Source organism: Poeciliopsis prolifica, unplaced genomic scaffold (assembly GCF_027474105.1).
Source record: "Poeciliopsis prolifica strain line A6 unplaced genomic scaffold, Auburn_PproV2 SCAFFOLD010, whole genome shotgun sequence".
NCBI lineage: Eukaryota > Metazoa > Chordata > Actinopteri > Cyprinodontiformes > Poeciliidae > Poeciliopsis > Poeciliopsis prolifica.
This window is the reverse complement of record NW_026562385.1, coordinates 7,817,209-7,939,104: the sequence shown is the minus strand read 5'-3', so window position 1 is coordinate 7,939,104 and position 121,896 is coordinate 7,817,209. Positions and strand designations below refer to the sequence as shown.

Below are 121,896 nucleotides of genomic sequence, written 5' to 3'. Positions count from 1 at the left end.
AAAGGATGAAGGAAAACTGGCCAAGATTAATGTGAAAAATCTAAAGCTAAATTTAGGTTGACACTGAGGAAAGAAAGCTATTAGAACCTGCAACACACTAAAAACAGTGGAGGTTAACTTTTCAGAAGTGAAACTATAGTGTTTGCAGAGTCGGCATTGCTCACTGATTTACTTGGGTGTACGCCCAAGATGTGTTTTCATTACTAACTTATTGTTCTTTCTTTACTTAGTCCTGTTCCTACATGGAACAGATACATTCAGTTAATCGAACTGGTCTTGTTTCCTGGCATTTAATTCAAGCCCTTAGCTTCAGCGACGCCTTGTCAGATCCTTCAATTTCCATGGCAGTTCTCTGTTATTTCTCCCAGGTTCTGTGTCAGTATGCACTCCCTCCCAAGTAGCCATATTGCCCTCAATGAGCATCCTCCACCATGACTGCGTTCCTCTTATCTGTTGGTGACTCAGATGCTTTGAGTCTCTGGTTTGTCCTCAGTTTGGTTTGGTTTCTCGATGCAATCTGACTGAGCTCAAGGTATTTTGCAAAGAAGACCGGGGAAAAAATTTAAACTGTTGTGATTGTATCTGTGAAATGTTTTAAAAGACACGAGGTCTACCTGCCCTGCAGCAGAAGGTGGTTCAGGTGATCTGATGATAACATATTTAGTTTTAAAAAGAGTTTTAAAAAAAACAACAACTTTAAACCATGTATATTTTGATCCACTTCACAATACAGTATTGCTTTGTGGTGACCCACATAAAAAAAAAAAAAATCCACTGTCAAATAACAGTTTTGTGGGTGTAACGTGGCAAAATGCGAAAACACATCAAGGCCATGAATCCTTCTGCAAGGCTCTCTGTAGGATTCCTATCATATTCCATTTCCTCCTTCCCCAGATCCTGCACTCTTTCTGAACCTTCATCCCCTGCTTCTGACTTTCCATCCCTTTTTCATCTCTTTAATTTCCTCTTGTCTGCCTCCAACTCAACGTCTCTCTCTCTCTTTGTCTCTCTCTCTCTCTTTCTCTGCCTTTCTCTTTCCACATGTGAGGAAAACACTTTTCCCACGAGCCCTCAAATACATTCCCGCACGCACAAACTCATTTCCTAGAGTCACTCGGTTAAAGCAGAGCTTGCTGCTTCGTTAAGCCATCGCTGGATCGTGTCCTCGTGTACCGCCGCTACGCACGGCTCCCGAGCCCAGATCCAACCGGAGACCACGGAGACCACACCCTGCTTCAGCTCTCGAGCCGTCCCACACGCGCTCGCGACAGCCGGGGGTCAGAGAGCGCGAGCCCACTGGACCTTTTTTTCCTTTCCTTTCCGGGGGTCCGTTTTTTGAGGAGGGGGCTTCGAGTGAAGGTTCCTGCTGCGTGTAAAGCTTTTGGAGGCAGTTTTCTGTCTTTCTTTCCATTTCCTCCTTTTTCTGGAAACCGTACGTCCCGAACTCGGTGAGTAAACACTTCAGAATTGATTATGTTCGGTTCACCGAAATGTTGAGCAAAAAAGAAAAAAAAAAACAAAAAAAAACTAAAATTTGAGTGCAAGTTTCAGTTTATTGAGATGTAAAGTTTGGTTTTTCAATTTCTGTGAGAGAAACTTGTGCCCTGGACTTAGTAGCCCATCTATTTTGGAAAGGTTTATTGTCAAGTTTAGAGTCTTGAAAAAAAGTCCCTTTCTGTCGCATTTCGCCCGGGGATATTTTTGCTAAGCTCGTATGAGGCGCTCAAGATGAAAGGGGCGTTGTCAGTGTGTGTGTGTGTGTGACTTTTAGGGAAACGTAGCCCAAAGTCAATGAATGTTTGGTGCGTTGGGAAGGAAGAGAAAACTTTTTTTTTTGTTTTTCTTTAGTTGATGCAGAAAATTTGCAGGTTACCCAGCTACTCAAAGAGGCAGACTTTTCGCTTTTTTTTTTTTAGATTAAATTAATCGAAAATAGCTCATTTTCAAAATTTCTAAGTTGTGACGCATTTCAAACATTGTTTTATCCACAATTGAAATGATAAATAACGCAATCAGCAAATTTAAACTACAGTACAATAACTGCAAAATACATCAAGATACAATAACGCTGGTTAATGCGCTACTCACGACTAGTTGTGAAATTGTCACCAGTAAAAATAAGTTATATGAAAGACCCATATATAATGGAGTTGTTTTTGCAATATGTCCCAATGCATAACAGTGCACGTCTTTCACTTTGTCCTGTATTTGGCAGTCTCCCGTTACATAGGGCGCCCTCTTGTGGATAAAAGTATCAATATGTATTTGAGACACAGAGAGAAGAGAGGGGGGGGGGGCACTTGTTTAATCAGTAAAGATAGTCTCTGTAAACCTAAATGTTGCTTTAATGTTATATGTTATTGACATAACATATAACATGTATGAAATTCTCATACAGTAACATTGACTAAATTCAGCATGATTTACACAAACGTTAAAACGAATCTAATCACATTTTGGAGACAGTGAGAGTAATTTTCCTTCTGTTTCTGTTAACACAAAGTAGTATATTGTTTGTTACTGTTATGATGACATTATTTGTAATAGTTTTTTATTGTTAATAGGATTTTGAAACATAAAATTTCTATGAACAACTGAATTTAGTAGCAGAATGTCACTCCTATCTACTATTCTGCTAATCACAGACGACACTCATCTAACAAGCAGAGGAGTAGCTGATAAAGTACCTGCAGTGAACTGCAGGTAAAAAAAAAGATGGGTGGGACGTCCTTCATGTGTCCTTTCCACTGAGCTGTACAGCAACTTTATGGTTAGGGAATATGCACTGATATCACTCATGGTCCATTGACTCAGAGACAGATAAACATCACTACTTGTGACCAACATGAGACTTACTAGTGCCTTACATTTACCGTCACACGAGAATGATGTTTTTTTTAAGCACGAGTCGTAGAAATGAGTCGTTAGTTTTGTTTTTATTTTTTGTGACAAGAAATAGTCCAAACTGGCGACTTTGTTATTTTTGTGAGACACTGAAAGGTCTAAGATCCTATCGGCCAGTTGGCCTGCAGTGCAGAGCAACAGGTGGGAGATAACGCGCTGGTCCTTCTCTAACTTTCTCCGGTATATTATTAGACAGACTTTAAAGTGAACTAATGGCTTGATTAAAAATTGGATTGATTCAAAACCTTTTACCTTCTAATTGCTCACGGTCCTGACTTGTACCTTAATTTAAATTTCGGTTGCAAGTACATTCAGGTATTTTGGACATTTCAGCTTGCAGTTCAGCAACTTATGTAGAAAAAAAGATTACTGAATTTAGACCTGTTGACTCCAGATGTACAGTTTTTACACTGACACTGAACAGTGTTGGCTTACATTTACAAGAAGCATCTCAAACTTTTCATAGATGGAAGAATAACTCAAGCAACCAAAGAACATCACTTAATAATCCAGAAACAAAGCACTTTACCTAACAGTTTAATTGCATTTGCATCTTATTTTTTTCTTAAACACTTTCTCCTCTGCCTCTGAATCAGACAGCTTCAAAATATGAGTCCAGTTCATTGTACTGTACGTAACTGGTGCTCCTAGTGATCCCAACTTATGTGAGATAATTTAAAGCTTCACCTGTGTAGTTATGGACAGATCTTTCACCTGTCCCTTTGTCGTCCTCTCCCGTAAGACGAGACATTGCATATTTCTTCCATCTCTGAATAATCGCTCTCAACAAGATTCGTACTCTCAAGGGGCATTTTAATGTTCCCTCAAATCTAGTCTCTTGTCCAAGACGTCCATTATGGTGGGAGGCATGAGAGTGCATCTGATAAGACTTTTAGCGTGACACTGAATTTGACAAATGGGACATTAAATACCCAGGTATGTTGAAGGTCACATCCTGGGCTGACAGATATATAGCCTCTGAACAAGTGTAGAGCTTTCAGGGTGAGAACAAAGGCAGACAATGGGGGATAAGAAACAGGTGGAGATGGAGATGAAAGTAGCGTTCTTCTTTCTGTCTCACTATGCCATGTGGAAGTCATTACTCAAGGCTGTCACATGAGGAATGTAGGGGAAACAGACACAGGCACATAAAAGTCTTGTTGGCAATCGACATGAAGGAATTCCTATGTCAGAGGGAGGTCTGAGCAGAGGAGGAAAACAGTTGTGTGTATTTATGTGTGTGGATTTTTTTAGGCACTTTTGCAGCCATCAAGACTCTATTATTTACTAGAGATCTGTAAATACTTTAATATTTACAGTTAAAATATTTTAGCGCTTTAAAAAAAACAGTTTTATTTGCGTGCATACACATGCATAGCATGTTACTGGCTATTGTTTTATAAATTAAAAAAGAGCATCGGCTGTAATTGACTTTTAGCGTGACACTGTTTACTCTTAATCAGCTGTTCATCTGTTCAGTCACTGCATTCTAGCTGTTTGTGGTGGTGGCTCTTGCATGCAATGTGTCCAAGGCCTATGACTCCTTCTGCTGCCCTCCAACCAATTACAATGCAGGAACGTATCTGAGGCTCTGGGCTGGGATAAAATGTGGTGCATTGCCACTTATATCTACATCCCTTTTGAAATGCCACCCTGAGCAACTGCCCGTATGGCTGATATCAAAAATTGCTACTGACGGTTACATACAGCTCTTTTCATTGTAATGTATTAGTATAAAAAAAGAAGTTTGGATTAAATTTCTTTAATTTTGTAAAAAGAAATAATTAATAATAAAAAAACAGGGAGAAAGCTTTAGAATAATAGTCAATCTTGTTTGGCTTGGTTGGTTCTTAAAAATTCTCTATTAATACTTCATCAATTGAAGTATTAATTGGTTATACTTCTTGATTCTTTTAAACTTCGTCCAGTACTGTCTGGAAGCTGGAGCCTAAAGGTTAAACTTCTTGTTTACTGTTTATTGTATGAACATTAAACATTAAAGATCAAGAAGTAAAACAGTTGTCCTTACTGAACATAAACGAGTAGTGGAGTGTGGTTGCAGTTGAGGCGACATCCAGAAAAAGAAAATAAATGGAAAGCCAAAGTGTCTTTCTCATCGCTGTCGTGGACATTAAGACTTCTTAAAAAGTGGTCTAATGAAGTCTGGATATGTATGGCAAGGCAAGTATGAAACTAATGACTTTCTATGTCTGGATACATGTGTAAAAACATCTAAATGAATTTGGAAAAATATTTTGATATTTAGACTTCATACGTTTACAACAAACTTTTGTAATCATACTTTGTATATGAAGAAATATGAAGAACCTAGACTTGTGAAATCTGTAATTCCTAAACAAATTGAAAGAAGGTTCTTCACTTAACTAAACTTATCTTTTAATATGGCACAATCAAGTTGACATATTACGGAAAATTTGCTCTAAGAAATTGGGCCTATCCTGTGGTCACATCCTCTGGACGGATTGTTAAATCTTTGTCCAGAGAAAAGTAAGTGTTTTATCATCTGTCATGCAGTTCAGAAAACCTTTTCTGTTTTTCAGAGGAAAAGATTCAAACACTTACATGCCTCTTCTTCTCCTATAGTAGACTATTCCACGTAAAAGTGTTTGAAATTACATGCATTAAACCGCTTTTATCTATAACTCTGCAGCTCTGTGTGTATATGCTTTCTTGCAAGCTTTTGTTTGTACTTTCAAACTAATATGTATTAGCTTGTCAGAGATTTCATATTTTATCTAACAATCAATGCACCATGGCTGCTGATGTTATAAAAATTTACTGGTGAAGATGAAAAATTGCACAATATTGCACAAAAAATATTGCACAGTTTTAATAATGTTTCCACTTTAGCTGTATAATAGCCATTGCACCCTTTTTTGCTTTGCCAGTGGATTCTAATAAAGGTGAAACACTATGGAGCAGATGCTAGTTTCTCCAGAAGCTTCTGGAACTGACTTGGAGTAACTGAGATTGATCAGTTTTACCTGCGACTTCACATCTCAGTTATAGTCCCAGTGAGTGCAGATAACAAAATCAGCCCAGCTGGTAAATAACAAAGCAGCTTAATTATCTCAGAAACTTGTATTTAACAGAAAGTGTGGTTCAGCTCAGCCCGCAGATTGCAGCGTACTGTCAGACATTCTTGTGGTCATAGCTCGCTGCCTTGCTCTTTTGGATGTTGTAGTAGCTGATGTCTGTAACTCTGGTTCTGTGTATATTATGGCCTTCAGAGCTCTGAAGATTGTCACTTTTCTACTCGTCCTAACAATTCTACAAATATTGTCGAGAAAACTGTTAAACATGCTACTTTTAGATCTAATGAGCATGCCTTAACTGCAAAGGCTAAAAAAGAAAACAAAAACGTGACTGACCGGTTCTTGAGTCAGTGAATGAATGACCATTTCTTTTCAAGTAGTCTCATGTTTGTCTCCTTACTTTTCTTTTATTATTAATAATAATAATGACAATAATAATAATAATAATAATAGTAATAATAATAATAGTAATTATAGTAATTACTATTATATTGTTATTGTTACTATCACTAATGATTAATTCTGTAAGTAATTACTTCTAACACAATTGTTTCAGTTTTAATATATTGCTATTCTCAGACTAAATGTATTTTTTATAACACTTTAATTGCATTTCCTTCTATAAAGCATGCTGCCAAATCTTATTTAGCCAAAGAACTTACCCTATTGACAGACGTGAACTGATTAGTTGTGTTTAACGAGACTGACATTTTTAAATCGCAATCACAGTTAAGTGTTCAACTACTCCTTTAAACGGTTCACTGTTTATGAGTTATGTTCCTTTTCTACACATATAAATGTGTTTTTTTTCTAGTTGGAGAATAGTAGTCTCTAATGTATCTCTGCTGAACTGGATTTTATGAGGATATATAATGTTTAGTTACCCTACAATTTACAAAAATCTAAATTAGATTTATATTTCCCTTGATGGAAATTTTCACACTCCGTTGTTTGGCAACAGTTTGGATTAAACAACTTGGATACTTTTTAGTTTCCAGTCTTCCCAAATAATTTATTGCTACCTATTAATCCTTAACGTAATACAAATATCCTTTCAGAAAAAGAAAGCCTGAATGTCAAGTTGACCTGAAAGTTCTTTGTAATTCACAAACATTAAAAATAAAGCTAAATAATTCAAAAGAATAACTTGAATGTATTTAAGGCTATATGCAAAACAGTTATGATGGGGTTTTTGAAAACCAATTTTAAAAAATTTAAAAGAGAGAAATATGTTTTTGATCTTTTTATACCTCAGTCACTCATTTACGTAGCAGGAGTGAGAGAAACACAGAGGAAGGACAGAGACAGGAAGAGTGGGACACTGAGAGAGACGGGGGAGTGAGACTCAGCAGCCCAGTTAAGTCTGTGGCTTTGTGTTTTATGAAAGGAGTAAAAAAAAGGACTTTAAAAGTCAGCATTTTCCACCAGGCAAGAGAATCAGCCGACATGCTCACACACATGCACGCACGCACGCACGCACACGCACACACACTGGTACTCAAATACTGAGTCCCCCAGCCTCCTATTATAAGGCTGAGTGGAGAGGAGGAATGGCTGCATGTGTGCCTGCTTCTAGTTGTATGTGTTAGTGCGTTCAGTTGGTGGTTGAAGTTTATCTGTCTCTGTGGTTCTTTATATTTGGCTCCAAGAAGTCGGAGTTTCCAAACATCACATACAGCGAAAACTATCTCATCCAGTACAAAATAAGCTCAGAAATTGTACTCAAGTTCCACTATAATTTATAATTTGTTTGTCCCTTTCTTATTTCAGCTGCGTAACTTTATTAGCTACATGCAGAGTGGGTCTTGTAATTCAAATGCTCTTTTAAATAAGATATAATTCCACTTTTGTAACCCCTCTCCAATGTCGTGGCCCTCCACATCCCCCCTGAAAAATTTTATTACAGGGAAAAGACTAGCCTGCAGAAATCAGCACATATGAAACAAATGAAGGCTCATTAACAGGCCAGGTATTTCAGCCATTAGATTCAAGTGCATTAGATTAGGAATCCATTTAAAATTGCACTCCAGTGGCTCGTTAACATTGGGGTTGGAGACCTGTGATGTAAAACATGGAGGACAGTGGCAATTCAGAATTAACATTGCACACTTCAGCCCAAAGTGATTAATGACCAAAATATTAAAAAAAAATTGCTCAGAATCACCGTGACACTTGAAAATGGGAGGTCAGACATTTGTTTTTGTCTTTCAAATAGGACTTGGCATTTAAAGGTTACATTCTTAACAGTTACATAATCATGCCAAGTCATTGACAGGCTTTGATGTCCACTCCGCTCCATGCTGGTTATGCTGTTGAATCATCCAAACTTCTTCTTTTTTGTGTGTGTTTACTTTGACTCTTGGTAAACCAAAAATGTGTGTGTGTTTACACTCGTAATGTCCTTCTCCCAGTGGAAATTGTTTTCTTCTCTTCCTGCCTCCTCCTTTTTCCTCCTCTGTTCCCTGACAATGACATAGCTGTTACAGATGCAACTGTGTTTGTGTAAACGCTTTCCACCAAAGAATTCCCCTGCTGGTTAGTTAAGCCTTGGATGCCGATGGTGGATGTAGTCATTTAGTTTTTTCTTTAGCTGGTCAGATATGTGTGACGGCATCAGGCTTTTAAGGAAGTTAGTCTGGTAGTTTGCAGCATTAGAAAAGGGCAGGGGGTCAGGCAAGCTCAAGATAAAACTATAATTTATCTTTCAGTTGCATTTTGCATTGCTTTTATACCTGTGTTGTCACTTGGGAGTTGTCACCTTTTACTTGCTGCTGCTTTGTGCCAAGTATTTTATCCTGGCCCAGTATTGAATGTTTTTCTCTTTTTTAATTGGTCTGGGGCATTATAAGGAGGAGCATTTGCTATTCATGAAAGAACTGGAACATCTGCCTCCAGACAAAGGAAATGAGATAAAGAATCAAGTGAATAAAGTGTAGAGCTTTGTATAATTTGTAAATATTTGCTAATATGAAAACTGTCCATCACTCATTACCAATGCTGTTGATTCCCCCCAACTCAAAGTGGGAGGTCCTATTCCACGCCACATCCCACAGCCACATGCACGACTGGCACACAAAAATGACGGTTGGCTTCCTGTTGGCGGAGAGAGGTTGTTTTTATTGTAGCTCCATTTTGGCAGACAAGACTAATTCCACTACTGTCTGGCTCTGTGTTTTTGAGTGTGTGTCTGAGTTTCACACATGTGCCTTTAATTTTGTTTGGGTCTCTGCCTCCACAGCTTCAAAGTGTTATTGGGAGGCTGTTTCTTAAGTCAGATTGTGTAAACTTGTCCGGCATAATTGCCACATTGACAGAGTTTGATGTGTGACACAATACACAGAAGACAGACAGTAGTTATAATTTTTATATTTATGAAGTTCTTAAGATACAGCCATGTAATGTTTTTAACCCACCTATATGCTTAAAAAAAGCTATAAAATTGACCAAAGTTAGTGAATATACTTATTCAAAATAGGAACTGTCCAGTGAGTATACTCACTGGACAGGAAACACTGGATGAAATATTATTCCCAACAAATATGAATATAAACAGCTCCTCTGCAGAGCTCAGGCCCTTTCAGTAACTTCATTTATAAGGTCACAAATAAATGGAGCTAAATGACAGATCAGTTCATGACCAATGCATGCAGTGAATCTCAGCATAATCAGATTTAGTTAATTACTCAGCTCGGTAATCTGCGGAAAAGATGATCTAATTAGCATTAAAGCAATCAAAGTCTTCCTATAATTGCTGACCAGCTTGTTGCATCACAACATTGTTTTATTCTGTCCGTCTTATAGCTAGAGACGGCTCCAGTCATGCCGACACTTTCTGTGGCATCTTACTCAAAAATTATGGGAACAGCACTGCTTCAGTTTTGAAAGCAAAAGTTTTTAAATTCTTGGTACAACTTGGCCTGTGTCAATGCTCAACACTGGACTTCCAAAAAGGTGTTCAGATCAGTTTCACTTAGGAATTATAGATAAATCACTTTCGAGTAGGGATGCACTGATAAGTTGGCCACGATTTCTTTCATTTTGGGAGATCGGCCAATACTTACATGTGAAGGTAATATTATCCACTGATCTTATCTACCTTGACAAGGATATGAAAATCAACCACTGGCTTCTTTTCAGATCCACCCAACAGGTCATGTCTGCACATTTGCAGTTAGTAATACTAAGGCCTCTGTTGCCAATTCACTGATTTTCTTGCTGTAAGTAGCAACATTTCAGACCAAAATATTGGTATTGGCAGGTCAGGCCTCTTATAGATTGCCCCCAAAAAACTGTAGTCTGTACTTATTTGTTAAATACAAGCATGTGAAGCTCTTCTTCCTCCAAAGATGTCTTGCAAATAATTTATTTTCTGACTCCACTGTTTCCTCAAGGCAACTTCTCCTTTTAAATTGATTGGAGTAACTTGGCTGAAAAATCACGCAGAATGAGGTTATCTGTGTGTCACTACTATGTGAAATAGGCTGCTGTGATAAAAGTTGAGAGCATGGCAGAAATAGAGGAAGAGCCAAAAGGCCTACTCAAAGAGGCGCTCTGTCCTTTGTAATTCACGTTGTTTCATTTTAGATTAATCATCGTATTTAAAAACAAATTTGATTTTCATTTAATTCATAATTTCAGATTTAGATGTAATAAAACATATCATTAGGGTGATGAGAGCAGACATTGATAAACACTGAACATTTGACTTGGATTAAGTTTTTATTTCTATCATAGAAATAGGGATCCATCTGATCTGATCCGTTCAAATAATCAAACAATAAAAATTTCTGATGTGTGGTCAGTCAAATAACCACACGCTTTCTACCAAGTGTATGCTTTTCTCATTATACTGGGTTCAAATTAATATTCCTTGAGCTATTCCATGATTTATAACACAACAACCACAAACTTTGATGTACCTCATCAAGTTTTTAGTGTAATAGGGTAGTTGATAAATGGAGAATAAATACACAACATTTTCAAAGTTTCTAACAAAAACAGTCAAAACATTCTGTAGGCACTTTGTATTCTTGTACCCAAAATAAAATTCAGTCCAACTCGTCTCCTCAAACTGACCACTGTTTGAGTCATCATCTGAAAATGGAAAGACGTAATGGTCAAAATAAGCTGGCAAGATCATTCATCAGAGAAGCACCAAGAGGCTAATGGTAACTCTTGCTCCTTTGGGAGAATCTGGACAATTATTAGTTTCGCATTTCACAAATATAACTTTTTTTTTTTTAATGGCACAAAGAAAGCCACTGCTGAAAGGAAGCTATAAGGAATCCTGTTTAAGGTTGATTACAAGCAATGTAGGGGACACAGAAAATGTGTAAAATATATTATGTAACTTTTATGTAAGAATAATATCTGTGGAGGGTTCACAAACATATCACAAACATATTATGACAAGTTGCATTAATATACAGTACTGTAACACATCATAAGAATATAATAAGATAGTTTAAGTTTCAGTTCAACTATAACTTCTTGCATGGATTAAAAGGAAATAAAAGTAGAGAATCTAAATGACTGATGACATGAGTGTTATGCTGATTTCAATAGCCAAATGCTGTGGTCTTTTTCTTTTGTTATAATGACACAGATACCGAAGGGACTCTTCGAAAAAACAAACGGAAGAATAATCTGTGATCTGAAACAACACATTGTCTGCCCTTCATTTACAATTTGTACATTCAATTTGGCTGAGTTTAAGAGTTGTTCTGCATATACGTTTCATACTGTTGTCCACCGTAGTACAGAATTGTGTATCTAGAGTTTTTGCTTCTGTCAACAAGTCATTGTCTGAATTAAAGCCTTGAAATAAACACTCCCACTCATTGCAGATGTATATACTAACAAGCTCAGCATCTCAGACACAGGCTCAGAGGCAGACACAACACTAACATTTCTCTGTAATTTCAAGGGAGACTTTGAGTCGACAATCATTTATTTATTTATTTTTTTTGTTTTATTACCACAGCATTTTTCTCAGAAGTTTGCAAAAGCTGAATGTTGGGAATTGGCTCCAGATGTGTTGAAAGCTATGCACTTTAATGCTACTTTCTTCACCTCTCATTTAGTTTAAAGTTTGCACACATAGAAAAACATAATGGTTGAATTTATTATTACTGGCTGTCTGTAAGAAAAATCTAAATTCCTTTCAGGAGTTTCTCATGTTTTTTTGTGAAAGTGGCCTAACAGTGAGAATCTGTATTTCACAGTCATAGTTCATATAACTACAGAAATTAATCTTTACAGTTTTTTTTTCACCTCTGACAGATTTTGATCCAGTCTTCACCCTCATCCAGTAGCACAGCCTGCGTGGCCTAAAGCACAAGCATTCAGAAGTAGCCCGACCCGAAGCATCAACTTACATCTTACAGTTTCCAGCCAGTGAAGAACCAACCAGGTCCTGCAACAACCTATAGGAAACCAAAGAAACCAAAGCAACCAGCTGGAAATCGAAGAGACGGACACTGTGCACTAGACTAACAGGGGAGCCATGTTGATCATCTTAGCCTTCATCATCCTCTTCCACCTGGCTTCAGTCATCTTGCTGTTTGTTGCTACAATTCACAATGTAAGCATAGTCTAATGATCTATATATGTCTTCCACATGCAGCGTTTCAAGATATGCTTTTTAATCTTGTCAACCTATCCCTCCCTGACAAAGGCATGGTGGGTGGTGTCACCTCCCGGTCGTGAAGTAATCTATGCCGACTTGTGGTACTCCTGTAACAGCACCTGCTACCCGGTGGAGAACAGTCACTCTACTGAAGCTGGTAATATGAAAACTCTTATGTTCCTAACACACATTTGAGCTGTTTGCATTTAAAGCGCATTTTCTCTTTTTTTTCCTCTCAGCTTATCTACAGGCAGTTCAGGCTACGATCATCCTGTCAACCATTTTGTGCTGCGTCAGCTTCTTTGTCTTCATGCTTCAGCTGTTCAGCATCAAACAGGGAGAGAGATTCATTTTCACAGCTATCATCCAGCTGCTTGCCTGTACGTAAAATGTCGACCGCAATTTGCTACCACTGTTGGGTGTTGCTACCACATACAAACCAGAAGTGGAACAAGATCCACTTCTTGCTACTAAATGAAATCTTGTAAATATGCATGTTGAATTTGTAGAATAGAATCCATTTGTGTGAAATGTATCATTTAGTACTCGGTGTGAATACCTTACCAGTGCACATACAGTTGTGCAAAATGTCATGATATATATAATAATTTTAGAAAAAAAGGGACATTTGCTGTTGATCTTAAATAAAAAGTAACATGATGTGTTATTAGTTACTTAAAAAAGCAATCTGAGTACTACTTAACACTTCAAAGCTAACACATACTTGATTTTCCTGCAGTCAATTTGTACACTCATGAATGCATCATGAACATTCACTGAAGTCCCTGCTAGCTGGCTTGTAACTTTGACTTTTTTTCTCTTCCTTCCAGCTCTATGTGTGATGATCTCTGCATCCATCTACACAGCGGAGAATCAGAACTTCCATGCAGTCAGTCTCAAACAGGGCTCCTACGGTTCCTCGTACATCGTGGCATGGGTTAGCTTTCCCATGACTCTCATCAGTGGCCTTATGTACCTGGTGCTCAGGAAACGTAAATAGATGTGACATGCAAGCAACAACTTAGATAGGATTTTTGGATGTTCATGCATGACAACAAAGGGGCATTTTCACATTTTCTCTCAATCAGGTTTTTAGTAATTACATCTGGAATTTAAATCCCTGTCAGCAGCTTTTGCGAACACGTCTTCTTTATTTGTTCTTTTGCCGACCAATTCCAACAGTTTTCACAAAAGGAAAAGTGTAAAAATGTCTTTGACTGTGACAAAAAGGTTCACCAAAGGGCCCATATTTTCAGTAAGCTGCAACATTTTTGTGTACATATTTGAAGTGTATGTTTAATTCAGTTTAGGTTTTAGCAGTAGAAATAAATAAGATATATTACTCAAAACATAAAAGACGTGTAGTGAAGTCATAGCAAAATTGTCACATTTAGGATTTTAGATGCTTGGTTTGTATATTTTTATGCTAATTTGTGATTTCTTAAAGAAAGAGGAACCAGTGATATAATGTGTTATTTGGGATTAAAATTGAACGAAACAGATAAACTTGAAATATGAATGAAGATTTTCTTTGTTACTGACTTTTGTCATGGCTTTTCTGAAAAGCTATTTGTTGTTATAAACCACTGTTTATCTTGTATTTTTAAATACTGGAGATGTTTGAAGTAAGAAACGTTTGTCGGTTCTGCCCTTCTGGTCAAGCTGTTTCCCTTTCAGAACAATATATTTTATTTATGCTTATTAACCGACACGTATCAATCTCGGGCTTGATGTTTATGTATGAACATTTAAAGCAAGCAATTTGAAATTTCTTGAAAATGTTAAAATTTATCCATCAGTGATTAATTGTGGTAATTTGTAATAGAAAAACTGGATGGAGTTTAGACCATATAATCTAGGGAAGACTAAAATAAAGAGGAATAGGAGAATGGACATGCAAATGATTATGCTCTGCTGTCTCTAGCTGATACTTGAAAATGGATGGAACAATATGTTGTAGGGCAAGAATGTGAATTCATTTTGTTTCATTTCTACAGATTTGTTCAAATTACAGCAAATCTCAACACTGAACAAAATTCAGTTTTTTAAATCTAAAAATCATAAATACTGATTAGATGTCTTACTGGTACCAAATTTGACCTGCTTTTGTCAAGAATTGTCTCTCATTAGAACCATAAGAAAAACACAATTTCTTTCACCAGAAAAAGCTTTTTGAAGTATTAACTTACGTTGCTTGAGCATTTCATATTGTCATATTTAACTTTTTAAGAGCTTATACTAAACACAATTGTCGGTGTATAAAGTTTTCTTTTTCTGTTTTCTGTACATGTATAGTGCTGCAAAGCACTGTTTGCTGTTTTTATTCTGGTTTGTTTGTCATGTGGTTATTTTTGACCTCAGTTGCAAAATCTCTATCACCTATTGGACATCATGTTGTGCTTTTATGTATCTCTACTGACACCCAGTGGACAGTTTGGGACCTGCAGCTTTGGTTTTTTAAAATATACAGATATCTGCCCGGTCATCTTTTGAATATAAATTTTTAATAAATGTTAATATTAATTAATATTACGTGTTGATATGTTTATTGTTCTCTGCTTTCCTGTCTTTGGTTTGACCTACAACTAAAAGTGTCAACAAAACTACAATAAAAGTGGCAAAATGGAAGCAGGATTACAATTTTTCATTAGGCAATAAGAAATCTGAATAAACAATGATCACATGTGGGGTTCCTTAAGGTTCTGTTCTTGGGCTTATTTTATTCTGAAGTCTGTAAACTAAGTAGAGTAACAGCATCTCTTACCATAACCTGTGCTGATGACAAGTTTCTATATTTCACAATTATTATAAATAATTGTTTGAGCCTGTATTCCTTTATTTGTACTTTTTTATGAGGTGACCTTAAGTTTCAGAAAAGGTCCCTCAAATAATAAAATGCTTATTTCTGTTTCACACAGTCAGATTCTTTTACAGTTACAGAAATAATTGTGTCCATAGCACCAATGAGTGGAATTTCCTCCAGTCCTATTAAAAAAAAAAGTCTCAATGAGACAATGCAGACTATCCCAGAATCCCAAGTAATAAATCGAAAGTAATAGCGACCAAACAAAGACGGTTTCTAACTCAACCAGTTACCACTACTAATAAAATCCGCTAGATTTTCAGAACAGGACAAAAACAGGTTTTTCAAATGCTTAGCTTAGATTCAGGGAAGCTGTCTGAGCTTCTGTATTTTGTGAAATTCATTGGATTTCAAATAGAGAAGGACACTTGATTACCAGTAATATATTTTAAATATATTTTTCTTGTAAAGAAAATATTTCTCTCGTAGCCTTGCAAAATTGTATGTTTCTCTTTATTAAAAAAAAATCTAAACAAGTTTCATGAAGCTGTACTGAAGAAAAAGGGTCTTTTGGCTTCTTATGGGTGCACACTCCAGTCCATTAGGTGGCGCCCGCCCACACATTGTGCGTTTGATTTGCTAGCGGCCATCGAAAGCAAATAGAATAAGAAGAAAACCCGGAAAAAATATATAGAGACGAAGCTCAGAGGGGTTGTTGAGGTATTGTGACTGTTAGTAAACTATTTGACTAATAATTTTAATGCTTTTGAAATACAGGTACTTAAGGTAGAACTGTCGTACTTTTCTGAAAACCTCGTAACCTTCGTATCTTAAATGCAGTTAAATCTGCTGCTCTATAGTGTTATTTGTGCCATCACCATCTTCACACGTACAAGCTTGAAGCATCTTTTTTTTACCCACGTCAAGAGTCTAAAAGGTTTGCATTGAAGTGAAACCAGAGATTCAGCTGTAAGTGAATGTGTTTCTTCAAAACGTTTCTTTAAGGACGTGCGTGAAAAGCTAAGCTGCTTTTCTAAGACTGTTGTGCTGGAACGTTCCTTCTCCAAATTGCAAAAATGCCTGACTGTCTTATTGAATCTTAAAGCCTGCCTTTATCATTGATGAAAGATTCAAAACATTTTGATGGCGAATCATGTCGTCATCAGAACAACGAGAGAAACAAACAAGAACTGAGATATATCCGTGTTATGATTACAAATGAAATTCTGGTTTTGAATTGAATCACACTGGGCTTCAGAGTCGCACTGCTGCCTTGCAGCAAGGAAGTCCTGGGTTCAAATCCCGGCCCGGGCTTTTTCTGCATGGAGTTTCCATGTTCTCTCCCCGTGCATGCATGTGACCTCACTAGGTGTATTGGAGTCAGACGACTTCACCGAGATGCCTCTCTACGCTTTGTGCCTGATGTAATGAGCTTCTGTTTCCACAGTACACCAGAGACTTAACCCCAGCATGTCATCCACACCAAACAAAAACCCAACTTTCACTTGCTCTCGCGAAGCTGCTGATCTGTCAGCCAAACGTAAGAGAATGAAACATTTGTCCAAAAGCCGGTTGAACGGCTTACGGAGAGACTGTCGAATAAACATCGGCGGGGCCTTTCAAAGTTGGCGCGACCTCAAAGAGTTGCGTGGATTCAGGTCTGATGCAGAGGTGGCCTTGCATCTTCTTAATGAGTAAGTTCTGTATATGAAAAGCTTCCTCAGCTGTAGTGCAAGCTGCACTGCAGGCATTGCAGCTTGCAGCGTGATGTGCATACATACCAGTCTTGCTTGCGCTTTCACAGAGTTTGTCGCTTTTGCTTTCTTTGTCTCTATTGATGTCTGCACATCTCCATTTCTGAGCCATAAAGAGAGCTTTGACTGTACTGCTCTGCTTGCACAGAAAATGCACTCACTCACACACACACAAAGCAATGCCTTGTGAGTACACAAGGCATCACTTTTAACAGATTATGCCTTGAATTATGCTACTTTCCTGCCATCTTGTTAACAATTAACCTGGACTGATATTACCTCTTTTAGTGAATTCTGCAAGTATGTTTTTTTTTTTAATTTTTGTTAGAAATTATTCAATTGTAAGAGCTGGAAAATGTCAGATAATCTTATTGTTAGTAAAGAACAGAGCACCAAAAAAGGTGGCATTGCTCCTTTATAAGAGCTTTTTCTCTTTCACTTACCAAACTAATGGGTTCCTGGGAGTTGTTGAACCTCTTCTCATAGAAGAGATGTTTGGGTCAGTCTTGGTCACGAGAACTTTATTAATGTATTTCACTCCGTAGCTTTGCTGCGGATGTGATACTTTGTCTCAGTAGAAGACACTAGAAAGAACATATGCTCAAAATATTTAATTTATATTTGTTTATTAAAGTATTTTTTCTGACTCCCTCTTGTTCAGGTTTGTGACAGACATTTACCTCCAGCATTACAGGTGGGAAGTACAGAGGTCTGGTCATGTGACCTTTCACACCAGATACATGAAATGGATATTGCTTAGAGTAGACGCACTATTACGTTATTTTAAAACTTCAATTAATTGCCAAAAGTCAAAACAATTCTTTTAGAGCTTTTGGAAGTTTGAGAAAATGTTTGGCAACAGTCGTTGCTGGTGGGAGTAAATGGGTTAAGAACCAAATCTGTAGTTAAAATTTTTTGTGGAAATCTTATGTTTATAAAGAACAGACCTCAAGGGCAACATTAGACAGCAAGATGGGACTGGGGAGGGATCCTTGGGGAATGCCATGTCTAAGTGAAAGACAGACAAATTGAACTTTTTATGTCTGCAGTCTGAAAAAGGGTTTGTAAATGTATATATATATATTTTATCAACCTGTTCTTAATTCCTCTGTTTGTCAGTTCTTCAGTGTCGTATGTTGCTTTCTAGTATTTGATTTTCTCTCACAGTGGTGTGCATATCTGCTCCATTGTATTCTTGCTTCATAGTTTTTGTTAGTAAATACAGATAAAGGCAAACTTGGCTAATCTCTAATTGTTTGGCTTTACTTTTTGTTTCCTTGAGAAGAACAGAGACATTTCCTCCTGCTGAAGCCGGCGTTATGAGGCTAAAGATCTCCCAATCAGAAGTAAGAAAATACCTGAGACTTTGAGGTTAATATTAATTTAAGAATGCAATTAATTAAAAAAAAAGAAAAAAAAAGCTTAAGCCAAAGCTTATAGAACTATGAGTGCAATTGATTCCTTTGGACATATCTCCAGACATTGCATGTGCAAGATATCTGGAAATGTCCAAGTGCAAATGCAATGAGTTTGTATTCTCAATGACGTTCTGTGTTTCTACAGGTGCAAACTCTAATTGAGCAGGAGGTCCAGAATGCTGTGGCAAATAAAGAAAGACAGATGGAGAGTATTATACAACACATTCAAGACACAAACGATAAAGCCAGCTTCGAAACGTCCATTCAGAAACTAGAGGTGAGGGGAAAAGTTTTGTGTTTTTGTTGTGCACGTCTGTACCGTCAGCAATCAGGCCAGAGAGAAAGTTAGACATCTGGAATGATGCTCTTCAGATGAATGAGTCTGAATCCTCGTGATAGATGATAGGTATTTTCTCAACCTTCATAAAAAAGAGAACCACAGACAACGTTTTAGTTTTCAATCAAGTCTTTTGCAAAAGGAGAAAACATAGCAAACCACTTCTTCAAGGTGTTTACCATACGTTCTGACTTTCTGCATCAGAACTGTTCTTTTATTACAAAACACAGCAGGAAAGGAATGTGGAGGGAGGGCTATTCTGAACAGACAAAGAAAGAGAATACAGAAAGTAACATTCTACACACAGGCCGTTTAAGGTGCATCCCAAGATATGAAGCAGCTGCATCTTCAAGGTTTTGGGGAAAACCGTGCCTTTCACATAGTTTAACAAATTCCTCCTCTCTGGGGTGTTTATACTAGACCTATGAATAAAAAACAAACTAGTAAAACTGCTAATGTAAGAATGATAAGAAAACATAATGATTCTACCAATAGTGGTTGCAGGTTCGATTCCCAGCCTCATGACATCTGCCGCACGTCTTCTCCCTTTTTCATTGCCCTCCTTCCTGTCTAACTAGAGCCAACAAAACCTTTAAAAAATAAGTGAGACATTTGAAAAAAGGGAGCTGTTTTTACTGAACGCTTTTTTCTTTCTTTATTAGAGTAGAATCGATGCCATAGCGAGGAGAGCGGAGGTGGCTCTCTCCCACTTAGCAAGAACTAAGAAACAGGTTGGTACGATGTCATAGTCTCCTCTGTTTATGAGTGTCTTTTATCTTAATATTAATATCCCAAATTTGAATCTTAATTTGCAACATCCTTGTAGAGTTCTGCGTCCTCCACTGGTAACACTGACATCCTCGGGTGCGTTCAGCTCGTTTAATTCTTCATCAGCAAAGACCTTGAGTTTGTGTCTGACTTGTTTTCAATGAAAAGGTGGGAATAACGAGTTTTGTTGTGAACTTTGCAGTAAAGGCCCAGAGCATGACCCTTCGGAAGCCTCGTCACAGAGTAAGAGCTCATTCAGCAAAGTTGCTTTATCATCAAAATTGACATTGCATTTGTTTTTATTTTGTGTGCTTGTTTCCTTTTAACCGCAGTAGGCACAATGAGAACAAATTGTGAAGCGAAAAGTGGGGAGCTTCTCAAAATGATGGTAAATATAGAGCAATTTATCCCTTATTAATAAATCAGTCTGTTTAGTCTTGAACTACCTAATGCACAGATTCTAAGAAGGATAAGCGCATCCGCTCAGATTTGCTTCACAAAACCTGCACATTGGGTAGAATTAAAATGTTTTGCAATGACAACATTTTGTCATTGCAATGTTTTTTTTTATTGCAACGACACTAACATTGTTGGTGAGCATTTTTAGCCGTAACTCAACCAGTTTAATCATTTGAATTCTAATATCTTCAGAGTGAAACATGTACGTTATCTACACTGTTACATTAAGTGCCGCTACTTTACTGTTAAACAGCAGTAAAGTGAATTCATATTTTGAAGCACATATGTAGCATTTGCTGACAGCCTCAGAACAAAAACTGTTTCCTAAAACACATATTTGATTGTGACTTCTTCTATTGATAAAATGAATGTACATATTTTTCTCAATAGATAATAAAAAATTACAGTATTACCCATATTTGCCGCAAAACTTAATTCCACTCTTGACTCAAATTATTATAGTTTGCTATTAAAATTAGTCTGATTACACTGTAAAAAATATAATTCCAGGCAGCAAATAGCCAGATATAATTTTGTTGAATAATTGCTGTTTGACTCTTAATAAAGCAGCTTTTCATTGCTTTGTTTTGTTAAGGACATGACAAGAAAGGCTCTGAAGAATATTCATGCTGACAAGGAGGGTAAGCTTGTCTCACAGCAGCAAATATTTTAGTCTTTAAGGTAAAAATAGGTTTCTGGGATTTGGTTTATAGAATAAAATAATGGCTTATGTGCATTTTTAACTATTCAACAATATCTACAAAGATAATATTATACTTATCAATTCTAATCTTTTCATTTTGTGTTCTGCCTCTTCTGATTTGTGCGAAGAGTTGACCGCTGCCTTGGCGGATTTAGAGGACCCTCCTGTTCTGACGCCTCGGTGTTCTCCTGTTTCTAAGGTAAAATTATATTTTTGCTTGTTTAAACATATAATTTAAGTATTTTTTTAACCATGTAGAAATTCATTTTAAAAAAACAGTGTAGGCTTTGTGTTGTCAGAATTAATGCGTTATGAGTCAGTTTCTTCATTTATAATGCATGATTATAAAATGTTTGTGTACAAATATTTTTATACAGCAGATCATGCAGAAGCTGAAACAACTTCTTTTTAGGTATAGCATGAATATGCGTCTAAGTAGATATATTTTCCTTCATAGGGAAGAAAAGTGGGACAAAAAAATCAGTGGTCAAGTAATGAAGGTAAGTTGACCTGCAGATATTTGACTACACCAGATAAATAATTTTTTTATGACTGCATATATAGGCAAATCCACACACTCTCCATGGCACTGATTTGATGTATCACAACAAGTCCCAACATTTATCTGTTTTTCTTTTACACCAACATCTTGTATTTGTAACGGATTAGCTGGAATACAGTGTAAAACAAATATTAAACCACAGGTACACAGTAGATCCTCCTATCTTGAGTCATTTACACAGTGGCTTCCAAAAGTATTCATACCCCCTTTTCATATGTTGTCACATTAAACCATGACCACGAATAGGTACGTCTCATTTGAATTTTAATGTGAAAGACCAACACAAAGTGGAATACGAGAGTGAATTGGAAGGAAAATCACACAATTCAAAGCTTTTGTTTTGCAAATAAAAAACTGAAAAGTGCCTTGTGCCAAAGTTTTCCAGTTGATTAGATTCAATGGAATCAATCTGCATTTGAATAGAAGCTGTTTGTTGATCTTCCCTCCTGTTTATCTGTGACTGGGCAGATTTATGTGAGAAGCCGTCGCCACCATGTCTTAGTCCCTGTGTCTCTTCAGAGCATAAGGTAGGATTGGAGTCTGCTTACTTGTTAACATTTACTGTCTTTATATCCTGTTTTTTTTAATACTTACACTTCTTTATCATAAAATTGAAAGAAGATTAAATTTCATTACCCATCGCTATTGTTCTCATCCTGTTGGTTCAACTTCAATGATTTTGCAGAACAACGAGAGAGCGCATGTAAATGGGTAAAAAAAATAAATGGGGATGATTTAATTTTGAAAATACAAGGAACATAATGCAAATCCAGCTACAACGGCAAAAAACAGTTGTAGCTGTTCAGGTCATACAAAGCAGTGTATCTTTGCGTTTTTTTTACATTAAAACAGGTAACGATACTTGCCCATGTGGACTATTCCAAGTTTGAAAATGTCGATTTTGAAGAGGTATTTCTCGATCACTTTTTCAACATCCTGAACAATTTGCTTTCACTGAAGGGTAGCATTTTGGGTCACGTAATGAAAACCTGGGTACAGTTAGTGTTGCAGCATTGAGCCCCAAAGAGTCGCCGCATGGTCAACGTAAATTTGCTGTAAGCTTATCTGTGTTTGGCAGCAGCCATACAAATGTGTAGATCTGTTTATATGTTACTGTGTATGGATAATTCTGCCCATATGGGTTAATAAATTGAAATCTGCACACTGAATTCTTTTCTGGTTTTCTTTAAAAAAGGAAAAAAAAATTTTTTTTTTTACATGTTTGTGTCAGTATCACTTTAATACTTAATTGTAAGCATTTTTCTGACACTGTAAATGTTAATACAACTGAGAAATCAACCACACATTTTCCATCAGGTTTTATTTTGTTTTTGTTGTTCTTTTTCCCCTTTTGGTTTGTCAAATTCAGAAAATCGGCAGTATAAAAACAGAGGCAACAGATTCCTGCAACAAGGACCGCGACAATGGAAATCGAGGCCATGACGATGAGCCCGTGGCAAAACGGTTAAAACAAGAAGCTTCCTCTCCTCGCCACAGCAGCAGTCCTGCGCCCAATGATTTGGAAAGCATGGAGTCGATGAACAATGCGGAGGTATTTCAGATGCTCCACAGATGGAAGACAAAGAACTTTTTGCAACTCTCATCACGTCTCTTTACCTCCCCCTCCCAATAGGAGATGCTTGTCTGTCCGCCTCTTCCCCACATCCCCTTCCCAGCCGTCCTGAATAAGGAAGCAGCTTCGTACAAGATGCCTCCGAGAGTTGACGTAAATCTGGCCTTCATCAGGAATCCGACTCGAGTCTCCGTCCTCTGGAACGTGGAGGACGACGACCCCGATTTTCCACCGATGGAAAGCTACACGTAAGAGACGGCACTGACAAGCACGACCCTGTTGTGAGGAGTTATTCAAATAAATTGAAAGTGTTGTGAAGGAGAAGAGTTTTAACGCGGCACGTTTCCTCTCTCTGCCTGCTGCAGCATCCTGCTGGCGATGGAGACCTCTAAAGGGAACGGCGTCTTCCTCAAGTGGGATACTTACGATAAACTGCAGGCCAAGTCTCTGCCCATGTGCGCTCTGATCAATAAGTTCAAGCGTGGGCACAAGCTGTGTGCCGTTGTGGTGGGCAAAGACATATTTGGTCGCTACGGACCCTACAGTAAAGTCGCTACTGCGATCCTACCGGACTAGTTCAGAAGAGCATGCAGGCAGGACGACCTTGAAACCTAAAAGCTTTCATTTATTCCTTGAGTGTTCAGAATACATTTTATTGTTGTTTTTACGCAGGCAGAACTATTTGTAAGTAGAACAATAAACACTCAAATGCCTATAAAACAGTTTAGCTGTAGAAAGACGTCTCTTAAAAGTTTTACAGTCAGATTCTAGTTGGTTTTAACAAAATGTTGTATTTTGTTTATGTGCAAATAAAGTTGACTTTTAAATGTTACTTTCCATCAGCCGGTACATTTTTTTCCATTGTAAAGTCAAACAATTGAACATATTATAACATCAATTTTGTTGAATAAAATCTTTGTTACATTTTACCTGAATAATTCATTGGTGTTTTTTTTGTTTTAATCTTATGAATGCTAATTTGTCATTTGTAGCACATCAGTGAGTGCCTTTCTGTGTGTTTTGAAGCTCAACCTGTTTATTTCCTTGTTTTAAACGAGTTGGAACATTTCCATTTGGGTTTTCTACATTAATGCATCGTGTTAGAAACAGCCTCTGATTAATCGATGATCCTGATTGTGTCCCAGCATCCCAAACTAATATGTGGCTTAGATCAGAAAGTTGCCCTAATTGAGCAAAACCAATATGATTTTTTTAGATTTAGCACATCAAAATAACCAGAAAACAGCTGGAAAACCCCAGACGATTATTTGGCTGTGGATCAGTTTAGTTTTTACCTGTTAGCCCAAAAAAATGTTTACAGACTTTGTAGATTTAAACACCCATAACACCGAGATCAAGCGGCTCTATTTCACATCTTTCACATTGCAGCAACAATATATTTAAATACTTCAATGTTTTTTGTTTAGATTTACTGATGAACATGAAGACCAAAAAAAAAAAAAGCATGATTGGTTGAAAGGTTTGCTTTCTTCCTTTTCAAATTGAATCAATAGAGTCTGATATGTTTTTCCCTTCTTACACTTCCCAAGTGGTTTCCAAGAAATACTAGCCAGGTTTTCAACAGTTTGCCATACGAGGAAAACAAAGTTATCATGTACTATAGTTTGTATCAGTAACACATTGAGTGAGCAATTATAAAGACATAGAAAGTGTTGGACTGTATGCTTGTGGCTCACTGTCTGTGCTCTGATTAACAATGAAATGTTTTTCCTAAAAGATAAAAATCTGAACAATAAAACGATACCTGTTTGATTAAATTCTCATTTTGATATACGAGGGACAGATGAGATCTCCAGCCAGCGACACAACCAGTAGCAGATCTGTGTTTGCTGTAAACACATTTGCGGTTAAAAAGAAAGAGGAAAAATAGAGCTTCTTTTGAATACAAGGAAGTATGTATGTGGCTCAGGTTTCATACAAGTATGAAATTCTTTGTGTAAATACTAACCAGAAAAAAAAAGTGGGCAACCATAAATGGTACCGTCTGCTGTTCTGACCTGTAGTGTTTTGCATTGGGCCATTGATGAGTGACCAGATTGTCAGGCTGCAAACATGTTAGATCTGTTATTGGGACTGATATCAGGTGAGTAAAATATTTAATTTATAATAATTTATTTTTAAAATGTTCAATATTTGAACATTTTAGAATCAACAAATGAATGTATTTTTCTGAAATAACACAAAAGTAACTTATAATGAGTTTTTCAGCAAGACAGTGGAGTTTATTGGTAAAAAGGTCAAAGTTCTACTGGCAGATTGTTTCATTTGTGGAAAACACGTAATGAGTAAAATAATACTTTTGATCAATATTAAGCAATTTTTGACTTAAAACAAGCTTTAGTTTCAAGTGCACTCAGATGCAGTAGACACTAGACCAAAAACAGTTGGTAAGATTTTTTTGCTTTTGCTGTGTAGTTGGACCAAATATTTCACTGCAAAGATTGGACTTTAGATAGTAACAGTAGACATAATGAGCAATAAATTGTGGTTTGAGTAAATTCAAATTGTGGTTTGAATAATTCTATTCAAACCACAATAAATTGTGGTTTGAATAGAATTTTAATAATATCTGGAATGAATACATACAGTGCCTTGAACTTTTCCACCTTTTGCCACTTTTCAGGCTTCAAACATAAAGCTCTAAAAATTTGTATTATTTTGTGAAGAATCAACAGCAAGTGGGACGCAATCATGAGGTGCAACAAAATTTATTGGATATTTAGTGATTTTATTATGGCAATATGTTGAAGAGCAGTCATTGTGTATCTTGAAAGATGCTGACATGCGAGGAACTTGTCAGATAAGAAAAACCAAACACATGGCCAGTACATGCTCTGGATTTATTTGACTCTTTGTCAAATATAAGATTTTTTTGTATGTTTTCAAAGGTTTTCTGGTGTTTTATAACTTTGTTCTCACATGACCAAATGTTTTCTTTCTTTCTCTCTCTCTCTCTACTACAGTTTCTCTTCTTCTGTGCTTATCTTCAGCTGCTGCAGGTCAGTCCATATCTCCCACTTTTGTTGATGCTGTTTGTAAAATACTTATTTTTAAAAATGATTATTTATTGTTTATTTTGTTTCAGGCAACGCTGTCAGATTGGTTGGTTCGAGTTCAGACGGGTATTGCGCTGGAAGAGTTGAAATCTACCACAATGGAGAATGGGGAACAGTCTGTGACGACGGCTGGGATTATAATGATGCTAATGTCGTCTGCAGACAGTTAGACTGTGGTCCACCTTTAACAGTTCATGCATCTGCTCACTTTGGGGAAGGCGCAGGAAAAATCTGGCTGGATGATGTCAGCTGTTCAGGAAGCGAAGATTCTCTTTCTGAATGCAGCCACAGAGGATTTGGAACCCACAACTGTGAGCATAGCGAGGATGCAGGCGTCACTTGCTACTGTAAGTGTACATAGAAACCCAATGTTTAGGTAACACACAGCACTCAGGATTTCTGATAAAGTCAGTTCAGTCCTGTCATAGTGATGGATGTGAGATTAGCTGCAGTTATTCAGAAGTGTCCTTCTTAAACAGCCACGTCCATCTGTGCTGCTGTCAAGTCACTAAAACGGCATGTGCTTAGTTCTTTTTTGTTTTCTTCTTATAGCTCAACAGATCTTACCATTTCAATCATGCTCTGGATATGTCCATATATACCACGATCGGATGTGGAAACTGCTCAGTTATACCGGCTTTGACATGAATGCTGCTACTGTGGCCTGCAGACAGATGGGCTGTGGTCCATTAATCTCTCACTCAGGCTACTATGCAAGCAGCGTCGTGCTGCCTGATTTGAGCTGTTCAGGAAGTGAATTTTCTCTACAAGAATGTCAGCACAGTAATTCTTGGACATACCTATATGGTTACTACACTTATGTCCACTGTTCAGGTATGACTCAGTTTCTTTGTACTTTCCATACTTTATTATTAATTTCTTCATGATTATTATACAACAGTTGAAACCCAGATATGTACATATGGTGGATAAAATACAGAACTCTGTTTTTTTCAGACTCTAAGTAGGAGTCATGGTTAGGATGAACACCATGACTCCTATTTTATGAATACGACTATAGTCAGAATTATTTTTAAGAATTTTAATACTTTCCTAATTTAACACACGAGCACACAAGCACTTTTGTGCTTAAATCGCATTAATAATAAATAAGTAAATAAAAATTTAGAAAAGCAAAATAATTTTGGCAATCTTAACTGACCCAAATCTGGAAACGTTTTTGTAATTTGTTCACAGTCTTGTATCATTTTATACACTGTAAACTTCTGGCTTCATCTGTACATCTTTTGTTTGTTCTAAGGAATAATACATGTATATTGTATACATAATGATTCATAGTTACAATCTATGACTATTAATCTGTGAAAATTGTTCCTGTTCACACTTTGCCCCTCATCTCATGATAGATTATCCGGTGCGTCTAACTGGGCCGTCTCGGTGCGCCGGACGAGTTGAAATCTTCCACAACGGTGCCTGGCAAACAGTGTGTGACGACGGCTGGGACTTGAATGACGCTCAGGTGGTCTGCAGTCAGTTGAACTGTGGCGTAGCCGTGGCTGCTCCTCACGCGGCGTACTTCGGAAAAGGAGCAGATAAAATCCTGCTTGACGATGTGGCCTGTACGGGGAGCGAAACCCATCTGACTCGGTGCTCACACAGAGGACACTGGGTACAAAACTGCAGTCATAGTCAGGATGCTGGTGTGATCTGCTCAGGTGAGAAAATGTTCGTCACTGCTCTCTAAATGCAGTTTCAGTTCAAAACCAACATGTAAACATGAATTCTAGTGGAACAGCTTTGTTCCCTGGCTCGTCTTTCTAATACAAAGTTCTTGTTTGTCAGCGTTGTGTACTCTCATACATATTTGTTTTGTAACAAACTGGTGTCCATCTTTTAAACTGCTCATCTATACAGTTTGCCAAATATTTTTCTTTCAAAAACTCTCTTGGTCCCTATTTTAAATAGCATGTGGGATGAATATTGAAGATATGCAAATATTTGGGAATGCACCGGTTTTTCACAAACACAGAGGCCAGCTTCCTGTTCAGATGTTCGACTGTGACAAGCAAAATTTGGCTATTTGTTTTGACTAGAGAGCATATTTATGAAACTAATACTCAGTTTAAGCAACTTTTGATTACTCTTCAGTCATCTTGAGGCCCTTTATCTCAGAATTTCTCTTAAATCTGTTAATTTGCATCATCTTGGTAAAGCAAATTTCAGAACAATGCTATTAAACAAAAGAATCAGTCAAATTGCTTCTGTATGTGTTAGTACGTGCTGTTGTTCCCATTCAGCATTCGCCTATTAATCGTGCCTCATGCTTTCATAGCCGGCCTGAGCAGGTTAATCGGGCCAAGCAGATGCTCTGGAAGAGTCGAAATCTTCAACAACGGATCCTGGGGAACCGTCTGCAATAACAGCTGGGACATAAACGAAGCTCGAGTGATTTGCAGACAGCTGGGATGTGGTACACCTCTGAGTGTCCTTCACTTTGGAGAGGGAGTAGGAGAAATTACTGAAGTGACTTGCACAGGGAGCGAAAGATATCTGCCTGAGTGTTCGTACAGTAGAGTTGGAGCTCAGAACTGTAATCACAGTCAGGATGCTGGTGTCATCTGTTCAGGTAATGTAGGTTTTCTACTAAACGTGTTGGGAAAAAACTTACAGTAGTTTAATCTCATTTAAATCCTCACTGGAAAACGTTCTACTGTAGTCATTATTTTATGAGTTCAAATGTTGTTTTGCAACCCTCCAAAAATCCCTACCGCTGGAAGTAACAATAAATTACACATTGACAGTATTTCTCCATAACTCTGGGACTCATTTAAAAAGATATATGTAATATTTTTGGAAAAAAATAAAGCACTTTAAGTAATTTTAAAGAAAAACCTTAATGTAATATTGTATATATACCATCCAGAAACAGTGCATTGTGGGCATCCATTGTGTAATAACTTAACCACAAGCCTATTGTTGACAAAAAAAAAAAAAAAAATGAAAGTTCTGAAATAAATAGAAGAAAATAGAATTTGTGTTGCTATTGTACAGAAATGATGCAAAATCTGAAGCTTGGCAGTATTTCATGAAACGTATTTACTATGTTATGGTGACATGTATTTCATAAAGTGTCACCATAACACTATAGTCTCTATAGTGACTCTGACACTATGTATTGTGTTTTTTGACAGGTCCTATGAGGCCCATTATTGGACTTACTCCTCAAGGTGACATCACCTTGGGTCATAATGTCAGCATCAGTTGTTCAGTCAATGGTGCTCAAGTAGGAGGGATATTTGTCTTGACGAAGACCACAGGCTCATTCAGGCAGGCCGTGAATTCAAGCAGCAGCTCTGCTACTTTCTATATCCTTCAGGCCACTTTCAATGATCAGGGATGGTACAAGTGTCAGCTTCAAATCATATTTCCTAATGAAAACTTCACCACTCTCTTCAGTGACACAGTCCAACTCAGAGGTATTTTTTTGCATTCATTTACTTCAAATAAATGTGCCAAGAAAATAACAACTGTGTCATTTCTTTAGTGATCTTTCCAGCACCCAGGATCAGTATTGAACCCTCTGGAGTGATTAATCTCCATCAGGATGTCAGAATGGTTTGTTCAGTCACTAATGAACAAGGAGGAGGATCATTTATCTTCAGGAAGTCTTCAGGAAGTTTCAGTGAGACTGTGGACTCAAGCAGTAATTCTGCTACTCTAAGTATCCCTAAAGTTACCTTTACGGATGAGGGAGACTTCAAGTGTCAGTTTAAAGTGAGGATTTCTAATGAAGACTTCAGCACTACCTTCAGCAGTGATGTCCCACTCTACATAAAAGGTGTGTTTTCATGTTTATTTTGCAGGTTAACTGAGTTTACTATAGTGTTGAAAGAATTATATCAGGTGATCAATCTGTGCACCATTTTTCAGGTGAAATTCCAAAACCCAACATCACCCTGCAGCCTGCCGGTCTTGTTTCCTGGAGTCAGAGTGTCAACATCGTATGTGATGTTATGGATGGATTGAGTGGATCATTTACATTCACAAACCTTCCTGGCTCCGTCATTCAGACTGTAAACTCAAACAGCAACTCGGCTACTTACTATATTGCGCAAGTCCGTTTGGGAAATGAGGGATTGTACCAGTGTCGGTTTCAAAGAACGGTCTCTGGTGAAGTGTTTCACACCAACTTTAGTGACGCTGTCTGGCTCACTGGTAATTATTTTTAATTGCTTTGTGCATTTGATTAAACATAGAAAAGACATGATATTTTTGTTGTTTTTTAGTGAACCTTTCACAGCCGATCATCACCTTGGATTCTGCTGGTGGGGTGATGTGGGGTCAGCATGCCACCCTCACCTGTTCAGTCATTGAGGGATGGCCAGGAGGATTATTTGTCTTTAGGAGAACACCTGATAATTTCATCCACACTGTAAGCTCGAGTAGCAACACGGTTACCTTCCATATCACTCCAGCTAACTTGAGAGATGAAGGATTATACCAATGTCGGTTTCAAAGGAGAATTTCTGATCAAGACTTCAACACCAGCTTCAGTGACCCAGTCCAACTAACTGGTAATTATGTTTTAATTTACATTTGCCACTTCTAATGAGATCTCTAAATTTTACTGTGAATTATGTCAACAGTCTTTGGGCAGTAAAGCTTTTCTTTGTTGTACTTTTTCAGTATTTCTTCCAAAGCCCAGCATCACTTTGGATCCTGCTGGTGTGGTTTCTATTGGCCAGACTGTCAACATCACTTGCTCAGTCTCTGAGGGTCAAGTTGGAGGATCATTTATCTTCAAGAAGACATCAGGACCAATCATTCATGTTGTAAATTCAAGCAGCAGCTCAACTTCATTCCACATCAGTCAAGTTGGCTTGGTGGACCATGGATTGTACCAGTGTCAATTTCAAAGAAGGTCTTTTAATCACGATTTGAGCACCAACTTGAGTGATTCTGTCCAGCTAACTGGTAATTTTTTTCTTTTAAGTTTGTAGACTGTTTTTCACTTTCAGTGAGTGTATTTAAGTTTTTGTTTCTCCACTGTCTTTCCATTGCCATTCCTTGTTTCCTCGATCATCCAACATCACCATACAGCATTATTTTTGCTCTGCTGCTACCATTCTGCCTCTGTCAATCAATAATTTATATCCATGTGAGTCTCCAGTCTGCCCTTTGGTCCTCTTTTACATCTTTATAATTTGACATTGTGTTATTTTTCAGTGAGACTACCAAAGCCCAACATCACCATCCAGCCTATTGGTGTGGTTATGTGGGGCCAGGATGTCCACATTACTTGTTCAATCACTGGGGTGGAAGCAGTAGGATCATTCATCTTCACAAAGACCCCAGGTCCTTTCACCCAGACTGTGAACTCAAGCAGCAACTCGGCTAGTCTAAATATCCCTAAAGTTACCTTTGCGGATCAGGGAGACTACAAGTGTCAGTTTCAAAGAACAGATTCTGGCTCTGTTTTTAGTGATAATGTCAACCTGAACGTGACAAGTAAGTGTTTGTGAAATTAATTTAATCAAATAGTTTAAAATGACATAATTAACATTGTCATTATATTTTTAGTGATTCTTCCAAAACCAGGCATCAACATGGACCCTGCAGGGTTGGTTACCTTTGGTGACCTCATTGCCATCAATTGTTCTGTCTCGACTCAATATTGTGGCGGCTCATTCACCCTGCAGAAGACGTCTGGATCATTCACTAAGACCCAACAATCAAGTACCAATTTCTCTACATTCAGATTTCTTGAAGCCAATAACAATCATGATGGAGATTACCACTGTTATTATGAAATACTTGTGGAAAATAAAACTTTCACCTTCCCACTAAGTGACAATGTCACAGTTTCTGTTACTAATAACTGAAGTTCATGTTCCTGACCCTTCCTCAATCTCCTCACATACGACTATCCTAAACTAATCTAATCAAATGATGAGTGTGTAAGTTGTCACTATGCTATCAAGTTGTCACTATGTTATCAACCAATTAAATCATGGTTGAGTTAGTAGTTGCTAAACATATTCAGCAAGTAAACAAGAGTGAAAATGTATTTTTTATAAAATTGTTGAGATGTAACAGTACATAAAATATTCCACACTTAAACCTCAGTGGGGTAAGAACCTCGGTTGAGGTCAAGGTTCACGCTGCAAAACTGCTTTACCAGATACTCCACACAACTAGATTTAAACAAATTGTCCCTTACTGAGCTACTGCTTAGCCCCCAAAAAGTTTGAGTGTCATTTTTCTATCGATGTAGATAGGCTACTGTGTGTACTGAAAATTAAAATGAAAAAGTTCTTGAAGTCAGTTGAGTAAACTTGAGGGTTTCTTGAGGGTTTTTGCTTCTTGGACCTTTTTCTTCACAAATGTAATGTGAAATCTTCTGTGGGAAAAAGGTGATTGTTTTATTTTTAGATTTTCAGTCTATTTATATTTCTGTCCTCATACTGTTTTTTCATTGTTTTGTATTTGATGGTGTTCTTGACTTGTCTGTGGGTGAATTTAATAAATGTTGTATCCCAGATTTCGGTAGATTTTGTCACTGGTATTTAAACATTTGTGAGTAATAAAACATTTTGTAACTTTTCTTCTATTGATGATCATTTAACAACCAAAGTAGTCTGTAAAACTTGATGAGTAAGGATGTACATTGTACTGCAAAAACAAGCATACTGGGCTTTATGGGATATCCTGTGTATTTTGGGCTTTGTCTCTGTATCAGACACCTAGATACTGAAATTTTTGTCTATTCCAATTTACAAAATAATTCAAGTTCACTTAGTTTGGAGATGGATGTCTAAACTTTCATTTTAAAGTCTTGCCACAAATTCACAATCAAATTCAGGTCTTGAGTTTGACAGGAGTCTTCTAACACATGATTATGCATTGATGGAAGTGCATACTAGAGGTAAAAAAATTCAGTTATGACCTCCATACAAAAAAAGTATTGACTACAAAGGTCTGAATAGAAACGTATTCTGAATTTTCAGGTTTTTATTTAAGTGCATGTAAACATGAAGACCACTTTAACTGAGCTGAGGTGTTATTTAAAATATGGGCTGAAGTGCAGAAAAGGATCTTCCTCCATTAGACAAGTTTGGTAAACATACTACACATATCTCAGTTGTTAATTTGGAATATTAAGAAAGTCAAACTTCTCTGACTTGGTTCCTGCAGCAGATGACTGAAATACCCTAATAGTCAAATGAATCCCTTTCAACATGAATTATTCTTTGTAAGGTTCTTTTTCTTTTTTTACATTTAGTACACATCACAATCTCACACCCATAATATAACTTTGCAGATTATGGAAAGTACTAAAAATGAATACACCTATTCAGCCAAAGGCAGTTTCATATTTGTATCTTGCTTTGCTGATGTTTTGCTTATAGGCAAATTTTTAGGCTGTAAAACTCATATAAACCACACAGATAAAGGTTCAACACACCTTATTACATCTTATTTCCCTGAATCTTACTCTTTGTAGATCTAACTATAATATGCAGAAGAGCTTTAGAGGTTGTTACAGGATACCTGACAACAAGTTCAGATGAAACTAATTTGAGCACGGACTGTGCTTCGCTGTACCTCAATATAATCTTTTCTTCATATGCTCAGTCAACAGGATGGTGAACAATCTGCTGCTTTTAGGTGAGAAAAATAAATGATTTGTTTATGATTCATGTTACAAATTTGTACAGCGATACTACATACATTATTGGTTATTCATGCAGATGTGGTTTAACACTAAAGTTGGAAAATTGAAGGTTATGAAAATGACAAAATAATTGTTCATAATCTTGTTAGGTTGAAGTAAATTAGAAATGGCAAAAAATTATTTTAAACAGAATTTATTTTTGTTCAATCCCTCATCAAATTTTGTCCTCTGATTATTTATTTGTCAAGTATGGAATTAACCACACTGAATGGATAATTTTTGCTTATTTCTTCTAATGTAGTCTCTTGTTTCCTGTCTTCATATTCTGCATCAGGTTGGTTCACTTGTCACAAGTTGTACAATTTCTGTGGTTGTTCATATTAAATCAAGCTTTGAGTTCTTTCTTTTTAGGTAATCTGATCAGACTATCTGGATCAAACGAGCAATGTTCTGGAAGAGTTGAAATTTACCACAATAGTGTCTGGGGAACAGTCTGTGATGATGGTTGGGAGCTAAACGATGCTGAGGTGGCCTGCAGACAGCTCGGCTGTGGTTCTGCTGAGGGTGCTCCACAATCAGCCTACTTTGGCCAGGGGACTGGACAAATCTGGCTTGATGATCTGACCTGCTCTGGAAATGAACCTTCTCTTGCCGTGTGTGGGCACAGTGGATTTGGGACTCATAATTGTGGACACGGTGAAGATGCTGGTGTCATCTGTTCAAGTGAGATTGTGTCCCTTACATTCATTTTATATAATTTGTTCAATTGTTTCCATTATCAAAAATTTTTATATTTGAAAAAAGAGTAATACTTTTGGACAGATTCTTATTTGATTAGGAATAAAGCCTGTGTGGCTACAAACAGATCCATAGAGTTCAGTAAAAAAAAAAAAAAAAAAAAAAGATCTAAGATTTTTGTCAGTCAGACTGAAGTTCACCCACAGCAGACATTTGCATATTTTCTTTGTTGAATACTTTTGTTTTTCCATGTTGAAAAAAGTTGCAGATCATTCAATCAGACTATCTGGATCAAATGAGGCATGTTCTGGAAGAGTTGAAATTTACCACAATAGTGCCTGGGGAACAGTCTGTGATGATAGTTGGGACCTAAATGATGCTGAGGTGGCCTGCAGACAGCTCGGCTGTGGTCCTGCTCTGGAGATTACTTCACAATCATCCCAGTTTGGGCAAGGAACTGGACAAATCTGGCTTGATGATCTGGCCTGCTCTGGAAATGAGCCTTCTCTTGCCGTGTGTGGGCACAATGGATTTGGGACTCATAATTGTGGACATTCTGAAGATGCTGGTGTTATCTGTTCAAGTAAGATTATGTTCTTTACGTTCATAGTTTCCTGATATAATTTATTTAATTGTTTTCATAATCAAATACTTTGATATTTTAAAAAAGAGTAATAATTTTGGACAGATTTTAATTTGATCAGGAATAAAGTCCATGTGGCCACAAACAGGTCCATACAGTTTCATGACTAAAAATAAAAGAGGAAATGTAGAAAAGAAAAAAAAAGAATGAAACATGCTTTTGTCAGCAAGCATTTGTTTGAGGTACACCCACAGCAGATGTTTGCATATTGTCTACTTTATTGAATACATTTGCTTGGAAAGCCAGTAACGTCGTTGGAGTGGAGCTGGAACCTCTGACAGTGGTGTCAGAAAGAAGGATCTTGTCCAAGATGCCTGCATATTTGTCCAAGATGCAGGCCATCTTGGACAACGAGTCTCATCTACTCCATGAAGTGCTGGCCGGATACAGGAGCACCTTCGGCCAGAGACTAATATTGCCAAAGTGCACGACAGAGCGCCAAAGAAAGTCATATCTGCCTGTTGCCATCAGGCTTTACAATGCCCAAGTCTGGGCTAATTGTTTCATTTTTTTTCTGCGCTCATTTATAGGATATGTATTGATTAATATTGCATGTGATTGCTTGTTATTTATTTATTTGTTTATATGTAGTCATTATGAACTTTTCACTCTTACGTATATATTTTTTTACAAACTTTGTATTTATTACTTAAGATGGAGTGACTTTCAGCAAATAAGCAATTTCCCCTGGGGATCAATAAAGTCTATTCTATTCTATTCCAATATTTTATGAAAACTTACAGATTCAATCAGACTATCTGGATCTAACGAGCAATGTTCTGGAAGAGTTGAAATCTACTACAATGGTACCTGGGGAACAGTCTGTGATGATAACTGGGACATAAATGATGCTAAGGTGACCTGCAGACAGCTCAGCTGTGGTCCTGCTGTGGATGCTCCACACTCAGCCCGCTTTGGCCAGGGGACTGGACAAATCTGGCTCGATGATCTGGGCTGCTCAGGAAGTGAAACTTCTCTTGCCGTGTGTGGGCACAGTGGATTTGGGACTCACAATTGTGGACACCATGAAGATGCTGGTGTTAATTGTTCAAGTAAGATTGTGTCTTTTACATTCATAGTTTTTTTTTTAAATTCAATTTATTTAATTGTTTCCATAATTCAAACTTGGTACAATTGTTACCTTTTCTACTTTGCTGTGCCACCAAATACTGCCCAATCTGTCCTACCTACTAACATGTGGGTAGGACATGATGTGTGTCATACAGTTTGAGTGGTTATAATCTTATAACCACTCGATTTTGTTTTTAGGCGGCAACATAAAATTAGTTGGGTCAGCTCGGTGCTCTGGAAGAGTCGAAATCTACAACAGTGGGTCCTGGGGAACAATCTGCAATGATAACTGGGACATAAATGATGGTAGAGTGGTCTGTAGACAGCTGGGTTGTGGTACAGCAGTGAGTGTCCATCAGTTTGCAGTGGGAACAGGACAAATCTGGCTTGATGAGGTGGCCTGTGAAGGCAGTGAAACATATCTGTCTGACTGCTCTCACAGTGGATTTGGTGTGCATAACTGTGCTCACAGTCAGGATGCTGGTGTCATCTGTTCAGGTAATGTAGGTTTCCTACTAAATGTATTCGTAAAAACTTATAGTAGTTGAATGTAATTTAAATCCTCATTGGGAGAATTAGGAAAAAGTTCTACTCTTCATTATTTTATTAATTCAAATGTTGATTAAATTAAAGTAACTTTAAATGAAAAACTTAATGTAACATTAATGTTTTCTATTACATCCAGAAACAGTGCATTGTGTGCCTCCATTGTGTAATAAGCCAATCACAAGCCTTTTGTTTACTAGAGACTGTATGAAAGTGCTGTAATAAATAGAAGAAAATAGAATCTGTGTTGTCATTGTACAGAAATTATGTCAAATCTGAAGCCTGGTAGTAATTTATTAAATATATTTCATAAAGTACTCATTTTATGTATTTCATAAAGTGTCACCATAACACTATGGTGACACAATGTGACTCTGACACTATATATTGTTTTTTGACAGGTCCTATAAGGCCCACTATTGGACTTACTCCTCAAGGTGACATCACCTTGGGTCATAATGTCAGCATCAGTTGTTCAGTCAATGGTCCTCTAGTAGGAGGGATATTTGTCTTGACGACGACCACAGGCTCATTCAGGCAGGCCGTGAACTCAAGCAGCAGCTCTGCTACTTTCTATATCCTTCAGGCCACTTTCAATGATCAGGGATGGTACAAGTGTCAGCTTCAAATCATATTTCCTAATGAAAACTTCACCACTCTCTTCAGTGACACCGTCCAACTCAGAGGTATTATATTTTTTTGTATTAATTTACTCTTAATACTCTAAATAAATGTGCCACGACAATAACAACTGTGTCATTTCTTTAGTGATCTTTCCAGCACCCAGGATCAGTATTGAACCCTCTGGAGTGATTAATCTCCATCAGGATGTCAGAATGGTTTGTTCAGTCACTAATGAACAAGGAGGAGGATCATTTATCTTCAGGAAGTCTTCAGGAAGTTTCAGTGAGACTGTGGCCTCAAGCAGTAATTCTGCTACTCTAAGTATCCCTAAAGTTACCTTTACGGATGAGGGAGACTTCAAGTGTCAGTTTAAAGTGAGGATTTCTAATGAAGACTTCAGCACTACCTTCAGCAGTGATGTCCCACTCTACATAAAAGGTGTAGAAAATAAAGCACTTTAAGTAACTTTAAAGAAAAAACTTAAAAGTTACTTAACCAGTTAACCTGTTTATTTTGCAGGTTAACTGAGTTTACTATAGTGTTGAAAGGATTATAACAGGTGATCAATCTTTGCACCATTTTTCAGGTGAAATTCCAAAACCCAACATCACCTTGCAGCCTGCCGGTCTTGTTTCCTGGAGTCAGAGTGTCAACATCGTATGTGATGTTATGGATGGATTGAGTGGATCATTTACATTCACAAACCTTCCTGGTTTCGTCATTCAGACTGTAAACTCAAACAGCAACTCGGCTACTTACTATATTGCGCAAGTCCGTTTGGGAAATGAGGGATTGTACCAGTGTCGGTTTCAAAGAACGGTCTCTGGTGAAGTGTTTCACACCAACTTTAGTGACGCTGTCTGGCTCACTGGTAATTATTTTTAATGGCTTTGTCCATTTGATTAAACATAGAAAAGACATGATATTTTTGTTGCTTTTTAGTGAACCTTTCACAGCCGACCATCACCTTGGATTCTGCTGGTGGGGTGATGTGGGGTCAGCATGCCACCCTCACCTGTTCAGTCATCGAGGGACGGCCAGGAGGATTATTTGTGTTTAGGAGAACTCCTGATAATTTCATCCACACTGTAAGCTCGAGTAGCAACACGGTTACCTTCCATATCACTCCAGCTAACTTGAGAGATGAGGGATTATACCAATGTCGGTTTCAAAGGAGAATTTCTGATCAAGACTTCAACACCAGCTTCAGTGACCCAGTCCAACTAACTGGTAATTATGTTTTAATTTACATTTGCCACTTGTAATGAGATCTCTAAATTTGAATTATGTCAAAAGTCTTTGGGCAGTAAAGCTTTTCTTTGTTGTACTTTTTCAGTATTTCTTCCAAAGCCCAGCATCACTTTGGATCCTGCTGGTGTGGTTTCTATTGGCCAGACTGTCAACATCACTTGCTCAGTCTCTGAGGGTCAAGTTGGAGGATCATTTATCTTCAAGAAGACATCAGGACCAATCATTCATGTTGTAAATTCAAGCAGCAGCTCAACTTCATTCCACATCAGTCAAGTTGGCTTGGTGGACCATGGATTGTACCAGTGTCAATTTCAAAGAAGGTCTTTTAATCACGATTTGAGCACCAACTTGAGTGATTCTGTCCAGCTAACTGGTAATTTCTTCTTCTTATGTTTTAGCTTGTTTTTCACTTTCACTGAGTATATTTAAGTCATTTGTCCACAATTGCATTCCCTCTCCTGTAATTCTTTTGTCATCTCCACTCCCCACTTAGTACATTTAAGCTTTGTGTCATTCTGTTTTACTCCATTGCCATTCCTTGTTTCCTCGATCATCCATCATCACCATGCAGCATTATTTTTGCTCTGCTGCTACCTTTCTGCCTCTGTTAATCAATGATTTATGTCCTTGTGAGTCTCCAGTCTGCCCTTTGGTCCTCTTTTACATCTTTCTAATTAGATATTCTGTTATTTTTCAGTAAGACTACCAAAGCCCAACATCACCATCCATCCCATTGGTGTGTTTATGTGGGGCCAGGATGTCTACATTACTTGTTCAATCACTGGGGTGGAAGCAGTAGGATCATTCATCTTCACAAAGACCCCAGGTCCTTTCACCCAGACTGTGAACTCAAGCAGCAACTCGGCTAGTCTAAATATCCCTAAAGTTACCTTTGCGGATCAGGGAGACTACAAGTGTCAGTTTGAAGTGAGGTTTTCAAATGTAGACTTCCTCTCTAACTTCAGCAGTGATGTCCCACTCTTTACAACAGGTGTGTTTTTATTTTCCAGTTTCACTGAGCTTACTATATGTTTGAAAGGATTATAACAGGGAAACAAACTCATTCAGCAAGTCAACTTTGCGCACGATGGATCTTACAAGAAGATTTGAAAGAACAGATTCTAGCTCTGCTCTTTGAAATTCTTTGAAATAGTCACATATTCAGGCATTTATATCAATCTGAATGTAACAGATAATTACAGGTATAAAATCAATTTAATCAAATAGTTCAAAAATGACATAATTAACATTGTCATTATATTTTTAGTGATTCTTCCAAAACCAGGCATCAACATGGACCCTGCAGGCTTGGTTACCTTTGGTGACCTCATTGCCATCAATTGTTCTGTCTGGACTCAATATCTTGGCGGCTCATTCACCCTGCAGAAGACGTCTGGATCGTTCACTAAGACCCAACAATCAAGTACCAACTTCTCTACATTCAGATTTCTTGAAGCCAACAATAATCATGATGGAGATTACCGCTGTTATTATGAAAAACTTGTGGAAAATAAAACTTTCACCTCCCCACTAAGTGACAGTGTCACAGTTTCTGTTACTAATTACTGAAATTCATGTTTGTGACCCTTCCTCAATCTCCTATTTTATGGTTATCCTAAACTAATCTAATGCATGTAGTATGATACAAGTTTGTAAGTTGCTACAGACTAAATAAATGTTAGTTAGCAAAAATAAATGGAAAATTGGTTAAATACTTAGTCAAAAAAAATCTCCTGAGTAATCTTGAAGCTATGACTTTGTCCAATCATTTCTGTTGCTATTGATATTTAGAAATTTTCATCGTAATTCATTTCATGTGAAATCTATGTGTTAAGATATGATATTTTTAGATTTTGAGCATGTTTATACCTCTGAGTTCATTCTGTAATTATCATTGGTCTGTATTTGATGGTGTTCTTGTCTGGTGGTTGATTTTAATAAATTATATAGCCCAGAATGTGGTTGATTTTGATTCTGACATTTAAAGACGTGCAAGTGTCAACCCTCTAACTCTTTTAAGATAACTCTTATCTTTTAACCAGATGAGTAGGAGCATACCTGCTTTTATGGGACAACTTAATTATTTTGGGGTATGTCTTCACATCATACAGAGACTAAAACCTTTGCCAGTTTTCACAAAATAACTCAGAGTCATTCAGATGGGACACATATAGTCTGTGAACATTCATTTTCAAGTCTTGCCACATATTTACAATGAATTTTGGGGCTTTAACTGTAGATGTGATTGTATGAATCGAGGCTTAATTAAGTCAGGATAGCTGGAATATCCCAACTCAATCTGATATCCCAGTTTCGCGAAACACCTCTGATTTTGTTCTGGTTGGCCATCATTTCCTGCATGTGGGAGAGACGGTCTATACTCCCATCTTCTGGTGAGAGTGGGCAAGCTAAAACAACGGAAGGAGTCACGTTGGCTCCTTGTAACAGTGTTTTTCATGGGTACATAAGTATAATCATTTTCTTCTTATTTTCAACATGCAATCAAAAGGCCTCAGCACATAGAAGCACATGGTTTGAGTGAGAAATTTTATAGGCAAAGGCAGAAAATAAGGGATCTTCTCATAAAGCAGACATCAGTGACATTCAAGAGGCTAATTAAGAATAACTTAATTAAAGAATAAAATTTTACAGTTTGTACATTTGGAAAATCTCGAGAGGTTAGTTTGTTCATGTTATTTTTGTACCAATATTGTGATTAAAGCCTCGCCTGTAGTGATATTTTTGTGTCCATTATTGCATAAACGCTGCATTTTTTTAAACTCAATTTCTGCATGTTTGCAAAACAAAACAAAAAAAATGTTTAGACCATCACCATTTAAGGCTGTAAAAATTATTTAGTATGTAAAATCTTAAAATGTAGCCTGAGAGACATGAGAAGCCACCAGATGCATCTTAAGATTAATGCAAGCTTTTTTTATTTATTGTTTTTTTAATCGTCCTCATCAATATAGGTTCTGCTAAAATCTGTTGTGGCAGAACATTTGCAAGAATAGTTCTTGTTATGACAGTAATTTATGTAGAATGCCTGAAAAATCCCCTCCTCCCACCACACACACTCACACATAAACAGTCTAAAAACTGGGTTCGCTCTGTGAGTGACTACTTCCTGTATGCGGAAAAAACAACTGCTTCCAGGCTTATAGGCCTACATGATGTCAAGGTAAAGTATTTTACCTCATGTCTCAAATGATGCATTAATGTTAATAATTAACAGCTAAAATAAAACAAGAGGCATGGTGAATTATTTATCTTCACTTGTAAAACATAAGACGATCAAAGATTAGAAAACAAGACTTCTACTTTCACTTTTAAAAGGCTTTGTCGAAACCCTTCGTAAACTTTGATGAGCAGCATGTAAAGTTTCTTCGTTTGCATTGGTTTTTGTTTTAAAATAAATCATACCTGACAGGGTCACTGTTGTGAAGAAATAACTTCATGGGGAACCAGTGCTCTGCCTGTAGGAGGGATAAGGAGAGGAGGAAAGGAACCCGTAAAACTGATAAAAGGAATGACGACTCTGACAAAGAGAAAAGTGGAGACACTTATTCAGCTGCACAGCCATCGCAGTTGGAGGACGAGAAAGATGAAAAGGAAACGCTGACGGGAGAGACTTTATTTAGTCAAGCAGAACAGATGTCTCTTGAAACAAGAGACTCTACTGAGGACTTTATCAGTTTGGCAAATGATACATCTCACGAAGTTCACAATCCAAGGTAAGCTTTATTGCATTTTTAAAAAAAATCCTGCTAAGGATTATTCAAGTTGCATTTTTGATTAGAAGGGTTTCCGAGTCCAGTTTTTGGGAGTTGCCTTTCTACCAACATTCCTTTGCCAACACATCTAAATCAGATGAGGTGCCCATTAATATGGCTGCTGCTGGTGAGGATTTATTGGATTAACAAATCCATTTAAAATCTGCAGGAAGGTACCTCTTGAGAACTGGATTTAGACACCCCTGACAAAGGGCGCGACTATACATCCAGCAATGTAACTGAAAAAATGCACGACATTATCGCTTGACAAAAATTAAACCAGGTGTTATACAAGATTCCCTAAAAAATCCCAAACAACAGTTATTTCTATTTGCTACTTTACTGGGCTGAAAGACTCTCACATGGATTTAATTCAGAGTTGGCTTTGTTCTTTGTCATTATTACTAGAACTACACTGTAACAAATTGCCCTGTATTTTTACAGTAAAATGCTGGCAGCAGGGTTGCTAGCATTATACCGTTAATATACAGTACCATTACTGTAATCAACTTTACAGTATATTACCGTCACAAAAGAAATCTTTTGATTACAGCACATTGCTGTTTTTAATCAGATTTACAGTAGACTACTGGCAGCAGTGTTGCCAGTATATTACTGTTTTTCTATGGTACCATTACTGTTGAATTCACATACAGCTTACTACTGTAAATTTCCAATATAAAATAGAAACATGAAAAGAAAACACTTAGAAAATGTAAGTTCCATCATGTCAAACATTTATTTTGAAAAAAAAAGAACCAACTCAAACATTGACTCATACACAGTCTTTAGTGGGCCACATAATAAAGACGAAGGTTTGAAACGACAACGTATGTGTGCCTTAAACCTAAACCTTTTCTACAAGAATGTTGAGGGTAAACTGTCCAAAGTAAGTCATATTCTGGAAAAACAGTAAGAAAATCACCATCTATTTTGTGAAATAAATTTCTTTACTGATGTAAAGAGTATTTGAATAAAGCATGAATTGTGGCCTTTTGATTAGTCTGAAATAAAATAAGTATGAAATAAATTATGAAAATAATGCATTGTACAACTCAGCACACTACTTTTTCAATACAAAATACTACTTTTTGTGGAAGTGAGGAACAATATGATGCAACATAAAACAAATGAAACATTTAACTTTCAATCTAAAGCATAGAAAAAAATTGCAAATTTTAGTTTGATAAAAATTTAAATGAAACATTTAGACTTGAATTTCCTTTAGGGCAAAATCAGAGCTCCAACTTCAAAATATAAAACAGTGAAACAATATTTGACAACACACTGCCAAGATAAGTTAAACATGGTGCCTGTACAGTCAAAATTACATCTAAAGAACAGAAAGTGGGAGCCTTAACAAAATTTATGCTCTTAATTAAAAGAGATGTCTTAAGATTATGCTGACCTTTAAACCAAAAAAATCTCTCAAGAACACTCCTGTTCAGGGATAAGTTGCCTTCATGCCTGTATAGTTTTTTGTTTGTTTTTGCGTGGAGGGGCAACAATATCTATAGCTTGGTTAGAAAGTTCTCACTATGAAATTCCACTCAAAGTTCATGAGGTTTTTCAGCAGAGTTGAAACACGGGGGATGGCAGTGACCGACTTCTTTTGAAAAGTTTTCCCTGTCCTCTTGGAGATGATCTTGCTACAGCTGGCCTTGGTCCGGGTTGAGATCAAGAAAGCGCCTGAAAATGCAGTAATTTCAGATTAGCATATGATGCTTAAGGAGTCAGGGTTTAATGTGTGCTAGATGAAGACAAACTTTTGAATGTTAAGAGTTAATAAAGAGACACCAGCATAACATTTAAACAGTTTTCTGCCAAGTCAACTCTGTGAAACTCCAAATTCCCAGTTGATATCCATTCACCAATTTCACTTTAGCAGCTAATCATAGCAATTCAAGTCAAATTACACAAAAGAAAGAAAAAGAGCTTCCAAACATGTCAATATTTGTAATCATCAAAAATAACTTTCCTTAGGATTGGCTCATAAAATGTAGGATTCAAATGGATAGTCCTTAAAGAAAGTTCTAGAGCAGGAGTGTCAAACTCCAGTCCTCGAGGGCCGGTATCCTGCAACGTTTAGATGTGCCTCTGCTGCACCACCTGAATACAATAATAGGTCATTAGCAAGACTCTGGAGAACTTATCTATACAAGGAGGAGGTAATGAAGCCATTTCATTCCAGTGTTTTGTACCTGTGGCACATTGAAAAACTGCAGGACACCTGGAGGACTGGAGTTTGACACCCCTGTTCTAGAGGTTGCTTCCACATGTCACAACATGTCTTCTTCAGAAATACAGTAGCGTTCTGTTTAAAGACAGCCTCCTTACCGTTGAATCTAAAATCATTCCCAAAATGCAATGCTACTCACAGTATACTACAGTATTTTATTAAAAACAGTAATAATTGCCCAGAATGCATTGTTTTTCACGGTGCAGTACCGTTTTCAATAGAAACAGTGTGATACTGTTCAGTTTTGGCTGTTTTTTTACAGCAATTTGTTACAGTGTACTGAACTAGTTTGATAGGGAAATTTATATAAAAATATTATGTTTCTATCTCCTATTTTTATGAATTTTAGGGAGCTACCTGCACTCATTTGTTCCACTTACAGCACTGCAATAAATCCAGCTTAAAGCATATCTAATGTCTATACAGTGATGTTGCTCTTGTCTTTTTTCAGCTCATCCATGCTTGTATCAGATGAAGAGAAAGGTAAATAGATAAGATGAAAAGTCTAAATACAGTCTCCTAATGCAGAATTACATAAGTATAATTGAATTGTTGCTGTGTTGTCCAATAACTTTTTTTTCTTTTAATTAAAACAAGCAACTTGGGTGGACTGTAACATGCCTGAGCTCATTCAGAGTGTAGATCCAGTGATGTCCATAGCTGACCAGATTTTGAGGTTGAAGATAATCCACGATGAGACATATGGCCAAATCGAAGCCTCCCCTGTGAAGCAAGACCAAATGAGAAAACTCTTCAGAGCACTTAAATCTCCAAAGGCAAAAGCAGCTTTCTACGATATCCTTCGAAAAGTTCAACCTGAGACTTTTGAAAGTATGTTTACTTCATGTCTGTTTTTTTTTTATTTTTTATAGTTATTATGTTAGTCAAAGATAGCTATTACACTGTCACATGTATGACTTCTTTGACATTTTATTTTTCAAAACCATATAAAATACCATTTCTGGTTTACGCAGTGATTCCAAAAGGAGCATATGTAAGTAAATCCATTCCGAACTAAGTCAGTCTTCCTCATAATAAAATTTTATGTCCCACGCTGGGCATGGACATGGTTCCCAGGTCTGTTTCCCTATGTTTGTTCCCAAAGTTTGGACAGACCTGGCTAAGTGAGCATTGAAATATGCTGCCCTCAGTGATTGGAATCATTTTCCTCAAGACTATAAATTGACACAGCAGGTGACATTAAAAGCACTGCTGAAGGACCGTGAAGGAGTGCCATTGTTTTTGACAGTCTTGTTTTTATTATTTTATGCTTTAAAACTAAACTAATGTACTTCTATGAATATAAATGGTGATATTCTTTACTATATGTTTTATCTGGTCAAATGAAGGTTATTTCTACCATGAGAAATCTGTGCCGTGCATATCGCAACTAATCACTTGTTATGCTATAATGTTGCTTTGCTGGCACAATTAATTGACAAACCTGGGAATGTACAGTTCAACCCAATTATTTTTTAATTATGTTAAAAATTTGACCACATGTGGGCATTTTTTAAATGTGCAAACAACATGAACTTTCACCCTAAGATTATCACACAATAGAATAGAATGTGCAGTGTATCATAAGGGCATAATTCTAGCAATTTTAGCATAAATACTGTGCAGCTTTTAGTGTACTTTGCTCAAAAGGGGCTTACACACGTGCAACATTTTTTTTTAATTTTTAAATTTTTTTTAAAATTTCACACGAGTAAATAACATGCTTAAAATAAAATACGATGTAAAAATAAAACTGACACATTTTTCACTGTTTTTCCCACAGTTAAAGATATCATTAAAGACGTATGTAAAAAAAAAAAGAAATGAGTTAAAAAGATATCATGGGAGTTGGAAAAACTGAAAAAAGAATAAGGAAGTAAGGAAAATTAAGGAAGGAAAATTCAATTGTTCAAGGAGAAAATGAGCATGTCAACAAGCAACATGAGATTTGGGAGATTGAAGACAAGTTTAGAACTCAAGCAACAGAAGGAATTAAGATAGACTGCAACAATATCTTTCAAAGCACACCAGAAATGAGAGCTATTAGAACAGTGATGACCAAGGGAATTGCTGGAATCGGTAAAACTGTGTCTGTAAAAAAATTCATTCTTGACTGGGCAGATGGAAAAGCGAATCCAGACCTGGACTTCATCTTCATGATTCCATTCAGGGAGCTTAATTTGGTCATAGACGATGAGTTCAGCCTTGAGACTCTTGTTAAAGAATTCCATCCTGAACTCAAGAACACTGCAGTCAATGAAATATTTACCAATTACAAAGTTTTGTTCATTTTTGATGGACTTGATGAAAGTCAGCTTGAACTGAACTTTCAAACAACTAAAAGATTGACAGACCCAACAAAGGAATCATCTGTAGACATCCTGGTGACCAATCTCATCAGGGAACATCTTCTGCCATCTGCACTTGTCTGGATAACTTCAAGACCAGGAGCTGTTCAGCGCATACCCAAAGAAAAAGTCTATCAATGGACAGAAGTCAAAGGCTTTGATGATCCACAGAAAATACTGTACTTCAGGAAGAGAGTTCAGAACAAAATGATCGCTGAAAAGATAATTGATCATATTAAGATGTCACACAGCTTATTTATCATGTGTCACATACCCATCTTCTGTTGGATTGCCTCAAAGGTTCTTGAGTACTTGCTTTTAAAAATGGAAAACAGTCCAGAGAAAATCACTAAGATACCCACAACTCTTGTTGAAATGTACACACACTTCTTTTGCATTCAGATAAGAATCGCTGCTGAGAAATACGACAAGGAAAACGAGCTAGATCTCACCGAAATCTTCAGATTGAATGAGGATTTCATCTTTAAACTGGGCATAATGGCATTTGAAAAACTGAACAAAGGGGAAATTATATTCAGCAGTGAGGATCTAAAAAGCTATGGCATTGACACAAAGAAAGCTGGAGTCGACTGTGGGTTGTGTACCACAATATTCAAAGAAGAGAGCGTCTTTCACTCAAAGAAGCTTTACTGCTTTGTGCATTTGACAATTCAGGAGTACTTTGCTGCTCTCTTTGTCTACAGGAGTTTTGCAAGTAAAACAATCGATTCTCAAAGCCTCAGAGATTTTCTACTGATAGGATCTGAGGAAGAGCTGAAGACAATCTTGGATGTCCACCCAGTTGATCTGCCTTTGGATGATTTCTTGGAAATTGCAATAGCTAATTCAACTTCGAGAAAGACAGGAGAACTGGACATGTTTCTTAGGTTCCTCATTGGCTTGTCCTTAGAGTCGACACAAAATCAGCTTCAAGGGCTCATTCAGCAAACAGAGGTCCACGCTGAAGTTGTTGAGAGTATCAGGACAAGCATAACAGATATTGATCTTATGGACTGCTCTCCAGACAGATGTTTGAACCTTGTTCACTGTTTGACTGAACTGAAAGATGATTCTCTCTATGACAGCGTGAGACAGTTTCTCAATCCAAATCAGTATCCAGAAACACAGCTCACCCCTGTTCAGTGTTCAGCTTTGGCTGACTTAATGCTAATGTCAGCTACACCTATTGAGGAATTTGACCTGACGAAATACACAACAAAAGAAAAGGGTATTTTCAGGATTGTCCCAGCTGTGAGGAACTGTAGAAAGGCCAGGTGAGGTTTAGTTTTTGGTTAGTGATACTTTTACTTGATTAGGGTCAAATATAAATTGTTTGAAAATTTCTTTAAAAGCAACTTTCCAATGAAAGTATGTGTGGGAGTATTTGAACTGCTTTGAAATATCGTGAGTCTCTCAGAGGTCAGAATCATTCACATTGGTCAAGATTATGAGCAAAAATAGAAATTTTGACTTTTGTTTCACGCACTCACCTGGTAAAAACTAAAAAGTGTGCATATGTAAACTTCAGAGCAAACTTATTAAATGATAGAACAAAATGTGTTTCAGCCAGTAATAACTTACTTAGCTCAATAACATTGTTAATAAAAACATTTGATTTAAATTTGTCACCACAAAACTTAACTTAATAAACATTGTACCTGTGCGAGTTGGTATAATAAACCAAAACTGGTTAATATAGCAATATATCATGGACTTTGTTATATATTGATACAAAAGATACATATTTAACAAATTATAGTTGTTATCTATAGATTTTAACGCAGTGTCCTGAAACTCCAGTCGTCAATGGCCGATGTCCTGCAACCTTTAGATGTCTTTATGTGTCAGCACTTTTGGCTCAAATATTAACTCATTAGCAGATCTCTGTAGAGCTAAACTGCATGCTAACTAGGCATTTTCACCATTTAATTCAAGTTTTTAGGACAGGGGACGAGTCTAAAAGTTGCAGGAATCAAGAACTGCAGTTAGAGACTGCTGTTTTTAAGGTAAATAATAAAAAAAAAAAATACAATTTTAATTTACTTTCTTGGGTAGTCATGGAGCCACATGCTAGTTTTCTCATGGAAACCAACAAAGAGTATCAGAAACAAATGTTTACTCAACGTTTGAAGTCATAACAGGGTACCAAAGTCCAACTTGTACCAGATGAGCAGATTCTTTGAGGTTATGATAAAATATAACCACTTCATAGAACCACATCTTTCATTTTAAGTGGCATATTACTTCTTTGTCTGTAAAACATAATTCCACTTTAAAAGTTTGTCTCATTTTTGCAGAATATCAGGTGCAGATCTTAATTCCTGGATTTGTGAAACTATTTCTTCGGCTCTGTGGAGTCCACGCTCTCCACTAACTGAACTACATCTGGTACATAACGCTTTTTATGATAAAGGTACTGATGTACTGATTGAAGGACTGAAAAACTCTCCATGTGAACTGGAGGCTCTCAGGTCAGTGAAAGTTATATTTTTATTACTGTTTTTCTTTTTAATTGTTTTGTCTTTTTTCTGTGTTCTTATGCAGCATGACATATCAAAACAAATGACGAACAGTCTTCAAGGTTTCAGGCTTTTATCATCCAATTTTTGTGTAGAAGGCGCCTGTTAAATAATGAATTGTTCAAATTGGCCCAAACATATTGTGTTTATTCAACAGATTTGTGTCAGTTTTGCTCAATGTGTTGTGCAGTCTTTCAGGAGGCGGACTCTCACCATCAGTGGCAGAAAAGTTGGCCTCAGCTGTAAAATCAATAATCTCCAACATAAGAGAACTGGAACTGAGTGAGAACTTGCTGGACCAATCATTACTGCCGGTGATCTCTGAGGCACTTCAGTGCCAAAAATTGGAGAAGCTCAGGTTAGTGTTAAAAATTTGTTTTACTGGGAGTAGTTCCCTTTGAATTTCTCCATTATGGTAAAAAATCAGATTAATCCTTTGCAGACTGATGTTTTCAAAGCTGTGTTATTGCAAGTATTGTTCATGCTGCAACTAAACTTGACCTTTTACTAAAACACACAATTTAACTTATTTTTTCAGTTATAGAAATTAACCCATCATGTTGGTATCAACTGACTGTACATTAAATCATCACTTGTTTTCCATTTCAAACTAAGGCTGAACAGAAACCGTGGGATTCAACAAATCTGCGGTGAAATAGGGAAGGCATTCACAACCAACTCGACAAATCTGAGAGAACTAGAACTGAATTTTGTCAATTTTGGCGACTCAGAACTTGAGATCCTATCATCGTCATTGATGAGCACAAGCTGTGCACTGGAGACCCTGAGGTAATATCAAAAATAAACTGCATACTTTTCTTTACTCTTGCACACAGGTGTACTGCTGTTTCACAGAAATATAAAGAACATGAATCTAAAATTCCCAAAGCTTTAAATTTATTTTAAAAACTTCGTCCATTCTTTAATTCCTCTATTGACTTTTAACATCCATGTTTTTATATTTTATGTCTTGTAATGTTTGTTATCCTTATATCTTCAGTTCAAGTGCATTTTGTAACTATGGTAAAAGCACAGAGTACAAATTTTTTAAAGGAAATTCTGATTTATTGATGAATGATTTAGAAATACTCTAATGCAAAAACAAGCAACTTTTTAAATTATTGTTTAGAAAAAAGCAGATGAATGGCAGATACTTTGTCTTTTACAGTTAGTCTGATTTTGAACTTAGTTAAATCAATTTTCCACTGTGTACCTGCTGGTGTTTTGACAGTAGTAGTAACTCTTAATCATGAGTCTACAAGTGGGCTTTTATGTGCTCATAAATAAGAAAAAATGACTTCTTGACTATGAATAGTTCTAGACCACACGAATGGTCCTCCAACTAGTTATTGTCTGACTAACATGGGAAAGGCTTCCTGGCTTGTGGTGCTGGTGAAAGGGAAACTGAAAAGATTGTTGTGTTACTGCAAGTAAACCGTGACCCACCCAGCCATCCAGCTCTCCCTCTCTCTGACTTAATCACTGGAGCAACTGTCTAAGCATAGATAGTCAGACATCTATCTTCTGCCTCCCTCTTCAAGCTCACCAAGTGTGTTAGATGTTATATTACAAGCTGAAAGAAAGACTCTCCAACTCTGGGATCTACTGAAAAAGTGTATTTCTTATAACATACAATCTTAATTTAAACATTATTGATGTTTGCAATGTAATAAATTAAAGGTAGAGTAAGTTAATTGGAAATCATTGCATTGTTTCTCCTTTTCAATGTTTTTAATGACAACTCAGTTTGATGAGGTTTATCTGTCATCCAGACTCAGTCACAACAAGTTGACTGTGAAAGGTTGTGAGATCCTGGCTTTGGCACTCAGTTCCAGACCTGCACCTTTGAGAGAGCTGGACCTGAGCTACAATGACCTGCATGATTCTGGAGTAGAGAAACTCTGTATTGCACTGACAAATTCACACTGTGGTTTAGAGACATTAAGGTTAGTCTACAAAATGCAGTTTCTCAATTCTATCATTTTAAAACACAAAGGACGATAGAGATGGTCGGCCTGAGATTATGTCTTCTGAAATGCCAGCTGGTTGATTTCTACAGGCTGTCTTTCTGTAAAGTGACAGAAGATGGATGTTCCTTCCTGGCAAAGGCTCTGATGTCCAGCTACTGCAAGCTCAGGGAGTTGGACCTAAGCTTTAATCACCTGACAGATCAAGGAATCAAAGCCCTGACTGAGAAGCAGAAAGATTCACACTGCAGTCTAGAAAATCTTAAGTAAGAATTCACTCAAATCTGTACTTATTATTCTAGCATTAAGATGCAAGATCGACTTTAGCTTTTTTGGTACATGCATCTTTTTATGTGGTAATTGTAATTTGTTTTTTACTGTATCTCCTGCCATCAGTGTGGACCATAATGAAGAATGCTGGGTTAACCATAAACTACTGCGAAGGTGTAAGTATACAGCTTCTTATTATAGGCAATTGTTTATCTTACATTTTAAAACATTATAAGCAACAGATGTTATGTTACCAAAAGCTTTGAAAGTTTATCTACTTATCAGTGTGTTAACACATGCCTGAACTCCTTAGATTACAAAAATGGCTTCTGTTTTGCTCAGTCTAAGTGACCCATATTATCGGAAATACTGTTGCTCTTGTATCATTTCAAAACAATCTTCCTGTTCTGCTCTGACACTAAAAAGGCATTTTCATAAAAATAACTGCTGCTCTGTGGATGATTTCTCTTTCTCAGCCCATTGTCTGTAAATCCAATTGATGGTTGGTGTGAAAACCTAGTTGGTTCTTTTGAAATACTCTTACCAGCCTCATCTTAACATGAGCATCAGTCAAGACATTTACACATGTAAATCCTTTAGTTGCTGCATTACGACATAATTATTTGACTCCAAATATTTATTTTTAATTAAATTGAGTTAAGTAATTGTGTAGTTTTCTAGGTCACCAGGCTCGGGCACCGTTTTTTTGGAGGTCGTAAGCTAAATACTTTGACAATTTTCAGATATGTTCTACGGCACTTGAAAGTGTCTGCATTCGTTTGACAGTCTGAAAGCAATCCATCTTGGAAACATGAGAAAACCACCTTTTAACATGGCAACAAAACCAGTCTCAGTGAAAAAATCCCAGCAAAAACAGTTGTGACTGCAGACATGGGCTTAAATCTCGGGGTGAAAATTGGGATCTTAGAAAAGTCTAGAATTGACTGACAAAAATCTGATCAGAGTGGGGACAAAATTGTACTAAACAATCAAAACTTTCTAGTGTACACACACATTCAATAAATGACACTCTGCATTATAAATAGTTTCAATCATTTTCAGTCAATATCCATATTCAATAAATATGCACCATGTAAATTAGCTGACATGAAATGTAAGAAACCTAACCTAATGGTTTTTTCAATCTGAGATAGAAAAAACAAAGTTATGCCTTTATTTCTCACCGTCTTCAAAGTAGATTTTAAAACCACAAAAAAGAAATTTGAATATCTTTCTATATAAACCCTGATGCTTTAAGTGTTACGTTTAAGTTATGATATTCCCCAGATATTTATTTCTATCTATTTTGTTGTTTCCATAATATGACAAAACTAAAAAAAAGGTTTAAAAATAATCCAACTTAACAAGTTATAATTTAAATAGCCCAGGACTTTTATTGGGAGCCATTTCAATAAATCAGTGTTTATAAAGAATTTTATTATGAGGAGTTACTCTTTAGATATTTAGAACCATACATTTTTGTAAAGGTGCAGCAGAGATTAGATCAGTCAGATTGAACAAAACTCATATCTAGGCAACATTAGAATTTAAGTTTTACTTCTCAATAGTTTGCTTTCTGAGAAAAAAAACATGTTTGATCTGTATTACTAGTCATTTATGGCCCTGCAGCTTGAATTTTGCTTAAAAACTTTTTAAACCACATTTTACGTTACATTTCACTGTAACTTTGCCGACCCCACACAAAATTGCTCAATAAATTTGCCTGTTTAGGATCCTCCCCAATAATGAGGTGGGATTTACTCCATTGACTGCAGACGGCTAATAACAGCTTTCTGGAATTATATGAACATTTTCTTTCAGTTGAAATATTTACTCGTTGGTATCCTGCTCATTAAAAGTTGTGGTTTCATGGATTTAGAAAATATCTGGACGATAAATAATATGTTTTTGCACAAATGCCTGAAATGCCCAGTTTATACATCATCACAGACATCCACTAAAGAGTTTTGCAAGTGTGTTTAACCATATTAATGAGTTTTTCTACATGTTAAAATCTCAGTGCGCTGATGCATGTACATGTAAGGCAGACAACGGGGATTGGATTACTTTGACAAATTTTAGTTCTGCGTGTAAATGAACATTGCTAGGATAGACCATTTGTCAGGATGATATTACCAGATTTTAAATGTGATGTTCATGGATTAATAATGTATCTAATGCTCTTTATAGATGCCTGCGATCTAACGCTGGATGAAAACACTGCAGGGAGAAGAATATCTTTGACCCAAGACAATAAACAAGCATGTTTTCTTTATGAGAAGCAACATTATCCTGATCATCCAGACAGATTTGATTGTCCACAGGTTCTTTGTAAAGAGGGTCTGACAGAGCGCCATTACTGGGAGGTTGAGTTTGACCATTTATCAGATGGTGAGGTGGGAGTGGCATACAAAAGTATCGCCCGGAGTGGAGACTCTAGTAGTGAGTTTTCTTTAGGAAGGAATGAGAAATCTTGGTGCTGGTCCACAAAAGGAACTTTTTGGCACAATAGTCCCACTGAATGGGGTTTGACTGAGTTTAAAACACGGAACCTTGGAGTGTATTTGGACTGGCCAGCAGGTATTTTGTCCTTCTTTGAAGTGTCTCCAGATGAATTGACTCACCTGCACACAGTATGCACAACTTTTGCTGAACCACTCTATCCGGGTTTTGGTATTGATTATGGATGGATGTACATAAAAGAAATCGAAATGGAGTAAAGAATAAACATTTGACTAAATAAGGTTACTGTGAGGTATAGACAATGCATGAAACAATGCAGCAAAAGAATGCTTTTATTCAGTTTTGACAACTGCTAGATCACCTTGAATGATTGGTGAGCGTATGAATGTCAGAGATAAACACTCTTCTTGACTCTGACTGATTGCTTTGGTTTGGGAGTAGTGTATTTTTCTAAATGCTATTAGGGGCACAGGAAAGAGGCAGTGGGACTTGTTTTTTTCACAGATTTGTTCTCATATTCTACTTTCAGGATATAATGAGATTTTTAAACAATATGAAAATAATATATCTTCAAAAAAGTTTTATACTGCTGCATTAAGAATTGACAAGTTTGGTAAATTTACTAAACATATCTTGCTTGTTGACCTAGAATATTCAGAAAGCCAAACTCCTCTGACTTGAAGACAATGAATGCATTGGGTTCCAAGAGCAGATGACTTTGCACATAATAGTGATACATGTGACATTTGTTTAGTACTTTTCACTGTTTTTGAATAGAAAGAATGTAAGACATTCTGCATTATTAAAAGGCATTTTATTCCTATCATAACAATGATGTCAATGTTGCATAAATAAGCAGCTCATACTTAGAAGATGAAGTAATATTAAACCTAAAAGGCTTAAAAATCTAAACGCAACTGTAACAATTTGTTCTTCTCACCTGATTCAGTATCACGTGTGAGAGACAGTCTGTACTGCCATCTAGTGGTTAGACTGGACAAGCCAAAACAACAGAATGAGCTGTTGTTGATTGATCATATCACACTGGTTTTTACCTGGACGTACATAAGTAAAATAATTTTCTTGATATTTTAGATGTGTAATCAAAACATTTCAGCACAATGTGTGGAGACAGGGTTTGAGTGAGATCTTTTCATAAACTGGTAATATTGAATATTAGTGATACTGAAGAGGCTAATCATTACAAATATCTTCTTTAATATTTTCTCTACTGACTTTTTGTCCTCTAACAAGTTAGAATCGGTTTCAGCAACAGTAATACATTTGCATCCGTTGCATTCATGCAACCTGACAGCTTTAGAATAAACTCAAACTTAATGTGACGTTTACTGGCTCTTTGGTCGTCCCAGTGCAAACAGGAGTTTGCAGAGTTGGCCTGAAACTAAACTCTGCAACTTAATTTTAAACATTTATTAAATGTGCAAAATGCAACAGAGATGCACACCAAAATATAGATTCACATACTTACTTATGTTTTGGTATTAAAAATCTCTATGCTTATGGATGAAGAGGATCAGATGACTAAAAGAACAATGCAGCAAACATCAAGTCCCTGATCAGCTGAGCGGGAAGAAGCAAAAGATGGGTTTTATGATGTTTTTTTTTTTTTTTTTAACAGCATAACTATGATTCTTTATGAAAGTTTTTTCTGAATTCTTCAACATATGTGCTTGCCTTTTAAAGTTTTCTTCCAAGCCCAAAACTCCCTTTAAAAAGTAAGAAAATGTGAATAAATAGTAACCAGGGAACACCCAGTGGCTCAATGTGTTTTAATATCCATGCAGATCAAGATTCCTTGTTGATGTTTTCTCTGCTTTTTCTTTTTCTGCTCCCTGCCTTGTAATGATCCATAGTCTCAGATCAGCTACAATTTTATATTCTGCATATGAGGACTAAAGTAGGCTGGCACCCACTTTCAGATGGCTTTCTTGTCCTGATATACTACTGACTTGTGAAGTACTGAGATCTCTAAAATTTACTGTGATGTCTGATTCAGATCAAATTAATGTTTATATATGTATGTTTGTCTAATTTTTGTGTAAATTAAGTTTTTTTTTTTTTTGTTACGTAACTTTGGTGTGTACAGTTTAATTTAACAATAATAAGACACCAATACACAACTCTGTGCTATAAAGTCCATGGGATATGTTTACTGTGTACAACAAAGGCTCTTTATCCTAACAAGAATTAAGGAGTCCAGCATTTCTTCGGACTTAATCGATTTGTCGATTAAACCGAACAGACAAAAAAACAAAAAGTAACAATTGTTACTTTATGACCTCTGAAACAAAGCTTTTTCTCTAAAGCAATTATCATAAAAACACAGATTAATTTGAAGTTAAATCTCAATATGAATGTTTGCTACCTTTGACAAAAAAGTTTAAATCTATGTGTAGCAGTTTTGCTAATGAGGCAGTTTATAATAATTCAGCCAAAGTAATGAAACAATGAACTGCAGTCTAATTTTCATTGTTGATATGTTTCTCTCTATTGAGCAATGTCAATAAAAGGTTTACATGTCTTTTGCTTTAAGTATTTACTTACTGGAGGGTTATTTGTGCTGCAAAGCTAGCAGCTAGCAGCTTGCTCGTCACTTCAACGGCTCTACCGTTACTGTACCGTTCAGCGCTGCTGTTGCACTTTGGACTGAACCATTGTTCTAATAATGGTAGGGGGAGACCTAAAAATGTATTCTTATTTTATTCTGGAGATAAATGGCAGATTTGTTTCGGGTTTTGTTTCTTCCCCCCCCCCCTTTAATATTGATATTATTTAAATGCAAATGTTTCTTGAATTATTTTTATTTTGGGGTGAGGGGTACAATTTCTGATTTTTCCAAAAATGGGGGTCTGGACTCTGGAACCCTCCCCCAGGATTTACGCCTTGTTCAGTCATTTCTGTAAGTTATTTTACCCTTTAAAAACACACACAAAAAAACCCCAACTAAATCTGTCAAACATATAAACTTGTTTTAGTTGAGAGTAATTTTGTCTTGACATTTGATCTTTTTTTTGTACATATGATTGTAACTTGAGGTCCAAAAATCTTGCATCTCAATTATTTATGAAGTTTAGAAGTTGTGGCATATGTTATGAAATACTGTACAAGTGGTATGAGATCTCAACCCACATTTGAAAATCTTCTGTGTTCACTTAAAGTCAAACTGACCTTCACAGTTGAGAAAGGAAAAAATAAATGAAATTGGTGAAAATTGAAAAAGGTTTAATATGGATCTGACTTTTTCTTTTGCTCTGAGTCATGAACTTTAGTTTGTGGTCATTTAGTCGCTAACATATTTATATTTTCGCACCTTGACATTTTATCCCATCAATGACAGAAATGGCAAAATGAAGGACCAAATTTCTGTCATACCTTGTGCTCTTTTAAAAATACAATTAATTTGATGATTTTAAAACAGCTTGACAGGCATTTAGCAGGTTCATAAAGAAATACCTTTATAGGTCACTCTTTTCAGGTTAAACACAGCAATGAGTTAACGTTTTGTTTTCATAATGCACCATACAAGAAGGAGAAGAAGTCTTTATTCAATCATTTATATTTGGCTTCCAAACAATGAAAATTACTAGTGATCTTTCAAAGATACCACAGTCAATAGTTTTACAGATTTTCTTAAGGTTTCCTTCTCTGGTCTCTGGCTGGTATAAGAAGCCTCACAAATTCTTTATTAGAAACAGCCTTAAAGTTAAAGTATAAAGTCAAACACAATGAAATGGTATGATTTCTTTGACTATATTCATCATGACCAAAAAGGTGTACCTCAAAACTGAGCCAATTAATTTATTTTCTAACATTTCAAAATCCTATCAAATAATGACTGAATTATTATTAATATTATTATTATTATTATTATTATTATTATTATTATTATTATTATTATTATTATTATTATTATTATTATTATTATTATTATTATTGGTTATAAAGCTGCAGATAAAGCATCTCCAAAATTTACAGCTCACTATGCAGTTTGGTTTTATACTCTTGCTATTCTAGTCAGGCAGCAAACTGTGTTAGGCTACAAAATACCCAGCAGAACATTTTGGATATCCAAAATGTACTCTTAAAGGGACACAAAGTTTTTTGTTTGTCAACATTACACAGACTGCATTCATGAAAAAAGGTGTGATACAGAAACCTACTACTATCAAAACATTCAGAGAATCTCACTTGTTCTGAACTGTAATCCATTCATCTACCGCTAGAGGGCAATGTTTTAAAGGATATGACGTTCCAGCACCCTAAAAATCTGCTCGTGGTGTGGCAGGCTGTAATCAATGACGTATTTGCTGAATACACGCAATAATTTTACAGAATAAAGTATGCACTAAAGATAAACTCATTACTAATTAAAATCTGAGGTAAAGACATGTTCATATGCTCCTGTTTGATTTGTGTGATGAAGTGCATTTATCTGTACTTTATATTTAACATTAGAAGAAGACAGGAAGCACTCACTCACACGCTCGCACACACGGCATAAAATATATGGAGCTAAAACCTTTTAAAAATGACAAGACCAAATCCTTCACGCATGAGTCCCCCCTATTTTTGCATATCATTTATTCATATTCTCATCTTGCTTCTCACCATATGTTTTAAAGGTGAAGGTGTTTCAGGGGATTAAAAAGTTAGGGACATGACAATAATAACCAAAGTTCTCTTGAGACCCGGTAAACTTTCAGATTGTTCAGTAATACTAGTGTATAGTATTTGATAATAATATACACACACACACATATATATATTAACAATTAATTCTCCTCATGATTAGCATCAAATAAAGTAATGTAATAATGTGTAGGTGGTCAAATTGCAACTTGCATCATGCTTTAGAGTCACATTGTCAGTCATGGAATGCTATGAATCCTAATTCATTATTATTATTATTATTAAAGTGGGATAAGTGTTTAAATGTTCAAAGCACACAAAGAAAATCATGCTGAGAGCTGAAATCGACCATTTCCCCCCAAAAGACTGCAGAAGATCCACATCTTAAAAAGACCATATAATACTTGAATAACTGCCAAAGAAATATATGTTGCGGCAAAATGAAGTTTTATTTGTAGTCTATGCACCTGTTAGATTGTCTTGTTAGATTAGGCCATGTTCACACTACACTGGATGTTTTCTGAACTCCTGTCAGCAGGCATAGCTGAGTTGTTCATACCAAAAATGTAAGTGTTTATAACAAACACTTTCAGTCTGTGAAGTGTTACAAGAGAATGCATCTCATTTGGGAGTACAGCAAATTACAGTTGTAAGCCACTTTGCTCATGCACTCAATTGCAGTGAAGCAGTTTTTAGGTTTGTTTTGCTTTGTCAACTCTTCTTTCCCCTTAAACTTTGACAATGACAATGACAGAAACGCAGAATAGGTGTTTTTCTATTTTTTTTGTTAATCTTATCGAGCCTAATTTCCTTTAACCATGCTCTGAACATTCTCTCTGTATTTTTAATGCAGTGAAATCAATATTATTGCTACCTGCTGACAGAAGACATGTATTACAGCATTTTGATTTGAACTCAACAGTGTAGATAATTTTTTTTAATTGTATAAACATCTGTATCAAAACAGTCTTGTTGGGAAATTTTCTTAACTTAGACAAGAAAATACCAATTAAAGATCTAATCTGTTGTTTGCTTCTAGTTCAATGTAAAACTCGAAGTGAATCAGCATAAACCCTGCTTGTTGAACACATATATATCTTAAGCTATTTTGTTCCCTCAGCTTTTTGAAATACAGTGCAGTTAAATTCTGTCTTTTCAGATGGAGGTTGTAAATACAAGTTATTTAAATCTGTTTTAAATCTTAATTGCTGCAGGGACTGGAATATGCATATTCACAGGACTTCTTCTCACCCAGTTTATCAATTTTTTACACTGATGAAACTAAAGAATTGTTCTTTTCGCTCCTAAAATCCGGATTGAATCAGTGGTAAGGTGGAAAGATCACAGTGAAAGGTGATCTTTCTTAAGAATGTTAATGCAGCAGTCTTGTTTGACAAGATTAAACATCAATATTTCAAATAGGAAGCTTTCAAAAGTAAATGCTGAAGGTAAAAGCCTAAATTTTTTAGGCCCCTCGGGCAAACAGACATGGGCCGAGATAAAAAAAAGAGGACAGGCTTTCTTGACAGCTGATGCACAGTGGAAAAATGCCTCGATTTCGATGGGAAAAATAACTTAAAAAAAATTTTTTTTTTACAGATGAATGGATGGAAGAACAATAGTTTATTTCTGGATGTAAGTGTCTCATAATTCCCACTTCAACAAAGAAAGAAAAAAAAAAGTGAGCCACACACATTTGCGCTTCAACGTATTTCATTTAGACTTTATCACATGGCAACTGTGTGCACACAGCGTGGGGAGCGAGCTCGTAGAGTTTGATGTTTCCCTTTCTTTGCCATCATGAATATTTGATTCCACCCAGAAGGTTCCATCCAAAAGGAAAAGCAAGAAACAGCACGAACAACAACTTCAACACCAGAGACAGTAGTAGCCACTGTAAACATGCAACTAATCATCAACAGCCGCACAGAGGCAAGGCGAACGACAAACTTTCTTTTTCTAGTTTATGACAGGGTCACAAAAGGATGCAAAATGAAAGCACTGACAGAAAAAAAGAAATCCCCCCTTCTTTTTTTTTTAGGGTCATTGACAGAAATACAAATATGGATGCTTTGAAGTCTCTAAAACGGAACAGAAACTTGTCCGTAAACATGCACCAACAAAATGGAGACAAATGAAGAGGTGAGAAAAAAGATGAAAAAAACAAACAAATTGCATGCGAATGGAAAAGAGAGAGAGAATAACAGACATTTGCAAATGGAGCTTTAATCACTAAAGCACTACATGTGGGAAAAAACGCAAACGTGTGCATAGCGACATGTATGAAAATATCCATGTTTCTGAATGACTGAGAATGCGAAGGTACAGGAGCGAGTTTGAGTTAAGTTTCTTCTGTTCCGGTGGGTAGGTGAGTGCTTGCTGACTGTGTTTACAGGTTTATTGTCCTTGAAGGAAATAAACTGAGAAAGCTCCATGGAGTGATTGCAGAGCTGCGAATATGAATGACATAATGGGTTTTGAAGGAGAGTTTAGAAAGTGAGAAGAACCTTTAAAAAAAAAAAAAAAGAGGGGAAAAATGGGTGGAAAAAGATCTAACTTTATTAGAAGTCACAGAGATAAATGCATAACTCTTCTTTTTTGTTGTTTACTGGTGACATTTATGTTCACCTCTTGAAATGACAGCTGATATAATCAAATGTTGCCAAATAAACTGTTTTTTTTTGTGCAAAGCTGTGAGAGGCACCTCTGCATCAGATTTATGTAACCGGTGAAATTAGAGGAAGCTAAACCAAAGGTGGCTTATTGGTATATTCAAAATGCTTTACAGGAAAAATGTGAAAATGTCAACAATTAAGCGAATGAAAAACTTACATTTAATTGAAGTAAACTCAGTGGAAATTGTTTATATATATTTAAAGTAGATGAACTTCAAAAGAGACACACGGCACTCCATTTGCTGTGAGAGTCTTCCTCAGGTAATGATTTATTTCACCTTGATGTAATATTAATTCATTGCAGCTTGGTGGCCAAAAACAGAATGTAAAATTCAGCCAGTTTTCCTTTGAGTGCATCAAAATTTTGTGCTGTAATAATAACTCAAAGCTTTTTCTGCCAATATGTGATTAAAACTATATTTACATTGATTTAACCTCCAGGTTGGAGGGTGTTGATTACAATAGGTTGTCAATAGTTTTTTTTTAAACTGAATTAGGACTATTTTGAATCCAAAAATGACATCCATTTTTCTCAATCAGGTCAGGTTTTTATTCTAATTTGATTAAGGGAAATTCAATCTTCTTACTAAATTGGTTAGATTTTTGTGACATTATCAGTTTAATTTCTGTTAACAATTCTCAAAAAAGGTTTTAGAAGAAAAGAAAAATGTTTTTTAACAGAGTGTATTAAGTTTTGCAAACTTGGATTTCTGTAAACTGAGTAATGAACACTGTAAGCGTTCGTAAACTGAACATTACGTCTTCATTGTGTAAAATTCTCCGTCTTTTACTTTCTGATGGAGTTTCTCCTCCTGCTCATCACTCATTGAGCTGAGATTCTCATAAAACCGATCCAGATGAGAGAACAAGTCATGTACTTTGTTGCTCATGTTGCAGCCATAGTTCAGAACGTCGACCTGATGGAGCAGAACTAATGTGATTTTTGGATTCAGCACATCAAAATGACCCTAAAACACCTGAAAAACCCCCAGACAATTTTTTTTGGCTGCTGTTATGACCGTTCTTAAGCTTTCTTTAAAACTCCTAGAAAAACATGCTGGTCACAAGTGTTGGAAAAAGGATATCACATGTGGCATTAGACTTGATACAATGTGGTCCATATGTTTTGAGGAAACAGTTGTAAGTATGACAGGAAACATGGAACTTTACTTATTCCACAGTTCAACTGTATCAAAAATATATTCCAGTGTGCTTTGCCAGGTTGATCTGAATCAGCTGACTGTGTGTTTGCGTGTGTGTGCCAAAGTGTACTTCCTGTGGTGTCCTAGTTTTTGCCCAGCACTCTCTGGGGTCAAGTAAGGAGCAAACTTTCCACACTGCTAACAGAAGAATCATACCCACAAGCATGCTCAGAGACATGCGTATACACACAGACAAAACACACGCTTGCACAAAATAAGACTTGTACACAACTATTATAAATTCTGACTGGTCGTGCTGTCAGGATACATCTTCATAGATGCAGTAACAGCAGCATCGCCTTCCACGGACACCGCAAGCAAAATAAAAACGGAGCGGCATTTATTCCACTCGTGAAACGATCCATATTTGGTTGTTTCCCAAAGTAATGCACAATTCATCGGTCTGATACGTCCAAGACGTGCCGCAAACATGCTGGACACACAGTCAGAGGACTGCATCGTGTCACATATCATCACCACGGACAATTCTGCATACAATGACGCAGCCAAAACGGACACCACCACTGGCAGGCATGTTGTTGCCAAACATCTCCACGTAGAAAACACACACACATACACACACACACATGCACACGCAATTTAATGCGAGCAAGGAGCAGACATCATGGAACCTGACGTGAGCCGGGGGTTTTCATCTGATTGGCCGTCAAATGCACTCTGGTTGTCTTGACAACGGTTGTCCCTGCAGGACAGTGGCAGCCTGCGCGCTGCATGGAACCGAGCTGTGACACTGACGGGGGAGCTGGAAACTTTTTAAGCCTCCGTGAGGATTTCACTCTGTGAAATTCACTTAGATTTGCGACCTCACTCTCCCGCTGCCTTAAATATAGAAGATAATTACGTGAACTACTGAATATAAATGCAGTTAGACTTTTGGTACTGAAATTTACGTCGCTTTAATAGGACCGTAAATACAACACTTCAAGAGAGATTTATTCACCTTGACCTTTTCCATGTTTTGTCACATTACAACCACAATGTTGGATGTATTTTATAGTCTTGATATGTGATAGACCTGAGAGGAGTGTCTTCTTTTGGGCTATCTCCCTACCAGCAATGCACACATCAAGACTAAAATTTACCCCATAATTATTAGTAACTCAGAATCAATGAGAGGTGATGGAAAATGTTTTTATAGGGTTGGAGTCTGGATTTTTGCTGGGCAATTAAAGCACGTAAAACTGTAAGTTTGGAGTTGTTTTCCTACCACAATGCAAACTCCATGGCCCAGTTTTAAGTCTTTTGCAGCGTGTAATTAGTTTTCATTCAGGATTGACCTATATTTAGTTCTATTTTATTGCTGTCATCTCCTATTAGGTATTTTATCCCACAAGATGATGCAACAACAACCATGTTTAATCACTGGGATGGTTGATCAGGTTGTTAACAGTGTTAGTTGTTTTTTTTTGCCAAAGACAACTTCTATATACAACTTCTTTTAATCATAACTTTAGTGTCTTCTTAACAGATCACCTGCTGTGTCCCTTACATCACTTCTGTAAAAGTACAAAAATGAGTTCTTATCACCGCTGGCTCCCTGTAGCTCAGAGAATAGACTTTAAAATACTTCTGATATTTATAAATCAGCGCATCACATTACAGACCTGTAGTCGTATCAACCTTTCAGACCACTCACGCCTTCTGCTTCATGTCTACTCTGCATCTCCAGAATCAGAATCAAACATGGAGAAGCCGCGTTCAGTTGTTATGCTCCACTAACCTGGAACAAACTCCGAGAAAACTGCAGAGCGGCCAAAAAAACTGAGTTTGTGTAAATCAAGGCGCCTATTTGGAGCAGCTTTGAACTGGAACTTCAGATTTAAATCATACTGTTCTCCGGTGAGCAACAGAAAACCGTTACTTCTCTGATTAATGTTCACCTCTCCTAGTCTGTCAGATTAGGTGACATTTCATCTCATAGTTGCTGTATAGTTCTTCTGCACTTTTTTCTGATTCTTAACGAGGGACTAAATAATGTTCCAGCAGATATTCCAACATAGTGAATGCAGTTTTAAGAGTTAAACCTAGTTTTAACGTTCTCCACAGCATTTTTCTGAACACTCTGCACTTTTCAGATCTTTTGTTAAATAAAGAAAAGTTGAAACCGTACATCATTTTCTTTTACTTCTTTATTATATGTGCTACTTTTTTCAGTTCATGACGTTACGTTATTACGTTCTTTCAAATAGAAAAACAAAAACATAGATTTGAAGTTATCCCTTAAAAAAATAGAATGACATGGTGTGTTACTTACTTAGTAAACATTGGAGAGTCAAACCCACAAATGGTGCAACAGTCCAACTAGACTGATAAGACGTCTTCTCTGGACATGCCATATTTCTGCTTCCTCCAAAACAGACACAATAAAGCATTTACTTATTCTGATGCATTTCCACAAATAAAAGTTATCTACCCATTAAAAACACTCAAAATGAACACAAATGTACTTTCACATGTTGATTATTGATGCAATCTGAATGGATGTTCAGACTGATTGTGTCCTGCATACAGGGGGATAACTGGCAGTTATATTAGAAGTAGAATAGGTAGCATTATTGATAGTTGTGTTACTGAAGTGGACATTGTTTGTGTGTACACTGTGTAATGTTTCTTCTCCATTTCGCTGCAACTTGCCCCATTATAGGCGACTCTGCTGCCTCAGTGTGCGATTCTCCAGCTTAGATAATGAAGCCGCAGGGGAGGCGCATTCAGGGGAGGGTTAAGTCATTTCTCTCTCTCTCTTTTGCTCTCTTTGTTTTACACACACACACACGCATTCACGAACAAAATGCGAATACAGTCACCAATTGATGTTACACCACTTGACCTCTGACCTTAATTGTGACTAGTGAGAGGTACGCAAACCCTCAGGTGCAGCCCCAACAACAGCCTATAAATAGGGAGGCAATTACGAACTTAAGACCAGGGGGAGGTTTCAGAAATGAATGGCTTTGTCTCTCCGTGCAACTCACCACATTTTCATTTAGTCTTGTATTGTTCTTTTTTCTGCCTGTTTTCATGCTATGAGAGTTTAAGCTGAATTTTTTTCTGCACTCCCAGTGGTAAAACAGAACTTTGCAGTAACATAATGTTTTAGTACTGTATAGTATATTATACTGTACAGCACTGTGTTGTGTTGTAGGATGCTGTTCTAAGCTGTACAATAAAAAAAGGATTTACACAATGAACAAACTTTGAACATCCCATGTAGAAAGAGTTGCATCACTTTTCCTAAAAGTGTTCACTTAGTGTCTGTGTGTGTCTCCACGCGAAGCAGACACGCAGTTCACACAGATTTTTCTGAGGCTGTCCTGCTGCTAAGTTCCCAAAACAACAATAAATTAATTGAAATGATTTTGCATTTGGTCGGCTGATGTGGCTAAAGATAAAGATTGTTTCAAGTTACTCTCTTAATGACAAAAATTATTTGCAAGGTTCGTGGATTCTTTATTTGTTTTTTTCTTTGGTTGACTGATTATTGAAAAAAAAATACACAACAACTGTGCTTCTGCTCCAACTTTCAAGTCACTCTATGTTTCTTCTAGCTCTGCAATAACTCTAATAGATAAATATTCAGAACTCCACTGCAACGTCGCATGTGCAATGGGGTTATGGTAAAAAGACTTTAAAAACTGAAGAAATGACAAAATTCAGACATGTTTTGTCTTCTGGCAATAAAACATGAACACATCTTCCTGAGAGAAGCTGTTTTGGGACTTCAGATGGTACAAAGAATGGTTTAGGTTTACAAAGACGACAGGAGAGAATAAAACATGTTAGTAGTAAGCCGAAAATCATAATAACGGAAGAAAAGACCAGATACATGTTGGTAAAAGGGGTTTTGGATTTTTCTGTGTGCCTGCTGCTTACCAGAACACCTCAAAGACGCGGTATTACCCCCATGACAGAAACCTTTCATTCACATCACATCAAGTAAGCTCAGTCAATTTCTCCTTGAAGTGCCAATTTCCGACAATCTCAAACTCACCATCTTTTTCTCACTACTCTGCAGTGTACAGACAACCATGGTTGCCAACCCATGTTAAAATAAACATAATTGAACTGGTGGTGTTCTGTATGTGAGTGAAGAAACTGGAACCCAACAGGACAAACCCAAGAATTAACTTGGGCTCGGCTGTCAAAGACTTAAGAGTTAATGTGGTCATGAGAAAAATGACTCTAACATCTTAGTTATGTGCTATTGGTATGTAATTTACTGCAACTATTGGGGAAAAAAAGCTATTTCAAATGTTACAGTAATCACCCAACAACGCTTAATCTATGCAAACACTTTGTATGCACCAATGACCAGTTTACCTTACTTACTATATTCTCATAAAAACTAGCTATGTTGTCATTTTGGGAAACTCATGGAGAAATAAAATTTCATCACATGCATAAAAAGACAGAGTGATGCAACAAACCTGCATCTTTATGCACCAGAATACTTTCAAAAATGGTGAGCATAATGAGTGATGCATATTTCATATTTATGACATCACTTGATCCAAGAAATGTCCTTCATTACCTCAGATTTAGATTCACATAAGTTGTATTTATCAATAAGCCAACATACTTGGCGAAATAGAAAGCAGTTTGACGGCAGCTAAGTAGAAGCCTCCCGACCCAGCAACTTCATTTTAGTGAAATATGCTGCTGACCCTGTCAAATGTTGCATGACACACATGGAAGAGTGGTGGTTCAAGAGAAAAAAAAAACACACTCAAAAATGTGCACTCTAACAGAAATAAGGGTTATAATAAGCTATTACTTTGGCCTACTTTTACTCCCAACCTATTTTTGACATTTGGTGTCGGGGATCCTTGACAGCCTCCCCGATGCGCCACTGAATCATCACCACACTGCATCTTCTCTGGTTGCATCTTCCCTCCTTTAGAACGTTATAATGTCTGTAGGAGTCAGTGTGAATAACACTGCATCGCATCCTGCCATTCACTTGTTCTTTTTTTCTTTCAAGTCTCGGGTCATTTTTCAAGAATCTTTTTGGGGGTTTCTGAGTCAAGATTCCTCCTATTGTAAATCCCACACCTGTTCCTGCAAAATCTATCTCCCCATCTGTTCCACCATCTATTCATGTACAAAGAGGATTGTACTGTTTTGTTATAAAAGCATTACAAATTTTGTGATATCGCAATCATAAAAAACATGGTGAAGCATCAAGCAGAGGCTCTCAAACTTAAGCACACATGGCTGAAAGAAACGGGCCTGTGTGTCATGTAAAATTTATACCCAGAGGGAGCAAAAATGCATGGTTTTAATTTGTCAAGTGTAAGAATATTCATCTGGGGTAATGAATTTATTTTAGATATTTCTACATATCTGTACCCTGAGTGCCAAACATTCATCCACACATGAAAAGCTTGATATGAATAATATTTAGTTGATGTGGAGAATTTCTGGATCCAAGGCTACAAATGTAACTCCCTAATTAATTTCACTATTGCCTGCATGGGGTTCCCAGAAATATGACCACCTTTAACCCGTTTAATCCCAATTTCTTTTTATATCAGTGGGAGACACTTGAAAGAACATGCGTTCAAAATTTTTTATTTATATTTGTTTATTAAAGTATTTCACTGACTTCGTCCTGTACAGGTTTGTGACAGAAATTTACCTCCAGCATCACAAGCACAAAGTAAAGAGGTCTGGTCATGTGACCTTTCACAATAGATACATGAAATTGATATTGCTCAGAGTAGACACACTATTATTTTATTTTAAAACTTCAATGACCCGCCAAAAGTCAAAACAATTGTTCTAGAGCTTCCAGTTGTTAGAAAAAATGTCTGGCAACAATTGTTGCTGGTGGGATTAAGTGGGTCAACCCATTTCTTATGTTCTTTTGAGCAATGTGGGCTGCACAAAAACACAGCAACTGCATTCAGTGTTAAATGTTAGCTGCTTTCTGTGCACAGCAAAAAATCAGGAAACTATTTTTTCCTATTATTTTGTTTCACTCTATGTTCTTGCAATTGCAAATTTTTGACAGTTCACAAAGGCTTTCTTTTTTCTTTCTTTTTACATTGCAGCTCTTTCTTTAGTGAGGCATGCTTAAACCATAGCCGAACCAAAAAGACTGCAGCTCATTGGATTTGTAATGTCTTGCTTCAGAGACCGTGTAATAATAAACAAAGAAAACAAGAAACCAAACTATTGAAAATAATGTACAGTTCACGCTTTATTATACAATGGAGCAATTTGTCTGATCAATATTCCCTCTCTTCGTGTGTCAAGTGTCTATGAAGAGGTTAATTTTCCACTCCAATAACGAGCTCAGCTCGTGACAGACCATCTCTCAGGGGCTTTTCCGCCCCCGGCCCTCCATGCCCTCTAGGCTTTTTTTAGTATTTAACATTAGAGAAAAGTGCGGTGATTAAAGCAAAGTCGGGGTGGATTTGATTAAAACAGACGCAGAGTGGACCTGACTCAAGGGTTTTATTTTTGTGTTGTTGTTTTTGGTTTTTTTTTTCTCCCTCCCTATTCTGATTAATTAGGATATTTCTCGTCCCACTCCAGAGGCCGTGGCAGAATGCAGCGTCAGAAGCTACAACCCACTGAATTGAGCTTGCCGAACCATTTGGGTGCCTAAAGTGTGGCTTTAACGCAATGCTGAACAGAGGAGAGACGATCAATATCGAAAAAGAGGCGGAGGAGGAGGTGCTGGCAGATGCCCAGATTCAGTGAGGGAGGGAAAAGTTCTTAAAAGTACAACAGTGCAATAATGGAAACAACAGTAAACTGAAAGCATGCTCATTCGACTGTAAATCCAAGGTAAAATCAAAAATAAAAACAGTGTTGTGACTTGTATAAAGCAGAAAATTCTTTCCAAAGTGTGTTTTATGATGAGATATTTGCACTTCTGGAATATGTTTTTGTCTACAGTATTGCTGAAAAGCAGAATGGTGTGGCTTACCTTACACTAAGGATGGTTGCTTTTATTTTACATGAGCTCACCATGTGATATTATCTAGATATAACCAGGGATGTCCTGTGTGAAAATGTGATTGAAACTGAGGGCTGCGCAGCTCAAGGAGTTATTACAATCTCACAGCGGTTCTGACAGTTTTAAAAATATATGTGTTGCTGTGTAATGAACAATGTGCCAGGCTACAAAGGTACATCAACCATGTTTTTTCTTACAGCCCTGAGTTTTGTAATTCCATACAGCCCTGGCAACATTTTGGATCCATTGCACTCCCAGAGAATCTTGTATTTTGTAGCTAATGTGCCAAATTAAATGATTAGATTATGAATGTAAGACAGCCCTTCTTTAACTTTTCTAAGAAAATCTGACTCCAATGCACCAATAATGGGTCAGAAGCTAGAGTTGTCCTTGTTCAACAATAATTATGAATAGAAAAGTGGAATATTTTTGAATCCTTTAAAGGATTTCTTTGGATCTTTTGGCATGAAAAAAATCTATTAACACTGAAAATAGAGTTTGATAAATTGGGAAGAGCTATAAGAAAAAAAAATGCAGGATTCAACTATTTTTTTCTTTTACTGTGTGTCCACAACTTAGCGTCAATGTTTGGCAAATAGAAACTTTGTTGGAGATGACTGTGACTGTAATTTATCTAAGATGTCAAAATAACATGATCCGCTTACTTTGAGACAACTCCCCAAACCATGTGAGTTGTTCTCTTCTCAATGAATTTCAACATTTTGTCTTGATCTCCTTTCTTTTTATTTTTATTTATTTATTTTTATTTTTTTACGGTGGCCTGATTTCCCTTGCTCAGTGAAAGAAATAGCTTTTTCCCGCCTTCTGCTCTTCTGATGGATTATTCAAAACATACAATGGAATTGAAATAAACCAATTGTATTTCAGGGATCTAAGAAAACACTTGCTTTAGAAGTACTTAACTCAGCCAGGGTGATTAATCATTATCCATCCATCCATCCATCCATCCATCCATCCATCCATCCATCCATCCATCCATCCATCCATCCATCCATCCATCCATCCATCCATCCATCCATCCATCCATCCATCCATCCATCCATCCATCCATCCATCCATCCATCCATCCATCCATCCATCCATACATACATTCAGGAGTTGCTCGTGCCTATGGATTCACCCTGGAAAGGTCGCCATTCTGCCGCAGCCTAATCATTTTGACATTAATTAATTAATTAGAAATAAAGGAAAGGAAAAAAACAATTTTCATTCCTTTCTGTGGACATTAGCTAAACCCTGTCACTACAGGAGACTCTACTGTTTTAAAAACTGATACATTCCACTCCGTAGGTGTTGTCAGTGTTTCACGCAACACTGCAGAAAGTTTTCAGCCGTAAGAGCTCCACGCTGGCATTCTGGGAGATTTTTAGGGCATAAGGCACTGACTGCATGCTTTAATGAAATAATATTACATCGCATGGAGTAAGTTTTGATAATAAAACAAGAGGAGTTAATACTTACGATGATTTTCTTAAGATTTTCTCGGTGATCCCACGCTGAGTGAGCAAATAACACTTGAATGTAAAATACCAATTGGACTTCCGCTTAATGGAGAACCCACAATTAATCTTGCATGCTTCATTGGGACTTTTGGAACAACACTACAATGGCTCAGCAGATAATAAGGGGATGTAACAAGCTGGACTCAGGATCAAAAGCCAAATTAAAAAGGGAAGAACAAACTTGTCTCAAAATGCACATTTAAAGAAAATGCTCTCTGAGGAAAAATCACCACATGCCACCCAAATTTTGCTTGCCACATGCTGTTGTATTATAACCAGCAGGGTATGACTAATCGTAATATACATCAACGATAAATACTGAAGAGTAGATCTGAAAAACAACAAAAGAAGTGATGCTTTCGCTGACACAGAAGCCGAGGCGACCAATTGGAATAAAAACAGTGGAACGAGAGAGGCAGAAACAAGTCAGAGAGAAAGAAAGAGGGGCTAAATATTGAAACTAATTGGTGTAAGGTAGGAGGATGTGTGCGTGGCCGTGTGCACGCCAGCTTGTATAAGCGACGGTAAAGCAAGTAATTAGGTCTCAGAAAGCACCTCATTTTAAAAAGGCTTTCGCATCCATAAAAGCAGAGGTCTGTCACAAAGTGACACGCAGCAGCATTGCTACCAATCACTGACTGACTATTTATCAAGTTCCCAAGCAGTAAAGGGAGGCGACGGCTTCCCTTATCCTTCTGAAAATGAGATTGAATTTTACTCGGATCGATGACCACGTCCAGAGTGCCACCAGAACTTTTGTCTCCACGCAGAAATCAATCCTGAGTGAAGGAGAAAGAAATCATGCCGCATCTAAAATGTATATAGAGCGTCTAAACACTGATTCTTATAACGGTTACTTTTTCAATTCATCATGTTAAGCCTCATGAAGAAAAATACTTGAACTTAAGATCTGGAAATAATTTCAAGAAGGTTCAACTGTACACCAAACACATAGACTGAAGTTTCTTTCTCTATTCTTATTAGCTGTTGTTCAATCAGAGGTGATGAATTCACCTTTGTCACATTTTCAGGTATCTCTGAAAATTATGCATCCACTGCTTGCTGCAGATTCTCAATTTACTTCAGGGAATGAACTTTGACTGTGACAATTACTTTGCAGCTCTGGTATGTTTCAAGATGTTTGAACATCTAACCCAATTTCTAACAGTTTTTCTTCATTTGACTTCATTTTCAATAAAGATTTTCTTGATGTCACTCTTGCATGAAGGTCACGTTTGAGGGCTTGTGTAACCATGTGTTTATTGGCCACTTCTTGGTTTATTCTCTGCCCATTTGGGTGCCTTGCTTCCATCAGCAATGCTCATTAAAAATTGCTTAAAGTTAGAGCTGACCTGGGTGTTGCTTAGCTGTTTTTTTTTTTTTTTTTTTTTGGCTCATGTCCTGTCCACACTGAAAACTTTTCAGTGAAAAGTTGTTTTAATGCAATGTTTTCTGTTGCAATTGAACATGTCATCCACATTTCAATGACTCGTATGTTGTTAAAGTGGAAAAAAAGTCTTTATAATGAGAGTAAATGATGGATAAACTGTTGGTTAAGTTGATGGATGGACAGTGTATATTGACAAGTTTTTACTTCAGAGACACATTTTATGTAAACAACAAAGAGGCAATTTTGTGAATAGAAAACCAACATGTTATTTTTTTATAACAAATATAATGCTTAAAAACATCTATTTTGGTATGGCTGGATGTTACTGCTACTTATTTTGGATGTGGTGGTTGAAACAGAAAAGTAGGTTGTATGTTTTGGTTCACGTATTTATATCATGGATGCAAATTGCTTCATAGGAGACCACCAGCTGGACTGAAAGGCCCCAAACATCCTTCTTAAGATGTTTTGGACAGTAGTCTCCATCTCCTTATTTGTTGTCCCCTCATTCAGCTGCCAGTCACTCTTCTCCACTTTGGTTCAGTCGCTTGGCATCTTTTAGGCATGACTAAGTGCTGCCATGTTCAATCATAACACAAATGTGTGCAATAAATCATCCAAAAAAACAAATTACAACACATGCAAAGCAATAAACATCCACAATGAACAATTTCCACCATTGTGCACCATTGCAGCACATTGTGAAGCTTAGATGAAATAAGTTGGCCACATTTTTCGAAAAAAGCCTCCCCAAAAAACGTCAGTTTAGCTATGGACTGTTTCTCCATTTGGCTTGTATGCAGACATTAATTTCGAGTCTCCTTTTAGTTGCTGGTGGAGGGAGTGAAAAACTCCCAAAGGTCCATTATCTTTTGCAGAGCTCTTCGGTTTAAATAATTCTCTGTTAACCCTTAAAAGCCTTGAGACGAGTAGCAGCTAAAATTTGAAACGCAGCTCAGGAAGAAGCTATTTGCAGATGTGAAAAATAAGTTATTCAGCTTAAGCTCAGTGACATAAAATCTTTTTTTATGCTTTGGTTGCTGACAAGCAATTCTGTAAATATCTGAGTGAGATATATATATATATATATATATATATATATATATATATATATATATATATATATATATATATATATATATATATATATATATATATATATATATATATATATATATATATATATATATACAATCATGATATACAATTCTATTTTCAATGGAGTTTAAAAACAAGCAAAAATAAAAAAAACACAAAAGGAGACGAAAGTAAACAGCAAACAGGAAAACACAACTGTGATTACTGTAAGATTTATAGCTTATAGTTATAGCACAAATGGCATAAAACACACATACACACTCACACACATAGCAGTCAGCCCGTTTTCCCTCTTCACCTCAAACATTCCCTTGTGAACTCCTGAATGATACAATACAAAGTGCACTCGACCTTGTGAGTGTGAATGTCCCTGTCTGTGTGTTTTCCCCATATGCAGGCCACAAGGGTGTGGTTAAAAAGAGATAAGTAGAAGGTTATGTCAACATGCTGTCTATTGATTTGTCTATAGGCTTGCTCTAACCTTTTCACTTATAGCCCTTTTAGCCTTGTAGTCACCTGATCTGTCTGTGCAGATCCCTTCTGGACCACATGCTGGGAGTATGTGAGAGTGAGTTCACAGAAGTGATACATGAGCATGAGAAGTTGTTGCGTGTCAGGTTTTTTTAAGATCTTTGGATTTTGGTTTTACTTTTCAGTCTACCTTCTGTTTCTCCTTTAAAGACAATGTTTCTTTGCATCACCAGATGTTAGCTTTTGGAGTTGTGGGGGACCTCAGGCACAAAGTGGAATAAGAAGTCCTTGTGGCAGATCGCGTTTTGAAAAACATCATGCTGCTTGAAAAAGGCCGGACTCTGGATGACTCAGAAGCAGCGATATAATCACTGGACCTGTCACAATAACAAATTGTCCCAATCATTATTGCAAGAAATATTGTTGTTTTGATACCGTTTTCATGTGGTGATGGTATAATAATGCTGAAACACATTCTCAAAGATCTACAAACTTTACATTCTAATGAACATCACACACTGGATATGCAAAATGAATAAATGAAACAATAGAAGCAACAAATACAATGCGCAATACACTCCCAATATGCTGCCATCATGAAAATGAACCAGTACAGACATCAAAAATGATCTCAAAAACAATATAGAAACTTCAATGTGCCTTAATTCACAAAAGGGGTTGCTCTGATTTAGTGATATTCCTTGGAAGATCTCTTCACGGTCCTGCAAATACCATCCAAGTTCTAGTGGATTATGAGTTCAGTTTGAGGTCAAGCATTAAAAAAGGTTTTTTTGACGCTTTTAAGGTGTTCTGATTAAATTGTTAAGATAAATCTCATTTTTTGTCAGATTCTAACTGTGTGACATGCTTCAAATGTGGCATCATTACATATTTGGACCCTTCTCTCCACACAAGGAGGTTGGTGATACCGGTAAACAACCAGCGAGGACCCCCTGCAGAGAAGCAGCCTGCGGAGAGTCAAAGAGGAGCTAACGGTGCAAACATGTAACTCTCTGCAGGTCACTGTGTTACCAGTGTTGATGAAAGTGCTTTCAGGGGCCAACATATCAGGTAGCAGCAGGAAATGTAATCAAACCTGAAAAATTTTTTATTATGAAATAATGAATAATAAAGAGAATTTGCATGAAAACAATGGTGGGAAAGCTCTGGCAACAATGAAGACTAGTAATGGTTGTGAAAGTGGGTACACTGCTTCCACAAGTGGTGGGAAATGAGGGTGACTCATTTTGCTCAATAATCTGGCATGATGCTTTTCTCCAGAAGGATCAGAGTTTTGTTCCCCCGTACTAAAAAGTGATTGGCTTTCTGTAACATTTGGCAGGCAGATGAGGATATTATCCAATAGATTAGAAGACCAACTTTGAGCCGCTTAGTAAACAAAAGATGTTCCACTAAGAAACGAAGACAAAACTTCGAAAATAAGACGTTTTTCCTGTTGCTAAAAAAATTCATAAATGCATGTATTTAAATGAATTCGCTGTCAGTCTTTTCTTCTTCTAGTGGGGCTCCCTGAAAATGTCACAATACGAAAGAGGAGAAGGACAGAGACATTAAGAACGCACAGAAACTCAGATAAAATGTGAAAAAAATGTGGCTGAGTGACTTCAGTGTGATTATAAACTAATAAAAGTTTCTGCATTTGAAACTGTACAGATTTGTATGAAGTTATTAAAATAAAATTTCCATCAAAAGGTCACTGATAATTTTTCTGCACATATAAGGGAAAATTAACAGACAAACTTGATCCAGTAATTGCTGATGGGTTGCATAAAGGTTTTGTCTATTTTTGCCAACAGTAATCATTTCCAATGAAATAACCCAGGAGGCCTTAGTGGTTCTCTGTGTTGAGCTTGAAATTCCTATGCTTTAAAATATACTGTTTTGTGACCTGTGGTTCCAGAAATAGAGAGGAAACCTTTGGACCTTTTCTGCCAGGTCAGATCTGCAGGTCTGTATAGCAGGAGATAGGGCCAAGGAATCACTGACCTTTGCAATCATTTTTTATGTTTTTCTTTTGCCTTTCGTTTCAAGGCTCTGCTGCTTCTTTTTCATATCACAAACCCGAGATTTGCATGAGAACATCTTCTGTGCTCCTACAAAGAGTAGAGAAACCCAATCTTTTCTACTTAATCTCAAAGGCACTGAAGCGTCTCAGACTTGTCTTATCTGTAAGACCTCCATACATCAAGGGCAGTTTTCAATGTATGTTGGGTTTGACTGTGTGTGGCTTTAAGATGTCAAGTTTTTCAAATTTGTGGGACTATGGAAGTCTGCTTCAGTTCTGAAGGATGAATCTTGAATTAACGCTTCAATAAAAACCGTCTCGGCGAGCCTATCAGTAATTTCTCAGTCTCTTCAGGATGGCTCTACAGAGAATTGACTCACAATTCAAGATAATTAGCATTATTGCTAGTCTGAGCATCACTAGAGGACCAAGGTGCTGCTGGTGTGTTTGGAAGGGGAGTTAACACATTTTAACACTTTTTTGTGTTCAAACCACTAAGGCCTCGAGACAGCTCCTTCCAGTCAGGTAACAAAATATGTCACAAGGCTCCAATCATTTCGGACGAGTTTTTCAACATGACAGGGACTTCCCAACGACCTCACAGTCACCAGAATTAATTCAACAGAGCACCATTGGGATGCGGGGGAATTTTAATTATGGATGGTGAGCCGAAGAAAAATCTGCAGCAACTAAGTTACAATATCCGCAAAAAGTCAGAGGAAAGTTTCTGACACCTTGTTGAATCTGCCAAGGACAACAAACTTGTCCAGTTGTACCTAATTCAGTGGCCAATACGTGTTTCTGCATGTGCGTTTGGATTTTATCTTTAATTAGTGTTATTCTTTTCCTCTTGACTTTTTACTTCTTTGAGAAAAAGTTCAGCCTTTATGTGTTTATTCTTTATTTTCCTTTAGCCTGACAGTTTGTTCCCTTCCAGCGCTGATCCCAAACACCTGATTTCCTCACTTGCCTTCGATGCCACTCTCCACTCCTTCCTCACTGTACGTACAGCTCTCTGGTTTCATTGACTAATAATGTTTCCTCCTGTGAAATAGGAGTATGCTTCTCTCTCTCCTCCCACATCCATATGCTTAGACCGCAGCACTTTGTGAGTTTATTGTTTACTATTAAACTTTATGATGTAATTCCCATCATTTCTGTTTGCCATTTTTCCTCTATCACACCAAATATAGCAGTTAACTTTTGCTTAAACCTTTAACCAAAGCAGTACTGATGGATGTTGGTGAGTTAAAGTGGTGTTGTGTGTTACAAACACAACACTGTGTAAGGAAGTGCAATGTAGCTCTGAAGTGAGGGTGGCAAATATAGTCAAGGTTTGGTGAAATAAAGGGATGAGGTTTATACAACATTAAGGATGAAATCTTTTTAAAGTTAGACTTTAACTGCATCGTTTTTGGCTCACTGTTGGCATTATGATTCACGAAAGTAAGGAGAAGGACGAAGGAAACCTCTTGTGCTAATTTGGCACAGCAGGAGGAAGTTTGCACTGAGCATGGTTGCAACACATTCTCACTCCCGACTCGTCATATGTCGATGCTGGGGCAGGTTCCCTCAGCGTCGACATATGACGAGTCGGGAGTGAGAATGTGTTGGACAAGAGCATGTTGGATGTAAGGAGTGCATATTAAAAGTAAAGGTTTTAACAAGCACAGCTGACTAAAACTCCATTATCAGTCCATTATCAGATTCTTAATGTGTCCAGAATAGAATAGAAAGACATGAACAGAATTGCACAAGTTAACAGGTGATATCTTTGCTGCTGTAATGCAATAAGGACCCAGCCACAGTTAGTGATTTTGCAGTTAAATTTTAATTGTTAAAGCCAGTTTTCATTTGTCCTACATGGTTCCGATTTAAGGAGTGTGAGGTTTGTCTCAGGCTGACTCATCATCTTCCTCGTGAGTGGGTGACTTCTCTGCAGTGGTGAGCGACATGGATGAATAATAGGAGACATGAAACTGAGGTGTCTTACGTTTTACCAATGGAGAGAAGAGAGAATAGATTATCAGACTGTGTTTGCATCATTTAAGACATTTAAATGATGTATGTTTAATGAGTAAAATGTGATGGATTCATTCCTTATTCATGGTAGAAACACATTAAATTGATTTTTTTAAATTTTATTTTAGATGTGAAGATAATTTTTGCCTAAAAGCCATACTGCAGTGCTGTAGATATTAGACTTTAAACACTGGTTCTGAAGTGCGTTTTGTGAATCAAGGGATGTTTAGCAGGTTGCAATCTATTGTTCACAACTAGGTGTCACTAAAACCTTGTCACTTCTTGCTTTTCAATGTCCAGCACTGTAAGTCAGGGAACTAACCATGTTTGATTCAATCTTTTGCAAAGCCTTTGAAGAAGCTTTTCTTTTACCCTGAAAGAATACAAGAACATTGTATCAAAGGCCACTACTACAGTGGTGGTTGCCATTCAAGCTCTGTTTTATTTGAAACTATGCTCCTCATGCCAATGTAAAAAAGTTATTGAAATAGATTGAGCAAAATAAGTCAAGTAAGGCTAAAAAATAAGTTTTATGTAAAAAAAAATAAAAATAAAAAAATATTGCAAAACAATTCGGAATGCAAAGTAAAAGAAAAAAAAAATGCAAGAAAAAATAAAACATTTGAAAGATATTTATATCTTGAAGTGTGATTTAAAAGCATCAACAGTGCCAGATATTTGGAGAAAGACTGTTCCTCATAATAGAGAATTTAAAATCCATATGTATTGTCACTCCTATTCTTTTCATAGAATTGCCATGCCACTGATGCAAGTGGAAGTCTAATTATGATTATTAATGTCATTATTCATTTTTGCTTATACCAGGGGAAGGATCTTGTTCTGGATACTGTTTTGGACCGACTCCTGGGAATGTCCATGAGAACTGGGGTGACAATGCAATGCCAGACAGAGGTTGTGGTGAGCATTCTGTCCGGTGAGTTTGAACTGTCTTTACAGAGGAGACTCGTTGCTTAGTAAAGATTAGAGAGAGTTGGCATGGTGGTGCTAAACCACCACGGTAAAATCAAATCATGTTTCCAGCTTTTGACCAGACAGGAATGTGAATATGCTTTAGAAAATAGTCAGCCCAAACAACAAAATTTGTATGTTGACTTTTAGTTGTTCATCAAAGATGACAGACATTTGGCAGACTGTTTTATGTCAATACCAAAAACCCCAAGTGAAAATGTAATTTGGGGACTTTTGTTTAATGTGATTTTAATTAGACAGAATTAAAACCCATATGTTTTGTTTTCCCTGCTAAGCATTGCTGCAGAGTTTTGTGTAATCATGACGCTTTAGACATAGTTATCTTGGTGTCATCAAAATAACCTAGATAAACTACATAGCTAAAATCTATAAAGAAGTATAAATATATATATAAAGAAAAAAGGACTTGTCCTGTTATTGACCCCTGTGCTGAGCTCCATGTCAGGGTTTGAAGGATAAGTCATTTTCACCAAATATGCTTCAGAAAAGGAACAGCTAAAGAGCCTTATCAAATATCCCAAACCATTGTTATGCAGTGTATCAGTATATTATGGTCAACATAATTAAATTATGCTTACAGGTCCATTAAATTAAGGAGATTGTCATGAGTAGGTGTGCTGTTTCTCTGCTTTTGTTTTGACACTGCAGAGAAACTAAATATTGTGAGACAGTAGAATATTATCCGCTAACCCTAAACACATTAGCTCATCTGCAAGATAAGGCAGTGTCTTCAATGTTCATATTAGGAGGAGCTACATATTCCTTCTCCCAGGCAGAACTAATTGTTCAGTGAGGCTTAAGAGAAAACAAGGGCACAAAGTAGTCTGTCAGAGTGAGGTCATGTGTGTCAAGACTTTGACAAAAAAGAGGAAATTTGTTAAATAAATTGGCTGAAGAGAACATGGTCTGATCAAACGAAAGGATCTGATGTGTAGCGTGACAGGTAAAAACACTCTAAACAGCTCTGGCAGATAACAGGAGGTGCAAAAAAAAAAAGAAAAGACAAAAAAGGATATTTTAAATCTTAAAAGAGCGTCCTGCATGATGTCAGTGTGTGTAATGGCTGGGAGTGTACGTGTAAGTGAATCTTCTGCCCCAAAAGACAGAAACTGATGGACAAGACAGAAGGCGCAAAGGGAGAATCAGGGGAAGGCATCGGGGTGTGAATGCTAATAGTCTCCTCGATAAGACTTCCATGGCATTTCTGCATCTAATTTATCTCTTGTCCTTACCTGACTCCCTTCCCTTTGTGCTGCTCTTTCTCTCTTCTTTACCTCTGCCCTCATCTGCAACCTCTATTTTCATTCTTTTTCACTTTTCTTTGCCTGCTTCTCCCCTTCTGTTCGCCTTCCTCCGTCACGAAACATGCAGGCGTAATTGGAGAAAGAATCATGTTACCAACACCTGCATAGTGCAACATTTTCTTCAGAGGGTGTTTGTTTTAACTCGGTGGGGTGAAGCATGGCCACTTATATAGTGGGACCGAAGCACTGAAATTACAAATAAGAGGAGTGTGTGGGTTATATGCATTTCTGCCCTGACAGGAGGCTTTACAGCAATCTCCAGTGCTGCAGGCACTGAAGAGAGAGTGGGGGAATGTGCTTGCCACTGCAGTAAACGAGAAAAAAAAGAGGAAAGGCGAAAAAAAAAGTGCTGCAAAAGTTGCTGAGACGTACAGAAGAGAGGAGATAGACAAAAAAAAAAAAGAGTCTTATCCTTAATTGGAGCTTCCGTCTCTTCCTCTTCTGTTGAAAGAGCACAGAATGAACGTGGTTGTTCTGTTTCATCCGCTGCAAGAAACATCCTAAAGCAATGTCTTCCACACTCTGTCCTATTTCTTAATGTAACATTTTAACTAGGATGCCTATATTTAGAAACACATGGAACGTTCACGCAGACATGCGACACAGACCAGAATCTTTACCATCACTCTTGAAGGGAGTTCATTATTTCGGAGTTGAACAGGAACTTACACCTACACACATCCAGATGCAGGAGCGCAGGTTATACAGAGTGCACCCATGGAAAGAGCAATTCATCTGCCCTCCAATTTCACAGTGATTTGTATCAGTACTTGCCAATTTTTTCATCTTTACTATGAAATAAATTCATGTTTTGTCAAATGTCAATGTTTGATGAACATTGACATTTGATATTGATATTTACTCTTTGCCCTTTTTTCAATTGCCATAATGCAGAAAGAGGCTGTCATACCTCCTAACATCCAAGCAACAATATGAGTTACCTGTAGAAAATCAGTGCAACGCTTTAGTCAGCAGTGTGTTTCCATCAGCCCAGAGTAGCCAATCCGAGGAACTTCTGGTTTTGCTGTGCACTTTCAAAATACCACCACAGTGTAGGTTTTGCTCCCACATCCACCATTTTGTTTTCCAGAGGCACCATTACCTGCAGTCTCATACTTGTACCTGACAGGCCTGTGCTGGAAACAATCCAAGGAGGAAACTTTAGCAGCTCCAAGAAAGATAACTGTTTCTCTGCCCACCCTTCATTTCCAAGCCCAATGTTTTCCATCTGTCATCATTTGGTCAGTTCAGTCTATTGGCTGCCTCCTCAGAAGTCAGTTGTTTGGCTTCTCTTCATAACAAGTCATCTATCATCGTCCATACATCAACGAGAGCCCTCCTTGTTTTTGTAGAGAAAAAAGAAGGACACTGGAGCATTTGTGAAAGCTTTCATTCAGTTCCCCATCCCACGATGCTATTTCATTCAAGCTGTGGTCTATTTGTTGTCCACTCTATCATACTGTTTGGTACCATGTTGGATGGACTTTAAATACTCAAACAAGATGGTAACAGTCTAAATCATGACTCTTTAAGAGTGGGATTTATCCATGGAGGAAGGATAAAGTTTGTTTTCCAGTCACTTTTTTGTTATGTTGTTGTTGTTTTGTTTTTTTACTGTTTACAGACACTATTTTACGACAACCAGATGATTGGAAAGTTCTTAAAATGATAATAATAATAAAAAACCCCATCTCTGCCTGTCTTATATGAAAACAAAATCAATGTGCTCCTATTAGTTTTGAACTGGTCATCATTTTCGCTGTTCAAGATGAAAGATGTCGCCTGTGGCAGGTCATTATCACCTCCATGAGAGTATTGATGACAAGTCGCAATGAAACTAGTTTCATGCTGGATCATTAGGTTGACTGCAGCTTATATTTGGCCAGACAGCCTTCAGGGTAATTTATTTATTTATTTTACAAAACAAAAAGAAATAAAACATATGAACACCTTGTTTGCAGGACGGCCATGAGTCTTCTTGCGATTTTGAACAGATTGTTGCCTTTTCTCCAGTCGAACGCAGTTATTTAAGACTAATGCTTTTAAGATGTGTGCAGAAATGATTTAGATACTGAAATGATCAATGACAACAAAATGAACCAGTTTGATTTCACACAGCGAGAGTCAGAATGTAGCTAGGCAGGAAGATCGAGAGTTTTGTTTTTTTGTTTATTGACTCTGCTCCATTCTTTGTCACTGTAAATCAGAACAGCACACAAATTACTGCAGACGAGGTCTTGATCTGTCTACTCCTACTCCATTCTAGCATCACTCATGAATAAGACATAAAAGATACTTAAACTCCTCTTCTTAAGTCACCCAACCTCCAGGAGGCAGTCCACCTTTCTCCTTATGTATGCAATCTGGCTCTGGAGGCAATGAAAATCAACCATTTAATACAATAAACAGACAGGAGCAAGAGCAGCCTTGGGGAGAACAGCAGATATGAACATAATGAAGATGCTGAGAATGGAGCAATAAACAAACGAAACTCCGGACTGTTTTTACACAGCAAGCTGCAGAGGTAGCAACTACCATCCAAACGAAAAGCACAAAAATAAAACTGATAAATGCAGATTCATTGATTTAGTTTGGGGTGCACACACTGAAAAGATATGTATGAAAGAAAATAAAACAATTATATCAAAATCATCAAGAAGCCATGGTGAAGGGGAAGTAAAACATGCATTCATTTAAACATAATGTCTTTAATCAGCCAAGCATCCACTGCCTTTACCCTTTCCTTTAAGTGCTGAAGAATTTCCCACCTTTCTGGTGTTTCAAAATAATCCTGGCAGCAGCTGTTGTCAAGTCAGCCATAAAAATGGAATATTAACCTTCTTACACATTCATGGTCTTTCGCCAGACGGACATGAAATCAGAATCAAGGTAATCACTGAACCATGCCAGGAGCTCAGAATCTTTTCAAATATTATCTGGAATAGTCATGTTTAAATACACAACACATCAAAAATAAGTTATGGGTTTTCCCTTCAAAGGGACTGGATTTTCTTTTCCTTTTCTGTCATTTTTTTTTCTGTTTAATTCTGTACAGCCACACTGACTTTTTGCAATATCTGTCCCTCAATTGCCCTTTGAGTAACCACACATATGAAGTCATTAAAAAATAATCTCCACTTTATGTTAACAAACGCACAGTTTCACAAAAATTTTCTAAATTTATTTTAGAAGTAAGTGGTTGTCATTTTATTGTTCTCTATAAGTGAATTAACAATTTTATGTATATGCTTGACAACATAGAGTCTAAATTTAACCTAAAAGTTGAAATTCCAGGTAAACTTTTAAATAAGCAGCAATTTAGAACAAGCGACTGCGATTGGAGGCAGAGGAAATTAAATTGACATCATCAGTAATTTACTGATGAAAGCAGATAAATATTTTCTTGACAGTTGCAATCATCCATCCACAATTCTGCTCGTCCGTCCTTTCGTCCTTCCGTCCATCCATGAATGAACAAATTAATGAGTAAGTTGCAGAGCTTAAGCAGAAATTTCTAGCTCTTCCTCTCAACAGCTACCTCTTTAATATCATCATGGGGATCTCAAATGTGATCCCATGCTAGATATAATCTCTCCAGCAGGTTCATAATTTACCCTCCAAAGTTTTTCTTGGAAGGGATCCAGAAGGCATCTTTCCCAGATTCTCAAATCACCTTAACTGGACTCTGTTGTTGTACAGCGGCAGCGCGCTCACAAACATCTGCTGACAAAGGGAGGCGCTTGTCACCCTGTTCCTGAGGGTGGGCCGGGCCAGTCTACGAAGGAAAAACATCCACACGCGTCTATTTGAAATTTTATTTTGTAGGGTTGATTACCACACATCAGGTTAGAAAGACATTTAGAAAGTTGTTTGTAGAAGTAAATCAACAGCTTCACTTTTTCTATTCTTACTATTCTTCCAACATAGCTATCTTTGTGGCAGTGTAAACAAAAACAGGAAACTAAGTCTTGCCTGAGGACAAATTAGGTTTTCAAGCTATTTCATAAACTACTGAGAGACCATGTTAGGCTTCATCTGACAACCCAGCAGCAGAGTTCTTTCCGAAGCTACTTTTTTGTAAATAGTGCACAGCCCAGGGGAGGCTTTTCAGGAGGACAGCCACTGCAGCCACAGAGGTTTATTTCCTACTTTCTCATTCTTGCAGAAACTTGTTCCATTGCTTTATACTTCGCACCAATTGTGCCAAAGTTTTCAAAAAAACAAATATTTTCTTCTTGAGATCAAGTTATTTATTTATTTTTTTTATTGAAATCACAGCTAAAATGAGTCTCAATCTTTTTTATATATATTTTTAAACTAGCCTCCCTCAAATACTATTTAGAAACAAAGTCCTAAATTAGACCTAAAAATGTAACTGGCTACCATATTTTGGAACAATTAAAGAAAAACAAAGAATACTAAAGTGTTGTATTTTCCAGTTTAATGTGAGCAAACATCTTTATTAGCCTGGTGCTTTGTGGCATTTAGTGTCCTGTTAGTTATCAAATATATCAACTGCATCTAAATTTCCTTAACATTCGATCCTCTTAATGTAATTGAGAATGCATTTTAATACTTTTTTGCAACAAGATTTCTTACAATTAGTCATTTGACGCAGAAACTTGTTGGCCTAGTTTTGCCAAACAAAATTTATTTTACAGAAAATATTCCAATTACAATTTTCTTTATTTATATATATACATATACATATATAATGTGAGTGTCCTCCATTACTGACCTGTCAATGTTTTTGAAGTACCTGTAAAATCCAAGTTTATGAATCTTCCTATGTTTATGTATGAATGTGTGATTGTGTCCTGCACTTTCCATTTATTCTATGCATACCTCTCCCTGCAGCTGAGTACAGGGGATGACAGTGCTCTTTGAAAATGAAATCAGTTTTTGTAGCCATTGACTGTGAAGTTTATTTTGTATAATGGTCTAGAAACAGTTCACTATGAGTAATTTCAGTTGAGACGAAGGTCCCTGGCAGGATACTAAATAAGCACTTAGTCTGCTGTGCTGGTGAAACGGCTTGCATAGGGAAAATAGGAAGTTAATGAAACCGCTTACACACAGAGTTGAGAGATTCACACAATGCTGATAAATGAAAATGCAGGAAGGACATCAATTGCGGGCTCTAAAATATGAGATTCAGAAGCTTTCAACATTAACAGTCATATTAGACTTGGCACGCTATTAACACCCACCCTCTTCTATCTGACTGCCTCTCGCTTTCAATGCCTCTCTATTTGCCACGGCTCTGTCTGGTCCTTCACATTTTTTTCCGCTCTTCTTCTCAAAAGACTTGACGTCGGCACCCTAGGTCAAATGGAAACAGTTTGAACAGCTACGCGTGGCTAAATTTGGGCTTTTGTGCAACCAGAGTCGTCTTTCCCATCAGTGTCAAAATATGGGAAAGACCTTATTACCCTCCTCAGTTTGCTGGGTAAAGGCAATGTGTGCATCAAATGCTCAAAGTACTCAAAATATCAATGAAAATATTTGAATTTTCTGCCAACTCAGAATGTGATATCACTTACCACTCATTGCCATCAAGCATATTTCTGGGAACCTATTTTAACTATGACTGATAAAGTTCATGTGCAATGTGTTCCAAGTTAGTAGCAGGTTATAAACTGTTAGTAAATGAATGAATGTTTGAGTGACAAAACACAGCTTTCTATTAAAAAAAAAACTCTAGTAATAAAGGCCTCTCAATATTGACAAAAACTTGGCAAAAGTCTTGTTTTGCAGTATTTGAAACTCTCAAAAGCCAATTTGGAATAAATTATTGAAAATTATGACATAACAGTTTATTTCACACATCCCCAATGGATTTTTTTTCTTTAGCTGTTCTACTTTGTTCAAACTTTGTTGCCACAGACTATAAAATTAGGGAAAATAATTTGGGCCAGGTCCAAATCAACAAAAGTGTTCAGCACAATCTTCTGCTCTGCGAGCTCTGCACATTCACATGCAAACTTTCAGAAGTAAAGAATAAAAAAAGGGGTTTAAAGTGCAGATAAAAGGATATACACACCTCTGATATGAACAGTGATCTTAAAAATCACTGTTCATATCAGACTAATAAGCAAAAGTTATTATCATAAGTAAAATAAAGGGAATGACTCACAGCCCGGGATGTTTCTGCTCAACAAAAGAGAGAAAGGGCTGCACAGTGGTGCAGTTGATAGCACTGTTACCTTGCAGCAAGAAGGCTCTGGGTTTGATTCCCGGTCTGGGGTCTTTCTGCATGTTCTCCCTGTGCATGCATGGGTTCTCTCCGGGTACTCTGGCTTCCTCCCACAATCCAAATTAATTGGTTTCTCTGCTAGGTGTGTGTGCCTGGTTGTTTGTTTCTGTCTGGGATGTATGGATGAAATGGCAAAAAAGTCTGATAAGGATGAACAGTTTTACAAATTGTCATTTAATCCCAAAGTAATTGATTATTTTGAGATGTATGGATTCGTTTTGGATTATTTTTTTTCCTCCTTCAAATCAACCAATATTGCTGCCATAAACCAACAAGAGAGAAACGTCAATGTGCATTTTTGAATCTTCATTCGTGCAGACATGAATGAGTTGCTGCTGCAGGTTTTCAGAAACATTTCCAATCAATTTGGTAGCAGTGGCGCACGCTCACATTATATATGACAACTAGCAATCAAGCCTGTGAATTTCATCAATTCTAAAATGTCTGTGACAGCCCGGCTTGCATGGAGGTCAGATCACATATGCATCAGATTAGTGCAAAGGTGACACTGGGGCGTTATTTTAATTAAATTGCATACCGTATCCTTATATGCCATGGAAACACAGACAGGCATGCCACACTGTGTCAGGAAATTAAAAATAACATTACTAAATTTAGACCCTGGTGTCATTATCGAAGTAGTGGTTTTGGTTGACAAAGCTTCATTAAGGGGATATTTTATACCATATTTTAGTCTCTGATATATAGAAATGAATCAGCATTGTCTTCTGACCTTGGAAATCAGAATGACAGGGAGAGAAAACCAAAAGGCAGTCTCACTGTCTGTCTTTCTTGCCGCGTTTCACCGTGTCCACCTCTGTCTCTCGGATGTCATGGTGATTAATATAGACTTCAGGTTCACTGGGGGGTCCAACAGCTGTGATTAAAGAAGATTGCACCTGTCACATTCAGACACACACGACCCAACAAAGCAGATAAGGGTGACCTAAACACAGACCTGTCCATATCTCTTTCTCAGATAAAGACAAGGAGCTGGAGGTCGTCAATCCAGCATTGACACCAGCCACTCTGAGAGGTCACTGTCACAGATACAGATTATACAGCAGCTCTGAAAACATTGAAGCAGGCCCCCAGGGTCAGACTGGAGTGTTTTCAACTTCAGTTTGATACCTCAACATCTGCTGTGCCTTTTAATATTGTTTTAGTCAGACTTGGGGACCAACTTTACAGAGAGCAGATGGACATCAAATCTTCATATAAATACCATATTGGTATTTTCTGGAATAACAACATTGTGATTCCTAATGGTAACCAAAATCAGTAAAAAATAAAAAAATAAAAGAAGAAGACATTTAACATAAAAAATGTTGCTTCCAGTTGATTGTGATGTTAGTGAAGTGTTGGGATTTGATTTCCCAGTGCTGGCACTACTTTGAGTAACAAGTAATTTCATTGTAGGAGTTTACATCATCAGTAGCGTCTGTTGTTTGTGTAACGATATGCAACCGATATTTTGTTTAATTCGTGAGTGACTTGTGCAGACATTTCTCACACATATGCAGTTATGGTGAAATGAAAGGCGATGCAGGCTCGCAGTCGTGAAACTTCCCGAAAATGCATTGATTTTTGAGGTGACAAATGTGAATGTTTTCAAGAAGTACGTATACGTGAGGTGAGTGAAGGAAACCGAAACATGAGATGACTAAAAATGTGATCAATTATCATAATTACATTCTTTCTCAAATTATGACTTCGTCCACCCAAGTAACTGATTTTAAAGTACAGCTGTGAAAGGCGTCTTATCATTAAAAGGATCAGAAGGAGATTTGAGCACTTCTATTTAAGTGTCTGGTCAATCCTCTCCCAAGGCTTTCATTAAATGATTTCAATGATTGATGATCCTTCTATCAATATTTATTGATCATCAAGGCTCTGAGGCACAATCTGATAAATGTTTGATCTCCCCCCGTCTAAGAAAAAATGCTCAGATTCTTATTTTCATTCAGAGGGGGAAAAAAAACGAATTACTCAACCTCCCAGAAGGACACGCGCAGACAATTATGGCAAACAAATCTCTGCAAAATTGAAAACATTACTTATTTCTTTAAACTGATTATGTATTGGTGCGTTTGTGGATTTTAAGAAAACCTTTTGTTTGAGGAAGATTGATGTGCTGAGCGCTGTCTGAATTTTGCATGTCCAAGTTAAAAACAGATGCGTTATATCAAATTACTGTTCAGATGTGCTTCAGCATGTACACTGGGGGTCCTAATTGTTTTCCAGGCAAATATTTAAACGAGTAATTCAAGCTTGTGCTTTGGGAACTAAGCCATGAAAACAACTTGCAAATGAGGAAATTAGAAGGGAAAGCTTCTGCTGAACTGAGCCTCGGGCATCATTACAAATCTATACAATGTCCTTTTTCCTGCATGTCAGACAAACAGGAAAATTCTAAATACTTAAAAAAAAACTACTAAAAAAACCTGTTCCCATCCATCCGTATTAAACTAACCTAAGGGAAAACAGTGCAGCAGACACACCTCTCATCTGTGCTTTCTGTTTAATTCAGATTTTCTTGCTAGGAGACCATAAAACAAATTGCCCCACAAAGTGTTTTTAGGGTGATTTATTTACCACCAGCCCAGGATGCAGAATATTGCACATCATGCCTAATCAAGTCCCTCAGGTCACCGGAGTCCGTAGATGGAAAATCAAGGCTGCAGCACAAATGCAGCCAAACCGAATGCACTTTGCCACCTTCAGATGCTTTTTGGATTGAATTTGCCTTCGCCCTTGAGACTGCCTCCACGCCCTGTTAATATTCTTGCTGCCATTAACAACGTTTATTGTGCATGTGGAAATCTCGGAGGTCCCGCTCCTCATCCCACCATTCCCCTCCCCCTTGTTTAAATAAGCGCTGCCGGTAATAACTCTATGTTCTGCGTTAGGGAGAAGAAAAAAAAAACACTCCCCACGCACACGCCAATCAGCTTGAATCAGCTGTCCGCATGTTTGTCGTGTGCAAGTTTCCTCGCTCGCTTACATGGCCTAGTTGAACATGCGAATGTTTAGTATTCCCATCTCTAATTACTTGCTTTTGCTTCGGCCGTGGCTTTGCTGGTGGAAGTTGGCAACCTTATTGACTTGAGTTGAGACAGCTGTACTTAAACCTTGGGGTAAAATCAAACCCCCGCACTTAAAGGAGGGGTAAAAGTGTCAGAAAATTGCAGACATTAAGCTACACAGTGATAGAAGAAGTAATAACAGGGGTAGTGCGGGGGCAGCAGTCATGACTGACCAATCCCTGAGCATTTGTTGAAGTTGCTCTCTTGTCCTCTTGCACCTTCAGCGTTCTCTCCAGTCAAGGAAAAAATGGAGCCAGCACTTTAAAACTTCAGGAAAGTTATTTGTCTTTCTCTACCACTCTGGGTTTTTTTCTGCAGTTTTGATGTAACTTTGTGTGTGTTTCTCCAAACACCCGTAAATTCTTGAAAAAGGGTAGGGTCAAGAGGTAGCATTTGACAGAAGACTGGGTTTATCGTCCACTCGCTGTCCACTATGTTAGATACGGCCTCCTAATACAAGGCTGGACCTTGCCTTTAAAACTGATTTGACTCTTCATGGCGTAGACTTAACAAAGTGTCGGAAACATGATTTTCTTTATGCTGGCAGATTTGTTGGCTGGTCATCTGTGTTGCAAATGTCCTACTTCACCACAATGTCAAAGACCTTTTATTGAGTTGAGGTCAGGTGACCTAGAAGGCTAATGAAGTACTCAGTGAATTCATTGTAATTCTCAAGAAACCATTGTGACTTGATTTGAGATATGTGGCGCGGTGCATCGTCTTCCTGTTTGAAGCGGTCAAAAGATGGATACTCTGTGGTCGTAAAGCGATGGAAACAGTCTGCAACAATATTCACGTAGGCTGTACTGTTAATACAATGTTTGGTTGGTACTAAGGGATGCAGGGTGTACCAAGAATATGTGTTTAAGTTTGGACCATGGCCAAGTTTGCCATGAAAACCTAAAATATAAATGAAAATCGTTGATGCTATTTTCTCAGTGTGAGGTTAATGAGATTTTTAGAAATATTTTAGTCAGGCATGCCAATAAATTTGGTGCACACTGTAATAAATGTTTGATTTTTCTTGTCAAATGTTAGCATTAGGGTTTCCATCCATCCATTTATCCATCCATCCTCTTCTTTTCCTCTTTTTGCCAGGCTAAAAGCAGATCTGTAGCCATGAACGAAATACACTGATTAATCCTTTCAAGTTTTGCCATTTGAATCTCCTCCGCCTCCAAATTTGTCTTCTTGTCACTCTCTGTTTGCCTCAGTCTTTTTCTCCCTTGTCTCTTTCTCTCAGCCTCACAGCGTGACGCACTGGATGGGTTGAGACATGCAAACGAGTGATGGGATGAAAGTCAGATGTGATGAAAGCTGATGGAGCCAACAGCAAACTCATTTACAGACCAGGCGCCATTCCTCTGGGCAGGTTGCTTTTTATCGGCGAATCTCTGTGTTTGGCACGTTGTGAAACTTGATTTGGAAATTCAAATTAGGAGATTATGACCGATAAAAGAGCAATTTCTACAGTAAAAACAGGGGAATAATATTTCATTGCCGATTCGTTGAAATCGTAAAGAACACAGTTGGAGTTTAGTGTTGTGTGCTTGGGTGAAAATAACTGGGCTAATAACTCTCATAAGCTGATGATTCACAAAACAGTTGTTATATGCTTTATTTGACATGTTAACTCACAACTTTCAGAAGATAAATGTTACTGATTTCTGTGTTATTACAACACACATATCTATTGTCAGTCCTACCACATTTGAAATAAACACACAAAAATACTTAGCTGTTGCTCGTATTGAGTCGAAAGACTCACCAAATGACCCCTCTCTAATGCTCCCATCCTAGCTTTCACTGTAAATGGGCATGATTGTTCTTCAGGTCATTCTCAGCACTCCTTTTCCTCCAAACAAAAAATGTGTGTTGATGGAAAAGAGCTCCATTCAGCTTCAATGGCAGAGCAGAGCACAATTTCAGCCCATTAGTGTAGCTGGTTACCAACGTTGTTGATGTTGACTGTGATTCCAACTTTCTTCAACTTCTTCATGATCACTCTCACCACATGAGCCAAAATCTTCCTAGAAGCTCCTGAAGGTGATTGATTGACACTCTTTATTCCTTCTATTTCCCATTAATCACTCCAAAAGCCCTTTACTGAGCTTCCAGCATAGGGGTCTCAGGCTCCTGTCCTTTGAGGACCAGTCTCTTGTAACATTTACACTGGTCTGTTTTAACACAATTCAGTCAAATAATTAGTATTGTACGATATCAGGACTCTGCAGAGATTCACTGCACACTGAGGAGGTAATCCTGCCTTTTTTTCAGAGGCATTGCCCATCTAACAGTAGCAAGACTAGAATTTGAGGCCCCGGTTCTCGCTGACAGTACTGCAGCATATCAGTCTACGTTTCTCCATCTGGTCATCCGTCCATCCATCGTTTATACTGTACCCGCTTGTCAATGCAGGATCTGCGGGTGGCTGGTGTGCATCTACAGCGGTCGTTGTGGAAGAGGCAGAGTACACCCTGGAAAGATTGGCAGTACCTTTCTACTTACGTTTTGACATCAACATGTTGCACATGCTGAAAGCCATTTGAATAACACAACAAGCTGGAAGAGGGTATCTGTCTACCTTGCAACACTAGAAAAGATGCAACGTTGACTCTTCTAAGCAGTTAGTTGAAAGAAAGTAATGATGTGGTGTTTTTGTTGAGCAATTTGGTTAACTCTGGGGTTTCTGTGCTACATGAAAGTGATTGCTTTCTTGTAGGTGGCAAAAATAAGCAACAGTAGTTTGATGCTAAACATTACCTTCTGCAAACAGGCAATGTTAGGCAACAGGATAGCGACTACTCTGACTGCACAGCACTGGACTTGACTTGGATATGTTGAGTACTATTTATCTTTAGAAATGTAACCTTTCTGTTCGGAGAAAATATCTGCAGCTGTCACAGAAAACGGGAGGCAGACTGCAGTGTACTGAATGTCAGTGGTGATAGTCCACTTAATACTGATGAAATATACGATGTTTACTTCACTTTGAAGCCACAGAATCTTCAAGCGAATACACAGCATTGATTTTAGTTCAGCACTGCACTTTTATACCAAGCTGAATTAATACTCAAAGAAAAGCTATAATGCGAAAGCTTTCAACTCTAACCAAAACACAGATTAAAACTTTGTTCTACACTGACCCTACAACTCATAATTAGTAGGGAAATTAAACAGTGGATCAGTACTTGTTTAGCAATTAGAGGTTTAATAATGGCGAAAGACTTGATTCAAAAGACGAAATAGGAACCTGTTTAAGCATTTCACATCTCTGTACATTAAAGTTTATTTACTGATCTGCTTCTTCAGCTTTTTCGGTGCACATGGAGAGTTTTCTTTTTATATATCTATATGAAAGAGAAGAAGAAAATGTGTTTTCTTCTTCAGCCAGATGGAGAAACATAGACTCTCACACGGGAGTCAGAGTGCACCTTTCTGCTCGAGTGAGTGGTTTCAGTGAGCAAACACGTGTCTGTAACATGTTTATTCTTTAAAGCAGAAATCAGTTCGGCAAACTGCACAAGTGATTGCTGCATGTGTGTCTTTCATTGAAGAGCAGGAAGAAGTCGGAGTTTGCCATAAAATTACAGCATGAGTTTATTTTCTACATTAACACCTATTTCTTTCTCTGGTCTCAGGGGCTTTTTATAGTCTCTCTTCTCTCTGTTTGCCAGATTATCGTGTTCTTTGCCTTTATGTCCCATCACAGCTCAGGCAAATCATGAGACAGACCACATCTCGTCCTTCAAGCCTAGTCACATCAAAGTTCTGCTGTAAATCCCAGGGCGATTGTGTTTTGCTCATATTTGAAACAATTTTTTTCCTGAGAAACACATTTTTATATTTATGATTTCTTCAAATTGTGACAGGCAGATATTCTTTGTGTCCTCCCTTTGGTCTCGTTGCGAATGAATTTACACATTTAATTTATTAGTAAAAAACAGGCTGCTTTCACTGGTTTTCTTCTTTTATTTTCTAAACAGAATTCATGAATCATTTGAATAAATTTTTATCTTATTTACATTCGACTAGTAGGAGGACAAGTGATCAATTTAGAAGGCAAATTAAGAGCTTAGCTAGAGTTGTTTATAGTGTGTAGCAAAAGTATTCATATCTCTTCACCCCTTTTTACATTCGTCTCTGCAGGCTTTGGTCATATGAAAGCCTAAATTGAGTCAGATTGGATAGAGACTGTCTGTAAATGTCATCTTTTATGTGTTGAAGATTAGATTATGCAGATTTGGCAAACATGCTATTTTCTCTGTTACATTTTTAAATAGTGCATTTCATTTATATTCTTCAGTTGACAAAAGGCTTTTAGCTGCTTGTTGGATTATCATGTCCTAGTAGATTCAAAGTTGTGAAATACTTTCTCATATTTTTTCTTTGTTTAACAAGCGAATCAGGCTTTAAATTTCTTCATTCTCTGCAAAGGAAAAAAAAAAAGTAAATAAAATATCTTTTCACATCCTACTTCACAGTTATACACATTGTGTTCATCCATCACATAATACTCAATAAAATTAGTTGACTTTGTAATGTAACAATAGCACCACACGTACTTTTTGTCACGCAAACAAATTTCAAATAATAGAAGCAGCTGAAACAGAATATGTGGAGAAAATGCTAAATAAATGAAGCCATCAAACAACCAAACACAACAGACTCTAAAATGCTTCCTTTTCACTGTCCAGACTTACTGCATTAGGATTTCTTCACCCCGCTGCTTAAGTGCTGTTGTTTCATCGCTGTTTGCATAACGTTGTGCTTTTCAAGGCGTCGAGTTGAGCAGGAATAAAAATGCAGTTGGAGAGTTCACAGAAAAACTGACTTGAAAAATTACATTTTACTCAAGAAAAGCAAAAATAAATCTTATAGATGCAAAACCTGTTGTGATGCAGAGATGAGAACTGCAACTCAAATGTCTGTAAATAAATCTGTAGATTCAGGCTAATGCTGTGAGCTCTATTCAAAGCTGCTTCATCTCAAAGTTTCTTCTTGTTATATATGAAGACCAGATTTTCTTCTCCTGTTAAAAGAAACACGATAGAGGATTACAACAGTTAACCATTTTGATGTAAAACTTACAGCTTTCCCCATAATGCCTTGAAAGCTTCCAGAGAGCTTATGATGTGTAAGTGCAAAACAGGAGCTGTTTGAATGACTTTTATACTCACCTGTCTTTCTAAAATACAACAAATAATCAAAAGTCTTTAAGGTGTTAGCAGAAACCTGGCTTTGCAAGTGTGGTGGCAGTTTGGATTGAGGCTAAGTTATCATAAGGAGTGATCAAATGAAATCCAATTAACTGACAAGTTAATGAAAGTTAATACAATCTTATCACAAAAACTTAATTTGAGCTTAGTTTTAGTCCTGCAACAAAATGACCTGCAAGTGTCATTTCAATAATCACATGAAAACACTTGCTGTCATTATCAATTAGCATCAAAAGGGCTTCACAGGAAAGGATATTACATGGAGGAAGGATGAACCCAGGATATATCGAGGCATTAATGAGTGTCAGAAAAGCAGTTCACTAATTTGCTGCCAAGAAATCTTAAGGGAAACCAATAAAGTCTAGAGATTGTAGACTGTTTAATGGCGTTTCGACTTGGCGATTGGGTCCCACCAGTGCAGAGCTTAGTCTGTGATTCCACACTGTAAAAAAGGAACCTCGGGGGTTATCACATTAACAAAAGAATATCATGTACTGTTAACTAAATAATTCCATGTTTGAGCCAAAAACATGATACAATCATGTTGCATAAACAAGATATTCCACAACTTCAACGTTTATAAAATTGAATCATGTTGAGAGAACATGATTCATTATAGTCAGACCGATCCTATGCTGAAGATCACGAGTGAGATCACGGGATATCACGCAAGTTCACGCAAAATTACGGGAAATCACGGGCTATCACGCGAGAATACGCGAGACAATCGGTTTTCTCTCGCAAATGGAATAAAATGTATTCAAGGTGAGATAACGTGATTCAATTACGTCAGCTAGATCTTCCGCCAAAAAAAAAGAACGTCGGGGCGTATTACATTAAGAATATCATGTACCTTTCACACAATAATGTTGGGTTTGAAGCGAAAACGTGATAAAATCATGTTGGATAAACAAGATATTCCACGACTTCACATTTATAAAATTGAATCATGTTGAGCTAACATGATTCATTATAGTCAGACTGATATTGTGCTGACGACAACGAGTGAGATCACGGGATATCACGCGAGAACACGCCTCACAGCTCGGGTCCTCTACCAGAGGCCTGGGAGCTATATATATATATATATATATATATATATATATATATATATATATATATATATATATATATATATATATATATATATATATATATATATATATATATATATATATATATATATATATATGTGTGTGTGTGTGTGTGTGTGTGTGTGTTTGGTTTTTTTTTTTATTCAATATCAATATTTGTCAAAGTTAATCTAATAAAAAAAAAACAGTGACGTCAGTTCCAAAGCGCTATTGTGTCAGACTCATCTCCCGCTGAAGAGGATCCAGATCAAGAGATTACGGAAAATCACGCGAGATAACTGGCTTGCACCTTATTGGGTTTTTTCAAGGGCAGAGGGGAGATTCCTGGCGTGCATCCACTTAATTTGAAGAAGGTAAGAGTCAAACTATTTTCATCTAAATCCATATAAAAATATGTAACTTAAAATGTCTCTACATTTGCACCATTTTCTACTTGTTCCATACTTGTGTCACATTATTTCATGTTCTGTAGATTAAGTCGGTTAGGTTAAGGCAGATAGCTATATGTGATATCATTGGTAAGTTTACATTTATCGCCGCACCATGTTAGGTACATTCTGTGCGAAAAAAGTCTGCAGAGCCATATGTAGTGTACAAAGCTGCTGCCAGAGACACAAATGGACCCCAGAAATGTCACAGTTTTGCTCCTCCTGAGCTCCCTGGAGGTTTAGTGGATTTTTAACACACGGATCTAACATCAGTCTATTTCTAACTATTTTAATTCTATTTCAGTAATGTTACTATGGAGGTAAATGTAGATACACACACTTTGGTACCTTTCTATAATCATCGAGATTCTTAATTAATTATGGTAATAAAAAGTCCTACATTTCAGTCGGTGAAACCTGCAGAAAGCATTGCTTTCTGAGCTTTGTTAAATGTTCCTAAAATACCTGTTAGTTATGGATTTCTAGTATATTTTGTCAGGCTAAAACTCTCAATGGATTATCCATTATTACAGACTTGAGCTTTCTATTTTTTTTCTTTAAAATACATATTCCTCTGCTGTAAAGATGTTGGGTTTTTTTGGACTCTTCTTTGTTGTCCCCAAATAATTGTAGCTCAGAAACAATATTGAAGTTCATTGGTTTAATTTTGAAATGTTGATGTTTTTTGTGTTGATTGTTTGTGCTCATTTTGACCTATGTTACTATTGCTTTCTACCATGTTCAATTCACCACTGTTCTGCACATATGTGCTTGCATGTGTCCTGTGGTTCTATTCATGAGGCATTCAAGGGACTTGTACTAAAAGATACAACTCAGTTCAGTATGAATTGCATATTTTAATGGCTGAAAATATATCTGATCTCTTTCAGAACATCACCTGATCACCTGTCTGTAATCCACCTGCTTAAGTACTGGTCAAGGGGCTCATCGGCTATCAAGTTATAGATTTCAGTGGCTAATAGTAAGTTTTGCCAGATCTAAAGTGACTGAATGTAGTGTTAGAGAGCTTATAAAGCTAGGGTTCAGCTAAACATTTATTTGGCCAGTCTGTTTTATTTGTCTTTATTTGCGTGGGGATGTGGAAATGTAAGGAGTGTAGTCTCTCTCTGTCTCGTAGATATGACCTGTTAAAACATTTTACACTTAAACACCGGCATATGCGACGTTACCTATGCCCACACATAGACTGTCCATGTACTTGTAAGACATGGAATGCTTTGCATATTCATTTAAGTAGAAGGATATAGACTGTGTTGACCATTCTGTACTTTTCACATATTTCTTTGGTAATATATTCATGTCTTTATTTAAACATCTAACAGCTTCAGTTAGATGTTTAAATAAAATGTTAAACTCCATTTTAGTCATGGCATAATGAAGGGATACTAACAATTTTAAATATCTTTCAAACAGACTGCAAGCCACTGATCACTTTTGTTGTGACTTCCTTTGAATGTAGCTATGTTTTCAAGTGTGTGAACCTATACTGCTGGAGTTTTGAGATTGTTCTCATTGTTTTTTGATCTGCATATTTAGGAAGACACTGCTGAGGTCAGACGAGAGTGCATCCTCAAAGGTCTGTGTGTACCTAAATGAAGATCCAGAGAAGCTGGTGAGGGAGTACATGGTATGTTAAATTCTCTTTGTGTTGACAATAGAACTCCTAAGAGTTGTTAAAATACTTTCACCAACTAAGGTCCATGAGTGATTCAATCAATGTCAGTCTAATTTATTTATTTAATTACATGTGAATTGTCTCCCCCCAATACCCTTCCCTAACTCCCTTAGGACGTTGATGAATGAAATGGCCAAAGCCGAGACTGTCCTCAGAGTCGTCATTTGAGCAGAGGGTGCCGATGCACATCTGGATGTTGGGATTGTCCTGGAGGGGGTGGAAGTTATGAACAGCTTGGGCAGTGTATCTTCTGCAATAGTGATGCTGCTGGGACTAATCTACGCACTAAACTTGAGCTACCCTCAAGTTTAGTGCGTTCAGCACTCAACTTGCTCAGTAACTCAAGCATACCTTTGAAGTAATACAGAAAATAATAATGAAATTGGATGGAAAGAACTTATCAAAGAAAGCACAAGTTCTCAATATGAAACTCGCTGCTAAGTTGAGTAAAGTTTCATATGGAAAATGAGTGTTTAAAGTCTGCAGTAGAAAAGATTTATATTGTTACAGTTCTCTAAGTTGAGCAACTATACTGACATGTTTTATGTTGTAAAGAATTGGCTGGGAAATGAAACTGTAACCTTTTTGTTGTTTTTTTATTTCAATGTCCAACTCAGCTGTGTTTTGTGCTGTGTAAAAAAAACGATGTATAACAATTCTGAAAATACAATTGTGTTGTACCTTTTCTAATTGTTGAGTGTTCTTCCTACACTTTCACCTAGTGCTATCTTAAAATGCTTGATTAACGCTTGAAAATATGTCTTTGAATTAACGTTATGAAATAATGGAAAGGATTTCCACACGATTAACGAGCTGTCTTTTAGCATGAAGCATATTTGTTGAGCTAACTTGCTTTTATTGAGTTGTACCTACTGAATCAGGTAGTGTGAAGGTACCACTGTAAAATAAGGTGGTTTCAACTAGATTTATATTCATCTTAATGAAGTTACATCAATGATTTGGTCCTAAACATTGCAGATTAGTTGGGCGGGCTGTATTGCATTACACTGGGTCACGCTATAGTAACTGAGTTAAAGGAACCTTTAAAACATATGTTGAGCCAACACATTTCATTTGAATTTGAATAACCTTAATGAATGGAGTAGAGCCAACTCATTTGATTTACAATCATCCATTGCATTACCATAATTCTGGTTAAGCCAACATATTTGGTTTAAATTAGAACAACCTTAATGAATTATGTTTTGCCAACTCATTTAATTTATATAAGAATAACCACAATATAATACGTTGAGCCAACATGTTTGATTTAGAATCACCCATTGAATCACCATTGTGACAAGTTGAGCCAACACATTTGCTTTACATTGGAATAATCTTAATAAATTAGGTTGACCTAACACATTTGCTTTAAATAGGAGTAACACAAGTACATGGTGCTGAAATAAAGCAAAGTAATCAGGTGGAAATCCTTTCCATAATTTTTTTATGTTCATCCAATGACTTATTTTTTTCAGTGCAGCTGTGAGGGGTCTTTGCACACAGTGAGGAGGACAGTTTTGAATGCTGGCCCGATAATAAGGAAGAGAGCAGAAAAGACTTTCCTTTGAGGAAAACATGAAGCGCAGACCGCTGTTGAACAGGGTGTTCCAGGGTTGAACTTCAGGAGACTATGGTTTTATTGGGAAACTGAGTGGGATTAACTGCAATCTTATTCTTGTGGTCTATGAGCTTCTCTGTCCAAAAGTCCAGAAGCTAATATATTTTTCTAACCCCTTTAGATTTATTTGATGAATTCGGCCTTACAGGCCTGCAGAATTTCTGGGTGGTAAAGATCTCAGTGGGTCATAATTCTGCCTGTCAAACCTTAAACACAGCCCCTCCTACAGCCGCTACTTACAGCAGCACATCAAATTTGTCTGACAGGCAGAGCTATATTTATCTCCCACCTAATTGCAATGTTACATGGTTGATTTTGGAGCACTTTTCTGTGGCACAAATCACCCTTAAAATCAGACGTTCCCTTTAATTAGGCTCACAATAACAAGACAAGGCTCTGTTTTTTTTCTGTTCAGCGAGCAAATTGTCCCAACTCCAAACAAATACTCTTCTGTTTCTTAGAAATATTGTTCAAATGCAATGTTTATGACTGTGAAACTGTTATGATAAAAAGTCACATGGATGCAGGTGAATACATGTCAAATTATGGGTTTGTTTTGCTTTGTTGGAGCTTGAGAGTAATTTATGATCAGTAACAATGTTTAGACTCTGAACTGAACAATTTCTTAATTACCTACAGAAGACCTTGGAGGAATACAGTCGGTTCTAGGTTTGTTTTGAAACTTTACTGTCTTGGGTGTCTGTGAAAGGTTTTAAACAAATAGTAAAGACTGTTTTCCTGATGGCTATCTCAGCAGATATGGTTATTTGTATTGAGTCACTGTGAAAAAGATGAAGCAGAGAGCGAGGCAGAAAAAGAGACAATGATGGACTTAGAACCGACATGTTGTGGTTACAATTTGGTTGTGTTGTTTTTGTAGACTATGACATTTCACCTTTCTTTACCATTTAGTTTAATGAATTGCCTCAAGGTTCCTATTTCTAAAGGAACCTAAAGAATTGCTGCCCATCCAATGCCGGTGGCTAGATGGAAACAACCAGCGCTTCCCTGAGGATTGGCAGAGACGGACCAATGTTGTCCCGAGATTTTATATTCACTGATTCTAAGAACAGGATGTTCAGAACCAGAGGTTAAGAGACCAAGTCCCGTTCATTGAAAGGTGCCAAAACGACACTCAAAGTTAAGAGGGAAAGTATCGATAACAGTTTGTTTTTGAGCATCAGAATTTACTGGAACTCAAAGTCTTTCTGTCTTTGAACAATTTTGTTCTAAATTCTTCCAAACTTTTCCAAAAGGTGAGACAGGTTTTTGAAAAAATTCCAAATTATGCCTGAAAAGCACAAGTTCACTTTTCAGAAAGAGAGAGAAATGAAAACCCTGAAACGTTTTAGAGCTAATTTGAACAAGCCGTCTCAAATTTTCAAGACCCACAAATCTAGCCAGTGTTATCAAGAAGAAAGTTAAGCATACACCTGTTGTGAAACAAAACCTGTAAGAGCACTATTGTCCAAATGTTTTGGCATATGCGACAAAACCATTAAAATGAAAGTACTTAAGAGTCAGAAACAAATTTGAGTTGACTTAAATTAAATAGATAATGATATTTTTGTACTCAACTGCCAGCTAAATATATAGCAATTTAATTAACAAAGTCTACTTTTTGTTGAAAAAAGGCAAGTAAACCCTTCTAAGTATGAAATATAAAAGGGTCTGACACCCTTGCAAAACTGAAGGAAAGATATGATTTAAAGACAGTAATCAATTGAAAAGAAAGCTTGTATATTCAACCAAAGCTGACAATTTGTGGGAAACTTCTGATCATATTTACTTTTAAATTAAAAAGAAAGAAGAAAGCATTCCTAATAATATATAAATACTTTGAGATTTAAATATCAAACCCCAGCCTACCTCATTCTAATTCAGGGTGAGTCTTGCACTACAAAATCAAAGTGTCCATCTTCATTGGTTTCTCATAATGGTCAAATTTCCACCATTTATCAACTGCAATGGGGGGATGCAAAAATATTATTTCCAAGAGACACTCCCATATTAGAGTATGCAAAAGATTTCCGACTGAAGTATATGTTTAACTAAATTTGAGCTGTTTTGCAAAGCAGAACTGGTGAAAATAATGAAGATTTTCAAAATAGGCAGAGAAATACATCGAATGACTCGCAGCTGTAATTGCAGCCAAAGGTGGTTCTACTTTACTTCGCTTTATTTTCAAATGGAACAATTCACAGCTTCAACATAAATGTCACCGTTTCAATCACAATGTGAGACTGTAGCTTTATGTTAATTTACATCTGGATTCTGTCAGCAGGTCAAAATAAGATGGGGAAACCTTAACAGTGGTTAAGAATAATGAATACATGTACAAAATCATGCAGGAGGCAACAATGTTTAACATGCATCTTCATTTAGTTATATAATGTGAACTTATCTAACAACTACTGCTAGAAGTATGCATGTATTGTAAGTGGTACATAGAAAGTGGTGCACCACTTTCTATTGGTCTACTGTGTTTTCTTTATGTAATTGTGTATATAGAGGGAGGTTTGTGATAACAAAATGTAAAAAGTTCAACGGGTGAGAACATGGTCACTTACAGGTGCTGTTCAAGATATCCTTTACACGAGTGGAGCACTAATGATTTATTTAATAAATGCAAAAGATGCAAAAAAAAAAACATTGTGCTCTTATCATGCAAGGCAAATGATTTTACTGCAGGTATGTTAACCAAAGAATGGGCTCATACATAATAATAATAATAATAATAAAAAAGATAGACACTCTGCCCTATTGAACCTTTAAAGCCAAATGAATCAAAAACCAAACAGCTGCTTGTTTCCTCTTTAGCTTGGAGCTGCAATCAAGCCCTGTTCATCTGGATCAGCAGCAGGGTGGAATATTTTCACCCAATGGTCTTTTGGTTCAAGTCATTCCCTCAAGAACAAACATCTGCTCTGCTTAACTGCCCTTGAGCAAGGCGCTGCACTCGCAGCAGGTTTATGAATGGGAGTGTCGCTGCAGCCACACACAATACACACACGCGGAAACAAATCAATATTCATTCATTTTTGATACGGTTCATTAGGGTTTTTATCCCTGCTGAGGCCTCTGCCGTCAGAGGTCATTTCGATTCCAGCTACCATGAAATGCAGCTGCTGTTGGCACTTTCACTAATCACTAATGTATGTGGCTCCACAACAACTAGCATTACCTGATTTCCATTTGTTTCAGCAGACATCTTAATTCTCTTACCCGGCCATCTTAATTCAAATGATTTAAACGCACTTTGCGTTGAACATGAAAACAGAAAATTTTAGGTAATGGTGAAATCAATCCTTCCACAAAAAAATTCCCAAGAGACTTCAAATTATCATGAGCAAATCTATACTTTATGACAAAACGTGACGTACGAGTCGCAAAATTAAAATTTAATTCACAAAGCATTGTTCTACTGTCAGGCTTGATTTGTTATTTATTTGTACAAAAAACAAAACTAAACATCTCAAATTGGTCATTAAACAAGCAGCAGAGTTTTCTGTTGGTAAATGAAGGATGACTGCCAGAAAAAGAGTCACCATTTTGAATTCACCATTAACAAATATCTCTCTGCTAATACTAAATAATCTCTAAGGAAAAGGGAAATTGTTTAAATGTCTCAGGTAAACATACCATTTTTATTTGCAGACAAAGTCGAAAAGCATTTCAAAAGTTATGATTTCAGTTATTAATCAAATAGTTATATGAAATTTAGGATTTTTGGTTTCATTTCAGTAGATACACCAAGACCTGTTTACTAACTATGTATTTTGCCGTCAGTTTGTGATGTTATAGCAGGACAAGAATACCAATCATATCTGCAATTAGAGCTCTGGGTGAAGATTGTTGAATAGTCTAGTCAAAGTCTGAGCTAAAATCCAATTACAATGCTGTTTTTGTTGACAGTGTTGCAGCCAGCCATGCTGTAGTCAGAGTTTTGTTTTAGATGATTTCAAGGAAAGAAGTGTCACAGTTAATTTGTGTACCTTTAAAGCAAGAGTCAAACTTTCTCTAATGTATTGGCACATACTTTTAAAATGTTATTAGTATTTATGATTTTTTTAGATGTTTTTTTTACCTTAATGTATGACCTTTAAAAATGTGTTGTTTTGAGATTAAATGTTTTTGAAAACAAATATTTAAACTGAACCGATTAATCGATTAATCGAGACTTGTATAAAACAAGGAAAAGCTCCACCCAAAGAATACCAATCCCAACACTTTTCACTTGTGAGGAGCAGACAGTAAAGAAAGCAGAGGTGCAGTACTTATTTTCGACCAGTAGATGGCGCTTGATGTCACTGTTTATGTAAAGATGGCAAGGAGGCTCTGCAGTAAAAAGAGGAAAGAGTGACCACAGAGCTTCAGTGGAGACTATGGAGAAAAAAAAGAAGAGAAAAAGCCTTCTGAATCTTAGTCCCGGTGGAGGAGAAAATGCTGGTTTGAGGTCAAGATCAAAAGCCTCCTTAAAGGTTGGTTTCTCATCCTAGACTGAGAGACTGTACTGAAAAGCAGTGTTTTTATTATTATTATTTTTTTATATGTCTGTCACAGTCAGTGAGGGTGAGTTTCTCTGCAAGAATGAAAGACAAAAATTGCAATCTGGACAGACAAACTGGCAGGCCGAAAGGCTAATGCTCCCCAGCCACATGCGCAGGTATTGTCTGACAAACCAACAGCAGGCCATCCAGTGGGACGAGACGGGGGCGAGACGATGTGACATTAAGGCGAACAGAAGCGAGGGAGAGAGAGAGAGAGAGATAAAGATCTGTAGTCTATGTAGCTTCACTGATCTGTTACCTGTTTATACAAATAACAGATTTCCACAACAGCTGCTTTAAACGGGAATGAATAGATTATAAAAAAAAAAAATAATAAAAATAAATAAACTGTTCATGCTAAAGTACAGTAAGCAAAATTTCTGGATCTTGTGATTCAGTCTGGACAGCATTCTTACAGCATCCCCAGCCTCTTAAACCCCTTCTTCAAAACACATCATCTGTTTAATATTTTAACTGACAGTCAACAAGATTTTGTTTCGGTTTCTCCCCGTTGGCCGTATTATAAAACTGGTTCACTCCGTGGCTTACAAGCCTCTAAGAAGAGTTTGACAGAGGTGTAACTCGGCAACAATCAAAGTAAAAAGCATTATGGGAAAATATTATTATTAAAAATGACCCCATCGTTGAGGATAAGCTGACATTTTTCTATTGAGAGCAGTCCACATGATCCCTGTGTGGTGCTTAAAAAAAGCCAAACTGCCTACGTCAGGACTTGTGTGAGTTGGTATGTGTGTGTTCTCCTTTCCTTCTTTACAGCCTACTTTCCACCAACTAGGTCACCTCATGTACAGTGCCTCACCCATAACCCCCTGTCTGTGGCATAAGAATAGCATTTAGGTACATGTGCATGGTACAAACTGGTGTCAAAATGACCACCTATTTATATTTGTCCTGAAAATAACGGCCTGGTGCTGGCTTGTCAGCCCTGCTTTTTCCTCGTTCTCCTCCTTCCCATCTGCATCCGGTTCCCTCTGTTCAGTGCTGTCCACTCCACTCAGTGCTTTAAAAAAAAAATCATGAAAATGTTCATGGGGTATGAAAAGTTTGGCAAAAAATACGTCCATGTATTTTGTCTGGATTTTTTTTGCTGCAATCAAAGCTTTAGGGTTTATATGTTCCTACCAGCTTAGTGCATCAAGAAATTGAATGATTTTTGGATTCTTCTTTCCAATATAGTTGAGTCAGATTAGATATTTTCCAAGTCTCGCTTTCTTTGACTACACCATTCTAACATGTTGTTCAACATGATGATGAGCCTCCAGTGTTAGGTGCTTTGGAACCTTTAATAGGTTTTCTTCCTGCATAAGCCTGCATGTAGCTTTATTAGGCCGAGCAGCTAAGCGCTGCGAAGGCCTATTGTTTCTGTACTGTTTCTTATTATTAGGCCCGAGCAGCTAAGCGCTGCGAAGGCCTATTGTTTTCCTACTGTTTCTTATTATTATTCTGCCCCCCTAAAGAGGGGCCTTTTTGGGGGCTTTATCATATTCAAAAACTCACCAAACTTGGCGGAGGCGTAAAGGGAGTTTCAAAATTTTGTATTTTAAGGTCATCGCAAAAATCCCATAAGAAATGGCTCAATAGCGCCACCTACAAATTTTCAAAGGACCCTTTGCTATTCACTTACTTTATCCTAGAGACATGAAATTTGGTACACTTGTAGAGCTCCCAAGATGCTCAAAATTTACAATTAATGTCATAGTGCAAGTATCACAGGAAGTCGGCCATTTTGGATTGAAGGTCCAATTTTGAGGCCATTTTTGCCGTTTACAGCCTTCGTATTTGATCGAACTCCTCCTAGGGATTTCGATTGATCGGCTTCAAACTCAGTCAGTCTGTTCATAAGGCATGTCCCATCTAAAGTTATCTAAACGGTGAGTTTTTGAGTATGCTGAAGGGGGGTTAGCAGGAGTCAAAGTTCACCTACTCGCCATAAAAACAAAACTGCTATATCTCCTACACAGAAATTCACAGAGGCACCAAAGTTTCTGTGATTTATCATCATCGGGTGTCCTACAATACTTAATGGTCGAATGATGACATCACTTAGGCCACGCCCCCTGAGAACAGGAAGTGTAATGTTTTACTGTGAACGGTCGCTATCTGACCCCTTTGACCTCATCAACATGAAACTGTGCCAAGACACAGAAGACATGTTGGTGTATTGAGGATTCCAACCCCGACCAGCTTTGATGGAGCAGGTGGGCGTGGCGGCGTGGCGAAGTGACCTGTAACGCCATCGCCATATGTTTGGCTCTCAATTCCACATTTTCAGGCCCAGCTGCTCCAAACTCACAAGGATGGATCTTCATCCACTCCCCGACAGGAATCCATCACAATATTTGGTGGGCGTGGCCTAATTTCTTTATAGCGCCCCTAGAAAATTTTAAATGATCAGTCCCAAGCCATGCTTTAACCTACAATTACGAAACTTTGTACACATTTGTATCATGTCAGGACTTAATAGAAAGTCTCTTGGAGCCATGGTCTAAACCCCACAGGAAGTCGGCCATTTTGGATTGAAGGTCCAATTTTGAGCCCATTTTTGCCGTTTACAGCCTTCATGTTTGATCGAACTCCTCCTAGGGATTTCCATTGACCGGCTTCAAACTCGGTCAGTCTGTTCACAAGGCATGTCCCATCTAAAGTTATCAAAACGGTGAGTTTTTGAGTATGCTGAAGGGGGGTTAGCAGGGGTCAAAGTTCACCTACTCGCCGTAAAAAAATAAACTGCTATATCTCCTACACAGAAACTCACAGAGGCACCAAAGTTACTGTGATTGATCATCATCGGCTGCCCTACAATACCCTATGGTCGAATGATGACATCACTTAGGCCACGCCCCCTGAGAACAGGAAGTGTAATGTTTTACTGTGAACTGTCGCTATCTGACCCCTTTGACCTCATCAACATGAAACTGTGCCCAGACACAGAAAACATGTTGGTGTATTGAGGATTCCAACCCCGACCAGCTTCGATGGAGCAGGTGGGTATGGCGGCGTGGCGAAGTGACCTGTAACGCCATCGCCATACGTTTTGCTCTCAATTCCACAGTTTCGGTCCCAGCTGCTCCAAACTCACAAGGATGGATCTTCATCCACTTCCCGACAGGAATCCATCACAATATTTGGTGGGCGTGGCCTAATTTCTCTATAGCGCCCCCTAGAAAAATTTAAATGATCTGCCCCAAGCCATGATTTAACCTACAATTACGAAAATTTGTACACATGTGTACCATGTCAGGACTTACAAAAAAGTCTCTTGGAGCCACGGTCTAAACCCCACAGGAAGTCGGCCATTTTGGATTGAACTTCGGATTTTGACCCCCATTTTTGCCGTTTACAGCCTCCGTATTTGATCGAACTCCTCCTAGGGATTTCGATTGATCGCCTTCAAACTCGGTCAGTCTGTTCATAAGGCATGTCCCATCTAAAGTTATCAAAATGGTGAGTTTTTGAGTATGCTGAAGGGGGCTTAGCAGGGGTCAAAGTTCACCTACTCGCCGTAAAAAAATAAACTGCTATATCTCCTACACAGAAACTCACAGAGGCACCAAAGTTACTGTGATTGATCATCATCGGGTGTCCTACAATACCCTATGGTCGAATGATGACATCACTTAGGCCACGCCTCCTGAGAACAGGAAGTGTAATGTTTTACTGTGAACTGTCGCTATCTGACCCCTTTGACCTCATCTACATGAAACTGTGCCCAGACACAGAAAACATGTTGGTGTATTGAGGATTCAACCCAACCAGCTACGATGGAGAGGTGGGTGTGGCGGCGTGGAAGTGACCTGTAACGCCATCGCCATACGTTTGGCTCTCAATTCCACATTTTTGGGCACAGCTGCTCCAAACTCACAAGGATGGATCTTCATCCACTCCCCGACAGGAATCCATCACAATATTTGTAGGGTGTGGCCTAATTTCTCTATAGCGCCCCTAGAAAATTTTAAATGATCAGCCCCAAGCCATGCTTTAACCTACAATTACGAAACTTTGTACACATGTGTATCATGTCAGGACTTACAAAAAAGTCTCTTGGAGCCATGGTCTAAACCCCAGAGGAAGTCGGCCATTTTAGACTGAATTCAGATTTTGACCCCTTTTTGGCGTTTATAAACCATTTCAGTAATTCGCCACTTGGGGTCAGTATTGCTCCACAAATGAAACAGCAGATAAACAGGATGAAGAACAATATCAGTATTTCGCCAGTAGGTGTCAGTGTTCCTCCACCAATGACAGATCCATGGGCGGATGGGCGCGAAAACTTTGTGAGAGCGTTGCCATGAAATTTCTAAAAGGATAGAAATGTCTCAGATAATTTTTGTGGAATTAAATCATGCAGTAAATGTAGCGTTTTCTTACTTCTTCCAAACCATTTCAGTAATTCGCCACTCTGAGTAAGTATTACTACAACAATGAAATAGAGTGCTTTAGAAACACAGCTGAAGATGATGAAAAATGACGAACTGCAGTACTTCGCCATGTGCATACGATCGCTGTAAATGACATGTGGATCATTCGACTGGCGCCAAATTGGATACGTATGACCTTTGTTGACCTCTAAAGAGCAAAACAGCATTGAAATATATTTTGACTCCACTGCGTGTCCTACATTAATCCGCCAGCTATATATCCTCCCTAAACCAATGAATCTGCACCACATTTTTTTGCATCGTCAAGGAGCGCCGCCGAACGCATCGATGCGTACCGCCTGGTGGACGGGCGTGGAAACTGCGGAACAACTTCTGTGTTGGAACGTGGGAAGCGTTGATGGAACCTCAGCAACAGCTTCCGCAGTGCGGCCGGAGGTGCTGAAAACTGCGTGAGAGCTTCTGTGGTGGCTGGCGTGAGGCGGCGGTTGCTCGTACCCGCGGTGGCAATAGGCCGGAGCGGCGCTTGGCTGCGAGGGCCGCTCGAGGCTGCTTGCAGCTTTAATTACGATTCTCCCTCCAAATGAATTGGCTTTTTGGGGGCTTTATCATATTCAAAAACTCACCAAACTTGGCGGACGCGTAAAGGGAGTTTCAAAATTTTGTATTTTAAGGTCAATGCAAAAATCCCATAAGAAATGGCTCAATAGCGCCACCTAGAAATTTTCAAAGGACCCTTTCCTATTCACTTACTTCATCATAGAGACATGAAATTTGGTACACTTGTAGAGCTCCCCAAGTCGCTCAAAATTTACAATTAATGTCATAGTGCAAGTATCACAGGAAGTCAGCCATTTTGGATTGAAAGTCCAATTTTGAGGCCATTTTTGCCGTTTACAGCCTTCGTATTTGATCGAACTCCTCCTAGGGATTGCGATTGATCGGCTTCAAACTCGGTCAGTCTGTTCATAAGGCATGTCCCATCTAAAGTTATCAAAACTGTGAGTTTTTTGAGAATGCTGAAGGGGGGTTAGCAGGGGTCAAAGTTCACCTACTCGCCATAAAAAATTAAACTGCTATATCTCCTACACAGAAACTCACAGAGGCACCAAAGTTTCTGTCATTGATCATCATCGGGTCTCCTACAATATCCTATGGTCAAGTGATTACATCACTTAGGCCACGCCCCCTGAGAACAGGAAGTGTCATGTTTTACTGTCAAAGGTCGCTATCTGACCCCTTTGACCTCATCAACATGAACTGTGCCCAGACACAGAAGACATGTTGGTGTATTGAGGATTCCAACCCCGACCAGCTTCAATGCAGCAGGTGGGCGTGGCGGCGTGGCGAAGTGACCTGTAACGCCATCGCCATACGTTTGGCTCTCAATTCCACATTTTCGGGCGAAGCTGCTCCAAATTCACAAGGATGGACAGTCATCTACTCCCGGACAGGAATCCATCACAATATTTGGTGGGCGTGGCCTAATTCTCTATAGCGCCCCCTAGAAAACTTTAAATGATCAGCCCCAAGCCATGCTTTAACCTAGAATTACGAAACTTTGTACACGTGTGTACCTTGTCAGGACTTACAAAAAAGTCTCTTGGAGCCATGGTCTAAACCCCCAGGAAGTCGGCCATTTTGGATTGAAGTTCGGATTTTGACCCATTTTTGCAGTTTGCAGCCTTCGTATTTGATCGAACTCCTCCCAGGGATTTCGATTGATCGGCTTCAAACTCGGTCAGTCTGTTCATAAGGCATGTCTCATCTAAAGTTATCAAAACGGTGAGTTTTTGAGTATGCTGAAGGGGGGTTGGCAGGGGTCAAAGTTCACCTACTCCCCATAAAAAATAAACTGCTATATCTCCTACACAGAAACTCACAAAGGCACCAAAGTTTCAGTGATTGATCATCATCGGGTGTCCTACAACATCCTATGGTCGAGTGATGACATCACTTAGGCCACGCCCCCTGAGAACAGGAAGTGTCATGTTTTACTGTGAACGGTCGCTATCTGACCCTTTTGACCTCATCAACATGAAACTGTGACAAGACACCGAAGACATGTTGGTGTATTGAGGATTTCAACCCCGACCAGCTACGATGGAGTAGGTGGGCGTGGCGGCGTGGCGAAGTGACCTGTAACGCCATCGCCATACGTTTGGCTCTCAATTCCACATTTTCAGGCCCAGCTGCTCCAAACTCACAAGGATGGTCCCTCATCTACTCCCCTACAGGAATCCATCACAATATTTGGTGGGCGTGGCCTAATTTCTCTATAGCGCCCCCTAGAAAACCTTAAATGATCAGCCCCAAGCCATGCTTTAACCTACAATTACGAAACGTTGTACACATGTGTACCTTGTCAGGACTTACAAAAAAGTCTCTTGGAGCCATGGTCGAAACCCCACAGGAAGACGGCCATTTTAGATTGAAGTTCAGATTTTGACCCCATTTTTGCCGTTTACAGCCTTCCTATTTGATCGAACTCCTCCTAGGGATTTCGATTGATCGGCTTCAAACTCGGTCAGTCTGCTCATAAGGCATGTCCCATCTAAAGTTATCAAAACGGTGAGTTTTTGAGAATGCTGAAGGGGGTTAGCAGGGGTCAAGTTCACCTACTCCCCATAAAAAATAAACTGCTATATCTCCTACACAGAAACTCACAGAGGCACCAAAGTTTCTGTGATTGATCATCATCGGGTGTCCTACAATACCCTATGGTCGAATGATGACATCACTTAGGCCACGCCCCCTGAGAACAGGAAGTGTAATGTTTTACTGTTAACGGTCGCTATCTCAAGCCTTTGACCTCATCAACATGAAACTGTGCCCAGACACCGAAGACATGTTGGTGTATTGAGGATTCCAACCCCGAACAGCTTCGATGGAGCAGGTGGGCGTGGCGGCGTGGCGAAGTGACCTGTAACGCCATCGCCATAAGTTTGGCTCTCAATTCCACATTTTCGGGTCCAGCTGCTCCAAACTCACAAGGATGGACCCTCATCCACTCCTCAACAGGAATCCATCACAATATTTGGTGGGCGTGGCCTAATTTCTCTATAGCGCCCCCTAGAAAATTTTAAATGATCAGCCCCAAGCCATGCTTTAACCTACAATTACGAAACTTTGTACACATGTGAACCCTGTCAGGACTTACAAAAAAGTCTCTTGGAGCCATGGTCTAAACCCCAGAGGAAGTCGGCCATTTTAGATTGAAGTTCAGATTTTCACCCCATTTTTGGCGTCTATAAACCATTTCAGTAATTTGCCACTTGGGATCAGTATTGCTCCACAAATGAAACAGCAGATAAACAGAATGAAGAACAATATCAGTATTTCGCCAGTAGGTGTCAGTGTTCCTCCACCAATGACAGATCCACGGGCGGATGGGCGCGAAAACTTTGTGAGAGCGTTGCCATGAAATTTCTAAAAGGATAGAAATGTCTCAGATAATTTTTGTTGAATTAAATCATGCAGTAAATGTAGCATTTTCTTACTTCTTCCAAACCATTTCAGTAATTCACCACTCTGAGTAAGTTTTACTCTAACAATGAAATAGAGTGCTTTAGAAACACAGCTGAAGATGATGAAAAATGACGAACTGCAGTACTTCGCCATGTGCATACGATCGGCTGTAAATGACATGTGGATCATTCCACTGGCGCCAAATTGGATACGTATGACCTTTGTTGACCTCTAAAGAGAACAACAGCATTGAAATATATTTTGACTCCACTGCGCGTCCTACATTAATCCGCCAGCTATATTTCCTCGCTAAACCAATGAATCTGCACCACATTTTTTTGCATCGTCAAGGAGCGCCACCGAACGCATCGATGCGTACCGCCTGGTGGACGGACGTGGAAACTGTGGAACAACTTCTGTGTTGGAACGTGGGAAGCGTTGATGGAAACTCAGCAACAGCTTCCGCGGTGCGGCCGGAGGCGCTGAAAACTGCGTGAGAGCTTCTGTGGTGGCTGGCGTGAGGCGGCGGTTGCTCGTACCCCGCGGTGGCAATAGGCCGGAGCGGCGCTTGGCTGCGAGGGCCGTTCGAGGCTGCTTGCAGCTTTAATATTGGATTACCACCATTATAAGCTCTGTTGTTTTTAACAGGTTTTCTCAATTAAGTGGTCCTAAACCAAAAGTATATCACAGACCTCATTGCGGAGGTGGGCAGATGTTTGTCTAGGTAAATACTTTCCATGCTAAACAATCTAAAATCTCTTTGGTTAGCGCTCATCTCAGTAAGAGAAGTTAATGTCCTGTCCATTGATCCTCATGGTTTCAAATCATAAAAGAGGTAGAGCTTAGTGTTGTGTTCCTTTAAAACACAAAACCTTTCATCATCTAGCCCCTGAAAGGAAGCCACATCTAGCTTGATTTTGTAAAGTTTAGCTGTTGTTGGTTTGCATCTTCACTTCACTATTTAAATTATTTGTAGTCTGTGGTCTCAGTTCACTTTATTTATAGAGCAGCATTCGTTCCTCCTGAATGAGCATGTAGTAACTGCGGACAATTGCTCGCACTGTCGCTGACTTTACAAACACTCACACTGTAGCGACGGTGAAAACAGAAGAAACCTCCAGAAGAACCAGGTGGTTCTGCTTGAGGTTTGACTTTGGGAACCATCTTGTCAGTCAGTTGGGCGGTACCTTGGCGAGGAATCTCGACCGGTTGAGAACTGCTGCTTCATATTGTAAATAATTGGTAAAACCGATTGGAGGTTGTTGTAAAATGTGAAAAAAACTTCAATAAGGTAGCTAAGCAGGTCAAATTTGAAGAAAGACAAACACTGTTTTGCATGTTTTTTTCTCCACTGTTGTTGGCATAAATCGAATATGTCCCACTTCATCTTCAAACTTAAAGCTTTCTCTTTGTTATTTTCTGCAATTCTTGACACAGAAATCTCTTCTAAGACTCTCAATGCATCTCTCTCTTTTGGAACACCAGAATCGCATGATGACTCTTCCAACTCTCATCTAGTCTCAGATGTGATGAGGCGAGCTAAAGGCTGATATTTCATGCACTAGATGCGCCAGTAGTCCTCCTGCAGGGCTTGAGCATAATCTGCAATTGCGGCATGGAGAAAGCAGTGTTTAAGCATTTGCTAGATGCAGTCATATCACTGCAACCGGGCCAAATTGCCTATGCAGTACGAAGTGAGCGTGTGTGCATCATCTATTTGCTCAGCAAATAGACGATGGTATGTGTGCTGTTAGGTTCATGGTCTTCCCATATCCTTCTGAAGGCAATAAGTAAAGCAATAAACTCTTATTTAAGGATATGAGCTCAGAAAATGTTGCTTAATAGAGCAAAATGCAATTTAGACAGAAATTTTAATCTAGGAACAAGAACACTCAGGTAGCAGCTCTGTGGAAAAATGTATCTCCAGAGATAAAGTAGAGGCATGAGGTAGCAACACAATGAGCTGCATTTTTATGGAGTGTTTTGGATCCTCAGATAAAGACAAAAACACATTCAAACTTCTCATTTTTCATGGGGACAATAGCAAGAACACTAGTTAAATTAACAAGTTCATTAGGTATTTTTCCCCTGGGTAAATGAAATTGCACCTCTGCCTACGGAACAAAAGAACAAAAAATATGTCCTAATCTTTTTGTGCTTTTTCAATGAATTACTTGCTAGACATATTGAAGATTGACTTCAGAAAAAACATATTGCACGTGGGATTCCTAATTTGATAATTCACACCCTGGACTTTGTTATGTTCAACATGTAACTTGACTTCAAAACAACTTTGGCAGTGAAACAATTGGCCACATGGTCGATGCAGGCAGACACATCTCTCTCTGCTGGACTTCAGTCGGTCATCCCAGGTAAATGCCTGTCGTGTCCCGGCTGAAGTGGAGAGCAGGCCCGACTACCTGGTGAGCTGCTCTCCTTGCCAACCAGTAAATGGTACCTGGCCAACCACTCTGCAAGTTTGGGCGAAAAAATAAATAAATTTAGACAGGAAGAAAAGTCCTTCTTAAATGTGTCCTAATTCACAAGTATACTACTATTTTGTGATCCTTTTTACAGTTTATTTTATAATTTTATTTACCAAAATAATGTCTATAACTTTATAGACATTATTTAAATTTTTGTATTGGGTTTGTGCACAGTGTCATTTTATATGGAGTCAGCAAACTTTGTCTTTGTCAGTTTGTAGCTGACACAGCAAACTGAGACGCTTGAATGAGACAATTGTTCTTGTCGAAGCAGTGGCCAATACAGGTTGCCGTTTGTAAAATCATCAAAACCCAATAACCTGGGTTATTTATTCTGTCGTAACAGAAAAAGAAAAAAAAAAAGAGAGCTCATTTTTTAAAGTCATATTTTCACTGTTATTCTTGTATTGATAAATGTCAGTTTCATACTGAAGCTAATTATTTAGTTGTCAAACCAACCCTACCTCTCTTCCAGAAAGACAGTTCTTAAAACATTACCAATCAACATAATAGAAAAGGTTACTTTCACACAGCCAACTAAATTTACCTTTTGGTAAAATTACATTTGCTCATATTGTAATTTTTAGTGAAAATCGTTTTTGTTTTGTTTTTGTTTTGCAGAGGCTTTTACCTCCAGACTCACCTGCCCTGTGGATACCCTTCACCTGCAGAAGCTGAAAACCCCTCAGTTTTTTCTGTCCTGCTGTTGATGCAATCTACCACATGACAGGAATAACTTTAGAAAAAAAAAAGCGACTGACCTTCAGGGCTCTCATTTTAAAAGTATGTGGAATTGTGTTGCTATTGCTGACAATAATCTGTGCATGTCATTCTGCAGCCTTTTGTTTTTTTTTTCTGTTCAGGGTTAGGTTTGTGGCATACTGACTATATAATGTGACTTATTTTCTAAACAACAATCTCTTTAAAATGTGCGTGGGTTTGGTGTTCCAAGGTCAAATTAGCCGATGTTTGATGCCAAGCACAGTGCTGACAGGACAAATGTTTCACCTTTTGCTCCTTTACTTTGCCTGTAGTTTATCCTGCTTCTGTTTTGCTGGACAGAGCATCATGCGGTCTACTACATATATCAGCACAGCAATACACTAAGAAGCTGGTGAAGGCTCTTTGTCCGAATCTAGTTCTTGGGTTGATGTTCACTTCTTTAACTTAAATTATAGCCTCTTCTTTTACTTCTGCTTTCATGTTTGAACACAAACTAAAACACCTTGATGGGTTAATGCAGAATCCTGTATCGCATGAAACGGTGTGCAGACTGTTGGTGCATAACGTTGTCATGTGCACACCCGGTGTATTGTAAAATGTTTACACACCATGAAATTACTCAAGAGCAGCTGTGTGGGTCTGCAATGCAGATTTTATTCCCCTGCATGCAACGTCAGCTGACCTATTCAAAAAGGGTTATGTTTGAAACTGCTTTTTGAATCCAGTATTAGTTTTTTTATACTGTGGCACCTTTCAAAAAATTATGTGAGACCTGTAATGCATTCAGACATGGTAAGAATTAAGTTTGAAGTGTTGCACCTGAAAAGACAGAATGAAAACTTGCATGTAAAACAATAAACTGCATTCCCCTTTCTGGTGCCTCTGTGCCCCATATCAAAAACTGCCACTACGTACCGAAATACTTGGAATAGGCTGAATATATTTAATAAGTTCCTTTGTTGCGTTGCACACTGTTCCTGCTTGAATTACATCCAAATGTTTCCATAAAAATAGCTTTTAGGTTACAGTGGACACAGCTTTATCTTTTGTAGGTGAAACACAAATTCTGAAAAATCAAAGAGGTTTATTTCTGCAGCTTTTGTACACTCAGCTTTTAACATCCCATTTACTATATCCTGTTCCTCTGGCCCAGTGGGTTATAGGTTATAACCCTTATAATAAATCAAATCCACCCCAAAATGAAAACTATGGACTATTTAGAGCCAGTACATCCTGTAATATACACTTGAAGCTTTTTTTAAATTTTTTTATTTTTTTGTTGTTCTTGATTATGTCTTGCAGCCAAACAGGCTTTCTTTTAAACAGAATGTTACGGTCTACACTCAGGGGTGTCCAAAGTGCACAATAATTGTGATTGAACTTGATTCAAGAATGTTAGAAATTTGGCCCACAAGCACAGCAGGTTGATACATTTGGGGCTTAAAGTTTTCTGTGATGTGAACCACTGCTGAAGTACTGCATAAGGAAAACAAACTCAGCATTTCCTGTAGACTTTAGGTGTCTCCCAGTTTGTCTAACTGATCTCTAAACTTTTCATCACACAAACAAAAGTGATAGAAGCTTAAATTAAGTACATTAAGATTCAATTTTCTTCCATTTGCAAGAGAAAAAGAACTGGTCTCGATAAATATTAACCCACTAGTACAGTCATCTGACATTTAAGAATCAGCCATTCGTAGCCACCCAGAACCGTGTGTCAGTGTATGGGTGTGCGTGTGTGTATTGGTGGGTAGACATGAGGGCCCAAAGGGGACGCAGCTCAGACAGAGTCATTATTTAGTGACACACAGACAATGGCATGGCCTTATACACACACACCTCTATACAAATATTAGATCACAGAGGCCTGAGGTGTCAGGATTTTAACGAGAAACACCAGTTCCATTACCTGTTGCTGCTCTGCTTTATTGCTGCCGTCGACTCACAAAAGAGCAAAGGTTATCATCAAAGCCAGCTGATTTCTTTGTATTTTAGGAACACAGAGACCTTCCACTTCTCATCTGTTCTGCTGATTTTAAAGATTCTGGTTGTTTATATATATATATATATATATATATATATATATATATATATATATATATATATATATATATATATATATATATTTTGTCACACTTCAACATTTTAAATATTCGACAAATTTTTACATCAGGCAAAGAAGAAATCAGATTGTCATCTAATTTAACTATTCACATCCAGTCTTAAAATCAAGATTTTTCTTAAATGTAATTGTTCTGACATGTAGGATGAAAGATTTTCAAGACATCTCGCCCAGATTTAAAGAAATTAAACCGTAAAGTCCTTGACATATATCAGTTCAAATAGGGTTACAAAGTCTTTTCTAAGGCTTCATGCAGAGATCAACCTACCAAATAGCATCCATCATAGAGGTCCAAGGGAAAAACCACTGCTGACCAAAATGAACTCAAAGGCTCATTTCATACCTTCCAAGAAAATAGCTTGATGATCTAAAAGACATTTGGGAAAATGTGGTGAAAACTGTTCCTTCAGAAAATCCTGGAGGTCATCAGTTTGCGACCTTGAGCTTGAAGATCCACTCAAGCTCAAGTTCCCTTGGGTCAAACATCAGGACAATGATCCACCCGTGAATGCCTGAAATAAAAGTGTTGGAGAGGCTCAGTCAAAGTTTAGACTTAAATCAAGTAAGGATGCTATTTAATTACAACTGTTCATGTAAAAAAAAAAAAAAATCCCTAAAATGTGGATGAAATTAAACAATTTTTGAGAAGAGAAGCTCAAAATTTCTCTCCACTCATGAACAGGACCCACTTCTGGTTACGACAAACATTTCAGGCCACAGCTTTTTACACTTGAGGTCATTTGTAACCTGTAGTTTACATTTGCATCATCATTGACATTAAAATAGTTTGATATGGAACTTCTGAGTGTGACAAAATAGGAAACAAAAGGATAGTTTGTAATGGGGAATATAATTGTTTATGGCACTTTGCTATATCTTTAAATTTTCAGTGCAATTTGTGTAAGAAAAAACTTCACATGCTTTTCACACAGAAATGCAACTGCAAATGCACGTTACACTTTTGACAGCGTCTCTAATGAACAGTGAAAGCTTTTGTCTTAGAAGTCCCTTAAACTTCCTGGTAACAGCCTCAATGGCATATCCGATATGCTCTTGGAATGTGAATTAAGCCATTTAATTTTTTAAAGCCAGCATTCTTCTGCTTTTGTGACAAAAACCCTTATGAGAAGTCAAAGGGTCTTCAAGGCTCTTTGATCAAAGGAGTTGTTCTTAACATTCAATGTGAGAAATTATTTATGAGCTGCATTTCTCAATACTTTCCTCATCTGCTCAATGGGGTGCCATAATTAATGACGATACATGTGGGATATGGATTAGTCCCTCCAGAAAAGATGAAATTCTTGACTACATAAAGCACATAAGTTGTTAAATATAATCTGGGAACTTCTTTAGGGAATTGTTTTTATTTAAATTTGTTTTTGACCTTTTTGCTAACTCTGAGTGTAAAGAGCTTTTACCATTTTGTTTATTTGGTTCTGTATTTATTATAGACTTATAATATTTCCTCACAACAGACTACATTTAAAATGACCACAAAATGTCTTATCAGACTCTTTTTATTTCTCGTCAAGCATAGATATGTTTTTGTTTCTATGTACAATTACAAAAATGTTTATATCTTATCACTCAGCTGAAGAAAGGTAATTCATTAATTAACTGACAATTGCAAATAATTTCTGTCTAGCTTACATGAAATTAAGAAGGAACAAAATGTCTGATTGTTAAAAATATTGCACAAATGAGAACTTGTGGAGACTGTTTAGATTCAGCTATCCAAACTAACTCAGCTGGTTTAGGTTTCACAAATTAACACAACTTAAGAAATATTAAAGTTTATCTTGATTATTGTAAAAATGTTTTTGTGATGACAAAAATGTCTTTGTTTGTCTTCAGTTTATGCAAACCTCTGCAAAATGAAATCAATGCAAAAAAAATAAATAAATAAAGGGAAAAAGAACAACAACAAACAAACATAAACATGTTTATGTGTATTCAGTAATGAATGGTTGATTTTAGTATTTGGCCTAAAATTTTGGTTTTACCTTTTAGCGTTGAGCTCAAAACCAATCACACACTTTGGATGCCAAACTTAAAACTCTGGGAAATTTTAATCTGTGAAAGATAAAACATTGATGTTAGATTCAGTTCTTGTTTAATCCAACCATCTTCTTTTGTTCTTGCCAAATATGTCCATGCTATGCCTTTTGCTGGTGGTCTTCATGGAAATAAACTCATACGGTTATTTGCCTTGCTGCATATCACACCATGTTTGTTTCCCACAGTCTGAAGAGGTTTGATTGACACCCCTAATGACAGTGTTTAATCCCATTACTCACTCGTCTTCCGCCAAGCTGACTAAAGGAAATCTGTCCGTTTTTGCTTATCTGAAAGACACAAATCTTCATGGTATAATGGCAAGAAACAAAATTAACATTTTAATTTCACTACATTTCAGAAAATTTTATAAAGGTTTAACAACACTTGGACTTTAACAGGCGATATTGCCAAAGGTTTATTTTGCAACATTTCCAGTTTATGGCGCCTTTTCTGAAGCCATGTATAGCTTCACCTTTGGCTCTGCATTTGCCCACTTCTTTCCAACCTTGCTGACAAAATCACTATAATCTCTGAGCAACCTACATCTCTGCTTGCCCTTTAGAGACCGTACTCGGTATGCACAGCCTCGACCATTATCTATAATTTTAAAGACCTTTCCCCAAAAAAGCTTGAAAGTGATGGAGCCCTTGTCACATTCTGCTTTGAGTTCAAACTCTGTCACACCAAACCAAAAATGCTTTCATGTTACTCATACTAGAGTCTTAAAGAAGACTTTCAACCAAGCAGTGAAAGCAGTACAAAGTGGACAGAGATAAAAAAAAAAAAGATAAAAAAATAATAAAAATTTACCTCTTGAAAGCATTCAACAATGTGGAATGAGTCCAGGAAGATCAGTTGCATAGAAACCCCCCCAAAGATGTGGATGCATTGTGATCAGTGCACTGGTGAAGGGTTTGGGTTTATGTGTGTATTGAAGAGATTTAGAAATATATTTGTGATGGAGACTTATCCCCTGTATGACTTTGTGACCTTACCCTGGGAAAAACTGCATGAAAAAAAAAAAAAACAGCAAACACACATTCAGACACACAATCAAACAGACTCTGCTTGAGGCAGTCGTTGATTTACACCGTTCTGTAATCGTAAGCCAAAGGGGTAGGAGCGAGTGAGGGAGGGGAAGGCAGAGAGAAAAGCCCAGAGAGTCAGCACAGCTAAAATTACAGTTCTGTCACACTGCATCAGAGGCGAAGCCCGTCAGTGTCTGAACACGCTTGAGACGAGAAGTGTTGGGTTTTACTCTGCCTAAAGACACTAGGAGAAAGTAAGCAAAGCAAATGTGCACATTTACATTTTTTACCACTCATTATGGGGTGTGTGTCAGAGATCAAAAGTGACACAGTCCCATTGAGTCCCAAACACAAAAGTTTCAGCTCGAAACTCTTTAAAGCGTTTCCAATGTGCTGCACGAGGGTTTGAAGATTGTCTGAATTACTAATGGGCTTGGAGTTTGTGTGCATCAAACAATGCAACCCAAGGCCTGACTGGACTGAAACTTTGTCTTGTCATTCGGTCTTTCATCACCATATTAAAGTCACAGGTTTGACAGCTGATTTTACTGTCAAAAAATAGGTAACAAGCTGTGGCCTAGTTTGTAGTTTCCATCTCTTGTCATCTGATGAACAGAAATTGTATTTTGCTCTTTTCTCATTGAAATAAAGTACTCTTCCTGCATTTTTAATTTTTTATTTTTGCAAGTGTTAAGTTATTTAACTGCAAATAAATGTTTAAGTGTGTTTTATTGTTGGGGAGCAGCTTGAAAATGCATACATGGGGGACTGTTACTCAGTGGCAGAGTAGTCAGTTGTAATTCGGTCTACGATTCCAGCTTCCTCCCGTCATGATATGAAGGCATTGAGGCCCAAGTTGCCTGCCGATCTGTGTATTGGTAAATGATTGAGTGTGACTGGAGGAATCTGGCAGTCGTGTAAAGTGGGTTGAGTCGTCAGTCTGATTGGGAAGGTGTCATATGAATTCAGTCCATTAATAAAGACTTGGCTGTCTTTATATGGGTCACTGCTAGGCAGCCCTCGACCAGTGAGGGGAACAAACATTTATGTTTAACTTTTTTAAACTTTAGCTTTAATAACATAAAGCTACATCACTTTCAAAGTTCAATCAGTAATATAACAAATTTATAACAAATTTATGTCAGATCATGATTTCTTGGTTACTGACAAGTTGTAATAACAAAGACATTTTGAATAA

The 121,896-nt window shown here is 37.5% G+C and overlaps 3 protein-coding genes, 1 long non-coding RNA gene and 1 pseudogene across 8 annotated transcripts; all 5 read left to right on the top strand.

Annotated features, from left to right (window-relative positions):
* The first annotated feature begins 891 nt into the window (after nucleotides 1–891).
* emp2 (epithelial membrane protein 2) lies at nucleotides 892–15,117 on the top strand. The gene is made up of 5 exons (XM_055036214.1): nucleotides 892–1,448; nucleotides 12,243–12,543; nucleotides 12,637–12,745; nucleotides 12,828–12,968; nucleotides 13,419–15,117. Exons 2-5 carry the CDS (start codon nucleotides 12,466–12,468, stop codon nucleotides 13,586–13,588), a joined length of 498 nt encoding a protein of 165 aa, XP_054892189.1. The 5' UTR covers nucleotides 892–1,448; nucleotides 12,243–12,465; the 3' UTR covers nucleotides 13,589–15,117.
* Nucleotides 15,118–16,059: 942 nt separating this feature from the next.
* atf7ip2 (activating transcription factor 7 interacting protein 2) lies at nucleotides 16,060–23,894 on the top strand. Of its 5 annotated transcripts, none has more exons than XM_055036249.1 (15): nucleotides 16,060–16,111; nucleotides 16,839–17,085; nucleotides 18,431–18,491; nucleotides 18,709–18,840; nucleotides 19,563–19,631; nucleotides 19,727–19,764; nucleotides 19,871–19,911; nucleotides 20,001–20,056; nucleotides 20,723–20,768; nucleotides 20,959–21,029; nucleotides 21,288–21,330; nucleotides 21,861–21,919; nucleotides 22,762–22,944; nucleotides 23,026–23,213; nucleotides 23,331–23,894. In XM_055036249.1, the coding sequence occupies exons 2-15, from the start codon at nucleotides 16,862–16,864 to the stop codon at nucleotides 23,539–23,541; spliced, it is 1,422 nt and encodes a 473-aa protein (XP_054892224.1). In that variant the 5' UTR covers nucleotides 16,060–16,111; nucleotides 16,839–16,861; the 3' UTR covers nucleotides 23,542–23,894. The 5 variants fall into 5 exon arrangements, with proteins under 5 accessions (XP_054892224.1, XP_054892226.1, XP_054892223.1 ...); XM_055036248.1 differs by having other exon boundaries at nucleotides 16,069–16,360; XM_055036251.1 differs by lacking the exon at nucleotides 16,839–17,085.
* Nucleotides 23,895–25,000: 1,106 nt separating this feature from the next.
* Nucleotides 25,001–40,478, top strand: LOC129363494 (uncharacterized). The gene is made up of 26 exons (XM_055035612.1): nucleotides 25,001–25,069; nucleotides 25,950–25,985; nucleotides 26,072–26,389; nucleotides 26,595–26,876; nucleotides 27,410–27,718; nucleotides 28,336–28,629; nucleotides 29,195–29,479; nucleotides 29,548–29,841; nucleotides 29,934–30,218; nucleotides 30,290–30,577; nucleotides 30,690–30,977; nucleotides 31,230–31,511; nucleotides 31,584–31,879; nucleotides 33,587–33,671; nucleotides 33,980–34,012; nucleotides 34,090–34,401; nucleotides 34,679–34,999; nucleotides 35,803–36,111; nucleotides 36,329–36,628; nucleotides 37,078–37,362; nucleotides 37,445–37,738; nucleotides 37,887–38,171; nucleotides 38,243–38,530; nucleotides 38,637–38,924; nucleotides 39,249–39,542; nucleotides 39,819–40,478. Exons 1-26 carry the CDS (start codon nucleotides 25,039–25,041, stop codon nucleotides 40,118–40,120), a joined length of 6,684 nt encoding a protein of 2,227 aa, XP_054891587.1. The 5' UTR covers nucleotides 25,001–25,038; the 3' UTR covers nucleotides 40,121–40,478.
* Nucleotides 40,479–41,921: 1,443 nt separating this feature from the next.
* On the top strand, nucleotides 41,922–57,352 carry LOC129363588 (protein NLRC3-like; annotated as a pseudogene).
* Nucleotides 57,353–96,319: 38,967 nt separating this feature from the next.
* LOC129363589 (uncharacterized) lies at nucleotides 96,320–98,825 on the top strand. The gene is made up of 4 exons (XR_008606327.1): nucleotides 96,320–96,474; nucleotides 97,440–97,531; nucleotides 98,107–98,197; nucleotides 98,359–98,825. It is a non-coding gene; the product is annotated as an uncharacterized LOC129363589 (long non-coding RNA).
* The last annotated feature ends 23,071 nt before the right edge of the window (nucleotides 98,826–121,896 follow it).

What these genes read in the sequence shown, in the direction of transcription:
- emp2 (XM_055036214.1), top strand. Translation starts at nt 12,466, where the DNA reads ATGTTGATCATCTTAGCCTTCATCATCCTCTTCCACCTGGCTTCAGTC. An exon ending in CAGTCACTCTACTGAAGCTG is followed by an intron (nt 12,746 to 12,827) that starts GTAATATGAAAA and finishes TTTTCCTCTCAG; the next exon opens with CTTATCTACAGGCAGTTCAG. An exon ending in TATCATCCAGCTGCTTGCCT is followed by an intron (nt 12,969 to 13,418) that starts GTACGTAAAATG and finishes TCTTCCTTCCAG; the next exon opens with CTCTATGTGTGATGATCTCT.
- atf7ip2 (XM_055036249.1), top strand. Translation starts at nt 16,862, where the DNA reads ATGTCATCCACACCAAACAAAAACCCAACTTTCACTTGCTCTCGCGAA. An exon ending in GGTGTTCTCCTGTTTCTAAG is followed by an intron (nt 21,030 to 21,287) that starts GTAAAATTATAT and finishes TTTCCTTCATAG; the next exon opens with GGAAGAAAAGTGGGACAAAA. An exon ending in CCACCGATGGAAAGCTACAC is followed by an intron (nt 23,214 to 23,330) that starts GTAAGAGACGGC and finishes TGCCTGCTGCAG; the next exon opens with CATCCTGCTGGCGATGGAGA.
- LOC129363494 (XM_055035612.1), top strand. Translation starts at nt 25,039, where the DNA reads ATGTTAGATCTGTTATTGGGACTGATATCAG. An exon ending in TGCTGGTGTTATCTGTTCAA is followed by an intron (nt 35,000 to 35,802) that starts GTAAGATTATGT and finishes GAAAACTTACAG; the next exon opens with ATTCAATCAGACTATCTGGA. An exon ending in TGCTGGTGTCATCTGTTCAG is followed by an intron (nt 36,629 to 37,077) that starts GTAATGTAGGTT and finishes GTTTTTTGACAG; the next exon opens with GTCCTATAAGGCCCACTATT.